This window comes from Brassica rapa, chromosome A10 (genome assembly GCF_000309985.2).
Source record: "Brassica rapa cultivar Chiifu-401-42 chromosome A10, CAAS_Brap_v3.01, whole genome shotgun sequence".
NCBI lineage: Eukaryota > Viridiplantae > Streptophyta > Magnoliopsida > Brassicales > Brassicaceae > Brassica > Brassica rapa.
The window spans coordinates 11705831-11827726 of NC_024804.2; the positions used below are offsets into that span (position 1 = coordinate 11705831).

At 34.2% G+C, this 121896-nt stretch overlaps 12 protein-coding genes, 4 long non-coding RNA genes, 1 other non-coding gene and 1 pseudogene across 42 annotated transcripts in view; 10 read left to right on the forward strand and 8 right to left on the reverse strand.

The window, feature by feature from the left end:
• LOC103845106 (serine acetyltransferase 5) overlaps positions 1 to 866 on the reverse strand; it is a 1309-nt gene extending 443 nt beyond the window's left edge. Inside the window, exons 1-2 of the mRNA XM_009121939.3 lie at positions 338 to 866; positions 1 to 247 (exon numbers count right to left, since the gene is read on the reverse strand). The exon at positions 1 to 247 is cut by the window's left edge and continues 443 nt beyond it. Of these exons, the coding sequence (XP_009120187.3) occupies positions 1 to 247; positions 338 to 805 (715 nt within the window). The 5' untranslated portion in view covers positions 806 to 866. The remainder of the gene's footprint in view (positions 248 to 337) is intronic.
• Positions 867 to 952: 86 nt separating this feature from the next.
• On the reverse strand, positions 953 to 3216 carry LOC103845108 (protein EFFECTOR OF TRANSCRIPTION 2). Its single transcript, XM_009121940.3, has 3 exons — positions 2872 to 3216; positions 2150 to 2518; positions 953 to 2073 (listed from the first exon to the last, which is right to left on the reverse strand). Exons 1-3 carry the CDS (start codon positions 2971 to 2973, stop codon positions 1090 to 1092), a joined length of 1455 nt encoding a protein of 484 aa, XP_009120188.1. The 5' UTR covers positions 2974 to 3216; the 3' UTR covers positions 953 to 1089.
• A 1880-nt stretch (positions 3217 to 5096) lies between these two features.
• Positions 5097 to 8678, forward strand: LOC103845109 (inactive protein kinase SELMODRAFT_444075). The gene is made up of 10 exons (XM_009121942.3): positions 5097 to 5512; positions 5606 to 5896; positions 6017 to 6171; positions 6265 to 6359; positions 6435 to 7429; positions 7513 to 7673; positions 7773 to 7849; positions 7926 to 8073; positions 8157 to 8306; positions 8386 to 8678. The coding sequence occupies exons 2-10, from the start codon at positions 5725 to 5727 to the stop codon at positions 8428 to 8430; spliced, it is 1998 nt and encodes a 665-aa protein (XP_009120190.1). The 5' UTR covers positions 5097 to 5512; positions 5606 to 5724; the 3' UTR covers positions 8431 to 8678.
• Positions 8679 to 9226: 548 nt separating this feature from the next.
• LOC108870129 (probable LRR receptor-like serine/threonine-protein kinase At4g30520) lies at positions 9227 to 9782 on the forward strand. Its single transcript, XM_018655364.1, has 3 exons — positions 9227 to 9435; positions 9528 to 9631; positions 9688 to 9782. The coding sequence occupies exons 1-3, from the start codon at positions 9227 to 9229 to the stop codon at positions 9780 to 9782; spliced, it is 408 nt and encodes a 135-aa protein (XP_018510880.1).
• A 788-nt stretch (positions 9783 to 10570) lies between these two features.
• On the forward strand, positions 10571 to 17109 carry LOC103845111. The gene is made up of 3 exons (XR_004452525.1): positions 10571 to 11336; positions 11491 to 15853; positions 16218 to 17109. It is a non-coding gene; the product is annotated as an uncharacterized LOC103845111 (long non-coding RNA).
• Positions 17110 to 18517: 1408 nt separating this feature from the next.
• On the forward strand, positions 18518 to 21595 carry LOC103845112 (transcription factor MYBS3). Its single transcript, XM_009121946.3, has 3 exons — positions 18518 to 20304; positions 20619 to 20818; positions 21173 to 21595. The coding sequence occupies exons 1-3, from the start codon at positions 20031 to 20033 to the stop codon at positions 21392 to 21394; spliced, it is 696 nt and encodes a 231-aa protein (XP_009120194.1). The 5' UTR covers positions 18518 to 20030; the 3' UTR covers positions 21395 to 21595.
• Positions 21596 to 34941: 13346 nt separating this feature from the next.
• Positions 34942 to 37393, forward strand: LOC103845113. 4 transcript variants are annotated; one of them, XR_001956823.2, is made up of 6 exons: positions 34942 to 35410; positions 35559 to 35684; positions 35764 to 35878; positions 35953 to 36025; positions 36307 to 36510; positions 37047 to 37393. It is a non-coding gene; the product is annotated as an uncharacterized LOC103845113 (long non-coding RNA). The 4 variants fall into 4 exon arrangements; XR_001956824.2 differs by having other exon boundaries at positions 34944 to 35410; positions 37122 to 37393; XR_628456.2 differs by having other exon boundaries at positions 34945 to 35410; positions 37096 to 37393.
• A 6503-nt stretch (positions 37394 to 43896) lies between these two features.
• Positions 43897 to 46097, reverse strand: LOC103845114 (GATA transcription factor 21). Its single transcript, XM_009121947.3, has 3 exons — positions 45649 to 46097; positions 44917 to 45387; positions 43897 to 44693 (listed from the first exon to the last, which is right to left on the reverse strand). The coding sequence occupies exons 1-3, from the start codon at positions 45904 to 45906 to the stop codon at positions 44259 to 44261; spliced, it is 1164 nt and encodes a 387-aa protein (XP_009120195.1). The 5' UTR covers positions 45907 to 46097; the 3' UTR covers positions 43897 to 44258.
• A 2099-nt stretch (positions 46098 to 48196) lies between these two features.
• Positions 48197 to 56920, reverse strand: LOC103845115 (annotated as a pseudogene).
• A 239-nt stretch (positions 56921 to 57159) lies between these two features.
• LOC103845118 (receptor-like serine/threonine-protein kinase ALE2) lies at positions 57160 to 66947 on the reverse strand. Of its 4 annotated transcripts, none has more exons than XM_033281462.1 (12): positions 66357 to 66947; positions 65819 to 65938; positions 61209 to 61367; positions 60985 to 61092; positions 60710 to 60829; positions 60538 to 60609; positions 60369 to 60449; positions 60199 to 60291; positions 59876 to 60124; positions 59641 to 59775; positions 59452 to 59547; positions 57160 to 59377 (listed from the first exon to the last, which is right to left on the reverse strand). In XM_033281462.1, the coding sequence occupies exons 1-12, from the start codon at positions 66424 to 66426 to the stop codon at positions 57423 to 57425; spliced, it is 3258 nt and encodes a 1085-aa protein (XP_033137353.1). In that variant the 5' UTR covers positions 66427 to 66947; the 3' UTR covers positions 57160 to 57422. The 4 variants fall into 4 exon arrangements, with proteins under 4 accessions (XP_033137353.1, XP_033137350.1, XP_033137352.1 ...); XM_033281459.1 differs by having other exon boundaries at positions 65819 to 65944; positions 66357 to 66946; XM_033281461.1 differs by having other exon boundaries at positions 59882 to 60124; positions 65819 to 65944; positions 66357 to 66945.
• LOC117128873 (glutathione S-transferase T3-like) lies at positions 61536 to 65551 on the reverse strand. Of its 7 annotated transcripts, none has more exons than XM_033281463.1 (4): positions 65395 to 65551; positions 65234 to 65277; positions 64959 to 65146; positions 61536 to 63439 (listed from the first exon to the last, which is right to left on the reverse strand). In XM_033281463.1, exon 4 carries the CDS (start codon positions 62961 to 62963, stop codon positions 61665 to 61667), a length of 1299 nt encoding a protein of 432 aa, XP_033137354.1. In that variant the 5' UTR covers positions 62964 to 63439; positions 64959 to 65146; positions 65234 to 65277; positions 65395 to 65551; the 3' UTR covers positions 61536 to 61664. The 7 variants fall into 7 exon arrangements, with proteins under 7 accessions (XP_033137354.1, XP_033137356.1, XP_033137359.1 ...); XM_033281465.1 differs by having other exon boundaries at positions 61536 to 63462; XM_033281468.1 differs by having other exon boundaries at positions 65102 to 65146; positions 65395 to 65424.
• Positions 66948 to 73490: 6543 nt separating the features above from the next.
• LOC117129383 lies at positions 73491 to 73597 on the forward strand. The gene has a single exon (XR_004453032.1). It is a non-coding gene; the product is annotated as a small nucleolar RNA R71 (small nucleolar RNA).
• Positions 73598 to 78111: 4514 nt separating this feature from the next.
• LOC103845120 (zinc finger CCCH domain-containing protein 64) lies at positions 78112 to 81645 on the reverse strand. Of its 3 annotated transcripts, none has more exons than XM_009121952.2 (11): positions 81449 to 81645; positions 81109 to 81382; positions 80905 to 81031; positions 80697 to 80816; positions 80482 to 80599; positions 79795 to 80216; positions 79428 to 79713; positions 79246 to 79339; positions 78970 to 79115; positions 78487 to 78689; positions 78112 to 78381 (listed from the first exon to the last, which is right to left on the reverse strand). In XM_009121952.2, the coding sequence occupies exons 1-10, from the start codon at positions 81620 to 81622 to the stop codon at positions 78561 to 78563; spliced, it is 1890 nt and encodes a 629-aa protein (XP_009120200.2). In that variant the 5' UTR covers positions 81623 to 81645; the 3' UTR covers positions 78112 to 78381; positions 78487 to 78560. The 3 variants fall into 3 exon arrangements, with proteins under 3 accessions (XP_009120200.2, XP_009120199.2, XP_033137639.1); XM_009121951.2 differs by having other exon boundaries at positions 78112 to 78384; XM_033281748.1 differs by lacking the exons at positions 78112 to 78381; positions 78487 to 78689 and adding an exon at positions 78698 to 78767.
• A 243-nt stretch (positions 81646 to 81888) lies between these two features.
• On the forward strand, positions 81889 to 96208 carry LOC103845122. Of its 12 annotated transcripts, none has more exons than XR_004452322.1 (4): positions 81889 to 82861; positions 84992 to 85181; positions 85403 to 85508; positions 85615 to 88797. XR_004452322.1 is itself a non-coding variant. In XM_033281754.1 (4 exons), the coding sequence occupies exons 1-4, from the start codon at positions 82517 to 82519 to the stop codon at positions 96004 to 96006; spliced, it is 645 nt and encodes a 214-aa protein (XP_033137645.1). In that variant the 5' UTR covers positions 81889 to 82516; the 3' UTR covers positions 96007 to 96202. The 12 variants fall into 12 exon arrangements, 11 of the variants coding, with proteins under 11 accessions (XP_033137645.1, XP_009120204.2, XP_033137641.1 ...); XM_033281754.1 differs by lacking the exons at positions 84992 to 85181; positions 85403 to 85508; positions 85615 to 88797 and adding exons at positions 82943 to 83129; positions 83395 to 83481; positions 95981 to 96202; XM_009121956.3 differs by lacking the exon at positions 84992 to 85181 and adding an exon at positions 82943 to 83129 and having other exon boundaries at positions 85440 to 85508.
• Positions 96209 to 101608: 5400 nt separating this feature from the next.
• LOC117128909 lies at positions 101609 to 106944 on the forward strand. The gene is made up of 2 exons (XR_004452323.1): positions 101609 to 104161; positions 104197 to 106944. It is a non-coding gene; the product is annotated as an uncharacterized LOC117128909 (long non-coding RNA).
• On the reverse strand, positions 104329 to 111972 carry LOC103845126. The gene is made up of 4 exons (XR_628461.2): positions 111822 to 111972; positions 111629 to 111740; positions 111488 to 111541; positions 104329 to 111353 (listed from the first exon to the last, which is right to left on the reverse strand). It is a non-coding gene; the product is annotated as an uncharacterized LOC103845126 (long non-coding RNA).
• On the forward strand, positions 111929 to 113949 carry LOC103845127 (30S ribosomal protein S16-2, chloroplastic/mitochondrial). Its single transcript, XM_009121959.3, has 5 exons — positions 111929 to 111963; positions 112227 to 112237; positions 112624 to 112770; positions 112879 to 112924; positions 113479 to 113949. Coding segments are annotated over exons 2-5 (411 nt in total). The 5' UTR covers positions 111929 to 111963; positions 112227 to 112236; the 3' UTR covers positions 113696 to 113949.
• A 979-nt stretch (positions 113950 to 114928) lies between these two features.
• LOC103845128 (nucleosome assembly protein 1;3) lies at positions 114929 to 117931 on the forward strand. The gene is made up of 12 exons (XM_009121960.3): positions 114929 to 115152; positions 115248 to 115291; positions 115379 to 115474; positions 115615 to 115707; positions 115885 to 115972; positions 116060 to 116121; positions 116213 to 116397; positions 116514 to 116691; positions 116779 to 116822; positions 116957 to 117170; positions 117256 to 117273; positions 117614 to 117931. The coding sequence occupies exons 1-12, from the start codon at positions 115107 to 115109 to the stop codon at positions 117680 to 117682; spliced, it is 1137 nt and encodes a 378-aa protein (XP_009120208.1). The 5' UTR covers positions 114929 to 115106; the 3' UTR covers positions 117683 to 117931.
• The last annotated feature ends 3965 nt before the right edge of the window (positions 117932 to 121896 follow it).

Below are 121896 nucleotides of genomic sequence, written 5' to 3' on the forward strand. Positions count from 1 at the left end.
TCGGATGCCTATCCCCACAAGCTTTACCTGTCCCACCAAGCGTCACGTGGTGGAGGATCGAAACGTTGTTCCCAATCACAGCTGTTTCTCCGATCACGACACCTGTCGCGTGGTCGAGAAGTATCCCTTTCCCGATCCTCGCTGCTGGATGGATATCGACTGCGAACACGTCGGAGACTCGTGAATGAAGAGCTAAAGCCAATGGCTTACGCGATTGAGTCCATAGCTTGTGCGAGACACGATGCGCCTAAAAAAAACAAATCATAAACTCATTTAAATCGTGCGGTGCAGATTCACCAGATTGAATTAAAAACAAAATCGGACGGTCCAGATTCACCTGAATTGCGAGGAAGCCTTTGTAATTGAGAAGGCACTGAGAGAACGAGATACAAGCCGGATCACGTACGCGAGCAGCGCGTAGATCCGCGACGGTGGCGTTGCGGAGAGAAGGATCGGAGGTGAAGGTGTTTAGGAAGAGATCGTATAGAAGCGTGGAGAGGAGCGTCGAGGAGCAAAGCTTGTTTCCTAAATGAAACGAGATCGATCGCTCGAGAGATGAATGAGAGAGAATCGTGGAGTAAAGGTAGCTAGCTAACGCCGGCTCCTCCTCGGCGTCGTGGCGAGCTTCCGCTTTGATCTGTGTCCATAATCCTGCAGCCTCCGCATCAGCCGCAGCTGCGAAAATCTCCGCCGCGGCTTCTGATTCGGAAGGTTGAGTGTCGTTAGATTGGCTACCCGGTGAATGTTGGAGTTCTTCGGCCGGCGGCATTTTAACGACGGCGATAAAAGAACGGTTTGTTCTCATCGTGCGGAATTTAAACCATACGTTAAAATAATAGACGGCCACGTAGCATATGAGTAGCGTGATAAAATCTGAGCCGTTGATTATTCTGTCCGTTAGATTAAAATTAAATTCATCCTTCCAAAAGTTGACGGTGGTGATTCACTGTAGGAGAGCACACCTCATTGAATTTATTATTTAAATGATAAAAAATAACAATTAATTCGGTACAGAAAATGGTACAATAAACAAACAAAACCGGTATGGTACAAACAATTCCGGTTAGGTGACAGCGTAACTTAACCAAGTCATGAAGGGATGATGACTCTCATTCCCTTATGCTCTTCACATCTTTTACGTCCCTTTACCGGAGATCTTTCACAGACCAATCCATTACTCACTTTAACACCGCATATTACTTGTGTTCCGGCCACCGGATGAGCCTTTACCGGCAAACTATCGTCAGAGCTTTTCTCCTTATGTTGCCAACACCTTTTGCTTCCTTCAGGAGAGCTTCTTGTGCAAGGTACACCACTCTTTGTTGTAGCTTCACAGAAGCGACTCAAAGCTTCTTCTTCAGCTATGTTTCCGGTAGGCGGTTCGGGATCAGATTTCTCGGTTTTGACGGTTTTCTCACGGTCTGTCCGGTTAAGAAGAAAGAGGAAAGCGTTGATCCTCATGCCTTTATGATCCTCACACCGTTTTCTTCCTGGAACAGGTCTCTTACTGCAAGGCTCCATGTTTGGTAAGATCACTCCACACGTGACATCAGAGTCTTCGTGATTGTAATCTTGTCCGACAGAACTCTCGGGATGTTGTTTTACCGGTGAAACACGGCAAACTCTCTGCCCTTTATGCTCTTCGCATCTCTTTCTTCCTTTAACTGGACTTCTATTACAACGACCACCATTTCCAAGTATGACTCCACAAACAGAACCATCTATCTCATCAAGTTTGTCTGAAACCGGCTGAGGTCTAGACCGGGAGAGTTTGATAATGGAAGCGAGGAAACCGAAACTCTTCTTCTTCTCTTCAACAACATCAGAGCTTAGCTTTCTCTCTTCTTCAAGCACATGCTTCTCCCCTTTGATTCTGATACCAACTTGGTTCCGGAGAAAAGGGAACAGCACTCGTGATATCCCGGACTTTCTGCTCCTCATAAACTCGCGATCACCGAGCTTTATAAGCAGATCAAGCTGGCGTCGTTCCCCGTTGCTTCCTTTGTTCCACGCATAGTCAAACGTGCTCAAAAGCATCCCTTCCGTTGCCTCAGCTTCCCTCTTAGACCCCATCTGATACGTCACACGAGTTAGCCTCAAAGTTATTACAGAAGTAAAGAGAGTAAGATAAGAAGACATAATTAATTACCGGAGCCCATCTATACACAACCGAGCCATCTTTGAAGAATATGTCCTCAAACAAACCAGCGGTCACAGTCTTCTTATCAGGAGACTCGATGGCTTCACAGTCGTTAAGGTTATTGTTGTTAACTCTTCGCAAATGAGCACCGGATCTTCCATAACTTTGAAGTCTAGATCTAACGCTTTCAGCCTGTCCTAGATATGCAGCGAGGACATCATCGGAGTCGAGCTTCCGGGCTTGGTCATGACCGATGACTGCTACACCGAGCTCATACAGACCAGGACAAGATCTACGAGGTAAGTTCTGGACTCTGTATCTTGCTACACCGTCTTTCCCGTTTTTGAAATCCTCCCAATCATTGGATCCTATCAGAATCTGTGTATAAAAGTTTTAACATCAGAGTCCCAGCTTCTTTGATAAATAGACAAGATTAAGATCAAACCACTTCAAAGTTGCAAACTAATTAGGTGTAATAAATTGAGAAACTAAAACAAACTAAAAAACAGAGGAGTGGAAGCAAATAAAAGCCTGTAATAACCTATGACACAAACTTATTCAGACCAGAGCTTAGATTATTTCATAGATATTCAAGCATCTGCCTATGGAAATCGAAGATGATTTATTTCAATTTCGACTGAAGATCAGAGGATACAACAAAAGATTGAGCAAAAGCCCCAAAACTCAGAAACTTTAATTTCAAAATTGAGGGAGAGGGAGAGAGACAGGACCTTCCACTTGGAGAAAACGGCGTCGTGTTTGGTTCGCTTGTACTCTTCTCTCTTGTATACAGTGGGGACGACGGCGAAGAAACTGCCGTCGCCGAAATTCATTCCGATGATACAATAAGTTAAGGTCTGTGTTTTTTTTTGTTCTTTTTCTCAAAGCTTTATTTTATTTTTATATAATTCCAAGTCACAAACTGATAAAGAAAGATAAGAAAGTCTCCCTCCAAAAAGAGAATGGTTTGATTATTATATGCTTCTTTCTTTGTGTATCATGTTACCGTTAGAACGGCGAAGCTTTCTCTGTACGTTTTAAGGATTAGTGACTGTCATCTCGCAGTCAGTGCTGAGAACGTAATTAGCATAAAATGTAGCATTATTTTCCTATGACCAATTAAAAATTCTATTGGTTATATTGTTTTCCATGTTTGGGATTTTTCTTCCCATCAACGGAATAAACGACTCCAAAACCTCCAAGTGCTCATCGTTTATCGAATCTCCTCTTACTAGTCCACCAACTCCAGTTTTCGTAAGTCAACTATATTGCTGCTACATCAATAATTGTTTTTTTTTTCTTGGCTCATCTGGAGGCATGGACGTTCGGGTATCCGTTGGCGTTCGGATTTAATTCTACTTTATAACACCTACTAGGTTTCATTTTAGTAAATTTTCAAGTACGGATCAGGTTCGGATATAACACATCGATTTCGGGTCGTTTTGTATCATATCTTAGAACCCATAAATTAATCATATATCGTTCTGTTTCGAGTTATATCAGATTGGATATACCCAAAATAAAATTTGGCATTTAAAAGCAAAACATAAAAATTATATACTTATTTATATATAATTAAGTATTTAAGGTATTTATTTAAATTTAAATACTTATTGTTAGATATCATATCAAAATAAATATTAAATTAAAATTTTAAGTATATACTTATGTTTCATATAATTATATTGTATACTAATTTGGACATTCAGATCGGTTTTTTCGAATTTTTTTTTGGTTTTTCGGGTTCCATCGGATTCGGTTAATAATATTTCGGGTTCAGATATGTTTTGTACCACCTTACAAGATCCATTTTGGTATTTTTTTACAATTCAGACTGGATTCGGATCGGATATTTTGGTTTGGGTTCGGTTTGGATTTACGGTTACAGATTTTATGCCCATGCCTATATAATCATCTCTATGGCTAGGAAATTCATTGGGCCTTTTCTCTTCATACTTGGTTCAGTTTGGTTTCTTCTTGGGCCATGTTTGCTATAATGGGCTGCCTTGCTACATTTTAGTTGAGCAAAAGTTCAAAAGGTAACGAATAAAATGGAGGAAAGAATAATACTCATGTTCTAAAGCTTGTTCAGTTTGAATTTTCTCTGTGGAATGAATTGTACTATCAAATGGCTTAGTCAAGAACAATAGCCCACATCTTTGCACATAGCCAACATGTTTCATTTAGTCATAATACCATAACTGACAGAAAACAATAGTTAGTTATTAGTGTGCTTTTTCATGCAGCCATTAAATCCAAAAAAAATTGTTTGCAATCTTTTTTCAGTTTGGTAAGAGTATATGTTTCTCTGTATTACAAATCATAAAATATTAACTTGGACTGATTTCTAATATGACACATGATATATTCGATTACATCACTAGAGTTGATTTATTGGAACACCTTTCATGCTTTAATAAAGTACAAATCATCTTTATCCAACTTTCTTTTGTCACTTTCTCCACTGAAATAAATAAAGCAAACATGATGAAAAAAGCATGCAAGTGCAACGTTCATCTCCTTAGTTATTTAGTACTATCATTTCCTTCCTTGTCTTTAATAAGTATATGTTTTGAATGAATTATGAGAATCGATTCTATAATGTTATTCTTTGTCATAAAAAATGAAAACTTGGGGCCATAACTTGAGAATGAAGAAAGAAACGGTCTTATTTTTAAAAATCAAGTCGAATAAGTATTATCCTTTGACACAGCTCTATTGGATTCTTTTTCCTCTTCTTTAGAATAAAGCAGAGTCCTTTGTGCATATATATATTTTTTATTCTTTCTTTCTCCTTTTTATTATAAAAATAAAATAAAATTGCAGAGAGAATAGAGTTGAAAGAAACTCCAATCATATAATAATAATTAGCCATTGTCTCTTCCTTCAAAGAGAGCTCATTACAAATCCTAAATACTTCTTATTTGTCTTTTACTCTGATATTTTCTTTCTTCAAATCTTCCTTTTGGAGCTTTCCTGTTCTCTCTACCTCTGTCTAAGAAATTAGTGTTGTAAAATCCAAAATCTGAGTTACATCATCCAGCTTTTGACCCCACCAACCAACCAATAAAGGATGAGCAAAGTCTTCTTATTCTCTACAGCAAAGCAATGCTCACACCGTTTTCATGGAGCTTAAAAGTCTTCAAAACCTAACCAAGGCTTTGAAATTTCTCAGAGAGAGAGAGTGAAAGAGATCTACTTTTAGAGTCTAGGGATTGGCTCTGTTTAGAGAGAGGGAGAGAGAAAGTAGTGTGGGTTCTTGTGCTGTTGTGTTTTGTGCATCTGTTGTTCTTGGGTTTCTCAGATTAAACAAAAAAAAATAGTTTTTATTAAGAGACATTGAATCTCACACACTTCTACACACTCACACGCGTAAATTTCTCAACTTTATTTTTATTTCTCGAGCTTTTGGGTCACTTCTGAAAGCATCTTGGGTTGCGTGATACTTCCACTTTCTCATTTCAGGGAAAAAAAAGGGTTTAGATTAAGTGGAAGTGCTAAAAGCGTGTGAAAGCAAAGGTTGAAGAAGAAGAAACTTGAGGGAGGTTTAGGGTCTATTTGGATTTATCTATCTAATCTAGAGAATGAAGCAGAAGGGTAGTAGAGAGAGAGGTGTTGTGGTAGGGAAGAAAGTAATGGTGGCTGTTAGAGCTTCAAAGGAGATCCCTAAAGCAGCTCTTCTTTGGACTTTAACTCATGTTGTCCAACCTGGAGATCGAGTTAGGCTTCTTGTTGTTGTTCCTTCCAATTACACAAGTAATCCTCTCTTTTCTTTTCTTTCTTTAATTCACAAAATCTTGTCAAGGCATTGGTTTTGTCTTGTTATATTTGATTCTTAAGGTAAAGGGTCTCATCTTTTTGTCTTGGTCTTTTCAGGTAAAAAAATTTGGGGATTTTCTAGATTCACCAGCGACTGTGCTTCAGGCTATGGTAGATTTCTTGCTGGGACTGATACAGATCGGAAGGATGATATTCATGAGTCTTGTTCTCAGATGATGTTCCAGTTACACAATGTTTATGATGCAGACAAGGTACATGACTCTCCTTCTAAAAGATTATAGCTTTCTCTTGGTTAAGTCAGATCCATAAAAGAGTTTTATTTGCTTTTAATAATTATAATGCAGATAAATGTCAGAATCAAAATTGTTTTTGCTTCACCTTATGGAGTCATTGCTGCTGAAGCCAAAAAATCAAACTCAAACTGGGTCATTCTTGACAGGTAAACACTATAAATGCATATCATTTGAGATTATACTTTTGAGTGGGTTCTTGACCTTGCAAAGTTCTTAAACAGGGGACTGAAGTATGAGAAGAAATGCTGTATGGAGCAGCTAGAGTGCAACCTTGTGGTGATCAAGAAGTCACAGCCAAAGGTTATTCGTCTCAACTTGGTGAAAAATGCAGATACAGCGCATCCACAAGCTGTTTCCACCTTAACTTCAAAGTCTGTGAGAAGCTCAAGACAAGGAAAAAAGCTGAGGGAACCGTTTGTGACTCCAGCCAGCAGTCCAGACCAAGAAGGTTCTTCTTCACATACCACAACCGATATGGGAACAACTTCATCTATATCTAGCTCTGATGCAGGAGCTTCACCGTTTCTTGCCTCTCAAGTCTTTGAGGGACTCAATCCATGGGTCAGTGATGGAAACAAGAGTTTCTTTGAATCTAATTCTGACTCTGATGGTGATAAGTGGAGTCCTTTATCAATGGCTTCCTCATCTGTGACAGCATCTGTTGTCGTGAGTCCTAGTGGGGACTTGTTTAAACCTCACACAGAAACTCCAAGAAAATCAAGATTTGCTTCGGTTCTGAGACTCGGTTCGTCTAGGAAAGAGCCTGAAGCGGGAAAGGAGATCCGTAACTCTGATACATGCTTAAACAAAAGCGTGAGAGAAGTTGTTTCTTTATCAAGAAAGCCAGCTCCTGGACCTCCTCCGCTGTGTTCAGTATGTCAACACAAGGCACCTAAGTTCGGAAACCCTCCAAGATGGTTCACTTATGGCGAGCTTGAGACAGCAACTAAAGGTTTCTCTAAAGGGAGTTTCTTGGCTGAAGGTGGGTTTGGTTCTGTTCACAGAGGAACGTTACCAGATGGTCAGATCATTGCTGTGAAGCAATATAAGATTGCTAGTACACAAGGTGACAGAGAGTTCTGCTCTGAAGTTGAGGTCTTGAGCTGTGCACAGCATCGGAACGTTGTGATGCTTATTGGACTATGCGTGGAAGATGGGAAGAGGCTGCTCGTTTATGAGTATATCTGCAATGGGTCGTTGCATTCTCATCTCTATGGTAACAGCTTTCTACTTTTGGTATGTATATAACATTCTTGTTTATTTCATTAAGAGTTGCTAATAAAGGAAAGATTGATATAGGTTTGGGAAAAGAGCCGTTAGGATGGTCAGCGCGGCAAAAGGTTGCGGTTGGAGCAGCGCGTGGGTTGAGATACCTTCATGAAGAATGCAGAGTAGGTTGCATCGTTCATAGGGACATGCGTCCTAACAATATTCTCCTCACTCATGATTTTGAGCCTTTGGTACTTTTTACTTTTTTCTCAATCTCTCTCTCTCTCTCTCTTATGCTCTTTAGTCTTTTGAGTGTGTGTCGAAAGCTTGAAAATTTACAACGTTTTTAGGTTGGAGATTTTGGGCTTGCGAGATGGCAACCAGAAGGAGATAAAGGAGTTGAAACTAGAGTGATTGGAACTTTCGGGTACTATATTCTTCTTCTTGATTTACTTGTTGAACACGTTAATGAAGCTTAAAGTATTATGTTTTTTTTTGTTCAGGTACTTGGCACCTGAATATGCACAAAGTGGACAGATTACAGAGAAAGCAGATGTTTATTCATTTGGGGTTGTTTTAGTTGAGCTTATCACAGGAAGAAAAGCTATGGACATTAAACGTCCTAAAGGTCAACAATGTCTCACAGAATGGGTAAATAATACTATGAATATGAATCAAAGTTTTTGTCTTTTAAGGCTATGTGATGCTTACAAAGAAGAAACTTTTTTTTTCAGGCAAGACCGTTGTTGCAGAAACAAGCTATTAAAGAGCTTCTTGATCCACGGCTAATGAACTGTTACTCTGAACAAGAAGTTTACTGTATGGCGCTATGTGCTTACCTATGCATTCGCCGTGACCCTAACTCTAGGCCACGAATGTCTCAGGTTTGTTGCCGTAGCTCATCTGAAAAATACTTTAAAGATGATAACATTTTGTCAATTTATGTGCTTACTTATGTCTCAGGTGTTACGGATGTTAGAAGGAGACGTTGTCATGAATCCAATGTAAAACCTTCAGAAGGGAAAGGGTCTTCTCATGGAGTTTGTAGACTACTTAATACCTTTCTTGTTTAAGAGTTTTTTGTACTTGTAAAATGTAAAAGTCAAAGATTCAAGTCATGTCTGTTTGCTGAGAATTTTGTGTAGGTGAAGTTTGTAATGTAATATGCATGTATTTTATAAGATTGCTGCAAAAACTATTATGAAACATCAAAAATATGGGCTACTCCAAAGTAGAAGACTTGATTTTTTTTTCTTCTTAAAAATGTCTATTTTCTAATTTTGTCACGTCTTGTCCCCCAACGAGAAATACAACAACTTTGTAGATGATTTGCATTTTTTGGGTCTTTATGAGTTTTGTCTGGATTCTTGATTGATAGGGATTAGGAATTTAGGATCTGTTATGTTTATGACTTTATGTTAACCAACTAACTTCGGTGGGAATCTAGTAGTTCTACCAACACAGGAGTTGTTACCAGTTACCGATTTCCTCTGTTTCATAGAAATGTTTTTTTTTGTCAACCTGTTTCGTAGAAATGTTATTTTAACATTTTTGCTTGATATACACAAGACTGGGCAAAAATAGTCGGTATTTGTCCCATATCCGCTACTTGCTTCGTACTCATTTGAAAAAAACAAGTATTTGTCGTTATCAAGTTGAATACCAAAGCACAAAAATGTATTGCTTATAAATATGGGTCAAGTAATAAGTAGTGGGAAAAACTAGTACTCATCTTATTAATACCGGCTACTCGTAAGAATTACTTAATTATATTTAGGTTTGTATAAAATGTTTTTCCTATGGAATGTATATAAATAATATAACTAATGGATTTGAGACACAAATCTATAGCAATGTAGTAAACGATGATCGTGTCTTGGCTGATCGTGTCGATGGTGATTTTGAAGGAGGCGGGATCGTGTCTTGGCTGATCGCAAACGATGATCGGTTTCCGCCGGTGAACTGTCAGACCGGAGACGCGTGTCCTGTCAAACAGAGGAACGTTACCAGATGGTCAGATCATTGCTGTGAAACAGTATAAGATTGCTAGTACACAAGGTGACAGAGAGTTCTGCTCTGAAGTTGAGGTCTTGAGCTGTGCACAGCATCGGAACGCTGGTGATGCTTATTGTACTATGCGTGGAAGATGGGAAGAGGCTGCTTGTTTATGAGTATATCTGCAATGGGTCGTTGCATTCTCATCTCTATGGTAAAAGCTTTCTACTTTAGGTATGTATATAACATTCTTGTTTATTTCATTAAAAGTTGCTAATAAAGGGAAGATTGATATAGGTTTGGGAAAAGAGCCGTTAGGATGGTCAGCGCGGCAAAAGGTTGCGGTTGGAGCAGCTCGTGGGTAGAGATACCGTCATGAAGAATGCAGAGTCGGTTGCATTGTTCATAGGGACATGCGTCCTAACAATATTCTCCTCACTCATGATTTTGAGCCTTTGGTACTCTTACGTTTTTGCTCAATCTCTCTCTCTGCTCTTTTGAGTGTGTGCAAAGTTTGAAACTTTACAACGTTTCTAGGTTGGAGATTTCGGGCTAGCGAGATTGCAACCAGAAGGAGATAAAGGAGTTGAAACTAGAGTGATTGGAACTTTCGGGTACTATATTCTTCTTCTTGATTTACTTGTTGAACACGTTAATGAAGCTTAAAGTATTATGTTTTTTTTTGTTCAGGTACTTGGCACCTGAATATGCACAAAGTGGACAGATTACAGAGAAAGCAAATGTTTACTCATTTGGTGTTGTTTTAGTTGAGCTTATCACTGGAAGAAAAGCTATGGACATTAAACGTCCTAAAGGTCAACAATGTCTCACCGAATGGGTAAAACAAACTATGAATATCAATTGAAGTTTCAGTGTTTAAGGCTATGTGATGCTTACAAAGACGAATATTTTTGTTTTGTTTTCAGGAAAGACCGTTGTTGCAGAAACAAGCTATTAAAGAGCTTCTTGATCCACGTCTAATGAATTGTTACTCTGAACAAGAAGTTTACTGTATGGCGCTATGTGCTTATCTTTGCATTCGACGTGACCCTAACTCTAGGCCACGAATGTCTCAGGTTTGTTGCAGTAGCTCATCTGAAAAATACTTTAAAGTTGATAACCTTTTGTCAATTTGTGTGCTTGCTTATATGTCTCAGGTGTTACGGATGTTAGAAGGAGACGTTTTCATGAACCCAATGTAAAATAATAATCTTTGTTTCTCCTCATCTATTACTCAGCCACTTAAATACCCAGAGACAACAATATTTGTGAAAATATTTTCCTTAAAATTGGAATAAACATCATTATTGTGTTGGGTTTTTGAGACTATTTAGTTAAATAATACTCCTGTCTTTCTCCTTTACTACTTTAACGTAGATGAAGTTAAATGATTTAGGTTTGAGATAACCATAAGGAGCCCATTAGACCATCCCCAACGGAGGATGTAAATGAATCCTTAGTACATAATCCTAAGCAAATACCAATACAATAATAATATAAAACCTAAATAAGCTAAGGAACAGTCTTTAATTAAGGATTAAAATGAATGAATCTTTGTTGACGTGGTCTTTTTCCTTTTAGCGTTTTCTGTAGTTTCTTTCTATGTCACTCTCTTTTGAAGATGGGAGCAAATGGTCGGTGGCTGCTCTCCCCTGTCTTAGTCTTCCTCCTCCACTTTCATTGCCACTACTACTTTGTCTTCTCCTACATCTCTCTTTCCAAGAAGCTTCCTTATCCAGTGCCCTTTAAATCTGAGAAAGCCTGCAACTTTAAGGTGTCTGAGCTCACTAACGATGGAATCCCCGAAACCCATCCTCGATTTCGAAAAGTTCGACAATGGGTTTGTTCAGAAACTCATCTACGATGCTCTCGTTTGGTCTTCCCTTCATGGCCTTGTCGTCGGTGACAAAACTTATCAGGTTAGTTAGTCCTCTCAAAGTTCTTGTCTTTTGATGTTGGGTTCAACGTTTGAGGCAAAAGTCAAAATCTTTGAATCTCTATGAGTCGTTTGTGTGTAGCTGATTGATTGATCACTTGTTAGAGATAGTGTTGATGATAGGTTTTGATTTACAGAGATCAGGAACAGTTCCAGGGGTTGGGATGATGCACGCCCCCATCGCATTGCTGCCGACTCCATTCCCTGAAAGTTACTGGAACCAAGCTTGCGAAGTTGCTCCCATCTTCAACGAGTTGGTTGATCGTATCAGCTTGGATGGCAAGTTCATACAAGATAGTCTCTCCAGGTTTTAGCATTTGCAAAATAGTCCCAGAACAGCTATGTTTGAGAGGAAGAAGTCTCCTAATCGACTTGTTGTCGACGAAGCCATCAAAAGAATCTGAGTTTGTGTATCCTCCTTTCGATTTCTATTTTTTGTTACTGCTGTGTCGATTTCGTTTCACATATGACATCGGATAATGGCGTTGTTCTGGTTCAAACTTGTTAATGAAGTAGATAGATTCATTGAAGCTTCACTTGAAATTGAGATGAGAAATTGTGTGATTTGATAGATAGATGCATGTGTATGATGAATTTGAATGTTCTGGCATGCTCACAAGGATCTCACATGCTCTGAAATTTAGTGCTCAACTGAAGTTTGGGACAATTGGAGTTGCTGAACACAGCGGCACTTGGAGTTGCTTGGAAAAATTATTCAGCAGGTTAGCAAAACATATCAATAACTAGTATGTATCTCTGTTTTGTCAGTCTCATTGTCTGAGTTTGGAAACTTTAGTTTTGATGGGAAAATTGGTAACGCTCATTCATAACAGCAAACTTTGAAAAAGATTGAGAAATCTTTCATACACATTTGGTCATACACATTTGATCATATTACATGTTTTAAAAAAAAAAATTTATTCCTAAGGACTCCAAATTGGAGAACACCATTGGACATTCTATTTTGATTAGAGTCCTTAACTATTCTAAAAAAAAAAATTAGTTTAATAATCATAAGGACTCCAATGGTGGTAACACCATTGGAGATGCTCTAATTACAGAGAACATCTATTATAAAAATATCTATTTTTGTAGCTAATAGACAAATAGGTAAGAGGATATATCTGTAAAACAATCTTTTACAAAAAATCTTTTACAAAAATATCCATTTGTGGGTATTTGCTGGCACATAAGTTTTTGGGACAAACAATCTTTTACAAAAATATCCATTTTTGTAGCTAATAAACAAATAGGTAAGAGGGTATATCTGTAAAACGACTATAAAACCATTTTGCTAGTGACAAGTGTCCCCAAATGTGACAAAACTTCAAAATGTGTAGTGTAAATAACTCATACTAAAAGGGCTAATAAAGTCATTTTTCTTATGACCTAACTAGGCTACACATCAAATAAATTTTATAAATAGAAGTTGACAACAAGATGTTTATAGTGTAGTTCCCCATAAAATATAACTAGACATTGATCCGCGCGTCCGCGCAGATGATATTTTAATTTGCAATGTCAATTTTTTTTTAGCAATTTGTTTTGATATAGTTGTATATATGTAACCATGTTAATTAGGGATGGGTTTTTCGGTTTAATTTTGAATTCGGCTTGGTTTATTTGGGTCTAGAAAAACTTTAACCAAAGTCAACCCAAATTAGTTTAGTTTGGTTTGTGCTTGTTTAGTTCATTTGTGTTGATTTTTTAGTTTTTTCTATTCCAGTTACAAAAATATAAACAAATCATCATTTGACATGAAATCATTATTTTTTTTTCATTTTTAAACATAACGTCAAACATCACAATAAGCACGTAGAAGATGTAATCTAATAGTTTTATGTTGTTATCATTAAACCTAAGATCAATATCATAGGTAATTTTTCAATTGTGATATTAATGTAAGAGATTCATATTCTTTTATTTTATTTTTAGTTGCGTTTTACTGTTAATTTTGAAGTAAAATATAAATTATATTTAATTTTTTAGGTTAAATGGTTAAATATATAAAATCTTAATATTATTAGTATATTTAATTAATCTAATTTAAAAATACTTCAGTTTTTTGGTTCAATTTAAAACCGAACCATTTGGATTCATAAAATCTTCAACGAAATGATTTAGACATATACTTTAGTTTGGTTTGGATCGGTTTGGATTCGGATGGATCTGTTTGGTTTGGTTCGGTTCGGATTGTTTGCCCATCCTATTGTTAATTAATACTTAGTAGTGTATTTTTTCATCACTTAATAATGTATTCTATGGTGATAAAAAAAACAAATTTATAGATTAACATAAGTTATTCTTGTTAGATATATATCTTGTGTTGACAAAAAAAATATATCTTGCAAATGAATAATATACATTGTAGGAATATAATAAAAAAAATTACAACGGCAAGTATCTTTATTATTGTTATTAAAATCATAGCTTAAATTTAGGGGTTAGTTATGTTAAGTTAGTAAGATGTTCAATAATTTTAGGAATATTTACTTGATCTCTTAATAACTAAATGTACTATATCGATAGGAAAAAATTTAATTTTTGAGTTAATGCTATGTCTAACTAAATTATGATTTGCTTGTTAGTGGGGTAAGAAGTTAATGGGATTTTTATTGCTTAATGTAATATGCTGTGGAGTACTATGAATAATTAGTAAAGTTATAGAGTTAATACCAGTGGCATTACATTGTAATTATTTAAGAAAAATAAGGGTTGAATCTTATTTGTACTCTTATTTTTATTAAAGGTGTGCACACTTATATTGTTCTTTATTAATTTTTCTTTTCTGCTGTTATTTAAAGATGTGATGTTGTTTGTTTTATCTTTTTTCAAGCACAAGACCGTGTTGGATGCTCTCCACGCTTTGTTGATCAACTCTCTTGTCATCGCACTGGTGTTCACAGCAATAACAGCTTCAAGGAACGATAACACCGCAACCAAGAAACCAAATGAAAAGCCCACTGTGAAAACTGTTCGTCTTCGGTGTGTTGTTTGTTTTGTACCTAAGCTTCAAGGCGTACGAGATTTCTATCCCCTACATCTGGTTCTGCTACAAGAAGACTCTCGATGTCGTATCCTTACTATTGGGTCTATCTGCCATGGTCTTACTCCTGGTCAGCACAGATCAGTTTACGTATTGGGTGGCTATTCCTGGGTGTATCGGCGTACTAGCTTCGTTCTTCTTGGTTGGAACTCGCCCCCTAGAGTTTTTCAACATGATGGGTTTGAAGATCAACAGATGGGCCTGTTATCCTTACTACCATCTTACTCGTTGCATTGCACTGCTCACGCGTAACGGTCAACAAGCAAATGGAAACAATGAAGAGAATCCTCCAGCGGATCCCCCAGAGAATCCTTCTTCATCTGGTTCTAGTTTGGTTTGTGCTTGTTTAGTTCATTTGTGTTGATTTTTTAGTTTTTTCAAGTCCAGTTACAAAAATATAAACAAATCATCATTTGACATGAAATCATTATTTTTTTTCTCATTTTTAAACATAAAGCCAAACATCACAATAAGCACGTAGAAGATGTAATCTAATAGTTTTATGTTGTTATCATTAAACCTAAGATCAATATCATAAGTAATTTTTCAATTGTGATATTAATGTAAGAGATTCATATTCTTTTAATTTATTTTTAGTTGCATTTTACTGTTAATTTTGAAGTAAAATATAAATTATATTTAATTTTTTAGGTTAAATGGTTAAATATATAAAATCTTAATATTATTATTATATTTAATTAATCTAATTTAAAAATACTTCAGTTTTTTGGTTCAATTTAAAACCGAACCATTTGGATTGATAAAATCTTCAACGAAATGATTTAGACATATATTTTAGTTTGGTTTGGATCGGTTTGGATTCGGATGGATCTGTTTGGTTTGGTTTGGTTCGGTTCGGATTTTTTGCCCATCCTATTGTTAATTAATACTTAGTAGTGTATTTTTTCATCACTTAATAATGTATTCTATGGTGATAAAAAAAACAAAGTTATAGATTAACATAAGTTATTCTTGTTAGATATATATCTTGTGTTGACAAAAAAAATATATCTTGCAAATGAATAATATACATTGTAGGAATATAATAAAAAATTATAACGGCAAGTATTTTTATTATTGTTATTAATATCATAGCTTAAATTTAGGGGTTAGTTATTTTAAGTTAGTAAGATGTTCAATAATTTTAGGAATATTTACTTGATCTCTTAACAACTAAATGTACTATATCGATAGAAAAAAATTTAATTTTTGATTTAATGCTATGTCTAACTAAATTATGATTTGCTTGTTAGTGGGGTAAAAAGTTAATGGGAGTTTTATTGCTTAATGTAATATGCTGTGGAGTACTATGAATAATTAATAAAGTTTTAGAGTTAATACCAGTGGTATTACATTGTAATTATTTAGGAAAAATAAGGGTTGAATCTTATTTGTACTTTTGTTTTAATAGTTTAGATGCCTCTGCTAGCTGTGACCGAAGAAAAAATAGAGTGGTATATTTGTTTTACAGAATTTCTAGATCTGTACAAACTTCTCATTTGCTTCTCATATAATGTTCTTTAATTTCTAGATCAGTTGTAAACTTGTCATATAATGACATTTAGTATTAGCCATTTAAATGCTAAAATTATTGTGCGGATCTTTTCAAAAGATAGCACCAAAGGGTCTTGAATGCGTAGCTTTTTTCATTTTTGTCAGCAAATGCATGCGTTTTTCAGATTCATATTTTATTTTTATTAAAAGTGTGCATCTTTACGAAACAGCGGCTCATCTAGTTTTCAATGCACACTTCTTTATTAATTTTTCTTTTCTGCTGTTATTTAAAGATCTGATGTTGTTTGTTTTAACTTTTTTCAGGCACAAGACCATGTTCGATGCTCTCCACGCTTTGTTGATCAACTCTCTTGTCATCGCACTGGTGTTCACAGCAATAGCAGCTTCAAGGAACGATAACACCACAACCAAGAAACCAAATGAGAAGCCCACTGTGAAACTGTTCATCTTCGGTGTGTTGTTTGTTCTGTACCTAAGCTTCAAGGCGTACGAGATTTCTATCCCCTACATCTGGTTCTGCTACAAGAAGACTCTCGATGTCGTATCCTTACTATTGGGTCTATCTGCCATGGTCTTACTCATCCTGATCAGCACAGATCAGTTTACGTATTAGGTGGCTATTCCTGGGTGTATCAGCGTACTAGCTTCGTTCTTCTTGCTTGGAACTCGCCCCCTAGAGTTTTTCAACATGATGGGTCTGAAGATCATTAGATGGGCCTGTTATCCTTACTACCATCTTACTCGTTGCATTGCACTGCTCACGTGTAACGGTCAACAAGCAAATGGAAACGATGAAGAGAATCCTCCAGCAGCCAATCCTGTTGGTGGATTAACTGAGCTTCTCCAACGATAATTTTGAAGCAAAAGACAGAGCCCCCAAGCCAGAAAAGCTAAAGCAGCAGCCATAGCCCAAAGATCAGCATTGAGAAGAGCTGCTGAAGCCGCTAACCGCCAACCACCTAATGACCAAGAACTCCTACGTACCGGCGAAGTCGCCTCTGTCACCGACCAAGCTACTGAAAGAAACCAATCTCGTTGATGCTTGAACCCTATGTCATTTCCTGTCATTAAGCGTATGTCTATCAGTTAAATTTTTAGTTTTATGCTTTAATAAGTTCGAATGTGGATTTCAGGATTTGTATCAGAAGTTGTGATAGCTTGGAGTTTTAAGTTATCATCGCTCTGTATATTGTGACTTAAGTAGGACAATCAAACTCGGTCGAACCATATTAATTTATGATCCGAAAACGTTTTTGGTTTAGTCACCGATCCTCTTTTAAAACAACTAGATTTTTTAACGGCGGATAAGATATTATATATATTTCTCAGTTCTAAAAAATAATGTATTATATTGTATTACATTATTTAAAAAATATAAAATAAGACTACATAATATAAATATATTTTTTAAATTTTCTTTGTAAAAATCATTATGTTGTTTGATTGTTGTACTTGATTCACATATTTGCATAGATATTTGTGATAGATGAATAACTATACTTTTATTATCAGTAAATAATATATATTTATTATATAATATAAAAAAAATAAAATTATTTACTTTTTAAACAAACTTGTCTCATGTTGGAAACTCAGTTATAGACATATCATATTCGAAATAGACGTTTTTACAGTTATCAATCTTCTTAACAATCAAGAAACAAATATGAATATCAAAACAATATATCATACGATTTCTTTGTGGAATAACTGCTCTAGAGAAATTGAATTTATGTATCGAAAAGGACTGGAAATAGATGTGTAGATGTGTTATCTGAGTCAGCTTTACAAAGTACTATTCATAGTTCATATATCATTTATGTTCATCCTATTTTTTGTCCATCATTTTTTAAACATCTTGAAATAACTAATGTCAATTAATAATAAACTTTTGGCTCGCAAAAAAAAATTAATTTTGTCTAATTATCGCTTAAATATTTTATTAATATTGTCTAAGAAGCTTTCAAGTGATATCATAGTTTAATTTTTATTAGTTTTTTTTGTTAATTTTTAGAGTTTTTTGTATTTAAGATTTTTTTCCATATTAAGCTTCTATTTCTTTCACAGAATTGATATATATATATATATATATATATATATATATATATATATATATATGTCATTAAAAATAACCATCAAATCAGTTTTATTTATTTAATTTTTTGTTTTTAATGAAAATACACTTTTTAAATTATTTAATTTAAAATAAAATTATATATTAATTTGCTGTATTTTAAAATTTTGATTGATTTAATTAATTTGCTTTGGTGGATAACTTAAAAAGTTTTCATATGAATCGGGGAAAAGAAGCTTATGTTGTTATATTATATTTATTTGTGTATATAGAATCTATATATAATGCTAGTGTAATAAAGAAAAAATATTATTTTTTGTAACTTCAAAAAGATACATTATTACAACTTGAAATTAATCAAAATTGAATAAAATAGTAATTAAATATTTGTAAATCTAATTATTTTTTTATCTTGTTTAGCTGGATTCTCATGAAAAGAAATCGATAGGTTAAACAAATATTTCAAATTTTGTTGTGTTATTGTTTTGTCTATAAATTACAAAATTTATTGAATTGATATATTTAATTATCGCACCCTTAAATAATATTTTATTAAGATATTAGAGAACTATGTTTTGAGTTGTTTTATCAAAATTGTACAAAAATATATGCTTTTTCATATTTGTCACGAAAATTTATATGCTAAGGTCACCATTTGTTATATGATACTTATGTATTAGTAAAATCGTCTAGTTGCTCGGCACAAAAAAAAACGATGATTTTGAATTTTGGGACTCCATCTCTTCTGATATATGCTGGCAGAATAAATCAACATAAATGGCATATGATAAAATCATGAATCCCCACTATTGTTCCCATATGAATCAACATTAATATTTGACAAAAGAAAATGAATCAGCATTCATAGATTATTATATTATCAACATGAACCCCCATCATATCATATAATAATATTATATGTTCGTTGGATAAAATCAACATCTATAGATTTGTATAGCATCAATATGAATCCGCATTAAGTATAAACCATATAGAATCGATGTAGGATATAACGCTATAATTGATCAGTTATAATGTATATATATATATATGCAAGATGGAATCAAGATTAAAAGATTATTTTATGATCGAATATGAATCATTGTCCTGCAATACTACTAACTCGCCATTCCTAACTTAACAATAGAATCTCCATACTGCGGACCAATTCTAAGTTCTCACGATAATATAATAGTAAATGCATGTTGGGTAGTACTAGTAGTGCTTGGTCGACTAAACATAATCGATTATAATATTTGATAATATCAAGCAATTTGGTAAAATAAAATTATATATATTGATGACTCTTCCGTCCAACTAATATACTGGAGAAACATAAAATCCCAATTATATTCTATCGAACAAAACCTATAAATATATATTACGTGTCTTTTTCAAATCAATAAGACCTTTTTGTCGTTTCTAATTTACAAAAAAGAAAGAGGAAATTATTATAGTTTTATTTTCCTCATTTTATTAGGTTATCCAACTACCCACCTCCCCAAAACTATTGGAGGATCCAAGTCTTCTCCCTCTCAACCACAAAGCTACATTTCTTTTGCAGAAAGATATGGACCTTTATGATAGTATATAAATACATAGATTCCATTCTCATTATAGCTTATTCTGTTCACTCCGTTATTGATAACTTATAGCTATACGTCGTTCTTTAAATCACAGATTCTATAAAACATAATACGAAACTTGGGTTAGATTACTGTGAAGGATAAATTAAGATTGATTTAAATGAGCACAGATCAATTATATAAGAATCTACTACATCTTAGTTCATATTAATGATAATTAATACCCCACTGATTATGACATGTTTCCCCTTTTGATTTTTAGTGTAAGCTCGCCTTCTTATTGGCTAAAATTAGAAAACACCAACTTGGACTACATAATCTAAATTGTGAAATCCTCTAATAAATAAACTTGGTCTATCCAATCATATTATCTCTCTATGCTCTCCACCATTTTACATAAACCCCCAAATCTCTCTTCATCAACATCATCTCTATTTCTCTCTCTCGTTCATTGTAATGGGCAGAAGATGCTCACACTGTGGAAACGTAGGACATAACTCAAGGACATGTTCTTCTTACAAAACAAGAGTCATTAGGCTCTTTGGTGTTCATGTAGACGCTAGAGGCTCTTCTCCGCCACCTCCTCCTCCTCCGCCGTCGTCACTTTTAGCCGCTGCAATGAAGAAAAGCTTTAGCATGGATTGCCTGCCCGCATGTTCTACCTCTTCCTCTTCCTTCGCCGGTTATCTCTCCGACGGTCTCACCCACAGAACACCCGACCGCAAAAAGGGTTACAACTCTGACTTATTTTTACATATTTGTTTGCGTTTTTTCATTAGATTATGATTGGTTTTGAAATATTTTAGAATTTAGAATATATCATTATATAAAATTAAACGCTTCTCACAAAAATATGACAGGTGAGCGTATTATAATCAACTATTCCCCTATGTCAATTAATCGATTAGACTAGATTTCAAACTTTTCCAAGAGCATGCAATATATGTGTAAATTTCATTGTGAATAACAAAATGATGCATCGACAACCCGATCTTTAGATTCGGCTTTTTTAGATAGGATTATGAATATTTTTTAAATGAATAGGGGTTCCATGGACGGAGGAAGAGCACCGTACATTTTTAATTGGATTAGAAAAGCTTGGAAAAGGAGATTGGAGAGGAATCTCTAGAAACTTTGTCGTCACAAAATCTCCGACACAAGTGGCAAGTCATGCTCAAAAATACTTTCTCCGTCAGGCCACCACTCTCCATCACAAGAGACGCCGCACCAGTCTCTTCGACATGGCAAGTTTTAAACTTTATATATAGTGTATACATGACAAAAAGAGTTTTAACTCTACGTACGAAACTTTGAAGAAGAAAAAAATTGAAAAAAAAAATCGTGAAGGAAATTCCATAACGGAAAAGGTCACATCTTCAAAGATTTTAAAAGAAAATTCATACTGTTTTGGTAAGAAGATTCCTATTTATTTTTTCTCGAAAAAGACTCCTATTTATTTTACATATTAATGTCAATATTTTATCAACAAAAGTCGAGTTTTACTTAATTTAAGGTTTGTGCAAACAATAATAAATATACATGAACATATAGCTTCTTGGTGAGTTATAAAAATGTTTGTCAATTTATATGTTCAACAGGTTTTCGCCGGCAACTTTGAAGAAAATAGTACAATTCCAGGTAATGATCGTATTGGTTCGACCACAGATGTTGTTTGGAAACAAGGATCAGTCAATCCTTGTCTTGGATATCAAGATCCAGAAGTATCCGAGCCGGGTGACTCGGGTGAACTTGATCTTGATCTGAAGCTTGCGTCTCTTCGGACTTCCGAATCGAATATTAGACCCATCAGCGTTACGTGAAAAAACATATAACACGTTTAAAATGGTTTAATTAGTATATAACTATAATGTTCACATATACTATATTAATCTTCGACCCTGTCTAGTTCGATGTTGATCCATTTTAGTAACTCTGATAATTTGGTTGATATTATTTGAATATTGTGAGATATTTGCATTGGAACAACACTGTTATTATAAACGTAATTGCCGTTAAGCTTACTTAAAAAAAATGCTAAGTTATTTATTTTATTTTTTTGATAAAAACTAAGTTACTATATTCAACAGAAAATAGGACTAGAAAAGAACATGCGACACTACTCTTAATTATAGGATTTGATCATGTGTGCTAACTATAACTTCTCGGAAGAATTTAATTTAATTTAATTTGGTCAAAAAGAAACTAATTTTGTAGGCTTTTTCTTTAAGAAAACAATAATAATCGATGGCAATTTTAATTCCACTAAAGCTCATTCTGTTACATTGAATATTTCAGAATCCACTTCAAAACAAAACCGAGGGTAACTTTCAGAAGCAAAATAATTCAGTTGTTGGGGAAAACAAAATAATACACATTTTAATCATTTCTACATATAGTGCAAGGTGTATTAATAGTGACACTGCTATTGGAAAAGAAACAAAGTGATTGGAGGACAAAATGTCCACCCTTTGATGTCTCTTTAGACATATTAAAATACTACTTTTCTTTTTCTTGGTTGAGATTTTGGTTTGAAATTACAATATCTAAGGGTAATGAGTATCACATTTGAAACAAGATCCTATTACGACTAGATATTAACGAAATCATTAAATTAGAGGTTTTGCTCTGTCTTAAAGTTTAGCAGGTTTAAATATTTATTATCGTGGATATTGAGCTTCAACAATTTTATTTGATAATATAGTTTTCCATAAAAAGGTACATCTAAAACTTTTTTGGTTTTTATTCTGTTTTCTAAGATTAAAGTGTGCCCACGGGATTCTGATCTTCCCCTACCAACATGGCAACATGTTCTGAATAAAAGCACTTTAATATATACGAACATGAGTCGCAGAAATAATTTTAGTTTGTTTACTAACATTAATAAATATTAAATAACTTGAAACGGTGCGGTGAATTTTTTCAATTGGGGTTACAATTATCATCATCTAAATCAAATGATAATTAAAACTAACAAGCTATGGATGGTGTTGTTTGGGTCTTCATAAAAACGATGATAAAAACAGTAAAGGTTTAAAACACGTTTTCAAGTATTATCAAGACAGTTGGCCAATGCCCCGGTTTCTACTTCGGCCGAAGGCAGACCTAGGGTTCGTATATCAAATGGGGTTTTCGAACGAGGTGCAAAGATTCACAGTGACTACATTGTTGGAATATTTTATGGTAAAGCTTCCTCTTATGGTAAGATCTGGGGAGTCCTCAACTACTTATGGGGCAAAGACAGGCGCGTTACAATCAATCATCTGTCTAAGAACGCCTATCTTTTTTACATCCCTTCTCCAGTGCTTCGTAACCGTATCTTGCAGCACGAGCTATGGAGAGTGGGTGACTCCCCGTTTTTCGTTACAAAATGGAAATCAGAATTCTGTATAAACCCGCCTTCTCTGGATAAAGCTCCTGTTTGGGCGACAATCAACAATGTTCCCTTTGATTTAATCACTCCGGAGGGTCTAAGTAACGTCTGTGTTCCACTGGGGAAAGTAGTTGATTCTAAGCCTTTCACTAGTATCTCTTCTGCGGAGGTCAAAGTTATTGTGGACCTTACCAAGCCCCTACCGGCAGAGATTGAACTTGAATGCGAAGATGGTAGCATCCTTCTTCTAAATGTAATCTATCCTTGGCTGCCCCCGCTATGCTCCTTATGTGGGGAAAGAGCGCATAAGGAATCTCTATGCCCAGCTGCTCCTCACCGTGCAAAGAACCAGGATAAGCACAGACCCTCTTCTAAGAAGTCTCAGAAACCTAATTCCCCGGCCCCGAACCAGGAATGGCGCCAAATACCTCCCTCCTCTAAGTCTGTTGCTGTGCCTCAGGAACAAATCTTTAAGGAGATTCAAAAGGATATTCAGGAGAAGGGTCTTGAGACGAGTTCCTCTTTTCAAAAAGATCTGGATCCGGTAACTCCCTCTGTTCCTGCTCAGCTCGTGGTGGTCTTGGCCTCAGACAAATTGGCTACCGATTCTTCTTCCTTGGTAATAAGTGAATCTATGGAGATATCTCCTGATGCTGATGGTTTCATCAAGGTCTCCCCTAGATCAGCGCAGCGGAGCATGGTGGTGGCAAACAAGACGCCAGTTACCACTTCAAATAACTTTGAGCTGCTGCAGGTTCATACTTCGGATCAAGAGACTACTGAGGGTAATAAGATAGTCCTTTCAACAGAGTTCTCGCCTTCTTCTTCGGCCTCTGTAACCAGGAAGCAGAAGAAGCGCAAACTTCGAAATTCACCAGTCTCCGGTGGTATCCTTTCACTTGGTTGGAAGGACGATCACTCAAATAACTAATTTCTATGTCAGAAACATTTTTTTGGAACGTGAGAGGCTTAAACGAACCATCAAAGCATAGCCCGTTATCTACTTGGCTGTATAGTAGGTCAATATTTTTTGGGGCGCTTTTGGAGACTCATGTTAAGGAAGCAAGCAAGCATATTATTTTGTCTTCTATTGGATCAGACTGGTCACTGATTGATAATTACTCCCACTCGGTCTTGGGAAAAATTTGGATTATCTATAAGCCTTCAATAAAAATCAAGGTATTGTATACAGACCTGCAATCTATTACGTGTGAAGTGGAGCTGGAGGATGGCGGGGTCTTTTACTACACAGCCATTTATGCCTCAAATGATGAAGCGGAGAGGAATGAGCTGTGATTATCTTTGAGAGACACTTCTGTCTCATTTGGCCTTCATGACAAAGCTTGGCTAGTAATGGGGGATTTTATTGAAATCCTGCATCCCTCTGAAACTTCGAACGAAAACATAGTGAGAACTACAAGAGGCATGAGAGATTTTGGTGACTGTCTGCTGGATTTGGGATTATTTGATCTATCTTGGTCAGGACCGCAATTCTCTTGGTTAAACAACAGACCATCAGCTCCAGTGGGAAAGAAACTCGATAGATGTTTGGCAAATGGTTGCTGGGTTATGAAGTTCCCGTCTAGTCATGCCTTATTCGAGGCTCCAGAGTTCTCAGATCATTGCCCCTGCTTTGTTAAGTTCAAATCGGATCCTCCAAGATTTGGTACTAGGCCATTTAAATTTTATAATCTCCTGCTAAAGCACCAATCCTTTCTGGATTCAGTTGCAGAGGTGTGGGATTCTTCAGGGAGCAGGGCTCTTTCTCTCAGAGACTTCGGTTTCAAGTTAAAGCAGCTGAAGCGTCCGATGAAAACTCTTCTTAAAGATAACTACAGCGACATAGAAAAGCGGGTAGCTGCGGCATATGAGGATCTTTGTTTCAAACAACTCCTAGCTCTAAATGATCCTTCCTCTTCTAACATACAGGCTGAACTGGATGCTAGAGATATCTGGTCCTCTCTTCGACTAGCTGAGCACAGTTTTTTCATGCAGAGATCGAGGATCAAATGGAGGTGTCATGGTGATCAGAATACTCCATTCTATCATCGGGTTACGCAAGTAAGGAATTCAGGCAATGCTATTAAGTTTCTGCTATACCCTGATGGCTCTCGAACTAGTACTCTTGAGGAGGTTCACCATCTAGCCATCAATCATTTTCAGTCAATACTGTGCTCAGTCAGAGGTGCCTTCTGTCCTGAGCTACCAGAATTTTTGGAAGCTCTTATTGTTCTGAAATGCTCTGATCAACAAAGAACCCATTTCCTTATACCTTTCCCTCAGGAGTTGATTCAGAGTACTCTGTTTAAAATGAAAAAAAATAGAACACCGGGGCCAGATGGTTTTCCAGTAGAGTTCTTCATTGGTGCATGGCCAGTTCTAGGATCAGAATTCACAGCGTCAGTTCAAAAATTCTTTGAGCTCAGCTTCATGCCGTCGTCTCTAAACGCGACGTCCCTGATTCTGTTACCCAAGCGGCCGGGAGCTGAAACTATAAGGGAGTTTAGGCCAATTGCGTGTTTGAATACACAGTACAAGCTGATCACTAGACTGCTTTCTGACCGCCTAAAGTCTGTTATGCCTGGTCTAATTTTACCAAACCAAACTGCTTTTGTCGCGGATAGGCTCCTCCTAGAGAACGTCCTGTTGGCATCTGAGTTGGTTCAGGGTTATCACAGGCTATCAGATAGCCCCAAAATCACCCTGAAGATTGATATAGCAAAGGCTTTTGACTCGGTGCGATGGGATTTTGTTTTGAGTACACTGGAAGCATACTTTATCCCTCAGCAGTTTATCTCGTGGATCAGGACCTGCATATGCTCTCCCTCCTTCTCGGTCAGCATTAACGGGGTTTCTTCAGGTTACTTCAAGGGCAAGACTGGATTACGCCAAGGAGACTCTTTATCCCCTATACTCTTTGTTATGATGATGAATGTCCTTTCTCTGATGCTTAATAAGGCTGCTAATGCTGGCTCCTTTGCTTATCATCATGACTGTTCTCACTTGCAGCTTACCCACCTATGTTTTGCCGATGATCTTTTAATATTCCTAGAAGGATCTGTTGACTCCTTGGTGGGTGTTTTGGAGGTTTTGAAGGAGTTCGAACACATGTCAGGCCTAGCAGTTAATATCGAAAAAACATCCATGTTCAGCTGTGGAGTCCCTGAGGATACTCTTCAGTTAATTGCTGATAGCTTCAATTTGCATCGGGCGCCACTGCCCATTAGATATCTGGGTCTGCCGCTAAGTTCCAAGAGACTCTCGGTGAAGGATTATGATCCCCTTCTGCTCCAGATAAAGAGGAAACTTGGTTCTTGGACGTCAAAATCTCTGACTATGGCAGGTAGATTAACTCTTATTTCTTCTGTGATCTCCGGCATCACAGGTTTCTGGATGTCCGCTTTTCTACTCCCACAGTCGGTTCTGCAGAAAATAAATAGTCTCTGCAGTTCATTTTTATGGCATGGTACTATTGGAATATCAACGGGAGCTAAAGTGGCTTGGGAGGATCTCGCAATGCCAAAGGCTGAAGGGGGTCTGGGCCTTCGAAATTTGAAGTCAGTCAATGAAACATGCATCCTGAAGCTAATATGGATGATATTCTTCAAGGGAGGCTCTTTATGGGTCGCCTGGCTGAGATCAAAATACATATCCTCCAGCTCTTTCTGGGCTTTATCTGATAAGAACTATGAGTTCTCCTGGATGTTCAGATCGATACTCTCTCTGAGGCATAAAGCTTTACCCTTTATCAGTATACAGATCAAGAATGGAGATTCAACCTTCTTATGGTGGGATCCTTGGACACCATATGGCATCTTACGAGACTTTTTAGGTTTTGATACCTCTCTTGGTATCCCTCTAAGTGCAACTGTTGCAGATCTCCACAATGGTAATGGTTGGGCGCTTCCTAATGCAAGATCAGAGAATCAGGTTTTGCTTCTGTCCTATATCTCTACGCTGCATTTGTCTGCTGGCTCGAATCAAGCAGTCTGGTCAGTAAATGGAGCAAAAAACAAAGAGTTCTCCTCTAAGCAAATTTTCAACGCTATCAGAAGATCGGTGTCTTGCAAAATCTGGGCTCCTTTGGTGTGGCATAAGGCCTCTATTCCTAGGCATTCAACCACTACATGGTTATTTATTCTCAATAGAAACCCCACTTTTGATCGCCTTCTATCTTGGAATGTTGACGTGGAACCCATTTGTTTGCTGTGCGGGGAGGGTGATGAATCTCGAAATCACCTTTTCTTCGAATGCTCTTTCTCCTCAGTGGTGTGGCGATCCTTACTAAGGAGATTTCGCTTGTCTTCAGTGCCTTTATTGTGGTCTGATATTTTGTTGTGGCTGCCTACTGCTCATCCTGACGCTATGGTTAAATTGGGAATTCTTCAGGTGTGGCAGGCCTCCATATATGAGCTCTGGAAAGAGAGGAACAGACGTTCGCATGAGGGTCTAACTCATCCACCTGCTCGTATCATGAGATACATATCTGAAACTCTGAGGGATAAATGCTCTGCGCTGTTATCTCTCGGCCACCCACTAGGCCCCCGCCTTGCAAGGTTCTGGTTCGACCCTCCATAATTGTTGGTTTTACTAGCTAATCTGTTTCCTCCTCCTATCAGTGATGTCTCTGATCCCTCTTCCTTCTTCTGTATTATGTAAAATGGTGCTTACTTGCCTATGTACTAGACTCCTTTATTAATGAAAACCCTTTAACAAAAAAAAAAAGTATTATCAAGATTTCAGTGGATTTTTTAATTATTGAAACCGGCATTGCTCAAGTGTAATCTACGTAGATTTTGTTTCGAACCTCTTTTATTATTAATTTTTTTTACAATTTTTTTTTGAAAAAGGGCTTCACTTAAAAAAGAAAATATTTATAACTAAAAGCATGTATGTGATATTTTTTTAATCATAAGTGTAATCTAACCTACGTAGATTTTGGTTTGACTCTTACAAACTATATCCAAACTATAATTTAAAATGATTTGACTTTTTTAAGTTCTTTGATGATTTTAGATGAAATGAGACTAAATATGGTTTTTATTAAATTACTCTAAACTTTAAAATTTAATTTTTTATATTTTTAACTAAGAAACTCAGTATGTAACGTTTGCAATGGTTATTCCTAATTGTTGAAGATGATTTTTGAACTTAGATTAACTAGCATATGTAAGCTATTTAGAAGATATTCAGATTCTGAAAAAAAAGTTTTAATTATTTGGTATTCATGTATTAAAAACGTATAATATAAAGACGGACAGTGTGGCACGTAGTGGTTGGAAACAATCGTTTTTATCGTTCACAAAAATGACAAAAAAAACTAAGAAACTCAGCATACATATTTTAAAATGACTACAGTGATCCTATAGTACACAAATTATAATATACTTTTCATTTCAACTGTTTTTAGAAAAAAAATTACTTCACGATACATTCTATACATTTTAACGTATTTTATTAGATAATAATATTAAATTCAAAAGTAATTGTGTTTATTGAATTTTGATTTGATAAATTATTAAAAATAGTTAATCAGAAAATATTAAATTGATAATTAAAATTTAATTTTCTTAATAAAATTACCAAAACATACAACATTTTAGAAACATAATGAATATTTAATAACAGTAGATTTCAAAGTAGTTTATCAAATATCAAATTAAATAACACTGAATTTATATATATAAATATATATATATATGTTTAAATAATAATAAATTTGTAATTTTTAGTTGAATACACTCTCTTACAATTTTGGTGTACTAGTTGTGATAGGTTATCCCCAAAGTAAATAGCATGGAAATCGAAAATATCATCACCTAGAAACCACCAATTTCATAGTCCAGTATGATTGTATGAACTCGAATCAAGTTAATTACTTAGGTTAATATAATCATTTAATTTTGGTCGACAATTTGTTTCTTTATGGGAAACAATTGGTTGATAAAATAGCAATAAAAATGAATTACCATTGGTGCGCGTGAGGGTCCTTGTTATCATGTCAATACACCAATCGCCACCAATACTTTTAAGTTACAAAGACGTTTCACCCAACCCCTTTTGGGGTCCTTTGCTTATCAATGACGATATATAAGGCCTCAAATTATTTCCATTTAGTCACAAATAAATCCAAAAGTCTGTACATATATGATAACCTGTCAAAGATTCAAATTATTTCCGTTTTAATTCTATTTTTTTTTGTTTTACATATGTTTGGTTTATATTATGCAAGCTAACTAATATATCTCCATTTTTATGTATAATATGTCTCATATAGTATTGTAGGGATAACAAATTCTAAGCAGGCTATGTCTTATCACGAACAGATGCGAAAATTGTTACGGAGCTAGAATTTAATAGATGCAGAGATTATTATTATATATGTATATTGGCGGACCTACGTTCATAGGAATGGGGTCACTTGCCCCTGGTTCATTTTTTATTTTCTTTAACTAATCTTATGATAATTATTTTTAAAATATTTCGGATTAAGATATTGTTGGCTAATCTAGCTTATTACACTTCTTAGGGGAAATTAGGTAATTATCAAAAAGCTCAGGGGTCTATGACTTATAACCTATGATAACGCCTCAAATTAATTCAAATTCTATGATAGTGCCTCAATGATAAAATCTCCTAGTTCTACCACTGTATATATAAAATAAAATAAAGTAAATGGTAGAATTGTCTACTGCTATTTTTCTCTTCTTCTAATAGTAAGATTCTAAGATCATTTCTAATGTATATTTTTCCTACAAAATAAAATAACACTATAATAGACATGAATTTCTCTCCAATGTATTCTTTTATTTTTACCTCTAAAACAATTTTTAAAAGATCTTATTTTTATTTTACAACAACTATCTTTTATTTATAAAAGTTGACAATTAACCCTATTTAGTTTTAATTTTACAAAATTTTCATAAAATTATACTTTCTTTAAATTAAAGTTTCATTGGAAGATTATAAGGTAAATAAAAATTTTGATTCTGTGTTTATGAAAACTGTATTTTTCTATAAAAAAATAACTGTTTAGTTATAATTATAAAAGTTTGAAAATTAAAAGACTGTTTTGAAAATAAAAATAGTATAACTCTAATAGAGGAATGCTATTTTCTCTATAAATAGATATAGGTTAATGTAGTAATGAGTTTGAGCAATTTTTTTCTCTATTGTAGTATTTAATATCAATATAGCAATAAGTTAGAAATGCTCTAACATGTAACATAGAACGAGAGATATAAAGTTAATTATGGTTCTTGTCTCCTAGGATAATGTATTTAACTACTCATCGGACAGGAAAATTGTTGAGTTTATTTTCAAAATTATTACTACTTCCAAATTTAAAAGATTGATTATATTTAAATTTATATTTTAAGGTAAGTAAAAGCATTAACTAAAACTACAATATCAATTTTTATATACAAATAAAAAGTAAAAACATCAGTCATTATACGAAGGAATTACGACTAGGCAATCGGAGTCCCAATCAGGTTTCGGTTCGAGTTTAAGTTCATAATTTTCAACCACATTCATATATTATAAAAAATTTGGTCGGATTATGTTTGGGTTTAACCAGGTTCAGTTCAGGTTTAGGTATATATCCAAGATTTAGTTGAACTAAAAATAGTTTGGTTACGGATTAATCGAGTTATCGGTTCCAAAAATATTGATTTATACTTGATTAAATTTAATGTTTTCACTAAGTTTGTGTATGTGACTTACTCAAACAATATTGCTTTCCTTTTGAAATAATTTTGAGAGATTTGCATATTAACTATACGAGACTCTTTCTTGGACTATGCGTGACAACATCAGACATATCATGACAAACCAAAACCATGTACAAATGTGAATCAGACATAATGAAACGTAAACAAACTAAAATTAACAACTACTATTTTTATAAACCGAAAACACTATTTAAACTTTGGAAAAACAACCATATTGTTTTTTTGTCATAAAAACATAAAAAAATTCATTGAATTTTTATGTAATTTTCCAAACATAAAAACATCATTTTTGACCAAATATTAAAGATACATTTTACACTAATTATTTGAGTTAGTTATTTATGTCATAGATAATTATTTTTTGGTACGCAATAATATCTTAGTGTATGTGAGAAACATATTAAGGATTGAAAAGGTTTGGTACAAACTTTTTTTTGAAATTTTGAAATTTTTAGATTTTCTTAATTTTCATTTGGATTCGGAATCAGTTCATGTAAGACTCATAACCTAAAATATCACAAAAGATAATCCATTCGGTATTTATAGAGTTTAGATCTGTTCAGATTTTAGTTTTTTGGGTCGGATTCAGTTTAGATTTTAGACTCAGTTTGTTTTCCCAATCCTATAAGAAAGTACTTCCTTAAAACTTAGTTTATGGGATCAAAAAGTATTATTTATATTAAATGCGAACTAAAACAAACTCTAACAGTTTTTTTACCAGAAAAATATAACCATTTGTTGCATAATTAAGAATCTAAATGTTAAAAATAGATTAAACAACTTACATCGTTGATACAAATCAAAGCCTTTTTCAAAAGAAAGATTTAACTGTTTTGAAATCGATCTTAAATTCTTCTACCACGGAAATGAACGGACAACACTTTAATCTTGTGATGTCTTAGAAGCTAAACGTCAAAGACATTTTATTAGAGAAGATTGGTGGAATGGTTCTCTAAAACAGAAAAAAGAGTAAAAAAACTCCACTAAAAAAAAATAGTTACCTTGGTTAAACCATACACATCCCAGTATTTGAACTAATGATAGAATTGGGTTTGATGACAAGAAAAAAAAGGTAGAGTTGGGTTTTTAGAGATTGTTGGGCTTGAAAAACCGCAGTTGCAATTTAATGAGCTCACACCAAGCACATTAAGTAAAAGAATCGTGATTTTTCTTATATAATACGCGCTAATGTCTTTATTTGAATGAATATATATCATACTCGGATGTCTGGAAAACCGTGTGTTGATAGTACGAACCCGAGAAACCTTAGAAAATAGGATAATGATCCGTGATACCCTCTCCAGTAAACAATCATCACATTTGAGATTTGACCGTGCGAAGTTGCTTAAATGAAAGGCTTTCTTGAATTATACTCACATGATATATAATACTACAAGAAGTCGCGTTCTCAAGTCCTTGTTTTCACGACATCTATATAACTAGAGGCTTTACCTTTTAATTCATACTGAAGATATGTTTCTAGTTAAATAACCATGTGGATCATTTTCATCTAACATGCGCAAATAACATTAACTAGATGATTTTTCCGTGCTTAAGCACGGTTATAAATATTTATGAAGTAAATATACTATAATAACTGTTTGCTATTTAATTTTAATTTTAAATTAATTTATAATTTGTATGCATCATTTATATTTATAATATTATATTACTTTAATAATACATATGATTATATATATATTATATTTAATCGATTTTGTTGTTTTTATAGTCAATTTAGTTATCATTTGGGTAATTTGGATTGTATCTTCTAATCTAACTATAATAATTTTTATTCTAAGTATATTAAAATTTTGATTAATTTCTTATTTGCATTTAGGTGGTTGTTGTCTTAAATATGTAAATATATTTTATGAAGATTATGTATAACTTCAAATATACTGTGCTTAGAATAAAATAAAGAAAATAAACTAAAGTGGTTGATTTCAAATTATATAAATTAATATAACGATAATATTCTGAAGTCTAATGCATATAAATAAATTTTAGAAAATAACTAAATTGTAACAATTGGTTAATATTTTATTTTCATTTTAATATGTTTTGAGTTGTCCTATGATTTACATTTATAAAATAAATTACTATTGTTATAAAATTATATATTCTTATCGTAGTTAAATCTATGATTTTTGATATAAGTTAGATTAGTCTAATCACTCATGTTGTGAGTATATTGAGTTACATATATTCTTTCAAATTCAAATGAAATATAATTATTTTTTATTATAACTAAGTCAAATCAAATCAATTTTATTTATCGTTTAATTGTGCATGTATTTTCATAATATTTATCAAATTCTATGTTGATGTTTTCAAAAATATATTATAAAATAAAGTGATGCTCAATAGGAAGTTACATACATAAGTAGGTGATATCATTTTTGGAAGCTCATGAACACATATTAATATTTACATTACTTAAAATATTTTATAAAATCTAAATAACTTTATGCCTTTGATTTATTGAATGAAAATTTATTTTAAATAATATTAAAAATGAGAATTCAGATTTGCTGTGGTATTTTGATTATGGTTATATTAAGTTCCACAAACATAAAACATAAAATTTAAAAGAAAATTTAATTGTAAGAAAACAAATAACTTTAATAATGATAAAATATAATATATCTACCTCATTAAACTATTTTGAAACTATTTGATCAAAATATTTTTATTTGTAATTTTGTTTTTGTTTTTTAATATCTCTTAAAAATAAGCAGTAAATAAAATTGTGATTTTATTTGAAAATAATATTATATAAGTAAAATATAATTTATCGATATTTTTTTGGCTGTAATTGGAAGATATTATAGTAAAAAAATATATAAAAAATAAATAAAACACTTCAATAATACTAATTATAAACTATTTTTAGTCAATTAAACATATATCAGTTTATGTTACTTAATTATTTTATGTAATCATAAGAAAATAGATAGATATATAAAAATATTTCTATTACCTTGATTTTTTTTGTATTGTTTAAAATTATGTTTTAAAGAAATGTTATTTCTTTTTATAATATCAAAATTATCTGTGTAAATTTTTTTTAATGAAATCACATTATATACAAATTTATATTTTTCATCTAAGAAAATATAGATATAAAGAAAATATTTTATTACTTTAAAAGTATATTTTAGGTTATTTAAACATATTTTTTAAATGTAATATTACTATTTTGTGAACTTTCCTTTTTTTGAAATCATATTATATATACATACATTTTCGTTTTCAATTTTTTTTTTAACTTCATAAAAATTTTCCTTTTTTATTATATGTATATGTTTTTAGAAACTTTTTAAAAGGAAACTAAATAAAAAATAATAATATTATTTAATATTTTTAATTCATTAAGGGTATTAATGTAGTCGACCATCGTGAGAGTTAATGTGAAAACGACACATAAGAAACTGATTTCTCAAATAATATTATAGAGATAACATCTAGTGCAAATAAATTTAAGTGTCCATGTTTTCTTGATGAATAAGTTAGTTAAATGAGAATTTCTTTGTGATAAAGTAACTTGAGCCTTGAAATGAAGAGAAGTCATAGCGGCATAGATTACAGTTCAAGTCCACAGCTACAGAAGAAGGAGAACCTGTATCAGGCTTACAGGCTACTCAGCAAAAATATCCGATGTAGGTAACGCTACCATGTACCCATTCAGAAGATGAAAGACATCCAATGTATGGAGTTCCATACCAGGCTAAAAACCATTATGATGGACAGCTACAGAAGAAGCTTGAGGAAGAGAAGACATCCACTTGTTTTGGGGGCCGACTCAGTTTTTCTTGGATTAGTAGACTTACTGATCAATTAGTTCAATAGTGCTTATTAGATCCTTAACAAGCAAATAAAAGTCTAGCCAAGTAAGTCTGGTTAGTGAATTGATTACTGTTATAAGAGTGGGTCAATAGTGATTCATGTGTTAAGATTTTATTTAATGATTCTTCGTGCACCTTATGAAATCTTTTCTAATTAATTAGTAGTAACTAACATTAAAACATACATTTGAGAACCCTTAAAAGTCTCTTCTAGGTAGTTATTTATACCTTGTACTATTTGAATTTTGACTCTAAGCCTTTGAGACTAATCAATATACAATACTAAAAGGATATATGAGCTCTATTGAGTCTATCCACGTCAGCATAAAAAATCAGCCAATGAAAAACTTGATTTTTGCCGCGTCACACCAGACTTGGGTAGTATTGGGCTTTTTTTTTTATCCTTGAAGTGAATTATTTGGCCTAAATTCCATGTCATCTTCTCTTCCGGAACTCAATCTCGCAGCCTCCACTTTTCAGAGCTTCATCTCTTCGCCTCCCATTCGTATCTCTTAAGCTTCCCTGTTTTAATTATGCCACAATTACTGCTTCTGATCGCTTTCGTCTTCATCGCCGTCTTCAACCTCTTAACGATCGGACCAACCACTTTCAGCGTTTTCCAAGTATTCTATTGACTACAGCTGAAACCGATCTCCACCAAAGTAAAATCAGTGTCTCTCTTAAGCTATGAAGATTTGGGTCTTGAAGGAATCAAACAAAGAGTTAAGTTTGTTTTTATTTTCAACTTTCGATTCCTTATTCTGTCATTATGATTAGACTTAGCTAAGATTTGTGCTTGATCCGTATTCCTACAATGTTACCATGACTGAAAACCTGGCGGCTGAGAATGAAAGGATGAATGATGTCGCAAAGATCAAAGTTGTTGTACTTTTTCTTCCTTCACTTCTTTCTCTCTATCAGGCATCACTTGGTTTTAAACTTTGAACTGAGAAATTTACATCCCTTTTTGCATTGTGAGTACTGAGTACTAATCGCTTCTTCAACATGATGCTCCCTGGATTTTTGAGAACAGATGCCTAAGTGACTACTTTAAAAAAAAAAGTATTCAGCAAAAAAACGAGGAAGACGTTGTTGACACAAATTCCAATTGCTTAACAGTTCATGAAACCAAACTTAAGCTCAGTCTCTCATGTTTTGGGTTCGTGCATCCTCAATTGTCTGAGACATCTCTGTAGCAAAAAAAAACTAAGACTGATCTATAACTAAATTTATTGCAGGTTGAGTTGACTAGCCTATGTTAGCATGAACCTGTGTTTGATGCTGTGCTAGATGAGGAAGTATCAAATGGTGAGGTGGCTGATATATGAAAGACATGATCAACACTTATCTGGAGTAAGTCTTACTTTACAAATAATCAGTTACTGTTGTGATTCTTATTTCTAAAGTTATTATACCACTTTTTGTAGGTTTATCGTGAGGCAGTGGATCCCCTAAATTTTCAGTGCATTAATGCCACTTGCTTGGCATATAGGCAGACAGGTAAATAGTCTCCAAAGAAAGCATAGATCCACAAGGTCCCTTTCCGGAAAATATGACAAGCTAATAGCAAGTCCTTGGATCCTAACGTCTAAAGTATTTAACATATGTTTTCTTGATAATCATTCATGAATATAGCCTTCTCAATCTATTTGAAAATTTTATGATTCCTTGATAATCAACACCATATCAGAATAATAATCTGCGTTAACTATGCATTGACCCATTTTCTATAATTGCATATCCTCAATGCTAACCATCGTTGGTGTATGTTTGTCTCTCAGGTAGTTGTAAAACCTAAACTATGAAGCCTTTGCCTCTTTAAGTCTTCAAGGGATATCCTAAGGTCGGTGCAAAATGCATACAGAACCAATTGTTTGGTATAAACCATATCGGTTCTTCTCCGGTATGTGACTTATCCTACAAAGCTGTGTTACCCGAAATCCGAGATGTGCAAGAGCGATTTAACGTGTACCGCATGGATTATAGTAAGTCTTCGGCATGGTCTTTGTTTTGCTATATGATATTCTTTGATTATTTAGTCGTTTTTACAAAATACTTTTTTTTCCGTTTTTTGATAGATGACGTTTTTAAAAAAAATATGTATGTTTAAATTACGGCTTTGAATGTTTGTACCCGTACCGCACCCGCTCTACATATATTTTGGTTATTATATAAACCGCATCATAGTTATTCCGCAGTTGCCCGCATGTTGCCATTCGGACACTACATGTTGTTTTTGTTTTTCAATGTAAAATTTATTAATTTTATGCAATATTGATATCACTTTGTATGTAGAAACTGATAAAGACCATGTGCTAAATCCGCTTCTCTCTTAGAGTGAATATAGTTCATTTGCATTTTTAGATCATCCCAATGCCTTTGATTATTGTGTATTTTGGATCGCTATATAGAAATTAATATTAAATATTTAGATTCACAGTTTAAGTTCCATTTGGGTAAATGTGCTTTATTTCCGAGTTTTCTATAAATGTGAAACAAATCATTGAGCTTTGATTTACAGACTGTTGAGTTTTTAGTCTATCACCTCTTCTTTGACTTGAAACTTTAAGGTGGTCTTCTTCTGCTGAAAGTTCAGACACTAAGCCAACTGAGTAAAGAAAGAACTAAAGAAAGGTATCAGAAGAGCAAGGAGCGCCAGAAAGTCATTATTTTGCTTCAGTTAAGAGTTCCATACAAATAATAATTTAGGATCTTTTCTGGTTCCCTTTACTCTCTAAAAACCCACTGCACATGTACATGTAGAAAAGGCAACTCCACAAATGGTTACTCTATCAAATATTGTAATACTTTAACTCTCACAAACCTATTAACGATGATTCTTATAGATACATCCATTTTTATTGGCCTTTTGCAAAGATTTTTGGCATCACTATTGAATACCAGATTGGTAATTATTTAATCTTAATGTGATTTATTTTGTTTTAACGTTTTTGGTAATGTCATTTTCTCTAATATCAAGATTGGGTTCATATAACATAGATTAGAGTTATGTGTATGAATCATGGAGATGACAAAAGCTTAGCATTTCCTCATAAAGTTGCAAATCAAGTAGTTGATCAATTTCCTTTAAAGATATTGTCTCGAAAGCATTTTTTTTTTGTGTGTGAACGTGATGAATCCACCTTGCTTGGGACTGGAAAATGTGCTAAAATAGGATTTTTATGACAACTTTTCTTGGCATTGGAAGTATTCAGATCGGAACTAAAAGGTGCTAAGAGCACCTCCAATGATAGTATTAGCAGGAATTTTATGCATTTAAAGAAAAAGAAATGAAATTAAGAAAGAGAATGAGCAAAATTTCTTAGTTATGAGTATTTAAAGAGAATGAGGTTAGAGAGGCTTTGTTTATGATGCATCCTGAAAAGGCACCAGGACCGGATGGCATGACGGCTCTCTTTTTTCAACATTCTTGGCATATTATAAAGAAGGATCTGGTAGAAATGGTAAACAACTTTTTGGTTTCTGGAGAAATGGATCCAAGGTTAAATATCACTAATATATGTATGATTCCAAAGACGGAGAGGCCAACTAGGATGACGGAACTGAGACCAATTAGCCTATGTAATGTTGGGTATAAAATTATTTAGAAGGTTTTGTGCCAGCGTTTGAAAGGGTGTCTTCCGTCCCTTATTTCAGAGACTCAATCGGCTTTCGTGCCGGGGAGGTTGATAACTGATAACATTCTTATTGCTCAGGAGATGTTTCATGGGTTACGGACTAATAAGGCATGTCAAGGAAAGTACATGGCAATTAAAACGGATATGAGCAAGGCGTATGATCGAGTGGAATGGGATTTTATTCAGGCTTTACTGGAAAAAATGGGATTTGATCTTCACTGGATTAAGTTAATGATGGAATGTATCTCCTCGGTTCAATATAGAGTTTTACTGAATGGCCAACCAAGGGGTCTCATTATTCCACAGCGTGGATTACGACAAGGAGATCCTTTATCACCTTATCTTTTTATATTGTGCACTGAGGCTTTGATTACAAATATTAAAAAGGCGGAGAGAGAAAAACAGTTGACAGGTATGAAGGTAGCCAGGGCATGTCCATCCATTTCTCACTTGCTTTTCGCGGATGACAGCCTTTTCTTTTGTAAAGCACAAAGGGAGGAATGTCAATCTATTCTCCGGATTTTAAAGGAATATGAGATGGTTTCAGGTCAGCTTATTAATTTCGATAAGTCTTCAATCCAATTTGGGCACAAGATTGAAGAATCAGTCAGACAGGAATTAAGAGATATTTTGGGTATTCAGAATCTTGGAGGAATGGGAACTTATCTTGGATTACCGGAAAATCTTGGGGTTTCAAAGATTCAAGTTTTCGGTTTTGTGCAAGATAGACTTAATAGAAGGGTTAATGGGTGGACTTTCAAATTTTTCACGAAGGGTGGAAAAGAAGTGGTTATTAAATCAGTAGTTACGGCATTGCCAAATCATGTGATGTCTTGCTATAGATTACCGAAGGCAACCGCGAAAAAATTGACAAATGCGGTAGCACGTTTTTGGTGGAGCCCAGGTGGAAGTACAAGAGGAATGCATTAGAAATCTTGGGATAAGGTATGTGTTAGCAAGGAGGAAGGAGGTTTGGGTTTTAAAGACATCACTGATTTCAATACAGCGATGCTTGGTAAACAGTTATGGCGCCTGATTGAGAAGCCGAATACTTTATTTTCTCGTGTCTTCAAAGGTCGGTATTACAGGAATGCATCACCCCTGGAACCGATCCGTTCGTACTCTCCGTCATATGGCTGGCGGAGCATCACATCTGCTAGATCTCTGGTTAGCAAAGGACTAATTAAACGGGTGGGATCAGGATCATCCATTTCGGTATGGAATGATCCCTGGCTCCCAACCACTCGCCCGAGACCAGCAAATAAAAACCAACACAATTTTTACCCTGAACTCACAGTGGATGCTCTCATTGATCCTCATTCGCGAAATTGGAATATGCAGGTAATTCGGAATCTAGTGGACCCGCGGGATGTGAAAATTATCGAAAGTATACCTTTGAGTAGGATTCAGAGGATTGATAGAGATGGCTGGCATTTCACAAACAATGGGAAATACTCGGTCAAATCAGGATATCAGGTAGAGCGGGTTTACCCAGATAGAGATAAACCACCAGAAATGTTTGGACCTACAGTGGATGCGTTAAAGTCGTTCTGCTGGAAGATTCGATGCCCACCGAAGATGAAACATTTTTTGTGGCAACTGGTGACCGGTTGTATTGCAGTCAAGAAGAATTTGCAAGCGCGAGGGATAAATGGTGATATATGTTGTGCACGATGTGGCGCTGATGAGGAATCAGTTAACCATGTTTTTTTTTGAATGTCCTCCAGCATTACAGGTTTGGGCGCTATCCAAGATACCATCAAATCCCGCTATCTTTCCAACAGGAGCTCTTTTTACAAACATGGATCATCTTTTTTGGAGAATTTCTCCGCAGCTAGATGATCATCAGTTTGCATGGATTCTATGGTATATCTGGAAAGGAAGGAATAATAAAGCTTTTAGTAACCTTGATATGGATCCAAGGGAGACAATTAAACTGGCAGAAACAGAGTCCACACTATGGGCTGAGGCGCAGATAGTAAAGGAACAGAGAGCAGGGCCACATGTAGAGGGTTCGGCAGCACCATTAATCCAAGGAAGATGGTGTTTCACAGATGGGTCATGGAAAGAGGATAGTGGTTTCTCTGGTCAGGGGTGGTTTAGTACTTTAGAAGGTTTTGAGGGTTTGATGGGAGCAAGGAATGTCAGGGCTAGTCTATCTCCTCTACATGCGGAGATGGAAGCATTACTGTGGGCAATGGAGTGTATGAGGAACTTACGACAATTTCAGGTTACATTTGCAACGGATTGTTCTCAATTGGTGAAGATGGTTTCGGAACCAGAAGAATGGCCAGCTTTTGCAAGTTATTTAGATGATATTAAAGTCCTGAAAGAGAGCTTTTCCGGCTCAGAGATTGTCCATGTGCCAAGAACGCAAAATACAAAGGCGGATAGCCTAGCACGTAGTGTCAGGAAGCAGCCGTCTTTCGTCGTTCACATGGATCGACATCTCCCAGTTTGGTTCACAGAGTATGTCTGAGTCTGTTTATGCTGATGACAAAAAAAAAAAAAAACTATATGATACTAAAATGACACATGTCATTCAAATAGATGATTAGCAAGTATAAAGAAAATAAAATCTTCGCAACTATTGTGGGATAAATCTCGAGTGTAGAAACTATTGTGGTATGTTGTTGAAGAACCTCAGGATGATGCTACTTTCGATTAATATATAGTTCGTACTTATAGTGTGTATCTGGCAGACTAATTTGTCAAGGTCTCTACTACAATACGTGAAAATGGAAGATCTAGGACTACATACTCTTCTTTTTATGGCTGTTGTTTTTCTACAACCTGAAACAAATAATTTTCTTTGTCCGACACATTAATAATCGAAAGTAGCATCAAGGTTAGTAAAATGTCGAGTTTTTAAAATCACCAATTATTTTTCTTTCTACAGATACTATATTCTTTCAATAAAAGAAAACAGTGAAATGGATATTGGAGAAGAACATACAAAAATACAAAATAGATGTTGCAAAATATTAATATGATCTAGGATATTATGTTCTAAATTCTTTCTTGCATGGCAAATAAAATAAGACATGATTCTCACGACTCATTCTCATGACAATTGTATCTTCAATCACTATGATTTCAATTGTTCCTAATTCCACCACTTTCTAAGGGAAGATAAAAATGAATTGATATAGATACTCGAATTATATAATGAAAACCATAGTACCAATGCAAAATAGTACAAGTTTTGTTAGAATAAGTAAAAACTTATTATTAGTAGAAAAATGAAAACTCAATTATTCCAAATTTTAAATTAGTTGTCAATTTAACAGAACATAAATCAAAAATAAAAGAATAACTAGATCATAGTAAGAAATTTTGAGTTCTAAATATCTTAACTTTGTTTGACATGAATAGTTTAAATATTTTATATTTATCTGAGGATTTTTATTTCTATAATCGATACCATTATATATACATTCAAATAAAAGTGCCAAAACCTTAAATTAAATTTTTAAAACAACCCGGGCATAGCCCAGAAAAGGCTCTAGTAATTACTAATTAGGATTTGGTAGGTCAATAATCCATTAAATTTTCTTAGACTTAGTATTTACCTCAAACTGATTCAAGTTTCCATAATAATTCAAAGTATGCCAAATTTACAAAATATTATTCATATAGAAAACACAAATAATCAAGACCAGATATAAACCAATATATAGATTATATAGATATTATTTTTTTAAATTGGTATATTATTATACTATAATCTATCTTATTAAAGTAGAAGAGCTTTAATCTTTTGTTTGGCAGCATGAATAAAAAAAAAAACCATATTGTTGGCAACATTGAAAGCTGAATATCAATTTATTTTCTATCTATCTTATTAAAGTAGAAGCATTTTAAGCTTTTGTTTGGTAACATGGATAAAAAAAAATCATATTGTTGGCAACATTGATAGCTGGATATCAATTTATTATTTATATTTATCTTATTAAAGTAGAAGTATTTTAAGTTTTTGTTTGGCAATATAAATAAATAAAAAAATCATGCTGTTGGAAACATTGATAGCTGAATATCTTTATTATTTAGTAATTAATTTCTATAATCTACAGCTTCTGTTTGGTAACATGGACAAAAATAAAAAAAAAAGGAAAATCATGTTGTTTGACAACACTGATAGTTGAATATCAATTTATTATTTCATAATTAATTTCTATAATCTACATATATTACATGAATTGAGCATATTCAATATATAAATCATATACACGAATGGGCCTTTAATTTTGTAATATCTTTAGACATGTTTTTGTGTTCGTCCACCAATGATAATCAAACAAACAATATGACATACAAAACGTTTTATTCTATACAAACCATGTCATAGAAACCAAAACTGAAATCATTTATAATAGTCTCATTTCACACAAACACAAAACCATATGAATTAACTAGCGTGATGTATAAACCAGATATCCAATACTAAAATTAGAAATACCCAGCATACAAATGCATATATTTTTATGGACCATCGAACCGGTTTTTATTATATTGATTGCTCAACTGGTCAAATAATTTTAAATGTCATCGATAATGATATTCAATAGTTCAATCTCAATTCTAATTCTATATTCAGTAGAAAAAAAAATTATTTATATAATATATATTTCATATTGTTACTTTTTATTTTCATATATTTTAAATACTTTTCTTTAAATTTCTTAATATATAATTTAACATATTTAGTATAACTATATAATTTTTCCACCTCATGAGTTATTCTGCATATTTAAAAATGATACAATATTATTGAGTTCATAAATTATTTAATTACAAAATGTTTATATTTTTAAAAATTCTACTACAGTACTTACTACTCATAACATTTTACGGACCCCCTGTTACACGACACAATGAAAAAAAACATAGTTTAAACAAAAAAAACAAAAATAATTAAACTAAAACTGTTAACTTTTCATTTTCTAAAATATGTATATACTGTAAAACATGTATATGCACAGTCGTGCGGTCTAGTTATATATTATAATCATTGTGATTCGAATTTAAAATCTTCTTATGTATGTAAAAGGATTAGTAGATCATAATAAAATCACTAAACTAATGAAATTTTCACACATTCTTATGCTCTTACTGAGAGATAAAAAATGTCTAAGATCTCTCATTCTTATAGTTAACAAAAAAAAATCTACCTTCTTTACGTTACATAATCTTAAACTTGTATTTAATGGCTAAATGATAAATTAAGAAAAATCCATTGGCATACACCCATTCATGACTAGCCTTGCAAAGTATACCAGTGAGTCAGTGACCCTATATACAATAATGTAGCAGGCAAAAAAGTAAACGAGGGAGAAAATAAAAACAACTACTTTTTCAATTAGGTCAACCCCCATATATGTTTTCAAGAAGCAAGGAAATAAATGAGTAAATATGGTTTCATTTGAAGTAGAAGAAAAAATATGTGGGATTGCAAGTTTCTGAAGATCATTTTTAACTTAATATTTGTCGTCGCCATTTAAATGCAAGACAAACGCATTATCTCCACACATCACACATGATCTCTTATCCTACACACACATTCATATGCTCTCATATCAACCATCTTTTGCCTCATCCATTACGAAATCTTGGGCTCAGAATATTTTCACAAATGATTAAGTCCAAGAAATATCCGACTCTAAAATTGAATGGTTTAGCTATCACAATTCAAAATCGATCATCTAATTGATCATAATTGTTGTAACATGTAAAAAGATAAGAGAAATACTCTTCATGATTATATTATTTCTCAAATCACATAAAACAAAAATATGAAGATGTAAATAAGCAAGAACACTCGCACATTATCGAGTGATTAATGCTCCATCTGGGAAAAACACAACATAAACCCTAAACCAAAATCTCCCAAAACATCTATAGATATATTAATTATTATACTGAACTCTCGCACACTCTTATATATTATGTTTTGACTTCTCATATTAGACCAACTGCAAAAACTACATTAATCACTCCAAGATTTAACAATCAATCATTATTTTGCTTACTATGGTATATATAATTATGAAGTAAACCTCTTTTCTGTAACCAGAAGATATCGTGTAATGATCTGATCAGCCATGAACCATTCCATGCGATAGAGCCATGAGCAATATAGCAGCTTCCTTCTCATCTTGTGGGAACACTTGTTGATAAGCTGAGCTTTTTCTCAACATTATCGTCAAGTCATTGAAGCACAGCTTGTTCGACGAGATTGAAGAATCAGAAGAGGTTGTTGATTTGCTGATTTCTGAATCTCCGGCAACCGTGGTCGTGTCCTCCTGTTCTTGTTCTTTGATCTTGCACTTTTTTGTCTTGGACATTACCGGAGGAGAGAGATTAAATTTGTCTCCTCCATTGGATCGTTTTTTCTTGCTTTGCAACTTCTTTTTCGCAGGTATCTGTTGCAGCTGTGCCGCCACCACTTCTTGGTCGCCCGCAGCGACGGCTGCAGCCATCGCGGCCTTCCTCGCCTTTCTTTGTCTTATGCCACATGCGTTACAAAGAGACTGTAATAAAAAAATGTGAAAAGTTACTGTGCGTCAAAATTATTCACATAATATTGGACTCGTATGTCTTCCATTAAGGAAAAGAGAGTCATTAAGTCTAAAGATGCGCTAGACTTGAATAAATCAAATATATATGCGTTCTAGACACATAATTATGTGTTTTAAAAATTGAATTAAGATATATTAATAAGAGATAATTTCAAAAAAAAATCAATTAATTTACCTTGGGACCTCGAGGCCCACTTCGCCAAAGAGGAGTCTTGGTAGTGTTACAATCGGAACAAACCCTAATCACGCCATTGTTATTACCATAACCATTATCCTTGATTGTATTGTAGCGATTTTCCGTGGTGACGGCCGTGGTCGTGACTTTCTTGAGATCTTCATCGTGATCTTTTTCGAAACTAGTCTTCTGATTAAAAGGGTAGTGATCTTCTTTATGATTACGATTGTTGTTGTTATTAGCCTGATCAGTGGGCTGTTTATTGTTGGTGATTGTTTTCTTAATCAACCGCATCTTTGGGGACATCATCCACTTGTCGGAGTCTGAATTGGGTTTTGTCGGGTGATGAAGAAAATCAGTTTGGTCGTCGTGATGATCTTTTTTCCTTATCGTTAGTTTCAGTCTTGTCTCCTTCTTTGGCACCATACGATCGTACGAAGATGATGATGATCCACCGTTAAACATGTTGGCCTGAAATTTAGCAACAGTCGAGGTTTAACTAACAAAGATAATAATGATTTATATGGTTTCTTATGCTTCTCCCTAATAAATTAAATTTCTTTTATGTATTTTTTCATTTCAAATTCAAAAATAATATTTTTGTATGAACTTTACATGATCAGGCATATTTTCAACAACTAGACGAAAAAGTAAAGATCGCTCAAAATAACATCTGTGCACCCAGTTAAGGTTGATATACTATTATAAAATTGTGTGTGTATGTGTGTGTACCTTGAGGGGTTGAGAAAGATGGAAATGTTCATATTGATAAGTGTTGTTGCAGGCAACATGTTGATCGTCTTGAGAGTTGATCAAGAAAGGGAGGTAGGAGGAGAGAGAAGAAATGGACGACGAAGAAGACGAAGAATTAGAAGGAACTTGATAATTATGAAGAAGAGACGAAGAGGATCCAAGAGGATAGAAAAAGGGCTCTTCATGATGGTCTTGATCTTCGTTTAGATCTATAGAGTAATGAAAATTCGAACCCATTGATGAGAAAGAGAGATGAAAATACAGATCAAGAGAGAGAGAACTTAGATGATAGGTTGATCTTAGATGAGAGATTGAAAGAGATCATAGACGGCAGAAAGAGTCCAAGCTATACTATGATCCCTTTTAAAGGCCATAAGATGAGACACGAGCCAAACACACATGGTTTCTATTATAGATATATACAAGTTAAAGTTTATGTGAGTTAGAGTTATGTCCATGTATACATCAACTTGTACAGTGAATTTTCGAAGACATGGATAGAATAATGAAAATGCTGTTTTTAATTTCTACTAATTCCTTTCAAGTACGATCGTAAACCCACAAATATATATAAGGCATTTCCAATTTCACTCTATTTTCACACAAAAATAGAGTTTAAACTAAAAATGTTTTAATAGTACTATATTTTTTATTTTATAATAAAGTAAAAATGAGATTTATTCTATATATAAAGTAAATTATTTTTGCCTTGTTCATTACTCTATTTTTTATTTTAAAACGGAATTATTCAAATATATCACAACTATATTACAAAATTATTCTATTTTATATTGAAAAATAAGATGAACCATTGAAATAGTTTTAGTTCGGCTTATAATTTATATTTGTTGCAAAGTATATATAATATTATTACAAGAAAATATTTAATAACAAAACTGAAAAGTAATTATAAAAAAGATATATTTTGCATTTATAGATTTTTATTTCGATTATATGTAAACAACAGTATGTAAATTTATTGATTTTCGTCTATGTCCAATCCAAAATTCTTAGGGTGCACACCTTATAAAAAACTAATATTTTGAGCCGGTTAATAGTGATATCTAGTAAATGTCGATAATTTAGAGGTTCACGTGAGTCCATGGCGCCCATACGAAGCCAAACACATGAGACAAACTGTTTGTATGTGGAATGGTACAGGGCGACCCCATCCAGAACGAGCCCTATCTGTAATTTATTTACCCCACTAGAGAGACAGGATTTTCTTAAACAATTATATGTAATTTTTAAGGAGGGTGTGAGCCACATAGATCCTGATAATAATTGAAATAAACAAGATCCTTTTACTTGTAGTCTTTTCAAATCTAGGGTTTTCTTAGATCTCAAGGTTCTATTACAGGAAAAAAAAAGTCAAAACGATTTCTCATGTTCTTTTCATGGCCGTTAAACTAAAAACATATTCAAAACGCACAAAAGGTTAGATGATTTCTATCTTGGTAAAAATACATAACTGTAGCATAAGTAAAACAAGTTTAGATATATTTGATAAGAATACAAATAATAAAATTTGTTCAACATTTCTTATTTAACCTAAATAACAACCTAGCTTTCATATATTTGACTACTGACATCTTACAATACTAAAATTTCTTAATCCTTTTCATCTAAGGTGTCCAAATCAGATTAAATAATCCACCAATCAAAATACATTTTAGTGTCACGTCTCTTCTGAATTACCATATCAATTAATTTATTAAGACATTTGAGTTTCTCCGGAAACTATTATTGATAGACATTTACTTTTCTTCTTCCAAAACGAACAACTTTCAGGCTTTATAAAAGGGTCAATTAACAAGAGACAAACTAGTATAGTCCTATTGATACGACAGAGAGAATTATTTTGTCTAATCATACAGCAAAATCATTAATTACCCCCATATATAGTAGTGGTACGTTAGTGCGAAAGATTAATGATTTTGTTGTAAAGGCCATCAATCCCAGCATAACTTGCTAAATACCAATAAATATTACAATGCGTACTTTGTTTATCTTCTATAATAATAATCAAAGTTGGCTCAGTGAACAAAACAAATTCAAGATCTCTTGAAACCCTAGTATACTGAATGTAGCTCGTGATCCTTTCAACTGCATGTGATTCATCAATAATAATAATCCGTCCCAGAGGAGAGAGAAACATGATTTGAGAGATGGGAAGCGAGGCAGAGGGAGAGAAGAGATAGGTTTAGAATGGTAAAGGAAGAAAAGATCCCCACCTTAGTATTGCCAAAATTATTCAGTTCCTTCTCATCAGATTTTACAGATCATTGAGGACCCCCACACACAAAGAGACAAAATCATTTTTATTTCAGAATTTAAAATCAGCCCATCAATTTATGTATCTGTAAATGAACTACCTAGGCTAAATGATCAAAGAGAAAGCAATGATCTACGACTTAGTTTTTTATGGAATGTGAATAAGATCTATCTGAAGTCATCTGCAGTGTAATCTAGTAATTAGATGTTCTATAGATATGTTCAATACATACTCGAATACCATTCACGTGGATTTTTTTTTTTTTTTGTAAACTAAGCGTGGATTTTTTTATATAAAGGAAAAATGATTTATGCTTTAACCGTTTAAGAACGTTACCATCGTTTTATAAAAAAAAAACATTACCATTGTCTACTTTCAAACTTTAAAGATCTGATAAAAGTCTGAATTACTGAAATGATATAAGGTTGGATCATCTACTGGTTATAAACAAAAAGACTTTAAGATTATGGATAAAGAAATAATAATAATAAAAAAATTATGAATAAAGAAGATCGACGCTTTATTTATTTATTTTATTTTTTGGTCGAAATTGACGCTTTATTTTAAACAAGAAGTTGGTTAGTGAACAGTCAAATATATGTATACATCCGTTCTTTACCTCGCTTACAACAATCCAAAACAAAACAAATAGTATATATTAATGTGCTTTAAAGAGAAAAATAATTAAAATCATATGGGATTGAAGTTCGAACATAAATTTCATACATACATCTTTTAGCAAAAAAAAAAAACATAAATCTCATAGATCTCATTAATATCAGTATGGGTAAAAAATATTTAAGCAAATGCGATAAAATGTAAGAAATTTTTGAAAACTCACATTTAAAATCATCAATACTATTTTAAATAATGTAAACATAGATTCATGTATTCATTTCAACTAGGTTGAGTTAAAAACATACAATTTCATATGATATCGTTGTTTAAACACACAGTGATCCAAAATTTGATCCGATCTAAAATTGTTCTAATTAGTCTGATCCATAATCACGTGACTTAAATTCATCATGTTGATCTAACTATCTTATAAGATTTTGTCCAAAAAGTGTTAGAATAGTTATCATCTCTAGTTCAAGTACTACCAATAAATAATATATATGAATTATACGACAAAATAATATATTACTAAACTTATTATCAGATGATTTTTAATTGAACTCTTACAGTTATATTTTCCGCGGTGGAGAGTTCACATACAAGCATTCGCTTGCCAAATTGGTTCACACAATTAACCAAAATATATAGTAGAAAAGTTCAAAAGCAGAAAGCACAAATTATTCTTTTTTAAATAAGTTTATAACGTCTACAAAGTAAGAAACTTACTATTTCCTAGTAAAAAAAAACAAAAACAAAATATGTTGGTTCATAATGGATGACCTATAATGGTCACACGAGTTTTCTTACAAAATTTTTATCTCACAAAAAAATATTAGGATTTTCCAGTCAATATGCTTGAAGTAAAAACATTTTCTTTTCTTTTTAAACATTCTTTAAAGTCCTAATTGTTTTTACTTTAAAATTTGATATACAGCCAAAAATATCTAAGAAAATATGTTAGTTCTGAAAATTATTTTTTCGAAAGCTTCAATTTACTACTTAAACTTTATTTAAAACTAAATCATAGCAAAAAAAAGCAAAGTCACAAGTAAAATATACACAGCCTAATTCTTATAAAAAGACAAAACTACAACACCAACTAATCTTTTTTTTGTGTGCAACCAACACCAACTAATCAAACCCTAAAGTTGTTGTTTAACACTCACAAAGACGTTTTCATAAATAAAAAAAATACTCACAAAGACCCACACGTAGAACGGATAGTATCAAAGGGTTTCATTAAATTTAAAACCAAATAGACCGAAGGTACTTCTCTCTACCCACTGTAATATTATATTGTTTGACTAGCTCTCTTCTCTTTTGCATTGGGTTCTTGAAAAGCGAGCTAATCAGAGCCGTTGGATGACGAAGTGATATACGGAGATCGATGAGAAATAGAGCCACAGAGCAAAGACAGAAATCTATAGACCAAAACAGGCACCTAGCCAAGCTTACCCTCTCTGAGCTCTTAAGAGTTTTGTTCTTTCATATACTGTACTAAAAAAAAGACATCATGCGATCTATCAATTAGGGGAAGGCACTGAACATATTATGTATTTTTTTTTGTAACTGACATATTATGTACTTTAGTGGTATATATATGTAATATATTTGGATTCATCCCACAGCATTTTATTTAAGCCGTATCCACTTCAGAACTAACTAGATATCGTTTGTTGAATTATCAGTTAAGATTCAGATATTAAATCAGATCCATTCCGTAGTTAAAACTTATAAAATTTACTATAAACGTAAAATAAGATTTTGTTTGCCTCACCTAGACCACAAACCAACATAATTTCAACCTAAGGAGATCGGTAAACCGTAATCTACATCCTTAGAGCATCTTCAATGGGGAGTTCTATCCCTTGGAGTTCTAAACATTTATATTTGTGTATGTATGTATTATATAAGTGTATGTAAGTGTGGGGACCATTTTTTGGGGAAGAACCTCATGCAAAGGTTCTAAAAATCAGATTTTTAGAACCTTTGCATGAGGTTCTTCCCCAAAAAATGGTCCCCACACTTACATACACTTATATAATACATACATACACAAATATAAATGTTTAGAACTCCAAGGGATAGAACTCCCCATTGGAGATGCTCTTAGTTCTTCTGCTCATATTCATAAAACTGGATATATTTTTATAAATATATCTTGAAATAGAAAGAAGACGTTAGATATCAAACGGGACCACGATAATTTACTCGCTATATAATTATATAAATATTTACAATATCAGATTACAAACACCAGGACTGAAATACAAAAGACAGTGGACGGCCGCCATATGTATATACATATAAGGTTCACAGACAATGATGAATTGCCGAACGAGTTTTGTTCCTTCCTTGGTAAGTTAGAGTTTATTTGAAAATATCCACATGAAGTGACCAAGAAGATCACATACATGACAAGTTGTAAAAACGAGATTATTTATCTGAATCATAAGCAATGGGCAATATGGAGCATACGAATTTAATAGAAAACTTTCTTTTGTCTCTTTCCCCAAATCAATAAACATGGTCAAATATTTGGAAAGTGATTACACGCTTCTCTTACTAGTCATCAACCCGATCGGGTAGCTCGAAATTAAAACCAAAGTAACTATTAATTAGATAACATATCTAACGAATAAGCAAGCTTGTTTTTTTTTGGTTAATTTAAAGTAGACTATCAGAAACAAACTTTTACATATGGTTTCATAAAATAATATTTTAGTGTATTTTAAAAATTGTTTTAAAATGAAGAGTATATATTATGTCAAATCAAATGATTGGATTAAAAACTTGAAGGAGAATTCTTGAAAATACCAAATTTTGTGTGTTTTTTTTTTGTCTTGGAAAAATTCCATTAAAACTTAAGTCAATCGACTTATGAGGTATCTGACAAAGGAACAAAGGTCGAAAAACGAAACAAAAGACATCAGTAGATGCCGTAGAAATAAATAGGCTCCCAATCAGGAGAAGTACCACATATGCCTGAACCATTCGAGGCAAGAGATCATTGCCACAACATCAAGTCCTATGGGGCAGCCGCTCCACCCAAGGCTTCAGAATGCAAATAGCTGGCTAACCAACTAGGACCTCCACGAGCTAGATAAGATTGATATCGACGATCCTTAGTCACACTACGAGCTATGGATAAGGCCACCGAGTTGATACCTGGCGTGGACATCACCACTTGAAAATGCTCGAAATCATTAGCAATTCTGCGAAGGCGAGAGAGATGAGTGCCTGCCAAATTTTGTGTGTTTACTTTCCAAAATCCAATACTTTCTCATCAATATCACAAGCATTATATTTGAAAGGTATTTCAAAGTTAACGAATAAGGGCTGTTTGCTTTTAAAAAATTACAAATTTAATTGGAATCCTTCTTAAACCTAAAACGTATGGTATTTAAAGGTTTTTCCTCTTTACAATACTCAAATCAAAATCGCATAGTTGTCATTGGGTTTATCCTAACCGGATAAGCTGATATTTAGAGCATGATTATCGCTTAATCCCCGATATGGAGTCCTTAATTTTTTTTTTTTTTGATTCTTTTTGTTCTCAAGAAAAAAAAATTGAACTAATCGCGGACCGTTCCGTATTGGTGGGACCCGTAAACAGTAAAAATACCAGCCCAAAACCGATCTTTCACTCGTGACTTTCGTGACCGTTTTTTTAAAAACATGTGGGGTCCACATATTAAAATCACACAGAATCGGATTTTAGAAACCGCGATAATTATGGTCTTAGGGTCCGTTTCACTGGTGCACGTCATATAAGCCCTATTTAATTTCACCCACAAAAACTTAGTTTTGGAAAAATAATCAATTTACAGAGATTATCACAATAAATCCATAATTACATATCTAACAAAAGTAGAGAGATCCAAGAAAAATAAACGATAGAGAGATGGGATACGTATGCGGCATATGGATCACAATCTCCAAGGAAGTAAACACTTTTGGAAGCAATAAGACAGAGATACGTATGTATGTTGTATATGTGTATAATGAATTATGTCAATTTGAAGTGTCAGACAAATGGAGTTATGTCCAACATTTTGGTACTTTTCATGACTTGTCTTTTTTTGTTTCTTCCCAATAAAACTTCCCCAAAGGGACCATCGAGCCTCTCTCTCTGATCTTCATCACCGTATCCTCTGTCTCGTGACAGATTGATTTGTGTGATGTGAAACTCTTTCTCTCTCTTAATCTCGAATGATTCGTTTATTATCACATATTGATTATTAGTACGTACTTCATTCAATTGCCATCATATCATATGCCTCTTTGCATAGTGAAAAATATCGACATATGTTATGAACTTATGATAAATGGTGACTGCTGAAGCAGTAAAAAAGTTAGAGGTGTAAAGTAAGTATGATGCGGATACGACCGAGAATGTAATGACTATTGGTACAGAAAAAAAACTTATCTGAAAACAGTTTTAAAATGTTTAAACCAGTGTTCTAAAGCTCTCTCTAGGGTGACATAGTGCCTAACGCCTAACTATATACGCGGACGGCTAACTATGTACGCGGATGCCTAAACAGATCTATACATATATAGATACAACTAAGCTATATAAAATATACTAATAACCATTTTAATGCACCCATACCAAATTCTTGTTAATTATTTCTGCATTTTAAAAAAAAAACCATGAACATGGACATAGAGACAAAATAAAACATAAATTAAAAATAACATAAATCAGCACAATAAATTTTTATCTTTGGTAGAATGTTTTAACAATGCAGAATATACGGCCGTATGTACACCCGTTCTTTATCAAAGCGTATATCACACTGCATATGATGATTACGGTACGTTTACTAACCGCATATCGTATATGCACCGCACATGCGCCCGCACAGGATTGTTTAATTTAGTTGTACAATTAAGCAAATTATTTAATTTGTTGAATACTACATATTACATAACTAATTTCATTGTTAGAGCATCTCCAATATAAAACTCCACTTTTTCCTCTAAAATAGAGTAAAAGTAAAAATAAAGTAAAATTGCTCTAATCCTATTTCACTTTCCACTCCATAATAGAGTGATGAACAAACAAAAAATAGATTACTCTATTTATGGAGTAAATTTCATTATGGAGTAAGATATGAAGTTGGGTTGAAGCATTCCTTACTCCATATTCACTTTTACTTCATTTTAGAGAAAAAAAATGGAGTAGGGACGAAGATGCCCTTAAAACATTGTTGACTACTAATATTGATTGATCGATATCTATTGTAATACCAACATATATATTGAAAATTGTCAATATTTTCTTATTGGAACTATACCATACACAAAGCAGAAGAGAATAAAGATAACTTCACAATTAGGGGTGAGTAAAGTTCTCGTCCCGCCGTTCTATCTCATTTCTAATTGATGTTATATACGAAAATCCATATTTATATAGTACAAATTTTAATTCTTGGAAACAGGACAGGACGGAAATGAAAATTTCCAAACTCCATTCGGAATAAGCTATCTACTAAAAATAATACTCCCTCCGTTTTTTTAATATAAATCGTTTTAGAGAAACTTTTTTGTTCCAAATTATATGTCGTTTTTGGTTTTTTATGTAAAATTTATTAATAATTAATGTTGTATGACCAATGGTAATATATCTTCTATTTTTCTATTGGTTAACTTGTGGTTAAGTAAATAATTAATGATGTTTTTGTTTAGAAAATATAAGAAATTAATGATTTTCTTAATCTACGTGCATAGCTGTAAAACAATTTATATTAAAAAACGGAGGGAGTAGTATTAAGAAAACTACCTTACTGGTTGGTTTATACCTAACTAATGACGGTTTCATACATAATCTAAGCTGGGTTCTCCAAGTCCAACATTTCGGAAAGGTTACGAATTCCATAAAACTCATCGTGCTCGATAAAAGATAACGCTTTCAGGCCCAGACGGCTATAAGGGAGTTTTGAGCTTGGTTATTTCTGAGCCCAACCAATTCGTTTTACTAACAAAATTTAGAAGCAAAATTTATATTATCAGTTTTCAAACGAGTTTAGATTAGATGCTAGATAATTATAGAACATCGAGGCCTTTATAAATAGATCTCTCATAAAAAAAATTAAGAAGCTTTGTCAAACTTGAATAAGCTTATGAACCCATCATGATGTATAGAAAGAAACCAATCAGTTATCCACAAAACTTATTACGTACTGTGAGGATTTCAAACGGAGCTCAAATAACAAGCCAAAATGTGGCAAAGAACTGGACTGGTTAGTAAGTTACAGCATCAATTTGTGAGGTTATCCTCTTCTTACAATATGGTCAGCATGACATGTTGTTCATGTGTTTGTCAATGACCAGCTTTCATGTAATATAATATAAACCAAAGCTTGTCTTGTCTAAGTAAGATCAAGCTACATGCAGGTCTCAACAAGCTTGCTCTATTTAGTGTTGTAGTGGGTCTACTGGCTAGCTCCTAAAGAGACAACCTATAGCTTTTTAAAAGCAGTTTTTGTCCTCAGAAGTTTTCTGATCTTTATGGTTTTTGGTTTGTTTGCAGAATGTCGATACGCACTTTGAAAGTGGAATAAATGTGTTCTTGGACTGGAGACACTCAAGGGATTTAACTCGGGAACTTGGGACCAGTGCCGGCTCTTGGAGTGTGCTCAAGGTGCACATGTACAGGGTCCTTCAATATTCTGAAATTTTTTGTTTAAGAATTAGGGTCCTAGTTTGTTAAACATCACATAGATTAGGGTCCTAATTTGTAAATTTAAGGAAACATTATTATAACTCTTAGGAAAAAAAAATATGTCTGCACAAGGCCCGTAATGTATTTAAGCCGGGCCTGCTGGGGACATGCCAAATTAGAAATGATCCTATAAGGTCTCTCGTCCCTGGAATTTAGTACCAACTCCGAATTTTGAGATTCATGGTAACAATAAGCCAAATTATAACATATGAACAGATTGGCGTGGAGGGTGAAATACCGGCAATTTATTTTTTCCAATTAAATACTTTTGAACTTTACAAAATAGCTCCCTAGACCTAAAGGTATTACTCATTAGTACCACCATGTGACATAATTTACCAAAATGGTCACATTAAACTACGTAGATGCTAACTAGACTAGTCTTACTCTTACTACTACCATTAACTGATTTACCACTTTCTTGCTGCCTACCAATTAACAACATGTAAATCAATTTTCACTTAATGACAGTTCTTTGAATTGACCAAAATACCCTTAAAAGCGTTTCTCCGCAAGCCGACACATTGGTCAAACACTGTCTTCGCCAAGAAACCTCGCCAGCAACTCGTCGTCCCACTCGCACTCACTCTCACTCGCTCTCACCTCGCCAGTACTCCACGCGCCGTTCGAACCGAGGCAGCAACCGAAAAGATCGCTCGCGTCGACGCTCGCCATGGCGGAAGCGTTGCTGTCGGAAAACGACGGACCACAGCTTTCCTCGTTGACGTTGATGACTGAACAACGACCGGAACTGCGTACGGATCGTCGATAAACCTCACTCTGAAACTCTCCTCGTCGACGTTCATCGTCTGAGAAGAAGAGGACTCGACGAGCTGCATGATTTCTTCAGGAGTATACTCGTCGTCGTTATCGTCCCCTCCGGGGACTGACATCTGCGTCGTCATTTCTTTCGCCTCCGCCGTATCTCTCCCCCTCTCGTCTTCTTTCTTCCGCGTCTCCTCCATTTTCTTTATCTCTCTCTCTCTCTCTGTTCAACTCTTTGACGAGTACGAGATATAGAGAGAGAGGAAACTTAAGACCGTACCATTATGTAATTATGTTTTCTGATCATCTTTATATACAAATATAAAAGATAACGTGTTTATGATAATATCCACGAATACAGTGAATCAGGTTTGTAAAGTGTCCGAATGAGTATGAAATTATATGTCTAAATCAAATCAATTATCAGCTGTATGTATTAAAGTATAAACGCTTTTTTTTTTTTGTTGAAATATGTTACACGTTTGACGTTTTGATAATACAATTATTTGTTCACCAAGCAAATGAAAGACAAAGAAACACATGTCAATCTTCCTTTGGATGAAACAACCCATGAAGATATCATTTGACTTTTTTTTGTTTATGTCGGCTTGTGTACTGCTAAACTTTGTAACTGTTTTAATTCAAGCTTTGATTTTGTAATACTTTTCTCGTTTCATAATAAATAATGTTTTAGAAATTTTTTATTGTTTTTAAATAAAAAATATTTTGATATTTATATTCATTTTAATTTTATTGAAAATCAGTAACCAATTAAATCTTACAATCTTTTCTATAATTGCTTGAATAACTTTTAAAAATACATTTTAATGAAAAATAACTTTTTAACCTGTGTGCATCAAGGGAAAATATCACAAACAGAGGGAGTAACATTACCACTACTATTTCTCAAGAAAATATCTAGAAAAAGATGTGAAAAAATTAATGATAAGTTTTTGTACGGTCAGTGTGTAGAGAAAGGGATTCGAACGTTTTCTCCTCCTCTCCCTCTCTCTCTCTTAATCAAAACATGTGATCTCAGATTATCAATGTCATTTGGAGCCTAAGGCCCATTTAACGTTACGAGCAATCTTGATTTCCCAAAAAAACGAAGGTAGTGATGCCTTGTGCCTTTAACGTGGTGATATGTACATTGAAATGAGATCAAACAGAGTCTCCTGTTTTTTTTTCTAAAAGATACAAATATGACTATTGAACCGGGAATGATCTCTTCCAATCTGTTGCTTAACCGGTGTATCCAGAAGGTAAAGAGTCGCTTGTAGCACAAGACACACTCTGTCCTTTTCCTTTTCCATTCTTAACTTAGGGCAATCACAAACCTCCCATGTTGTAACCAGAAACGATCTTTCAACGCGAACCAGATCGTAACATGAGCGATGCTGACCCGTGCTCGCTCAAGCTTCCGGTAGACAATCTCCTCATCTTCTGCCAGAAACTCTTGCCTCGACCTGAAGCCAATGGACCCGAGTTAGACTGTCTCTCTAACCTCCCTGAACCAGTGAACATCTCCGACACGGACAGTCCTCTCTCCGTGTCAGGCTCAGAGTCGTAACTCGGTAGCAACGGATACCTAGCCATCCTCCCGGAGCCTTCTCCACCACAAGAGCTCTCAGCTCGATTCTCATCTTGAGTAAGCGAAGTCACAGAGTTGAGTTCCTTAGCTTCATCGCATTCGTTGCACACAAGTTTCAAAGCTTGCACCACCTCTCCCATGAAAGGACGGTGCGATACTTCCGGTTGAACGCACATAGAAGCTATCGCAGCGACTTTAGCTATGCTGTCGAACGGAATCTCGGGCTGTCCCAAAGACTGGTCTATGATAGCTTCAAGCCCTTCTCTGCTCGTGAGAAGAGACCTAGTCCATGAAACTAAGTTCTCTTGACCTGGCGGCTGCGTCATATCCACAGGTTTCCTCCCCGTAAGTAGCTCTAAAAGCACAACTCCGTAGCTATACACATCACTCTTCACCAAAAGATGACCTGTCATTGCGTATTCTGGCGCCACATAGCCGAATGTTCCCATTACACGTGTAGAGATATGTCTGTTATCTTCATCATCAAGGGCGTTTCTAGCAAGTCCAAAGTCAGAGACTTTAGGCGTGAAGTCATGTTCAAGCAAGATGTTACTTGACTTGAAGTCTCTGTGTATAACTCGCGGGCTCGAGTCTTCGTGCAAATACGCTAATCCACGGGCTGCACCAAGAGCTATCTTCAACCGAGCTTCCCAATCCAAAGGCGAAGCCTCTTTATCAACACCGTGGAGGTGAGATTCAACGCTGCCGTTTGGTATAAGTTCATAAACCAAGGAACGGTTACGATCTTCGATACAGATACCAATCAGATTCACCAAGTTTCTGTGATGAAGACGGCTAAGCATTTCAACTTCAGCCAAGAACTCTCGGCCACCTTGCTGGTCATCTCTCTTCAGTACTTTAACTGCTACTTTAGTTCCATCATCGAAAAGACCTTCGTAGACCTTTCCGAACCCGCCTTCACCAAGAACCCTCGACTCCGCAAAGTTATTTGTTGCCTTCACTATTTCGCTTGCGGTGAACGTCTTGGCAGAGAGAGTAAACGGAGCGATGCTTGACGCAAAGGACAATGAAGTTGAGCTAAGCCTGCTTCCGGTTAAAGATCTTGCAGAACCTGATGGTTTCGTGAGGGAAGGCAGCGAAGGCCGAGCAAGTGGTGCTCTTTTAGAAACCCTCTGATCTCTTCTTCGCCGGAAAACCAAGAACCAAACGATGACGAAACACAAGCCAATAAAAGCAGCTGCAGACAAAACAATCACAGCAACAGTTTCACCGGTGAGCTGTTTCTTGCGCATCTTCTTAGGAACATCAACTCCGAGCGGTTTCATCGCTCTGCCGTTATTATCACCACCCGGGTAGGGTCCTTGATCTATAACGGTCATACCGGAAACCGGAGGAGAAGCCGGTAAACCGGGATAACGGACGTAAATCACGTCGTACTGGCCAAAGATTTGTACTTTTTTACTCCAGAATCTCTGGTAAGTAAGCATTGCTGTCATGTTATCGAACTTATCTCCGAGCGGGACTAAGTCGATGAGAACGATAGATTTATCTGGCTGCTCGCTGGCTGCGTTGGCTCCCATTATGCGGACTTGGCTCTGCTTCATGAACACTCCAGCGCTTATTTCCCGAGCGAACTCTGAAACCATGGGGAAGAAGTCGTAAAGCGCCATGCTGAGGCGAAGCTCGACTTGAATAGGCCAGACGCAGCCGCAGGGGGATCCAGGAGGTGTGTTTGTGTATGGTTCCAAGCAAACGGTTGAGGTACAATCTGCAGACAGAAAGTGGTTTTTAGACGAAAACAAGGACTTGTTCATCTCGAAATAATTGAAAAGAATGTCTGACCTGAGTTAGGGGGAGGAGGAGGAAATGCTGGAAGAGGAGGACCAAGTGGGAACTTACGAGACTTTGAAGGTCTTGAAGAGGACCTCAGAGGAAGGACTTTAGGAGAAATAAACAGAGTTTAGGATTTTCACATCAGGCAAAGAGGTTAAAAGCAAAAAATTTCTATTTTTATGAGTGGAGGAGACAAACCTTGGGTAGGAGAAGGTGATGGAGCTATGGAGATACGATGCATTGAGGAAGAAACTGGGGGGTGAACAGGAGAAATCAAAGAAGGAACTGGAGGAGAACGAGCATGGTGTGGTGATGGAAGAGGAGACACTGAACCTATAACAACAAGACATAGAAAGAAGAGAGAATTAAGATCACGAGAAGAGTGATGACTGGCCAATCTAAGAATCTGAAATGTTAAAAGTAAAGTTGAAACCGTTACGCTTTGGCTTCTTTGGAGATATGAGATGTGTTGGTGGTGGTGGTGGTGAAGAAGCTGGACTATTTGTGATCTTCGTTCGCTCTTGATGATGTCGATGGTATGAAGGTGGAGGAGGAGCTGATGATGATGTGCGGTGTACATTACTCGGAGTAGTATCTGGCGGTGGAGTAGTAGATGGAGATGTATGATGAGAGTGTCCGTTGAATTTGGGGGCTAATGGAGCTACTGAAGGAGGAGAAGCTGCTATATAATAATAAAATGAATTAGTCTTGTCTTCTTAATACAACTTGTACAGTTAATGCCCTACGAAGATAAACCTTTATGTGGGAAGATAGGCAAGGGTTTAGCAGCTTCATTTGACGGTGCAGGACTTTTGTTCTCACCTCCATTATCGCTGGGAGGTGGATGATCTAGAGAAGAAGAGGAAATGTTGATAAATTGGGTTATGTTGTTTTTACGTAAAAACATATTGGAAAGCTGAGCTAACCTGGTGAGCCAGCAGCAGGAGACTCAATTGGGAAAACCGGGTGGGTAATTGGCGACTTTCTTGTTGGACTCGAGGTGGGTACTGCACAGTTCAAGAGAGAATAAACACAGACAACAATGTGAGAAGGAGAATAAATACAGAGTAAGTAATTCCGCAAGCAACCGCATACCAGGTGAACTAGAAGGCAACTTTGGTATGACAGGATGGACTGGTGGTGAAATGTCAGTTGGTGGAGATGCGACTGGATTCAGAGACCACAAATGGGTTTATGCTATAAACGAAAAAAATAAAAGCGAAACATATTTGGAGCAAGGAGTGAGCAAAACATGGAAATACTATACCAGGAGCAATAGGCTTGTGACTGTTAGAAGCATTGTTAGGAGGTACAACGCTCGGTATAGGCGGAGGCAGAGCCACTGATGGCAATGGTGGAATATCCGAAACAGGGGATGAAACTGGGCCTGCAGATTACAGAACATTACATGTTAACTGATGCAATCTACAGAACAGTGCAAGCTAAAGTTTCAACATTTATACAAATTACAGAGTTACTACAAGCTAAAGATCCAAGATTGATGCAACCTAAAGAACAGTGCAAGCTAAAAGATTCATATACCTGGAGATACTCTTCCAGAGAAAGGAGGCTCTTTTGGTGCATCTCTTGGTGGTGAAGCAACCGGTGGAGATTTTCCCGGCAAATCCTTCACGGGTATTGTCGCTGGAGCTGACGAAGATTCAAAACCCACCACAAAATTTAATTTTTTTGTCAATACACAACTCTACTAAATCCCAAGAGTGCGCGCCAAGTGTTCGAATAATTGTCTGTGAGAGAATCATTACCTGGAGCATTAGGAACCGAGACAATAGGCTCACCGGCTGGTGCTTTACTTCCCGCGGAATCTGCTGGTGGAGGATCTGCCACGTCACCTATAGGAGAAATGGACGGCGGAGGAGCTGCCACGTTAGGTAGAGGAGGAAGAGACGGCTGAGAGGCTTTAGAGCATGTTTATTGGTGAACCCCACTTAAGGGCTCTTAGTGTATTTTTAACTCTTAAAAATGAGTTAAGAGACATTGTTAAGAGACATCTAATTTTAGTGGTTTATTGGTAGTTCCTTAACAAAATTTCTTAACAATTTTAAATATTAAATTTTATTTTAAACATAAAATTTTAAACAAAGAAAAAATTTATTTAATAAAAACAAAGTTAAACATAACATTTTAAAATAAAAACATAAAATAATAAAAACAAAGATTACTAAAATAAACGAAAAATAATCTCAAAGAAGCTTCGAAGGTTAGTTGTTGTCTCCAAATTTATTCCATACATGTTCAACCAAATCAGCTTTCAGTCGTTGATGTACTTGTCCATCACGGATGTCAGTTCGAACACCCATTTGATTGGCGATATTTGAAGGAATTGTTGATGAGAAAGCGAGATCGACGTGTGAACTTCCGCTGCCTTCTCCCTGTTGGAAATCCGAAAGATTGTATTGAGTGCCTTCATCCCGTTCGTTTTCTACTATCATATTATGTAGTATGATACATGCTCTCATAATCTTCCCAATCTTGACTTTATCCCAACAAAGCGCCGGATTTTTAACGATGGCAAATCGAGCTTGCAAGACTCCGAAAGCACGCTCGACATCTTTCCGGACACCTTCTTGATGTGTAGCAAATAAGACTGCTTTCGGCCCTTGTGGAAGTGAAATAGATTGGATAAAAGTTGCCCATTTTGGATAAATACCATCGGTGAGATAGTAAGCATAACGATAGTTTCTTCCGTTGACGGAGAAATTCACTCGCGGTGCTACACCATTTATTATGTCATCAAAAACAGGTGAGCGATCAAGAACATTGATATCATTTAAGGTACCTGGAGGTCCAAAAAACGCATGCCAAATCCAGAGATCATATGAAGCTACCGCTTCTAAAACGATTGTCGGTTTTCCGGAACCACGAGAATATTGCCCTTTCCAAGCGGTGGGACAATTCTTCCACTCCCAATGCATACAATCGATGCTTCCTATCATCCCGGGAAATCCACGAATATCTCCAATATGAAGTAGACGTTGAAGATCATCTCGTGTTGGTTTTCTTAGGTACTCATTGGCGAACAAATTTATGATTGCTTCTACAAAATTTTCCACACATAACCGAGCAGTGGTTGCACCGAGCCTAAGGTATTCGTCGACCGCATCAAGCGCAGAACCATATGCCAACACGCGAATAGCTGCTGTACATTTTTGAAGTGCAGAGAGACCACATCTTCCGGTAACGTCTTTCTTTTGACGAAAGAAAGGGACTTCATTGGAGAGGCGATCAACAATAAACATGAACAATGACTTGTTCATCCTAAATCGTCGTCGGAATAGATTTTCAGGATACGTCGGAACGTCACTGAAATAATCATTCCATAACCGGAGATGACCTTCTTCACGGTGTCTTTCGATAAAAACTCTTTTTTTTCTTGTCTTCCTTTCGTTTTCTAACTGATCACCGATATGATTGTACACCGTGTCAAATGCTTGCTCGAAATGATGATCAAAAATGTCATCCATTGATCCCTCGATATTGTTATTAGAAGAAGATGCCATGAGAATTTGTTTTAGCTTTTTATAAATGTGTTTGTGATGAGAATTGTGAGAATAGAGAATGTGTTTGTGATGAGAATTGTGAGAATAGAGAATGAGAGAATTGCTAGACGTTGAGAATGAGAGAATTGCTAGACGTTGAGAATGAGATGAGAAAATGAGATGATAATGAGTGAATTATATAACAAGAAAATGAATGTCTCGTGATACAAACTCTCTCTCACTCTCGTGATACAAGACAACTATACAGACAGAAGACTACAAACTCTCTCTCACTCTCGTGATACAAACTCTCTCTCACTCACTCTCGTGACTACAACTCCCATGACACAAGACAACAAACTCTGACTCTCCAGTACAATTATACAGACAGAAGACTACAAACTCCTCTGACCTCTCCAACAGGAAGCCAATGGTCGACTCCCCTGACCTGTCCACTCCCGTGACCTGTCATGGCAAGAACTGTCCACTCCCGTGACCTGTCATTACAAGATAAAACAAACTTCGAAACATCATGTCAATTTAAACCAACACCATGGCAAGAACTGTGAACTACAATCTTTGAACATTTAAAACATTACGGATTGAAACATCATGTCAATTTAAACCAAACTTTCAACTACATTTCATACAAACATTTGACCTTAAACATAAACTTGAAACACGATCTTAAACTTAAACATGAAACACGATCTTAAACTTAAACATGAAAGACGATCTTAAACTTTAAAACAACAGACAGAACTTAAACATGAAACTAATCTGACAACAAGTCAGTTATGAGCTTGTTCTTGAGGGTTTCTTCAGACTCAGTTAGAGATTCCTTTCTTTCAATAAGACTCTCAAGGAGACTCATCTTAGACAACTCCTTTTTTGTCGCCAACTCCTTCTCTTTGATTGTCCACATACACTTAAAATCAGTAAGAGTTTTCTCGTTTAACACCGGCTTCTTACCTGAGGACTTTGCCGCTTTCACTCCAGGGGGACGCATGTTCTCAGTTGCTTGAGAGCTTGAGGTATCTGCACCAACTTCACACTTCCTCTTCTTTAAGCTCCCTTCAGTTTTTGCAGTACCAAGGTCGCACCACTTCTGGTCGTGTCGCAACTCCTTCCACGCGTGTTCAAGCATAAATTTCTTCTTGTAGTTGTTGTAGTATATTTGATGAGCAAGCTTCAGAACGTCGTTCTCATTCTGGCCGCTAGTCCTCTGTCTAGTAGCAGCTCCATATGATCCACTGAACTTGGACACTAGGTCATTGATCCTATGCCATCGTTGCTTGCAGTGACTTGGCTCCCTCTCCTCGCAGCCAGCAACAAGAGGACTTGCCGCGAAGTACGCAGCAATCCTTTTCCAAAAACCGGCGGATTTTTGCTCATTGCCAACCACAGGATCCTTGCTTGTGTTGAGCCACGAACTGATCAGGACAACATCATCTGTTGGTGTCCACTTCCGTCGTTCTCTACGCTCAGGAGCACTGTCTCCTTCAAAGTTTGAAGCTCCGGTTCCCTGACTACCTTCATAGTTACCAAAGGAAACAGTTTGTTGACTATTTAATAGTTCAACAAACTTTGAAGTTCCAGAAGGAATAGAATCCATTGCTGAAGCGAGGTAGAAAGAAGCAATAAAAGAAGAAAACTGAGGAAGTGGGAAGATGAGAACACGTTTGAAATGTTTTCAAGAAAGAGGTGAAGGCAAGTTCTTTTATAGATTAATTAATCCAATCACTGCATTGATTTCTATCTAACACAATGAACACAACACACCATTGATTTCTATCTACTTCATTTATCACAACCAAGCTGTCCGATTGGACATTTTATCTAACACAATCAACACCAAGACCATTGATTTCTATCTACCAAAAACTAAAGCAATTTATTACCTATGCCAACCGTAATCTAAGAATAACCAAAGCAATTTATTACATATCCTACCGCTAACCACCAACCAGTACAATGCTTTATCAAACTTAAACAGAATAAAGATATACGTTTTACCTGTGTGAATAATCGAAGGTCCTCTATCTGAAGAACCCGTGTGATGCTTTATCACACCTAAACACAAAAACACGAGACAAATCAGAATAGAAATTGTGGATTTTCATATTCAAAATTGATGGAGAACAAGCAGTAAAATACACCTAAAGCCACACAGACACAATCTGTCTCGCTTTTGATCAATCCACCTAAAACCAAAACAGACACAAACAAATCAAAAAAATACTCAGACGATTTGTTTTAGAAATTCACAATGAATAAGGACAAAATCTTACACAGAGAGAAAATCATCCTAAAACATCGCTCTTGATCAATCCACCTAAAGACACAACAAATCAAAACAACCCCCCCAGAGGAATTATTAAGATTCACGATGAAGAATATAAAGACATGCATGCCACTTTACCTTTGGATTTGATCACACGTACATACGTACCGATAGAGATGTCGTCGTTTAGCTTGGTCAAGGAGAGGCACCGATAGAAAGGTCGCAGTTTTCTTTCCTCGCCGAGACCCACAGATGATAGAGCCGTCGCCGTGCCGTCGAGGAGAGATCGAAAGAGCCGTCGCCGTTCCGTCGAGTAGAGCCACCGCAAAGGGAAGAGTCGCCATTGAATCGCCTTTCGTAGGAGAGACGAGAAACAGAACGAGAGAAAAAAGAAAAGAAAAATTATTTCACCGTTTACACCCCGACACCGCTCCTCTCCCCAGTAAAAAAGCGACACGTGCCTCCATCAACCCGTGCCTTCGCGCTCCCATTTAAGACACGCCCCTTCCTTTTAATCCCCTTTTTTCTTTAATTTTATTACCCTATTATGTTAACAACCCCCCTTAAGGGCTCCCTATAAACATGCTCTTAGGCGGTGGCGCATTGCTGGATTTGTGAGATTCGGGTGGACTGATCGGTGCTTGACCAAACCCTTTTGAAGCTTCCGGTAACGGAGACGGTGGTGATGATAACGGAGGTAACAAGTCCAACCCTGAAGCTAACAATTCAACAGATCACGAAGCAAAATCAAACATCTTTTGTAATCAAAAGTCATTCCATATCTTTGAATAGAAAAAAGTACAAAAGATTGCGTCAACAATTTTGACTCAAATTACTTTACATTAATATAAAAAAAAGAAGTATTTCACAAAATTATTTTAAAAAAAATCTTATTCATCGACGGAAACTCAGCAAAAAAAAAAAATCATTTTTTAATTTCGTTCTTCCCCAATTGGGTTGAATCCAAAACAACATTTAACAAACTAGCAGAGTTATTAAAAGCTCATTGTTAATAATATATAAATACCAAACATAGCAAATTGATCCATATGTGTCTGATTCCAATTGATCCAAGCAATGGAAAAATGATTTGCTTTTTTAAGTTAGGAGTAAATAAAAATTAAACTTACCAGAGGGAGAAGCAGCAACTAAAACCGACGAAACTAGACAAATCCTTAGGAGGAACATCAAAATCTCCATTCCATAGAAGAGATCAGTTTCCTCCGATGATCACGAGGAAGATGGAAAGGGTATTGTTAAGCTCCAAATTTTTGAAGCTGAGATGGCAGAAGGACAGAAATGGCTTAAAACGCAAGATGAAGGATACAGAGAGAGAGAGAGAGAAGAGAAAGTAACAGTGAGAAAGAAGCAAAGGAATTGTTTTTTTTTTCTTCTTTTAATGCTCACAAAAGAAAGGAATTAATAAAACAGAAACGAGTTTGGTGTAATAAAAACGGTATAAATCAAAAGGGTTGCAATTAATTTTTGATCTCCATCTTGAAACAAAAACGTTTCTTTTTGTTAATTTGAGAGAGAGAGAGAGAGAGAGAGAGAGAGAGAGAGAGAGAGAGAGAGAGAGAGAGAGAGAGAGAGATTAGGTTTTAACACAAAAGATGGGATCTTGAAGGTAGTGGGATAGTGTCAATGGAGGAAACCAAACCAGTCTCAGAGAGCCTAGTGGGGTTTTTGAACCATTTGTTTATTTTATTGCCCTTTTTCTCCGTTTAGGTTCAAGATGTATATTTAATCTTACAACTCTTATATTTTTATAATTAATGTCAATAGACTCAATACTCAATAGATTCCTTACACATATTTCTACTTTTATTTTACTAAAATCATTTGTTGTTCGACTGTAAATCCATTCGTTTGAGAAAATAAATTTTATATGTTTTATATAAATCTAGTGACTACACAATATTTTACTTGTTTTATGTTTATAATATATATCAAATATAGTGAGCCAAGAAAAACATAGTTGAAGGAAATCTTATTTATTTTGTTATACGCATTTTAATCTTCAAGATTGCTTAACCAACCACCATTTTGTTTATTAATAAAAAGAGAAAGGTTATATTATGTCAATTAGATTTATACACCTAAACCTCACCTTTTAGGATACTTTTTTGACACTTTTGCGACATTTTAACAACACACAATAAATGCATAATTATCATTTTTGTAATCGTGTAAATCATGTTTGTTTTTATAAAACAGTAGAAGTTGTCTCCAGTTGAAATTATAAACTAGACATTGGGAGCATCTCCCATTGGAACAAAATTTCAAGTTCTCGTTTTGAACAGATGCAAAAGGAATGAGATTAAATAAAAGAAGAAATAAAACTAAATTCAATGGTAGTTATCAAACTTGAATAAAATAAAAACAATACAATAAAATAGGGTAAATTCAATAACTAAAGTTTTGCTTCCATTCTCTCCTCGTGCTACCACACTCAAATTTCATATTTGTCAACTTCTACTGTATTATATGATTTATGTATAAGAAGTCTAAGTTTTAATAATGTACATGTTAGCCCCACGGTCGAAGAAACTAAGTAGTAGAATCGACTGAAATTTGTTTTTTATTGTGATTTTTTGTTGGATATAAATAAAAAGGAATCCAATGAAGAGACAAATTAATCAGATCATTTCCCGTTAATTTAACCATCGCTAACAGAAAGAAAGAAAAGTTTGGTTTGGATTAGCTTTTAAAACCGATTCGACGTTTATCATAGTTAGGTGTGGCATACTATAATAGTCCATAACCGTAACGTAACGTCCTATATATGTATGTTTTCTCCAATTTCAAGTAACATATAGACAATCGTTCTTGATTTCAGGGTATCATCAGTTTCGTATATTCTTGTTCTGCTTGTTTTTCATTCCTTCCACAACGTTGTTTTCATATCTTACTTTGTTTGCTTTGGGAAAAAAAAAAGAAAGTTAAAAACCATATGGAACCCGATAACAACAATTCACTTTAATCGATAGACACCGCAAAAGCACCGACGGAAAACATATAGTGCATCTATTTAGACGCATTATTATAGAAGCTGATGTCATTCGATTACGTTGTGCAGTCCAGAGTGAAAATGCAAATATGTCAAAGATTAGGTAAATTGATCACATGTTGACCAAAACCAAAAGTGTATGTATCCACTGATCAAGTGTAAGGATGGATATTTTATCCGTTAAATTTGATTTTATTTGTTATTCATTTCGATTCGATCCAAAAATTCTGGATATCTAAATTTTCGAACCAAAGCAAATACTAAAAATCAGTATCCGCTAAAATCAAAGCAAATCATAAATATTAAAGTTTTGGAAAGCGAATATCCGCTTCGATCCGACAATATATAAATACATGTATGTTTTGATTATATTTAAATGTTTACATGTATAAGTTACATAATTATTATTCTTGATTTAACAAATTCTATTCGCATTATTACTTCTTTTTTTTGAACAACATATTCTTATATATTAAATAGTATATGGCCAATACAAAAATGTTATAAGCCAAGTAGGAGGAATTGAAAAACAAATAACATCATTAGCTTCTTGAAAACTTGATGTTAGGAGTTTTCAAGGCTCCTAAGACAAATGTTGTAGTATAAAAGATTGTCGAACCAGTTCTGAGGGATATCAAAGCACCGAGAATGCAAGTACTCACTTAATCTAAGTGCAACCAATGATTTAGATGGGTTTTAAGCTATGACTAAAACTAAAAAGCAATAACAGAATGATACTTTCTTAACTAAGAGAAAAGAGAACTCATGGGCATAGGGATTAGACCTTGGGTGATCAAGTATCGAACTAAGGATGGCAAATGATCAATCAAACTATCAACCTTAAGCCTAGACACAATTCTAAGCAAGCTCTATGTCTAGATGAATGCTCATTTGCTAACATATCTCAAACATCAAATGTCTTTGGTTGAATAATATGAAAGCAATCATTAATAACAAGTCTATTAGCTATCTTAGCATCTTTAACAACAAATGTCTTTGGCAAAGTATACTAAAAGCCTAGGAGAGTTGTCTCGGGCATTTCATCGAACACCTTTCGGGTGAGAAATGCCTAAGGATCAACAACTGAGTGGCCAACTCAGAAGATGCATTATGATTACTCTACTAGCAAGGAAATATGAATGATCTACACTAAAACATCCTAGCTCTAACCTAATCACCCTTAATCTCCCTAACCCATGAATTCAAAAGGTGATTACTCACTAATCTCCATGATTCCTCTTAAACCCATGTTGGATTTCAGATTAATCATGTAGAGAAATAGATAAGAAATCAACAAGAACACAAGAACATAACAATCAAAATCCAAGAGATGAACTTCTCCAGAGAGTTCTTGTGTATTTCTCCATAGATCAAAAGATAATCTGCCTTGGTGGCTACAAAAGATGTTTAAAACATAGGTTTTCCAAGTGCAAAACGTCCAAAATAAATTGCAAAAAGGTCCCTGAGAAATCATGATTTTCGGCAGCAAAATAACGCGGAGCGACTTGCAGGTGTCGCTCCGGGAAGTCGCTCCAGGGCCGATTTTTGGTGTCTCCGGGCGAGCGGTCGCGAGCGACTCTGGTGTGTCGCTCCAATGGGTCGCTCTGGATCGGGAGCGACCTTGGTAGGTCGCTCTGAGAGGTCGCTCCAGGGTCATCTAAGACTGTTCGGAGTAATGAGAACGCGAGCGACTTCATGGCGTCGCTTTAGGAAGGTCGCTCTGAGAAGTGGGACACAGCGACTTCGTGATGTCGCTCCGGGAGGTCGCTCCCATGCTCGGTTCGTCCAATGGTCACCTTTTCACCTCTTTTGAGCTCCAAATAACCTCATGTGGTACTCCAGTACCTAATATAGACTCATGTATGCAAAATGCAACCTAAACATGTCTAAATCCTAATCTATATGATGAAAATGCTTATGAATGAATGGATAAAACAATGCAAATATGCAAGCTATCAACTCCCCCAAACTTGTTCTTTTACTTGTCCACAAGTGAACTTTCTAGAACTCATAGGGAGAGAGGTTGAAGGTGGGAGCACATAGCCAAAAGAAACACAACTAACACACTCTCTTATTACACTCTAGCTTCTCTAGGCCTATCTTAACTCTTTTTGTTCTTACACTCATCATCAAGCATCCTCACATTCAAATCAACCAACTCTCACATTCATTAAGCACAAAACATCAGGTGAATTCTTGCAAATGGTCAGTTGGTCCAAGTCATTTGGTTGGGTAAGGGAAGGCTTTTATTCAAGTGATTCAAGAGGTTCAAAACATATGATCTTTAAGGTAGTTTACTCTCGAAACAAGTAGCCTTGACATTGCACATAATATATCTAAGAAAGGGATCAACTCATGCATACAATGCTCAATCTCCATTGTTCTACCCTTTTCCCAAACGTACAATTACACAATCATTCTCAAATGTCAAACCCAACTCACATCTCTCACCAAAAGATCTAAGAACTTTAACTCCTTCTCCTTGAAATCTACAAGGGATTTTTTCAGAACCTCAAAATATTTCTTAGCTCCTAACAACTTTGCTAGCCCCCTTTTTTGCTTTTTCTTTTCTTTTTTTTTTTTCTTTTCCTTTTTTTTTTTTTTTAGGCTGGGGGCCAAGACTTTTCAAAACTTGAGCTAGAGGCTTCTCTACTTATCCCAATAAAACAATTCACTTAAGCACAAAGAGTCTATTCTTTTCCTTTTCATTCCTCCCAAATCATAATCACAACACTCACCCCCCCACCTATAGCTAGACAATAGAGTGCCCAATCTAGCAAGAATGAAGATCAAGCATTGTCGTTCCCGATACTCTCAACATTATGCACATGTAAGACTTTCCGAAGAAGGCCTCACTCATCAAACAATGAAAGCTTAAAAGGAGGGAAAGGTTTTGGGAGTGGTCTACCACTAGAGTTTGTCAAAATAAGATTGGCATAAAGGATGTGACAACTCAAGTGTGTATAGCCATGACTCAGTACACAAGGGACCATGAGCAAGAAACATTAAGTTCGTTCAGTTCAAATAAGGTTGTAGTTGGCTTCAAAGACTGAGTTTCAGCAATCAACAAGTTTCAGGAAGAGTTTTCAAGGCTCGAAACATACAAGTCTTTTTGAGAGGTGCAAAAGCTACTCAGGTGCAACGTAGTGTTCTTTACAAGGCATTCAAAATCATTGCTCCCAATGCAAGTGAATGCAACCTATATGCTCTAGACTCTCCTAAAAAAATGCAAATGATGCAGACTAAATGATTGATGATTTTTTTTTATGCAAATAGGTATGCAATGCATGACTCAATGAAACAACATCAAAGCAAACATGATCAAATACTTGGTACCTCCCCCAAACTTGAGTTACACAGTCTCTGTGTTGTCAAGTAGAGAGAGATACCGAAAAGAAGGCTAATATGCAAAAATGAAATGGTATATACAAGGGAGTGTGGTGGTTTACCTTCTATAGGGAATGAGTAGAGGGAGATGCTCCCTCCTCGTCGTCCTCAGGTGGTAACTCTTCAAGATGCTCATCAGCAGGAGTGGCCATCTCTTCAATGTAGAAGGCTTGCCCGAACACAGTTGGTTTCCTCATTTTCCCTTTGATGTCAAAGTGGAGGATGTTCTCTTTACCCAAATGGAGATCAATCGTGCCTTCCTTCACATTAACAATAGCTCCTGCTGTAGCTAAGAATGGCCTTCCTAGAATCAATGGGTCTTGAGCCTCCTCACCCATCTCAAGCACCACAAAATCTGTAGGTATCTCATACCTTCCAATCTTCACAGGGAGGTCCTCTAAGATGCCCACAGGATACTTCACTGAACGATCAGCTAACACCAGAGAGAGTCTACACTTCTTGTACTGAGTGAATCCAAGCTTCTTTGCAACAGACAAAGGCATCAAGCTGACACTAGCTCCCAAATCGCAGAGACTTTTCTCAAATACCATAGGTCCAAGAGCACAAGGTAGTGTGAAGCTTCCTGGATCCTCTAATTTCTCTGGAACATCAAGCCTCTGGATGATGGCATTGCACTCATGGGTAAGAATCATCATGCCTTCCATCTCCTTCTTCTTTGCAGCTACAACATCTTTCAGGAACTTGCTGTATTGAGGAATCAACATGAAAGCATCAATGATGGGCATTGCAACCTGAGCTTCACTCATTTGCTTCTCAAACAGAGCCTTGTATTTCTCTAGCAGCTGCCTCTTGAATCTACCAGGGAATAGAAGTTTGGGTTCATAGGGAGGAGGAACAAAAGAACTTTCACTTGCTGGAGTAACAACTTCACCATCCTTTATTGTCTTCTTCTCTTCTCCAACCTTTCCCTTACCTTTGGCTTCCACTATCTTTTCCAAGATATCGTCATTGATCTTCTCATCAACAATCACCACTTCATCATCTATGTTGATGGCAACCCCCTCACCTAGTTTCTCAGCATCCTTGGTGAGGGTTTTAGGAGGTAACTGTTACCACTCCTAAGGGTGATAGCTTTGGCCTCCTTGGGGTTTTGGTCAGACTTTCCAGGTAGAGATCCTTGCTGGCGATTCTGGTGAGTGTTCATGGAAGCAAACTGATTCTCTAAATTCCTGACTGTAGAAGCAAGGTGAGAGAATTTGTTGTTGAGCTCATTGTAGCTCCCATCAATCTTGGTATGAAGGTTCTTCAACTCATAACCAACATGCTTCTCACTTCTAGTCTGAGACTCCAAGATTTGTTTCAGTAAGGTATCAGTGCTGCTCTCTTGAGGAGCAGAGGAACCAGACGAGGGATTTTGCTGAGGCTGATAGCTGCCTTGCTGGTTGTTTCTTGGCGGATAGCCACTCTGTTGGTTGTTTGGATAGGATTTCTGTTGGTAGTTGTTGTACTGAAAGTTGGGCTCCTTTTTGTACCAGCTACCATTGTTGTTAATGAAACACAACTCCTCTTGACCTTCCAAACCCTCAACCTCATTGACAGCAAGTGGATCTTCCTGCTTGGAGTTACCAACAAACTTCAGCTGCTCTTGGGTGGCTTTTTCAGCAATGAGTAGGTCGATCTTGTCTTCCAAAGCTTTGATCTCTTTCCTCGTCTGCTTATCATCTGTTCTACTGCCTCTGTCGTGGTCTCCACTGTAGACTGCATCACTCTTTACCATGTTGTCAACCAGCTCTTCGCATCCTCCTCAGTTCTCCCCAAGAAGAACCCATTGCTAGCTGTATCCAGTCTGGCTCTGTACTTAGGAAGAGCACCACGGTAGAATGTGCTCAGCAAGCTCTCCTTAGAAAAGCCATGGTGTGGGCATTGAGCTTGGTAGCCCTTGAATCTCTCCCAGGCTTCACTGAAGCCTTCCAAGTTCTTCTGTTGAAAGCTGGAAATCTCGTTTCTCAGCTTAGCAGTTCTTGAAGTAGAGAAGAACTTCTCCAAGAATGCTTTCTTGCAGTCATCCCAAGTGGTGATGGAGTCACTGGGTAGAGACTTCTCCCACTGACGTGCCTTATCCCCCAAAGAGAAAGGGAATAGCTTGAGCTTGAAGGCATCTTCGGACACACCATTGGTTTTAGACAACCCACAGTAGCTGTCGAACCTGTCCAAGTGATCAAATGGATCCTCCAGAGCCAAGCCATGATACTTGTTGTTTTCGATCACGTTGAGGAGTCCTGATTTGATCTCAAAGTTGTTGGCTGCCACAGCGGGTGCTCGGATTCCCAATCTATGACCATGAATGTTGGGGCGGTCGTAAGTGCCAATGGGTCGAGCTGCTCGCTGTTGGTTTGGTGGAACGTTGTTAGCTCCATTGGCGGCAGCATCATCTTGAGGTATGTCTCCCATATCAGTATCCAATCTCAGCAAGTGAGCCTGTTGTTCTTCTTCTCTTCTCTTTCTAGCACACTCTCTCTCTAAAGCTCTAATGTCTGCAGCTCTTGGAACTAGGTTTGATGGACCCTTGCTCCGCAAGTTCATACACCTGTAGATTAAAAGGGAGGTGAAGAAGAATCAGTAACAAAAGAAAATAAAAATAACTTAGTCTCAAGCAAGTGACTAAATCTCAATGTTTAAATCTACTCAGAATTTGGCAACGGCGCCAATTTGATGTTAGGAGTTTTCAAGGCTCCTAAGACAAATGTTGTAGTATAAAAGATTGTCGAACCAGTTCTGAGGGATATCAAAGCACCGAGAATGCAAGTACTCACTTAATCTAAGTGCAACCAATGATTTAGATGGGTTTTAAGCTATGACTAAAACTAAAAAGCAATAACAGAATGATACTTTCTTAACTAAGAGAAAAGAGAACTCATGGGCATAGGGATTAGACCTTGGGTGATCAAGTATCGAACTAAGGATGGCAAATGATCAATCAAACTATCAACCTTAAGCCTAGACACAATTCTAAGCAAGCTCTATGTCTAGATGAATGCTCATTTGCTAACATATCTCAAACATCAAATGTCTTTGGTTGAATAATATGAAAGCAATCATTAATAACAAGTCTATTAGCTATCTTAGCATCTTTAACAACAAATGTCTTTGGCAAAGTATACTAAAAGCCTAGGAGAGTTGTCTCGGGCATTTCATCGAACACCTTTCGGGTGAGAAATGCCTAAGGATCAACAACTGAGTGGCCAACTCAGAAGATGCATTATGATTACTCTACTAGCAAGGAAATATGAATGATCTACACTAAAACATCCTAGCTCTAACCTAATCACCCTTAATCTCCCTAACCCATGAATTCAAAAGGTGATTACTCACTAATCTCCATGATTCCTCTTAAACCCATGTTGGATTTCAGATTAATCATGTAGAGAAATAGATAAGAAATCAACAAGAACACAAGAACATAACAATCAAAATCCAAGAGATGAACTTCTCCAGAGAGTTCTTGTGTATTTCTCCATAGATCAAAAGATAATCTGCCTTGGTGGCTACAAAAGATGTTTAAAACATAGGTTTTCCAAGTGCAAAACGTCCAAAATAAATTGCAAAAAGGTCCCTGAGAAATCATGATTTTCGGCAGCAAAATAACGCGGAGCGACTTGCAGGTGTCGCTCCGGGAAGTCGCTCCAGGGCCGATTTTTGGTGTCTCCGGGCGAGCGGTCGCGAGCGACTCTGGTGTGTCGCTCCAATGGGTCGCTCTGGATCGGGAGCGACCTTGGTAGGTCGCTCTGAGAGGTCGCTCCAGGGTCATCTAAGACTGTTCGGAGTAATGAGAACGCGAGCGACTTCATGGCGTCGCTTTAGGAAGGTCGCTCTGAGAAGTGGGACACAGCGACTTCGTGATGTCGCTCCGGGAGGTCGCTCCCATGCTCGGTTCGTCCAATGGTCACCTTTTCACCTCTTTTGAGCTCCAAATAACCTCATGTGGTACTCCAGTACCTAATATAGACTCATGTATGCAAAATGCAACCTAAACATGTCTAAATCCTAATCTATATGATGAAAATGCTTATGAATGAATGGATAAAACAATGCAAATATGCAAGCTATCAAAACTAAAACGAGATAAAGCATCTGCAGCCTGATTTCTTTCATGGTTGACCGATCCTAAGGAGCAGAAAGGCAACAAGGACATCCAATGGCGAACATCATATAATACATTCGCATTATTACTTATATAAGACATTACATTAAAAGAAGATAAATTTTTATACAATTATAACTTTTTCTTAAATTTTGTGTTATTATAATTGTTAAATAAGTTTAAAATTACAAAATATGTATTTTCACTACTTTTTAATTTTAATTTTATACATCATGCAAAAATAAATATATTTTTTAGAAAAGAAATTTGTATCAATTTTTAAGATTATTTGTATTAATCAAAACGAATGAAATATCCGTAAGTATTCGTAAATCACAAATATCTTCAAAAATCTGGATATTAGATTTGTGTCCAGTCCAAATCAAGTGATCATGTTATTTTAGTAACCATTTTCCCAAGTTGACGATGGCCTTTGGGGAAAATAATATAGAATATATATAGTATTAACTCCTCGTTAACTAAGAGCATGATTAATGAGAAGTTTTTGATAAAATATTTAAAAGCTGGTTTTTAACTTTTTTAGTTAAAAGTTAAGAAATAGTTTTTTATATTTTTCTAAGAACCCCATCCTAAAAACATTCATTAATCATGCTCTAAGACGTCGAGACTGAAAGCACCTTGAGATACTAAAATATAAAGTGAAAGTATCCAAAAGAGACGGAGTTTTATAGAATTATATGCTGTATTGAAACTCAAAAAAAAAAAGATTTCAAACTTGAAAGAAACAATGATTTTTTTTTTATAAAAAGAAAAAAGTTGCATATCGTAAAAGTTTATAAGTCTCAGTTTTTTTTTTCTACTTATAAGTCTTGGTTTATTATATTCATTACACAAGAACGGGGATGAATATGTTAATCACGATATTGTGTTCATTAAGCAGAAGAGTAAAGCCATGCTAATTAATCAACAAACAAAAAAAACAACGTCCCAAAACACGTGGTGAAAGAATCAGTTCCGTTGTCACTAATTAAAGACTACTAAAACGTAATAAAACAAAATTAAAATCCGGATTGACCCATTATTTTCATAACAATAAAAAAAATTATATTTTCTAACGCACCGACAAAAAAGGCCAGCGGTACATTCACACAACTAACAATATAAACCATTATGAAGAATAGTATTGCGAGAAAGAGTGGCGAGAAATGCAGATCGTAGTTTTGGTGTCTTGTGTGGGTCAGTGGGGACAAAGACGATCGATACGACCAGATTTGCGCTTGGGACTTGTCGTTTATTTGTAAGCAAGTGATCGCAAACGACGACGTCAAGTCTTTGTTTCTTTACTGTCCAAACATACGAATATTTTATTCGAATCATGCATATGAAATAGTCCAACACATACGAAAATCAAAATCCCCACGCTTAACAAAAGTGAAACTGATTAAGAAGTGTGATATAATAGTCAAATGTATAGATTAACCTCGAAATCTAAGGTGGTCAAGATATGTATCAAATAATTGTAACTACAAGTAGAGTACCATATCATAGCCTCCCTATATAGAATAATATTAGGCATAATGCGATCTTTCCGAATGATAGCATGATGGTCCGGAAAAACCTTGTCGAGACTCGTGACAATTAATTACTATATACCCACCGATTTAAAATAAATATTCCACTCTGAAGTCTGAACTGGACCCGACTAAGTACAGTACAGGTAATAGTGCTGTGCCAATGCCATTTTATTTAATATTCAGAATTTCCAAAATAACTTAAAAACAAAAACGATTAATTAATCTAAGAAGATGCAGTTAACCTAAATTAATGGAAAATTAAATGGTGGTTGATGTATTTTGTTCCCTCTCACAAAAGGTAGTTGTGCATTTAAAGAGACGGAGACTCAAATCTGAGTAAGCTAGTCTAATTAGTATAAAAATGCAGTTAAGATACATTACCAGAAAGTTATATAGTAGTTGATATGCAATTAAATAGAGATATAGAGACCCTAAACATGGGACCATCAAAGTTTCACTTTCACATTTAAAGGAATGAGAAGGTAAGAGCCATGTGGGTATTAGACAGAATCTATAAACCCTTTACAGAAGGGTTTGGTTACACCAGTTGATGAAGCTTTTCCTTTGTTTGCCTTTACTCATTTGCTAAAGCTGCAACACTAGAGATGCTGCAACACTAGAGATGATGTTTCTCTTCTTTTACCATGTGTTTGGCAACCTCATGTCAAGGTGCCATACTTCATATGTAGAGCTTGAATCTGATTCACTAAAACCAGCTTCACTTTCACTGTTCTAATTACTAATCCGGTTTCACCAAGTGATTATTGATTTACAGCTGAAACCAGAATTAACCAGATACTAACTGGTTATTTGTTTAGACTCTATGAACGAGCTTCTTTTTTAACACCATCTTGGATAATAATGATAGAGATTACCGTAAAGTAGAAAAAAAGGTACTTTGTTTTAACCAACCAACAAGAAAAATAAAAGGGGACCAAGGACAATGACTAGTTTAGGTGAAAAAAAGGTCAAGCACATGCTTCTGCGGTGATCACTCTCTTCTAAAATAGGTACTATATCAACGAAAGTGTTTGCAAGAAAAAGTACACTGTTTAGGAACCTGTTTCTAAACATGGAGAGACCTTTCAATGACGATGGCATCTCATGATCCAGCTCCCGACCTACTGAAAATGTGAAGTAAAGGCGGGTTAGCAGGAAACCTAATTATTTAAACATGATGGAAGATCTTAGAAATTTGGTACTATGCTGGAGCAGCAGCAGAATACCTGAGCGTAGTGGACACTGTCACACTGAGTTAAGCTTGATTGATGCGGATAAGATAACATATAATTCAGCAAGATTACTCAAAAGGGTCAAATTCTTGAAATTGTTTCTTGAAATCTTCAACCAGCTTTGCCTCCTCTTCTTGGCTAATCTTACAGTTTCTCCAGTCTGCTCTATCTGGGATCTTTAGCAACCCTGCTAGGACCTGTAAAACCCAAAGCCATTATCCAGACAGCAAAATATACCTGATGGTCCTGTCTGCAGTACTATCAATGTTATCTATCTAACTAAATACAAAACTTAATTAATATGGCTAGAGCATGCAAAGGTCTCATGTGGATGGCCACTCTGTATTAAGAAGAACATAAGTTGACAGCACGGGGAAGATTTAATCTATGGAAATCGAAAGAAAAGACTTCAGTTATCGCCGGATAATTTCTTAAGTATAATATAAAAGCCGCCTGGTACTGCATAAAATGGTTTACCTCCCGTCCAAATTGTGCAGGGAATACTTCGTTCTCTTCCAGGGTGTGAGATAGCACAGTTCCATCAGGAAGTTCCACATAGAAGAGACCCAAAGCTGCATCGTATTCCTTCTGCAGATACTTTCTGCCCTCGGAACTATCACTAACTGCGACAAAGACAACATAATTTAGTACAAGAACTCAAAATGCAAAGGAAGAACGTAGGTATAGTCTGAGTTGATAAAGTCCAATGATTTGATAAGATAGAGAAGATAAACAACAAGAGATGTAGCTTACACTTTTTCGTCACAAGCTTAAAGCCCAGTTTTTCAGCAGCCAAGCTAAATATATTAGGAAGAAGACGAGCTCTGGATGATGGTACAGGAACAACCTACAGAAAATATAAAAAAAATCAAACTAATGTAAGCAACTTTACAACCCTAAAGATCTACCTGATTTGGAATTGAAACTTTTCTTACCTGGAGGTTAGCATGAGAAACACGTTTAGAGACCAATTCAAAGAAAACTGCATCATTTCCTTGGCTCTTATAACAATTTCTCAGACCATTTCGGTATCTACTGAGCTCTGATTCACCCTCAGGGGACAAAGCCAGAGTATTGGGCAAATGCTCGATTGGGATTATCAATATGTGGTCGTCGACTAGTGAACCTTTGGGTAGAGCACAATAAAAGCTTTCCCCGACACTGACGATTAAATGTGACTCCACACTCGGGCTTGATAGACAAAACCAGCATTCTTTAGACCTGAGAGAAACAAATTTGAAAAAACAATTACTTTCTCAGCCCATAGTCAAAATGACATTTATTCTCTAAATCAGTGAATACCTGTTAGCATTTTCAGATCTGGGCTTCCTTTGTACACTCAAATCTTGAAACTCATGCTTGTAGCTGCACTCTGGGCCCTTTTCACACTTTCCTTTGATGATAAGATCAAGACAAACACCTCTACGACACTGTTCTCTTGCCTCAGCGTTGTGTTGGAAATGGCAACTTTCTCCCCGAGGACAGGATCCTGAGCACACAAACTTGAAACAGAGCTTTTCCCCATCGGACCCATTCTTTTGCCGCTTCGAGACATCGTATCTCCAATACTGTGAATCAGAGGCATCGTCGTTTGACCTCTTCTTCGATTCAGCAGCTCCCTCTTGTAACGTATAAGGACAGAGTGTAGTGTTTGGAGGCTTTGCACTAAGCTCTGATGGTGACATGGTAGATGTTGGTGTAGGAGAAAGTGCATGAAGAAACTTCTGCATACAGGAAAAATGGAGTAACAGTGGTCACGAAAACCCCCCGGCAAAAAAACGCATAAGAGAATGATTCTTGCACAGACTCTGCATCCAAAATATATGGATCTAGGAGGAACCATACATACATACAGCTAAAGAATAGCAATTGATAGCAACGGGTAACTGTCAGTAAAATTCCGGAGGCAAGTGGCGAAACCCAAAACCTAGAGACAAAAGTAATGAACTGCCAAGCTCGTGTGACAGGAGCAACTATCAAAGAACATACCTGTTTGTTTTTGTTTCCAACTTGAGCAAGGCCAAGAAAGCGAGTTACATGACTAGAATCAACATTTAGGTAAGGTTCACGAGCATAGAACACCCCCATGGAACCTGCAATGTGATAACTACCACAAAACACACAAACATAAACAACAAATAAGTTCCAACTTATCAATACCTCCTAGTAACAACAATAATACGAATCTACAAAACCACACATACCGAGGTTTAACTTCCTTAACCAATTCAGAAACATTGGAATCACAAAAAGACGAATCAGAAACATGAGCAGGAATATCAGACTCCTTAGCTCTGTTGGTAACCCCCGCAGGCCACTCATTAGTAAAGACACAAATTAAGGACCAACAAACAATCACTAAAAAAAACATGAAACATAAAGAAACCAATCCAAATTCCCAAAAAAGGATATGTCAAAAACAAATCAACAACTCCAGAATCATCAGCGAGGGCACGAAGAGCATCAACATCATCTTGACTGTACTTGCCAAACTGACCATCAGACGACTCCCTCCCAGATAAGTAAGCAACAGACAAACCTAAAACCAAAATCCAAAATCCAAATCAGCAACGTTCACAAACAAACAAGATAAAGAATTGATTATTTGTAAATCACCATGAAGAGTAAACTTGCCGCTTCCTCTTAACCAAAACAAGTTGTGGCAGACCTCAAGCCCGTCCATCTTAAACCCTTGATTCTCTGCTTTCTTGGCCGTCGCGGAGAGGATTTTGGGGGCGGAGACGCCGTAGTCTCCGGTGAAGTAAGTAGGGATCGGGATTTGAGCTCGGCCTTGGGCGTAATCGAGAAAATCGTCTAGAAGCTCCGGTGAATCGGGGAAGAACTGGCCGACGCAGATGAGTGCGTCGAATGGACCTGCCGATTTGCTAACCTGCGAGAAGAATTGGGATTCGATTAAAACCCTAAGGAAAGGAGGTAGAGAATCAGAAGGAGATACCGATTGGACTCGCTTGAAGAGCTGATTGAGACGTCCGAGAGGATCTCCGCAGAGTAGGATTCTGGGCGCCATTAGTAAGCACTGTGTCCTTGTTACTGTGAGAGAGAGAGAGAGAGAGGAGGCAACGACGGACGGAGCCGAGAGGAGGTTTGGGTTATATGGGCCTTCAGTCATATCTAAAATGGGCTTATGTTAAACGGTTTAACTTAAACCCATCTAAATGTGTAATATATAGTTACCAGTACACAAAACTAGAAACTAAAAGAAAGATAAGGACTATAATAAGAAAACAATAATTACGGGGCACAATCGCATCAAGATATGGACTATAATAAGAAAACAATAATTACGGGGCCCATGGCTTTGATTGGTAACCTTGCGGAATGGCGGAATCGCATTTCAAACGCACTTCCGCAAGTATTTTACCAGAAAAATTGCAGAATGAAAAAAAAACGCAAAAACGAAATTTATTAGGTGAAAAAAAAATTGCTGACAAAAATAAAAAGAAAATTTTTATTAGGTGGAAAAATGAATTTTAGTAGATTGTTGAGAAATTTTTTACAAAACTAATACTTTCATATTATTAAATTATAAGCTAATAATATTTAAAAATTTAAAATAAATAGCAATAATTTTTGTAGTGATCAAGAGTTATATTGTAAATAAAGTTATACTATAAATTGTTTTGTAGTATATAAAATGTCAATCTATTATTAAAATATATTGAAAGATAGGCTAAATATTTATATAAGAACTAAAGTATTTTTAATAAGTTTTAGTAATTTTCACATTTTGTTTTTCCTTATAACAAAGTGAGTACCATATAAATATTTTATTCAAATTAACATGTATTTCATCATTTCGCGAATTTTAAATTTTTCCGCAGTTTAGTTAATTTTTTTCGCAGCTTAATTATTTTTTTCGCGATTCCGTGATTCCGCTATTAAATTGTATACAGGTGAAACGAAGTGTATTTAACTTTTTACGCCCCAAAAAAAAAGTGTATTTAACAGCTTCTTTTTCAAGTATTTGTCTTTTAACCCCAAACTTGAGAAACTAGGGTTTGTGATGGCTTCATCAGATTACGAGATAATCACTGACCCGTGGGATCCTAAATGTGTGAGCGCGTGCTGTATGTATTTCCCTGTACAAGAGCCCGAAGATACGGAGCTTCTGTTGGAGAAGATTCGAGGGAAACTTGACGAACGGATTCACAATCACACACTAGCTGAGGAGTATCGTATCATCAACGAACAGATCGTGAAGAGCCAGGGCTTCGATGTCGATTTCTCCAAGCTGCGTTACCTTTTCGATTTCCAGCCTGCGTTTCTCGATGATAGCGATAACGATACCGGCAGGGACTTTTTTCGTAAACTGTCTGCGGAAGCCATTGAGATCTACAACAAAAGAGAGGTGATGATTAATTCTTTAGTCAGTGTTTGTCAAAAAGTTGTGAATTTTTTGATTTGGTTTCTGTTTGTGTTTTGAAATAAGGGGACTAGTTTTGAGTTCGTTGAGGTTGAAAAAGCAAATATATACTCGAACAGCGGAGAGGTCTTCTTCATCACATTTGTAGCCAAAGATTCTTGGAACCAGACAAAAGTGTTTCAAGCTAAGGTCATCCATGTGTTCTGTAGAGAGATTGTACACAGCTTCTGCAGGCTTAAACCCAATCAACCAGGTATTATTTTCTTGGAATTAGTTAGATTTTCTTTACTTTGTAGGAGGAAGAAGCTTGTGTTAACTTATGTCTTTGTCCTTGCCTAAATTAAAAATGTTCACTTTGTTAACTAGACATCATCTGAAACCCTTTTGTTGTAGTCCTGTGGAGAAGCAAGTTTAAATGTTTACTTTGCAAGTTATACTTTTTAGTGTAGAAGGACCTTTGATTGTTCTTGTTGTTGTAATGAGGAATATAGTGATGCGTATTCAACTTGTGTTGGCAGTAACATGTGTTGATGAAGAGTCCATTGCAAAGAAAGAGCCCATTTCAAAGGAAGCGTCCATTACAAGAAAAAAGAAAAGAAAGCATGGTATGACTAACTAGTTACCTCTTCTTTATGAAAAAACAGTATTTCTTTTCAGTTTCTATAAGTTACGTTATATTTCTACTCGTTTGGGGGTGTCTTATTTCGGTTCAAGGGTTGGCTGGTCTCTTGGTATCTATAATTATGTTGTAGAAGAATCTTTTCTTTTCTTATGTGGTTTGAGGAATAATTATGTAATTTTTGGATTATTCCCCCTTTTGGTGAGGGTTAAAGGCTTGAGAATCCATGTATCCTCAGCTAAGATTAAGCTTTTATATGCTGACAAAAAAAAAGATTAAGCTTTTATATGATTCATTTACGTACATTTTACACTAGTGAAACCATATTCAAGTGACCTAATTAAAAAGCCAAGATAAGCATAAAGCGAAATTCTCAACTGCAGAAACCTGAATCTAAATTCACATATATTAAAGCTAAAGAGGAGCAAACCAAATAAACACAAACCAGAAACCACAAGAAAGATGGGGACTAAAATAAGAAAACAATAGATATGGGACAGTTTCAAAAAAAAAACAATAGATATGGAGTACAATCGCATAAAAATCTCATATACTTTGGGGGATTTTAAATTCTTGAGATCAAATGATATCTCCACTACCAGATTAAACTTTTGCATGTTTCTCTGAACCATTTTTACGTGTTACACTTTTACATATTTCTCTGAACCATTTTTACGTGTTACATTGAAAATAGTTTCATAAAAATAAAAAACAAAAATAAAAAGAAAATAGTTTCATAGGAGATAGTTGACAAGAAAAAATTAGAAAGACGAGGACTGAAAGAAAAATAACAATAAATTTGGGGCACAATCGCGTAAAGATCTGATACCTTAGGGGTTTTAGTGCTATAAAGTAAGAGTTGCGAACCAAAACATAAATAACATTGGAGGAGAGAGAGAGAACGGAGTATTAAAGCTTATCTTTTCCGACAAAAAAGGAGAAGAATAAGGTTTTGTCGTTTTTATCCCAAACTTGAGAAACTAGGGTTTGTGATGGCTTCAGTATGTATGTCCCGTGGGATCCTAAATGTGTGATACTGCAGGCTCTCACACTTTTAGGATCCTTGAACCGTGGGATCACTGACCCGTGGGATCCTAAATGTGTGAGAGCGTACAGTATGTATGTCCCTGGAAAAGAGCCCGAAGGTACGAAGCGTATGTTGGAGAAGATTCGTGGTAAACGTGACATACGGATCCACTATCACACACAAGTCGAGGAGTGCCGTATCATCAACGACCAGATCGTCAAGTCACAGGGCTTTGATGTTGATTTCTCTAAGCTACGTTACCTTTTCGATTTCCAGCCTGCGTTTCTCGATGAAGTCTATCCACTCGGCAAACCAGATACCGGCCGGGTCTGTTTCGGTAGACTGTCTGCGGAAGCCATTGAGATTTACAACAAAAAGAGAGGTGATGATCTCTCACTGGTTTACTCTTTGATTCAGTACTGTTTGTTAAATATTGTTGATTTTTAATTTGTGTGTGTTTTGAAATCAGGGGACTAATTTTGAGTTTGTTGAGGTTGAGAAAGCTAATATTTACTCGAACAGCGGAGAGGTCTACTTCATCACATTTGTAGCCAAAGATCCTCTTGACAAGAAGACGAAAGTGTTTCAAGCTAAGGTCATTCATGTGTTCTGTAGAGAGATTGTACTCAGCTTCTGCAGGCTTAAACCCAATCAACCAGGTATTTGTTTTCTTGGAATTAATTAGTTGGATTTTTCTTTACTTTGTTAAGTAGATATATCATCTGAAAGCTTATTGTTGTGGAAATACAAAGAAGCTTGTGTACCTTATCTCTTTGTCCTTGCCTTAAGTAGAAATTAAGACAAGTAGTTTTCATGTTCACTTTGCAAGTTATATATTTTTTTAGTGCTTTTCATTGTTCTTGTTGTTGTTGTGATGAAGAAGCATAATTGTGTATTCAACTTGTGTACGTTGGCAGTAACATGTGATGATGAAGAGTCCATTGCAAAGAAAGCGCCCATTTCAAGTAAAAAGAAGAGAAAGCATAGTATAACTCTCTTCTTCGTGACAAAAGAGTCTTTCTTTTCAATTTCTAAAATTACACATCTATTTCTACTAGTTTTTTTATTTTTGGTATTTTGGTTTTCCACCAGGGTTGAAAATTAAACCAGGTTGTATTAATTCAAACCTAAAAGGTGATGGTTTGGGCCTCGGTGATAAGCAAGCAGCCCAGCCCAAGAGCAAAGAACAACGGTCATCAGAAGCTACTTATGAAAACAGAGCAGAAGGAGATGAGTACAAGCAAAGGATGATGAGTGAGCTTGCAAATCGATTCTTTGCCCTTGCTTCATTTGACTTATCATGATGATGCCATCTATATACTACATCTAGGGTTTTAGGCTTTTCATATAAATTATATGGAATCCATGGTGATTGTAAGAACTCGAGAGAGTTGAAAGAAATCAAGAAGATGAAGAGTGAATCTATTATGATCGTATTCAACTTATGTTGGCAGTAACATGTGATGATGAAGATTCCATTGCGACGAACTCGTCCATTACAAAAAAGAAAGAAAGAAAGAAAGGTATAACTAACTAGTTATCTGATAAGTACGAAGATCGATACTCAATACAACACACTCTTTATTACTCTAACAACGATCAATTACAAGATAGCTTGAGACTTGACTCAATCTAGACTCTCATGTGAGTGCGTTTTGAATCTCCAAACTCATATGATCGGGTCTAGACTAATATGTCTACCAATTACAACATCAAGCATAACCTATTCCTCAATCAGGCTCTCTACTTATAATACGTCTTCTTCCTGTTGCAGATTAAAGGCAAAGCCTCTCAACCATCCCGAGTCTTTCCTTTGCTTTAGTCCTTCCAGGTCATCCTCAGCACTAGCCATGTCAGCATATTGATAGATGATACGTATCATTATCTCTACATTATGACAAGAGAATCTTTCTTTTGTCGTTCATTACATATATTAAATATCCACTAGTTTGTTGATTTTGGTCTTCAGTTTTCTACCAGAGTTGAAAATTAAACCAGGGTGTTGAAGGGCTCTCTTACTTCGGTGCAAGGGTATCTCGTCTCTTAGTCTCCCTACTTATGTTGTGCTGCTAACCATTCCTTTTGTTATGAGTTTGTGGAATAATTAAAGGCTTCAGAATTCCATGCATCAGATGATACTCCGATTAAACTTTTACTCCCTCCGTTTTTTAATATAAGTCGTTTTAAAGCTATGCACATAGATTAAGAAAATCATTAACTTCTTATATTTTCGGAACAAAAACATCATTAACCATTTACCTAACCACAATTCAACCAATAGAAAAATAGAAAATATATTATCATTGGTCGGACAACATTAATTATTAATAAATGTTACATAGAAAACCAAAAACGACATATAATTTGGAACAAAAAATTTTCTATAAAACGACTTATATTGAAAAACAGAGGGAGTATATGTTTCATAACAGTAAAACCATATTCAAGTGTCTTTAAGGCCACATATATTGTCTTAGAACTTGGAACCATTTCTATTGTTATGAAGTAGAAGAATAATTACGTAATAATTGGATTGCTCCCCTTTTGGGGAAGTTAAAGACTTGAGAATTCCATGTATCCTCAACTAGGATTAAACTTTTATATCTTTCATTTGCACTAGTGAAACCGTATTCAAGTGTCCTAAAAAGCTACGATACATCAAGCGAAACCGTCAACTGCAGAAACCTGAGCCGAAATTCACATATATTAAAATGTTTTTAAGGTGCAGCCCGTGTTATAAAAAAAAAGGAGCAGCCCAGATAAACACAAAACCATAAACTACAAGAAAGATGAGGATTAAAATAAGAAAACAATAGATATAGGATACACTCGCATAAAAATCTGACAAACTTTGGGAGCTTTAGTGTTATCAACTGAAATCTGCTTTTAAATTCTTGAGATTTTCATGTATCAAATGATGTCCTCTCAGATTATACCTTTTTTTCTCAGATTATACTTTTATATGTTTTCTGAGCTATTTTTACGTGTCACACTTTTATATGTTTCTCTGAACAATTTACGCGTTGCACTGTTACTTTAATGTGAACCTTTTAGGTGGCGTGTAGTTATACTTTCTGTTTGAAACATTTTTACTGGCAACCAAACATCTCAAAAATGTTGTTGTCTGTTTCGTATTTTGTGTATTATCAATCTTGTTATTTTATCGATTATAAAATAACACTTTATAATTACTTTTTTTTTATCAAACTACAATAACACTTTATAATTATATACATGTATATCAAAGAAGTTATCTTTCCTGGACTTCTACCTCGGCAAAAATATTATGATTTCCTGACACGAGTCTGCCAACGGAGAGGTGTTTAGGAGTGCAGGTATCGTACATGGCATATGGCATTGACTGTAATATATAATTTTAAAAATCGTAATATATAATTTATATTCAAATTTTATTTATTTTAATATAATTATAAAATTCTTAAAGGCATTTGATTAAATTCAAAGGGCTTTTTTTGTAAGATTCAAAAGTTATAAGCAGGTCAATCAATAATGTCAGATTACGCATGGTCTCACTCTAGTACCATTGAAGTAAATATTTCCAAAATTTTCACCGAAAAGGAAATTTACCAGCAAGAAAACTTTATGCTCCTACTTTCTAATTTGATGATGATATCGGGCTTCGGTTAAACCCAAGGGAGATACAGAATCAAGAGATATCGTGATAGAGTGAGAGAGATAAGTCTCGCTTGAAGAGCTGATTGAGACGTCGGAGAGGATCTCTGCAGAGTAGGATTCTAGGCGCCCTTGGTAGTCTGTCGTCAGTTACTGAGAGAGTCAAGAGAGATATATCATCGATTTGATGGAGACAAGAGGAGTTTTGGGTTAGTTGGGTCTTTTAGCTTAGGGGTTTATGTTAAGTTATGCTTTGGTCCTTTTGGAGTGTTAACGAATATCCAAAGCGAATTAGAAGGTATTAAGGTCAACCAAATAATTATGAATATTAAAACGATTTTGATATTTGATATCTATAATATCAGAACCAAATGTGTATATTCATATATAAAAACTGTGATTTAAAAAAAATGCTAGTTATATTTAAAAATTAAAATGATAAAATATTTAAGAATAATTTAAAATTAAAATATTTATATCTGGAAAAATTATCTAAAAGGAATTTTAAATAAACTAAATCATTCAATAACCCAAAATGTGTAAACCGAACCACCCAAATTATTTCCAAAAGTATTCGATTTATAGTTTAAACTAAATTGTTTAAGCTAAATCATTCAATAACCCAAAATGTTTAAACCGAACCACCCGAATTCTTTCCAAAATAATTCGATTATAGTTTTATTATCCAAACTGAAGTGAACCAAACCACAAAGTACTCAAACTTGATCTAAACCAATTTTTTATTGTTCTTAAATGTATTCTAACTTGAGTAATTCTTGGGTTCACCCCCTAGGGTGAATCTATAGGTTCACCAACCAATAGTATTTGAGTATTTGATATTTGATATCTTTTAAAAAAGGAAACAACATTAAATTTCCAAATAAGATTATCTTTTTAAAATAAAACAATAAAAATACATAAAAATAGTTACAAAAAATAAATAAATAAATATTTTTAAGTCTTCAGCAAAATACTAAACCCTATACCCTAAATCTTAAACCCTAAACCCTAAACCTTAAACTTTGGATAAACTCTAAACGTTTGAAAATCCTAAACCCTAAATCATACATTAAAAACTAAATTTTAATAACACGAAACCCTAAATTCTAATCACTAAACCCTAAACCCTTGGGTAAACCCTAAACCCTTGGGTAAACCCTGAACCCTTGGATAAATCATAATCTCTAGAGTTTAATTTTAAATATTTTTGATTTACAGTTTATGATTTATCCAAGGGTTCAGGGTTTACCCAAGGGTTTAGGGTTTAGTGATTAGGATTTAGGGTTTAGTGTTATTAAAATTTAGTTTTTAATGTATGATTTAGGGTTTAGGATTTTCAAACGTTTAGAGTTTATCCAAAGTTTAAGGTTTAGGGTTTAGGGTTTAAGATTTAGGATATAGGGTTTAGTATTTTGCTGAATACTTAAAAATATTTATTTATTTATTTTTTGTAACTATTTTTATGTATTTTTATTGTTTTATTTTAAAAAGATAATCTTATTTGGAAATTTAATGTTGTTTTCTTTTTTAAAAGATATCAAATATCAAATACTTAAACACTATTGGTTGGTGAACCTAGAGGTTCACCCTAGGGGGTGAACCCAAGAATTACTCTTCTAACTTCGCTGCTCAACTCAATAACCAAAATAATAAAAATCCATATCAAACTGAATACCACCGGCGTCCTATTAAATGATATTTAGGACGTGAGCCAAAACTTTACACTTATCATGTACATCCATTAAACAGAACAACATAAAACAACTGAACTTCATTTTTTTTTACATTTTTCTCTAGGATCATACACCAGTTCTTGAACTTCATGTTTTCATCTTCTGTCTTTGGTATTTTCTTGTTTGGTCCAATAAACAAGCAAATACATTAATAATGTTTGAAATGAACATTTTGACATATATGATAAATACAGCGTCAGGCGAACTTTTATAGATACCCGAAGCCAAAAGAACAAAAATAAAATCATTTAACATTAACCCACTATATTTATTTTTTAAACATAAATTTTAACTTTAACGTAATTTAAACTGTAATTTGAATATGTTTTTTCGGCGAAAACCAAAGTTTACATAGATTATTATTTTGTGTTTATATAGATTTTTTTTAATTTTAAAGTTATTATGATTTATATGTTATCATGAGTTACGCAAATATAGGTTACATTATTTTAAAATTTTGATAAAATATGCTACTTTGTGGAATAAGGAATATTATGCGAGAATATTGTAATTAGAATATACTTTTTTAATTTCTAAGAGATAATGTTAATCCAATTAAAGTAGGTTAGCAAAAATTATGTAAGTATAAGTAAAATAATAACTAATTGTGATATTAAATAAAACTTGTAGACGAAGCAATATAAATATTTCCGGATTTTGTTATTAAATATATTGTAACTACAATACATATTTACGGATTTTGTTATTAAATATCGTATCTACAATATATTGTTAACAATAAGATTTACGCAATACATTTAAATTGATTTTTGTAGATAGTTGGTAGTACTTTAGACAATAACATAGCAGGGTTTAAAATTTGAATTTTTGTTAATTTTTAGTTACACCAACGTTATAAGACTGTTTGAATTATACCAAGTATGCGTTAAAATGGTTTGGTTTGGTATAGATAACTTTTATATTAGACTGTTTGAATCATACCAAGACATTATCAAATTAAGCGAGGACCGCGCAATGATCTTGAGGAAATTTTGGCCACAATACGGATCCAAGTTCGGATCCTGCTGGCTACTATTGATTAAAATAAGGTGAAAAAGTGGTTCTTCAAAATATTTTTTGCGGAAGTGTACTTAGACGCTTGTCAGATTCCCACCAGGATGTTCGGATTGTTTGGATTATCAAAAAAAAAAAACATTATCAATGAAGCCTATCTTCTACATCGGTGTAAACATTATCCTTTCCTAACACAAATCTTCAAAGGACAACTGTAACATCGGCGATGAACGTCTGTTTAAGCATACAATTTACGTGTGATCTCTCAATCTATGGTATTTAATTAAAGTGTATATTTGCTAAGTGTATGTTGCAAAAGAAGGAGAGAGATAAATCTCGCTAGAAAAGCTGCATGAGACGTCCGAAAGATCTCCGAATAATAGGATTATGGGCGCCATTAGTAGTGTGTGTGTTGTCGTGTTACCGAGATAGAGACTATTGATTTGACGGAGACGAGAAGTGTTTTGGGTTATTTGCTTTCTTTCACAAACTTAATGGGTCTATATTAAAAGTTAAAACGACCCTAAAGATCGTTAAAGCTCCTTTATGAAATATTATAAATTATGCTTTGAAAATTGACGACTATCGAACCAAAACGAATTAAAAGTTATTAAAGTGAAGCAAATAATTATAAATATTTGACTGATTTTTATATCTAAAATATCAAAACCAAACATTAGAAGGTATTTGTGTATTTGATTTTTAATTGTTCGGTCGACTGAACAGGCGAAGATATGATGAATACTTGTTACATGATATATAACATCAAAGTTGATGAATCTTTTTCAAGTTACAAAAAAAAAAGACACATTTCATTCGTCATATCTAGGAATGGCTATAAATTGATAGGAATATATACATATATGTTTGGAACTACATAATGAGGATGATTCCATTTGTATAATCCCTTTCTTATTAACAGAGAAGCAAATATGAAGAATAACCTTAAATTTGTAATATATTTACAACATTACCATTTTGGTAAGGTGTCAGCATGACAGTCTTTCTCATATTCCTTATCTAAAATAATTACTACCATTGCCACTGGACTGATTTAAAATATATAGTTCCAATGAACCTTATAAATCTCTATAGTGTATAGTATTAAGATAACTCGTGTGTGCTCTTTCACATGGGATTGGCTAATGCATATCATTATTACTGTCTTAATTTTCTACGTACATTAGGAAAGTAAATATGGGAGTTTACTAATGAGAATCTTCGCGGAGTTTACTAATGAGAATCTTCGCGTGCACGACAGTTAAAGATATAGCAATGGAAGTTTGGTCAAACGACTCAATTAAAATAAGGCTAATATTAGTACTCTAATTTCGTTCAACTGACAAACATATATTCACGTATTAATTAGCCAAATAATTGTAATTAAATCTTGGTTTGATGCCTACATTATATATAGGAGGAGTTATAAAACTCGCACTAGATTTTGACCCGCGCTTAAAAGCGCGGGTTTGTTTTCAAAATTAAATATATATTTAAATAAATTTCAACATAATATATATAGTGTATAGGTTTGTGTACATTTATCCGAAACCGCGAACTAAACGGTAGCAAACTGAAGAAGAAAAACAAAACATACATTAAACTGACTTTCATAAATAATCGAGCAAATCATATATCTTTAGAACCAAAAAACTGAAACCAATCGTGAAACATTGAAATGGTAAGGAAAAATATTTTATTTTTAAAAATAATTTAACTCCTTTTAGTAGGAATACATATGTAGTTTATTGACGAATTAAGATATAAACATTGTTTTCATATTTGATTCGCACCTGCAATTGGACCAGTAAACTGGTGGCCGTATATAATATGGATTGGCTTATATTATTCATGTAAATTCTATCATGATTATACCAATTAATATGTTTCCACAAAATTCAGATTTAAGGAAAACCTATTAATTAAAAATCTGATAAAACCGAAAATTATGCCATTAACCCGTGAACCGACACAGATTGACCCGATAAAAACTTAGAAATTTTTGATAATATTTTTTAAAAAATTGATTATAATTCTTATATATTTTATAATAATACACAAAACTTAAAAAACTATTTGATTTGTCATCTACACGTAAGATTTGTGTAGATGAGAATGGGGCTTACCAATTATGAATGACAAAATCTTTAATAATTTTAATGATAGTGTGAATTCTCAAGGATATTCTTGTTTAAAAATATTGTAAATATAAATTAACTCATAGAAGGAGTAAAAATAGGTGAATGATATGGTATATAATGTTATTGAATATTGAGTTACTTATTGTTAGAGATAAATAAGGGAATACCAAAAAAATATTAATCTAATGAAAGGTTCCAACAACCTTTTATAAGTAAATTTTTCCAGAATGTTTCTCTTTTAATAATATAGATACTCATATACTCACTCAAAACGAAAATGAATCTTACCCTCTACAAGATTAACGTTATATGATATGTATCATTTCTGATGGATGTGATATGTATCATTTCTGATTTGAAGCCATCCAAATCCATGTAAAAGATAAAAGTTATTTTGTACTCAATTGTTTTCTGCATTTTGAAATAATAATATTTCTGTATTAACATTCATTAATAAAGAAGTTTTGTTCTAATTTTAAACTAATCACAGGTTTGTTGAAATCAAGTGTGTTGCCTATGGAGTACAAACTCTAGAGATACAAAAAAAATGAAACTTTACTGATGCTAATGTAGTATTTGTTTGATGCTAATGTTGTACTATGTGCTTTGAAGTTTTGGCATATTGATTGGGGAGAATGTAATTTACAAAAAAAAAATTTATAGTACTGTTGTTATCCATTCGTTATCCGTTTGTTTAACTAATTATTTGAATCTCATTACAATAAAACACCTTATAAATACACTTTTTAATTCGGGATTCTAATCACGCATATTGAAGACATAGAACAAAGTTTGAAAAAATATTATGGCTTTCCTAAGTCAAAAAATGGCAGTTGATTTTACAGTTTATACGTTATGGGTTTTTATATTATTTTTCTACATATTTTCACTAAGTTTTAAGATACAAATTATTTAGTTTTAGCCTCAAGTATGATTGAAGTAGTCTCTAAGCAAACTATTGAGGAAGTCTGATGCTAACCTTTGAAATATAAAGAGAAATGGGCACGTTGTTGAGAGTAAGCTCTATGTCCAAAAGTCATGTCCCAGTTGAATATATACACTGGAAGCTATCGTGAAAATCTTTTACTCATAACTATAATGAAAAACATACAATAATAATGGTTAGGTTTACTTAATCGTTCCTTTTGTAATTTAATTTTAATATTCATGGGATTGTTCTTGAGGATAGAGAGTTTCCGTATATTATAGGAAAATATTTCTTGTAAAAAAATAATCCTATCTGAAGTGATATTGAATATTGTTTGGAGAAGATAATTGTTCTGCTATGCCTATCCTACTCATACTTAGACACTACATACATATAATGCATAATCTTTCTTTTCAAGTTGTACGTACCATGTATGTATGCGTATAGTTTTTTTTGGTTCAGCATCTGCATTTTTTTTAATTTCCAACATGGGTTTGGTTTTATATGTTTGAGTATAGTTTGATTATTATATATGATACATGTTTTCTATCTTTGTGAGATACAAAATATTATGAAAATATAAAGTAAAATTGATGTACTTTTACGCGCAAGGACGCAGGTTTTTACCTAGTAAGATGTTAAAACACGGCTCTGATCATTCGAAGAGGAATCACCAGTTAAACCCAACCTAAATTCACGTATTTAAAAATGTATTTGAGGCGCAGAATACACACGAAACGAGAAAAACTATAAGAAAGACGAGGACTAAAATAAAAATAACAATAAATATGGGGCACAATCGCATAAAGATCTGAACTTTGTGGGCTTAAGCGCTATAAACTGAAAGATGCGAACAAATATGTAAATATGTTTTGAGGACGGAGCATTAAAGCTTCTCTTTCCGACCCGAAAAAAGGAGAAGAATAGGGTTTTGTCGTTTTAACCCCAAACTTGAGAAACTAGGGTTTGTGATGGCTTCATCAAGCACAATCGATTACGAGATCATCACTGACCCGTGGGATCCTAAATGCGTGAGCGCGTGCACCATGTATTATCCTGGAAACGAGCCCGAAGATACGGAGCTTCTGCTGGAGAAGATCCGCGGGAAACTTGACGAGCGGATTCACAATCACACACTAGCGGAGGAGTATCGTATTATGAACGAACAGATCGTGAAGAGTCAGGGATTTGATGTCGATTTCTCCAAGCTGCGTTACCTTTTCGACTTCCAGCCTGCGTTTCTCGACGAACTCTACCCACTCGGCAAACCAGATACCGGTAGGGTCTATTTCGGTAGATTGGCTGCAGAAGCCCTTGAGATTTACAACAAAAGAGAGGTGATCATCATCTCTCTCTCTCTCTCTCTGGTTTACTTTTTTGGTTTTGATTCGGTTTGTGTGTGTTTTGAAATCAGGGAACTGGTTTCGAGTTCGTTGATGTTCAGAAAGCATATATTTATTTGAACAGCGGAAAGGTCTACTTCATCACATTTGTAGCCAAAGATCCTCTTGACAAGAAGACGAAAGTGTTTCAAGCTAAGGTCATCCATGTGTTCTGTAGAGAGATTGTACACAGCTTCTGCAGGCTTAAACCCAACCAAGAAGGTATTATTTTCTTTGGATCAGTTGGATCTCCTTTACTCTGTAGGAATAAGAAGCTCTTGTGTTGTCTCTTTGTCCTTGCCTTAAAGTAGCAAAAATCAAGACAGTCAGTTTAAATGTTTACTTTGCAAGTTATACTTTTTAGTGTAGAAGGACCTTTGATTGTTCTTGTAACTTGTTGTTGTAATGAGGAATATTATTATGCTTATTCAACTTGTGTTGGCAGGAACATGTGAGGATGAAGATTCCATTGCGGAGAAAGCGTCCGTTAGAAGAACCAAGAAGAGAAAGCATGGTGGTATAAATATAATCTCCTCTTGCTGACAAAAGATTGTTTCTATTCATTTTCTAAGTTATACATAGTTAGTTCTACTAGTTTTTTGATTTTGGTATTTGGTATTCTACCAGGGTTGGAAATTAATCAAGAGTGGTGAAGGGGTCCTCTTATTTCGGTTCAAGGGGTGGCTGGTCTCTTGGTCTCTCTAATTATGTTGTGTAAGAACCTTTTCTTTTGTTATGATGTTTGAGGAATAATTATGTAATTTCTGGATTAATCCTCCTTTTGGGGGAAGGTGAGAATTCCATGTATCCTCAACTAAGATTAAACTTTTATATCTTTCATTAGCACTAGTGAAACCGTATTCAAGTGTCCTAAAAAGTCAAGATATCAACTGCAGAAACCTGAACCTAATTTCACATACATTAGGAGCAGACCAATTAAACACAACAGAAACCATAAGATGAGGCCTAAAATAAGAAAACAATAGATATGGAGTTCAATCGCATAAAAATCTGATATTCTTTGGAGGCTTTTAGTATTATATATCTCCACTGCTCATAATAAACTTTTACATCATTTTTTTACGTGTTACACTATTGTATGTTTCTCTGAACCATTTGCGTGTTCACTTTTATATGTTTTCAACTAATTCTAATTACTTTATTTATTTTTTTTTTAAAAATGAATTAGTATAAAATAAAATTTATCTATTTAAGTGTTTTTCTACATTTTCATTTTATCATTCTTCCTAACTATTTTATTAATTGCATCTACTATAATAATTCAACATCATTTCTTTTATGTGTAACCATAATAATTTCACATGTTCAAATGGAATTGTTTCACTCTTAACAAAAATTCAAATTGATCAACAAAAGTTTTTTTTTTTAAAATATAAAACCAGTTAGACATATTCTAGTACGAATCACTTTTCTGATATCAGGTTTTTAAAAATAAATTTAGTTCAAATATTACAATTTTTTTTACAGAGTTTAAGTCAGATTTTTCATGTGAGTAGATTTTTAAAAATATCTAAATAATGTATGTACTTAAATATGTTATAATACAATGTAGAAAAATAATTAAAACAAATATGTGTGGATCAAAGTATAGTTACTTTTATATTCAAAGTTAAAATTTTAATATAATTAGAAAATTGTCAAAACAGTTTGATTAGATTTCAGAGGCAATGTTTTGTCTGGTCTCTTTTGCTATGTTATTGTCTTATTGAAGTTAAAAAAATCACATTTTTTCTTCTAATTTAATGATAATATAAATTTACTATCAAGAAAACTTTATGCTTTTACTTTCTAATTTAATGATAATAGATTTTAATCCGTGTTTTCAAATCGCGGATATTATTTCTTTTGTCAAAATATAAATTTAAAAAGATATAAATACATGTTAATTAATATGGTTTTTATTTTAAAAGTTTTGATCCTAATTGGAATTTTTATGTTAACTAATTTTATTTTTAAACTGGTCCAGTGAAATGGATTTATATTCAATAGAACTAACTAAAAATGGAATAAAAATGGTCTTCCAATCGAAACGTATTTAGTTACATGTTAATTTTAGAATGACAATTGTCAATAATAGCATTTTTTTGAGTTTTTGTTTTAAAAATAGCACTAAAATGAGAAAATCACAAAATAACATTTATCTAAGGGTAAAATATCTTTAATACCCTTGATTTAAAATTAAATAAGTAAACCAAAAAAAAAAAATAATAATGAAATTTTTTTTATATAGTTTCAGATTATATGTTTTCAGATTTGAAAATTTTTATAATTTTTTTCGAAATTTTTTTTTCGAAATTTTTTTATTTTTTTTTCAAATTTTCCTTTTATAATTCAAAAATGCTTTTTTGAAACTGTTTTTTAATTTTAATTTTTAATTTTTTAGTATTTTTTTTATTATATAAAATTTTAAACCCTAATTCCAAAACTCCACCCCTTAACTCTAAACCCTAAGGTTTGAATTAATTAACCCAAGGGATATAAATGTATATTTAACTCTTTAATAAAACCTATTTTTGTAACTTTGAACTTTGAGTGCTAGTTTGTGAACAAAAATTGGTTTGGTGCTATCCTAGTTTTTTTCTCTTTTAGAATCATGATGTTTAAATTAACACCATGTTGTGTACTTGTGTTAATGGCATTTTTTGTTAATGATCATTCTTGTACAATGAAGTTTTTATTGCCATCATCAAGTTTTTGTCAACATATTTAGCCAAAAAAAAGTTCATGTCAACTTTAAATGGGAGCGTGCCAGCATTCGATATTTTACAGAAAAGTATGCTTGCTTGAGCTATACCACAAACAACCCATACAGCTAAAGAGAGCGCTCAGAGCCCAATCATATTTTATCTAGAAGAAATCACCTAGTTGTTTTATGGTCTAGATTAAATTGTGTGATGTGGTGTCCTATTTATACATGAAGTATGTAGGATAAAAACAAATCCTAGATGGTATCTCAAAAATCGGAGGAAATAATTAGATTTCTTGAATTTTTTTTTTTTAACGATTGCATTGCTTAAAGTCAAATGATAAGAGTTTCAAAAACAACAAACATACGAGAAACACAAATACGCTCAATCTAAAAAAGATCTATGAGCAAATAGAAGATGCTTCTCTAAAAATCTGTTGATGTAGCCGATCCGGACCTCCCAAAGCGAGGTAAGACTGAAAGAGACCGTTCCTCAACACACTTTTTGCTATCTCTCGAGCTACTCTATTTGATGCAATGGTTTCAGTTTCAAAAGCAATCGATCCAAACGAAGAGCATAATGCATGGATACGTTGGATAATGATTCTGAATCGTGGCCAGTTTGAAGGTTTCATCATCGCCTCAACAAGATCATGGAGGTCAAACCCCAAAACTATATCTTGATACCCAAGGTTCTGCATACTCTGAAGCGCCCATTCCAAACATCTTAGCTTTGCCGTCAATCTGTTGGGAGAGAAAGTATGGGCATCTCTTGCATGATGCAGAACATTACTGCTGTGATCTCGAATAATAAAGGCAATACCACTGTGAAGCTTAGCATTACGCCAATTAGCATGAATGTTACACTTAGCAAAACCTGAAAGTGGAGGTTCCCATCTTTTAACTTCTCCACAAACCCCATTCATCTGTATTGAGTTTTGCTGAGTAACATTGAGCTCATGCCAAATATGAGCTTCATCACTAGCCTTCTTTACCTGAAGAGTAAGCGACTCCTGCCGATCAGCATACAAAATTGTATTTCTGTTTCGCCAAATGGTCCACATAATCCATGGAATCGATCTTCTCTGGTTTACCGGAATGGTCTCATCTGATATTTTCCGAAGGTAGAAAGACAGAAGTTCCACCAGAGTACTGTCCATTGGAGGTATAATCAGTTGAAATACTGCCAATGCCCACACCTCTTGAGCAACCTCACAATAAAACAACACATGATCTATGGATTCACTCCCCTGCCTGCAGAGTTTACATAAGGAATCTACATTCATCCCCCTAGTATTAAGTCTCTCAGCTACTGCCAGAGCCCCTAACGCTGCTCTCCATAAGAAACTTCTCATCTTTGGTATGGTAGGGATTTTCCAAATCTCTCTTTTCAACTCTAGCAATCCTGGCGAGCTCAAGCCCGTATCCAAAGCTTGAGCTTCTTTATCCTTTGCAGCCAGAACATAGCCACTCTTCACTGTATACGCCCCATTCGAAGTAAAAGCCCAAATGTCTATGTCTGCAACATCCCCCACTGGAAGTTGTAGAATTCGCTGAACATCATTTATTGGAAATAAATTATGTAACTTAAGCACATCCCACTGTCTCTCTTCCTGGATCAGAGAAGACACTTTCATGTCGACATCGATTACAGCTTCTTTATTAATAGGCCGGCGAGGAACATCATCCATGATCCAATTTTGCGACCACACATACGTTGCTTGTCCATTCCCAATCGATTTAATCAACCTTTTCTTCAGCAACTTCATCCCAAATAAGACACTTCGTCAAGCATACGATGGCCGATAGCCTTTCCCACATTCCAGGAAACTCTTATTAGGATAATACCTTCCTTTAAAGAGTCTGGCTAGCAAACTCTCAGGTTCATTGAGTAATCTCCATGCCTGCTTAGCCAAGAGAGCTTGGTTGAGATTTCTTGAATTTAGGAGATATTATTGGTATGTTAGCCCATTTTTTGGAGCATAAAAATATGTACGTGAGTACTATTTAATTATGTAAATAGCCAAATTTTACGCGAGTAATATTCCTTTACGAAAATTTTGGAGATAAGATTGTTTGTTAATAATCCTTGAAAAGTTAAGATCAATAATTACTTATGCTATGTTATTGTTACATGAAAATTTAGTCGAGCAAGTAATGTCATACCCGAAATTTAAGATATACGACTGATGCTACTTTTGAATATATTCTTTATAACTACCATTTAAGAGTTGTTAAAATATGGACGATAATTCAATCAATGATTGGAAAGTAAATGATATTGGTAAACATTCAAATCAAGGTCGTACAAAATTAGAAATATTGTGTACTCTTGTGGGTGTAGTGTGGAGTAAATCCCAAATTTTTATGATCATTTTTTTCCTAGTCACAAGATGATTTTAACCAATTCTATCAGCTTTTGAATGCATCATCTGTTAGAATATATAAAATTACATAATTCGTGTACAATAAAATAACATATAATATACGTGTTGTTCTTATTTCATTTCCCATGGTAATTAGATGGACGTGGACAGTGCATTTGACATGTGTACCAGTTAACCAACCTAAATTCACGTATTTAAAAAAAAAAACAAATTTGAGGAGCAGAACAAATACACACAAAACCAGAAACTAGTTCTCTCTTCATTATGACAAAAGAGTAATTCTTTTGTCGTTCATGTTACACAAATATTTCTACTAGTTTGTTGATTTTGGTCTTTGGTTTTCTACCAGGGTTGTGAAGGGATCTCTTATTTCGGTTCAAGGGGTGGCTCGTCTCTTGGTCTCTCTAGTTATGCGATGTGTTAGAACCATTTCTATTGTTATGAAGTAGAAGAAAAATTATGTAGAGAGTCTTCATTGTTCTAGAGAGTCTTCATTATCTAAGTGGCTAAACCTTCATTGTTCTAGAGAGTCTTTTTTACCTTTTTTTGTGGCTCTCTACAGCATCAAAGCTTTGATTAGCCTCTTAGATATCTAGGATTTGATTCATCAAAACCTTGTATCTCCTTGTGTTATTTTGATTAATGAAAATTCACATACTTATCAAAAAAAAATAAAAAATTATGTGAATTTTCGATTGCTCCCACTTGGGAATTTCATGTATCAAAAATCATATCTCCACTATACATATTAGACATTTACTATGTTCCATTTACGTTTTAAAGTGAAACCATATTCAATTTTGCTAAAACCTAAAAAGCCCAAGAGTTGTAACCAATTTTTGAACTAATAATACCGTACGATCCTTAAATAGAATAAAAGAGTCAAAATAAGTTTATTATATGATACTAAAGTTGTTGCGTATCTTACACCATATGGAAATCATAGTTCCTCAGATACCAAAAGTAAACATAATTTTAAACCGACTGATAACGTTCAGAGAAAAGAGGTTTGGTCTAATAATTAATACCATAGTAGTTGTTGTTGTGTCTGCACACCAGATACATCACTTGAAACCATCAACTGTAGACACCTGTTACAAACCTCAGACCAGTTAGGAAAATATTCAAGGATAATAATGGAATATCGAATCACTTGTTTTAGAAACATACTTACCAAAGGATAAACAATTTCAGAAAACAGACTTTGGTTTTGGCAGCCAACACGGCTACAAGCCCTACTTATCTTCGCGAATCCTCCATCTCCCCAAGTAGTGCCCCATGAATTTTGTATTATCCAATAATGATTACCATTTAAGCTGTTGTAGCCCACCAGTAAAACCACGTGATCACCTCTAGGTTTCTTAGACGTTTTCGGTCCATAGTAAATCCCCTAAAATTTACACACACGCAAACATAATTAATATTAATGTTTAACATATCAATTGAACAATTGATTAAACAATACATAACTTACTTCTCCAATATGAGATCTTAACTCATCTGTAGCTTGTAAACTCACTATTACAGGACCAGTATCCACTAATTTGATCAACTCTTCTTCGTTGACCTCTGTAATTGACACCAGATCCTCAATCTTCAAAACAGGTACTTCTTTTCTCTAGCAAAAAAAAAACAGTTAAATACAAAAAACTTAATTGTTAAGATATATAAATCATCTTACCATTATCTTTCTAGCGCATGGATCCTTTTTGTTTGTCCTCTTTGCGCATTCACAATCTTCTTTCCGAATTACACCTTCATTTTTCAAAAAGCTTCTTATTTCCTTAAAGTTCTTGACAGCTCCTTGGGCCTTCTTTTTTTCGATGCTGTCAAAAAGGTGTTTATCCGAAAGTGAAATATCCAAGCCAAACAGGATTTTCACTCTTGCTTCTAGAGATTTGTTGGTGCTGTGAACCCAACATGTTTCTGTATAAAAATATTAAAACATTTGGGGTGTATATGATTCACTTACTTTATTATAATTATACATACGGACATTGCGTATTTTAAGTATGAGATAAAAGATATATACCCTTGTTTCCTTGGTTAGTAACCTCCTTATAAACAGCACCTTCAGTTTTACTCCAATCTCTTGAGTAGTATTTAGCACCTCTAACATCCTAAAAACATATATATTTTGATAAATAACAGCATAACATTAGGGGTTGATAAAAAAAACAGCATAACAATAGGGGAGTTTAATAAAAATTGAAAAGATAGAAATATAATTAAACGAAAATAATCACTTACAGGTGGATAGTGTGGATCACAGCTTGTCAAGCGCTTAATAAAAATAAAATCTTATGTTAATAAGAATACATAATTCCAGAAAATGATTGTTTAAAACAGTGTTAGAGATTTACCACGGTATTTGCAGTAACATTTTCCACTTTGGATTTCTTTTTCCCTCCTTTTGATTTTTTGTCTTTGCTTCCACCATACTGTTGACTATCCCCTTCCATGACCTAATTAAAACAAAAATAATAATAATATTAGAACCTTTAAATATGAACACTGAGTTCAAAAGAGGAGAAAACAAAATCATTTTTTCGGTGAGAAAAATCTAAGAAAAGAAACGAAGAAAATAAATGTAACAAAACATAAGCGGTTTTCTCAAAAACCTTTAAACATTAACGTTGAGTTCAAAAAAAAGAAAAGAAAACTAAATCAAATCAGTTTTCTCTGTGATAAACCAGGAAAAGAGATGACGAACATAAATCAAACAAAGCATCAGTGGGTTTTCCCAAAATAAATTTAAACATGAACTTTGAGTTCTTCAAAAGAGAAGAAAACCACTTTGTGAGAATCCAAGAAAATAAAGGAACGAACATAAATACATTTATTGAAGTGGAGATGACACCGGTGTTCTTAGAAAAGGAAAAAAAGGACAAAAGAAATACTTACTTGAGTAGAGTAGGCGATGGTTTTCTTAGAAAGATCAGAAATCAAAATAAGGATTTTCGCTAGAGAATACTGGGTTTCTGAGAAAGATGAGAAAGAAAATAGGGATCTTCTCTCCTGGTTAATAGATGAGAGAGACACAGAGTATGTGACACTGCACTGTATCATATATATTTATCTGTGTACTGTTGGTCATCCATCATACAAGAAGAAAAAGATTGTTTTTTGTTCAATAAATGTAGTTTTTTTACATAGTCCTATATTATGATCTTAATTACTCTAAAGAATACGGAATAAATACTTTTAATATTTATTTTTAATGACCCATATACGTATGCTACTACTATTTAATTTAGTGAGATTAAAAACTCAAAAAGTTGTAAAATGATAGAACTAATATTATTAATTAGGTGTTCTCATGTTTTTATATTTGAATGCATCAAACATATAATCACTAGCTGCAACATTCATACATTTATGATTAATTCTGTCATCCATTAGACCAAAAAAATTCTGTCATCCATGTTATAGACTTTCCTATTTATATTTCTGTTGAATATTTTAACCATTTAAATTTTAATTAGTACTCAAAATTTAACCCTTCAACATAAAATAACGTTATAAATTGTCATGTGATCTTTTAATTTATTATGTGCATGGATGGTCCCATGTGATACGATGTTATTTAGGGCACAAGGATTAATGAGTTAAAATATTATTTCCAGTAAAATAGTTTCGAAAAGAAAAGGACATATTATCCACATATCGTGCAGCCATATACATGTGTATTGTCACCATATGCATAAAATGTAGGTATTCTTTTTTTTTTTTGTTAAGTAAAAATGTAGGTATTCTCTCATATGGAATACCATATCAATGTTTATCATTTGGTATTGTCGTTTTTGTTACTTTAAACTCCAGAGTCAATTTATATGCGTAGTACTGTATCTGTATATTGTGGTTCATTTATCGCACATGACTTTTTTTTTTTTTTTAAACTCGCACATGACTTATGTGTGTGATTTAAAAATACATCATGCTCGTCCATCCGATAACATGCTGATTTGAAAGTTCACAGAAAATAAAACGCATTACTTATCTACGAAAGTACTACGGTGACTAAAGATAAAATGATTATCGAAATTATATGATAGTCCACAATTTTGCTGACACTAATCAAATGATAGTTTTTGGGGTATTTCAATAATTTAATGGGTATCTGTCCGATTATATGTAAATTTGGATATGCTTATTACTTACAGATTTGTAGAACCTAAAAAAAAATATATCAAAAGTTTGTTTAAGATGTGAAGTTAGTAGGCATCTATGGTCTCTGATCACAAGGCGGCTAGGATACAGAACCTTCACCTTCCACACTTGGACAGCTTTCACTTCCTGGCTGGGTTCTCAACACCCCACCCACTCATCTACCTTGCGTCGTCTTGCGGCCCAAGCAACAATCTACATCCTCTGGTATGAGCGCAATAGCCGTCTCCACAACAACATGTCATCATCACCAGCGGCTCTGTTCAAGCAACTTGACAGGCTGATCAAAGATTCCATTCTTGCTCGACGGAAGATAAAGGCTTTCGGTGGGCTCCTTAGGCGCTGGCTTGCCTTCGCCTAGACCTCTGTTTTATCATCTGTTGCATTTTGCTAATCTAGTTCAGGTTTACACCATGTTTTTTCTCTTTTTGCCATGGTGCTCTCCTGTAAGCTTTAACCTTTGTATTACACAACCTGCCCATTCTAGTAATGAAATTCATATTCTTAGCAAAAAAAAAAAAGTTTGTTTAAAGTTGACGTACAAAAATAGTTCCCCCAAAACAAAATACAATCAAACTAGAGTACAGAAATAATCCAGAATATGATCATCAAGTTTTCCTTTTGTTCACTTGTAAATGTAGTAAAAACTTTCCTACAATCTACATTTAGGAAAATGCTTGTTTACTTGCCATCTTCAGATAATTTCTTTGTGCCCCCTATAATCATAATTCATATCAATATAAAACCTCTTCTCATTCTCAACTTAAACAGCAGCTTAAGCCATTTATTTTCTTATTAATGTTCAATTAATTATTATACATTATTATTATATAATATTGATAATACAATAAATATTATTATAAACTACATTGAAATCTTTTTAAATTAATAATGTTGCGCACTAAAACTATTTTTTTTATTATTAATTTATAGATATATTAATTTATTAATATAATAATTAAACAAAAAACTCAATTTGGAACTAGAAAATTATATTATTTTATAGAAATTTTTAGTGTATATTAATTTATAGAGTATTAATTTAAAGAGGTTATACTGTATTGATAAATAGTTTCATAACATCATTTAATCTATCAGTAGTACATGCATGGTTCCGTTGTGGATACGATGTTGTTTAGGGCACAATATATAGTGATATTAGTTTCCAATAAAAGACGTTTCTAAAAGAGAGACAAATATTTGAACAAAAAATAAATAAAAAAGCGAGAGACAAATTATAACTGCAGCTGCCACCTCAAAAGGTAATCTTGATCCCCATATGGGACCATATACATAAATAAGTATACTCTGACAGGGATATTAAACTATCAATGCCTGATTTTTCTTTATGTATATTATCGATTCTTGTTACCTTAATTCCTGATTTTTTTGTCAACCTAATTCCTGAATTATTGCTCAAAATACTAGTTACGTTTTCAATTTTAACTAAAATCATCTAGTATCTTCATTACTTAGACATTTTGGATTATAACACACTTACTTTTTAAATAACACACTTACTTTTTAAATACATATGCTGTATTACCATGGCCCATGGGCAGAGCAAAGAATGCTTTACTGACACGAGCCTGCCCAGAGACAAGCGTATGTAACCAATGACTGTCAATAAAACGTTAATATATAAAGTTATATATAGTAATATATATTCGTTTGACCAAAAAAGTAAATATGTATTCAAAATCTTAAATCGGTTCTTGAGAAGTTATAACCCAATCAATCACGTCAGATTATGTGTGCTAATTACAAAATAAATAATGTTTCCAAAGATTCACAAAACAAGAAATTCACCAGTAAGGAAACTTTATGTTCCTACTTTCTAATTTGATCATAATATTTTAAAAAGCCAAACAAAAGCGTATATCCCTTGAATTCTATCAGTATAAATACCGGTCTTTCATATAATAAAAGTCTCTAATTGCTAAACAAGTTCATAAACATATATAGCATATATATGTCTCATAAAACTGAGGAGTGAGGAGCTCATATAATGGCTAAACACACTACTAATCACATCTTCAACCCTACTCCATTTTTAACTCTCAATTATGGAGTAAAATCTTCTCCAACTCCACTCTATATTCAACTCCAAAATGGAGTAATGACTAGGGTTACTCCATTTATAAAGTAATCTTACTCACTACTCCATTTTGGAGTTGAACTTTTTATATTTATGAAATAGTCCTTTTAATCTTTAATGTTTTTATTTCATACTTAAAATAATATAATAACATGAAAAAATATAATACTCCGCAAAAGATTACTTTATAGTTTACATAAAATATGCATAAACTCATAAAAGTCAAAACTAAGAATAAATGATATAAAAAATATAATATAATATAAATAAGTAATTTAATAATTAATTCGGTAAATTGTTTTTGGAACTACCAAAATTGGTGAAGTATTATTCAAACGGAACAGATGAGTTTTTTAATCTGTGGGTCAAAATTTTGATTGATAACATTTGTACTTGTTGAACTTGATATATGCACAAACAATAAGATCCAATACATAATTCAAATTACAAAACAAAACTTTGTTTTTTATTTTTGTTCTTTTAATGCATATAAATATTTTTGAATTAGAAAAATTCCATATGATAAAATATGCACGGATTGAAATTGGAAGATAATATCTAGTTGTAATTTAATGATAAATATTGAATTTAAATAGAATATATTACTATGGAAATTTTGTAAACATAAAATAGTTGGGTTTATTGTTAAATTTTTATAAGTTGAAGGTACTACTAACAATTATTAACTAAATGAAAAAATAAATATTTTGTTTGAAGTAAAAAAATGGAGTAATACATTAGAGTAAAACCCAACTCCATTTTGGAGTTACACCATTTTAGAGTAAAATTTGGAATAATACATTGGAGATGCTCTAAACGGCTCAAACCATTTATTTTTGTTAATAGTATTCAATATCGAATAACATCACAAACTGTTGATGAATAGTTTATGTGATCATTTAACTTAGTATGTGCATGGTCCCATTCATGTTGTTTAGGGTACAGGAACTACTGTGTTAGAAAAAAACCTTTTGTCCAATAAAATGATTTGTATAGAAGAGAAGGACAATTTTATCCACATAGGTACACCATAGAATGTATATTGTCACCATTTATATAAGCATGCACTCATGAGGAGCATCATATCGATGTCTGATCATTTTATCGTCGACTTTTGTTACTTGAATTCTTGAATCAGTTTTATTGCATGGTGGGTATATTTCTATGGTTTATTAATCGCACATGATTTGTGTGTGTGATTTTTAAAAATATATAATACTAGTTTATCAAACAACGTGATAATTTGAAAACTCATAGAAAGTAGAACGCACCGTGCCTAAAAGATAAAATGTCTAATTGGAATGATGTTATAGGTCATGATTTACTGAAACCCATCAACATGTATATATAGACTTGGCCAAAATCAGTATATTTTGGGGTATTTTAGTAATATACTGAGTATCTTTCGGATTTGCTACTTAATTGATTTGTCGAAATTTAAACTATTTAATCGATGTATATATAGATATTTTGTTTTATATACACAAAGAGTTTTCTTTTTTTTGGTAAAAGACACAAAGAGTTTTACCAAAAGATTACTAAGTAGGTTAAAGAAAGAATCATATAGATGTTCATACAGCGTTTTCCTTTTGTTGTTTTCTTATGAATACAATCATAAAGTTTGATTTGCATCTAACGTGTGAAAAAAACCATGATGATCTGCATTGAAGGATATGCTTTTTTGTCGGTTCCAAGAATGAATGATGTCATTTTAAAAGACCGAGACCAAGATATTATTGGCTCTCTTCAGAAGATTATATACTTTTGCTACGACTCTTCAGAAGATATCTTTTATACCCTAACTCAACATAAGAAAACCTCATATTTTCCCCTAAATTAAGCAACGAAACGGCTTAAACCATCTAGTTTCTTGTAATTATCCAATTACAAATATATTCACTTCGATCCAAAAAAAGTTTCTTGTACATGTTTTATTTGATACGATCTTATAGAGCACAACAAAGTTATTTTCTGGGGTAAAATTCAACAGAGATATCTTTTTCCAATAAAAGATGTTTCAGAAAGAAAGAGACAGGTTGTAACTACCCACCAGTTCAAAAGATTGTCATCTTTATCCCTATATTTACATACTATTATTCTTGGACTATCAATGTCAGGTTTTTCATACTAGTATTATCGATTCTTGTTAGTTGTTTAGTACCTTAAATTCTTGAGTTATTACTCAAAAAGTCAAAACTAATGCTAACTACATACATATCCAAAGTTAGATAACTTTTTTCATTGCTAAGAAACATTGGATTATAAGATAACAGAACACAAATATATATAGATACATATATATATATATATATATTCAACTTTATCAAGTAAGTCCCATCTACACGAGCAATAACATTATAATGCTTTCCTAGCCGAGTCTCCACACAGACATGTGTCTGCCAGGGACGAGTGTAACACATGGCATGTTGTATGGATAATATAAAGTTCTAAACAGTGACATTCAAAATTTATTCATTTTTAATATCATTAACAAAACTCTTAAAATGTAAAAAAGTTATAATTGGTCAATCAATCATGTCAGATTATGTATGATCTTTTTTTTTTTTGGAACACTATTATGTATAATCTCTTCTTTTTTTTTTGACGTCCTTCGTTTATGTTATTAAAGTAAAAACAAACTATAGTTCCAAAGCATTCACCAAAAAGGAAATTTACATGCTAGAAAACTTTATGCTCCTACTTTCAAAAATTTGATCATAATAACTTTAAAAGCCGGAGAAGTATTCACTTATCTACTAAAGGTCTTTTGAACAAAAAAAAAATCTACTAAAGGTCTTTTTTACTGTTGATCAAAGAAAGTTCTTTTTTTTTTACTTTTCTATTTGAATCATAGTATTTTTCAAGTCAAAGAATAAAACTGTCAACATATCGAAGATCTTTTCTTTCACTTTTCTTTTGTTTACAAGAAAACGAAAGCACATTAACAGTAATCCCGTTTATCATTTGGTAATTCATATTAGATTAATGCTATATATTTACACTCACATTTGCCATCCCGTGGAATTATCTATTCTCACAAGAAATGAAACATTTAAACAGAGAATCAATCTCTGCAATGGCTAAAGGTGGACAAGAACTCGAGAATCTTAGAAGAAATGTTCCCTGAGTTTCTAATTACACTCGTATTAACTATAACGTCGCCCTTATTTACAGCTTTTGCATGATCACATGTGCGTCTTTCAACTTGTTTTATGTGCTCTTCGACCAAAAAGAAAGTTACATGTGATCATTTAATTTATTGTGTACATGTCCTATTTGATACGATCTTTTAATGCACAACAGATATATCTTTTTCTGGGGTAAAATTCAACAGACAACAGAGATTATCTTTTTCCAAGAAAAGATGTTTCAGAAAGAAAGAGACAGGTTGTAACTACCACCAGCTCAGAAGATTGTCATTTTTGTTCCTGTATTTACATATATTCTCGGAGTATCAATATCAGGTTTTTCATTCTAGTATTATCGATTCTTGTTAGTAATTTATACCTTAAATTCCTGAATTATTACTCAAAACTAATGCTAACTTCATATCCAAATTTAAATAACTTTTTTCACTGATTATAAGATAACAGACACATATATATATATATACACATATATATTCAACTTTATCAAGTAAGTCCACGTACACACGAGCAATAACATTATGCTTTCCTAGCCGAGTTTCCACACAAGGACATGTGTCTGCCCAGGGACTAGTGTTACACATGGCAAGTTGTATGGATATTATAAAGTTCAAATTTATACTCTTAAAATGTAAAGTGACATTCAAATTTATTTATTTTTAGAATCATCAAAACTCTTAAAATGTAAAAAATTATAAATGGTCAATCAATCATGTCAGATTGTGTATGGTCTCTTCTTTTATGTTAGTAAAGTAAAAACAAATTAATATATTTCCAACACATTCACCAAAAAGGAAATTTACATGCTGGAAAACTTTATTCTCCTACTTTCTGGTTTGATCATATTAACTGTAAAAGCCAAAAAAGTATTCACTTATCGACTATAGTTCTTTTTTTACTGTTGATAAAAATGTTCCATAAGATCTTTACTTTTCTTTTGTTTACTTTTAAATGAGATTACATAAGATTTTTTTGTTTTTACTTTTCTTTTGTTTACAAGAAAATGATATTACATTAACACTAATCCCGTTTATCATTTGGTGACTCATATTAAGATTAATGCAATATATATTTACAACCCGGTGGATTTATCTATTCTCACAAGAAATGAAACCTTTAAATAAAGAATAACTCGAGAATCTTGGAAGATATGTTCGCTGAGTTTCTGGTTACACTCGTATTAACTGTAACGTCTCCCTTATTTACAGCTTCTGCATGATCACATGTTCGTCTTTCAACTTTAGCGGATTCCAATTCTGCAGCAAGTTTCATGGCAGAGTTTAAAGAACTCTGAATGTGTGAGTTAGGCGTTGTCTTGTCGTTTCTACTACTTGCTGGTTCTTCCAGTTCATATGATAAGAAACTGATCCCTTTTGGAGGCACCAAAGGAACAGAGATTCTCTGTTGTGACTGCTTCAAGCTCTGAATTACCAGAGTTCTGTGCGTTTTGCTTGATTATGAATAGTTCTGTGCGTTTTGCAAAGTGGCAGCAAGGCTGAAACAAAAAGAGACACAGTATTATGAATAGATACAAGCAAGAAAACAATATACGAATTAGCTTTTGCCTAAATGATTGATGTTATATAAAGTTGAGAAGAGTAGTATATGTATTAAAACAGTAAACCATACCAAAGATTTGGTTTCCGGAGTTGCATCGTGTGAAAATTTACATGTGTCTCCTCCCTGCAATACATGGTTAAAATTATTACATCAACACAAGAAAAGATAGATCCCAGAGAATCTTGTAGACTCCAGAGCCCTTGAGCATACCTCATGACACGGTCCCTTGAGATAGTATCGACAAAATTTTGTAGGTTTTGGTTTCCGAGCTACAGGTTTAAGCTTCTTCACGCCCCAGTGATATACGCTATTGAGCTCTTTTCTTCCGAGCATGAAAAATAGCTTATCAATAAGCAAACATCTTATCCCATACAAAAAAAAAAAATTGCATATGATATGTTACCTTCTTTCTAGCCTTTGCTTCCTTAGAAGGCGCAGACTTGTTCTTTAGGCAAGTTCGAGAAGCCATCTGCAGAAAACACAAGTCAGATTTTGAAAACGACATACAGGAGATTGATCAGCAACATAGCATTCGATCTTTTTGTTTATTGTGGATACCTTTTCCGAAGTTTGATCATTCTCCTTTAGTCCAGGAAAAAGACTAGGATAAGTAGACTCTTAGCAGTCCCTTGTATCGACTAGCAAATTATCTATATCTCCTACAAGCATATTATCAAATATGTGTCCTTCTTTGACATCATCGTCTTGAACCATCTGAACTCTGAAGAATCAGAGTCTGACTACTAGTTACAGAGTTGCATCTCTTTTATTACTAGTCTCCAAGACTCCACAACTTACACCTTCAAAAAATTTGGCCAATAAACTCAGAAACCTTATCACTACCTTCCACTGAACCTAGCAAAACCAGACTTGTCAGCGTCACTGTGAAGGAGATCACTTGCTTGTTTGGTTTCGCCATACCATTGTAGTTATTCAGATCCAGTTCCTCAAAGGGACTCACACAATTTTTTCTGGAACGAAGTCTTCACTTTCATTGACTATAAGCTCAAACTCATCGGAAAAGATGCATCTTGCAAGTCAATTCCGTCCAAAACATCTCCAAGCATCAATCTTTTTTTTCTAATTATCTCTTGAGTCATTCAAACGACGCCGTTTAAGGACCCAACTCCGTAGAGAAAAAAAACCCTATCGATCGATCGTAAAAAGTTTCGAATCACAGTCTCTCTCTCTCATTGGATCATTTTTGGAAGAGAGAAACATGGTTGTACGGCTCAGGTTATCGAGGCTAGGATGCAAAAATCGACCATTTTTCCGGGTAATGGCAGCTGATAGCAGATCCCCTAGAGACGGGAAGCACATCGAGGTCTTGGGTTACTTCAATCCTCTCCCTGGTCAGTGCTTGCTTGGAGTGAGTTCATTCCATTCCATTCCATTGCTCTCTTACCTTGGTTCTTACACGATCTCTGTGGTTTTGACACAATTGATTGGTTTGTGTGCAGGGCAGGACGGTGGTAAGAGAATGGGTCTCAAGTTTGACCGTATCAAGTAATCTTCCCTTCTCCAACCTCTTGATGATTGATTACTTAGACCGTGAAATGTAAATGGAACTGAAAAATTTTGTGGGAGCAGTCTGAATTTGAGTATAATTGCATTTTAGTTTTCCTTCTTGCCATACTACTTTACTGTTAGTTGAAGCAAGGATGTGCCTCATTGAAATCCAATCAATTAGTACTAGTTTAAAAAGTGATTTAGACTTTGTGGAACTGCCTTGGTGCATGACAAATGAAACTCCTCCTTTAGTTTTGAGTCTTTCTATGGAACTTCTTCTCTGAGTTCTTTGCCATTGCTTCGTATTTCTTTAAGATGAATAATCTATTGATTCTTCATTCGGATAAACACTTACCATTCATATTCAACCTCTTTTGCATTTGATAATAAGGTCATGTAGGCTATATGTAGCTCTGCAATCTTGTCATGCTCTTTTGCAATCGTTTCAAATAAATATTTATGACGTTTGTTTATGAATGTGTAATTTCAACAAAAGATGCATGTAACTTTTGATTAATGGACATGTTTTTTTTTTTTTTTCCTATGTACAGATACTGGTTATCTGTTGGTGCTCAGGCATCAGACCCGGTTCAACGTCTCCTTTTCAGATCCGGTTTACTTCCTCCTCCTCCAATGGTGGCTATGGGGCGTAAAGGTGGAGAAAGAGACACTCGCCCTGTAGATCCAATGACAGGTCGCTATGTGGATGCAGAGAAAACACCAGCGATTAGCGACAACAAGCCTAAGGAAGAAGACAAAAGTCCATGATTCATTTGACTAAGGAAGCAGACATGAAGAATCCATGAATTAGTCGCGTTAGCCTTTGTCGTTGTACCTTATCTAAGTTCAGTATGTTACTTCTCTGTAATGCACATTCCTAGTTAATCTTGGCTTGATTTCCTTTATAAAATTCCCTATGTTTGGGAATAACGACGATGTGTTTAGCAGCCTTTTGCGGAACCGGCACGCATTTTGCATTGGGATTAATAAGGGTATTGAATTTCCTACCACTTTTGTTGAAATGTATTTGAAAATTAAATTTCACAATTTCATAATATGTATATATATTTTCTCAAGTTTTAGAGTCACTGAAATTATCTCAATTATTCATTTAGCTAGGTTACAGATTTATTTGGAAATAACAATTTTTTTATAACTTTGGATCTTACATAAGAACAAATCCCACGCTTTTAAAACATAGGTCAAAATCAAGTAATGATATTGAATTAAAAAATCTTTCAAACATCATGCCAAAATTTCTTATTTCCATTACTTTTCGATGATGTTTTAATCAAATATTACTATAATTTATAAAAGATTTTAATTCGAGAAACTTTGAATAATCCAATACATATATTCGATGGATATGTTTTTAGTAAAGGTAACAATCTATACTATTTTTTCAGAAGTGAATTTACTGATTTGTCATGTTCTCCATAATTTTAGATAGTTTTACTTATTTGTCATGTTTTTATTATGTTTTAACAAAATCATTGATTTATTACTAGTTTTTAGTTTAATCACTAATTTATTAATTTTAAAAATACTTTTATTGAATCTTATATATAATTTAAAACTAATTTCATTTTAGTAATTTTAAATTTATATGTTATATTATATATTAAACAATTGATCATAAAATAAGATAGTTCTTATATATATATATATATTGTGTTGCAATCTGAAAAAAATATTTTTACTGTAAAGGTTATAAAATTAAGAACAAAAAAATTAAAATTAAATATCAGTCAAGCAAAAAAGGTTATATAAAAACAGTTTCTAAAATATTTCTAAGATATGAGTGTTTTAAAATTTTTAACACAATATAATTAATAAGTATATATTTTGATGAAAAATATTTGACATATATAAATACTTTGATGTTTGATTTAAATATTTGAAAACATAAATAATAAATTCTTATGTTGATTTTAGATTTAGATTAATAAAAAATATAAATTATTAAATATTCGAAGATTATGTCTTCATGTGCGGGCAAAAAACCTAATTAAAAAAAAGTTATAAAAAAAAAGAAAAGAAAAATGCCAGCGAGCGAAATTAAAAAAAAAACGGCAGTTATTAGGTATAATAAAGGAAGGCACGTCTTGTGTGTTTAGTCGCCACCCAGAAACCCTCACCTCTTCTTCCTCCTCACCTCAACCTCTCCACAACTCCCAAAATGAGCAACGATAAGGACAGCTTCAACGTCGGCGATCTCACCGCCGGTAATTTATCTAATCCGTCTCTTTGTTTGTTTCTTCGTGGTCAAAGTTTCCCTCAGGTTGAGATTTCTAACCCCTAGCTCTTCGTCTGTTAACAGCTCTTAAGGATGAGGATCGCGCAGGCCTTGTCAACGCTCTTAAGGTCAGTTTCAGTGACATTGTGTGCAGATTTTGAGTTTTTCTGCTGGAGATTCTGTTGTGATTGGTAAATGTTGTTGTTGATTCACAGAACAAGCTGCAGAATCTGGCTGGACAGCACTCTGATGTGCTCGAGAATCTGACTCCTAAGATCAGAAGGCGCGTTGAGGTCTTGAGGGAGATTCAGGTTGGATGTCTTCCTTTCCTTGCGGATGAATCTCAAATGTTTAAGATATTGTTTAATTGGATAGGTGTAGATTTATTAAGGTATCTTCTGAAAATGGTATTGGAATCTTTTTGATTATCTGAGAATCATTTCTTTTTCAGGGCAAACATGATGAAATTGAGGCTAAGTTCCGCGAGGAGAGAGCTGCACTTGAAGCCAAGTATCAAAAGTTATACCAGCCTTTGTATACCAAGGTAATTGCTTGCGACTGAGAAGAACAAAATATTTCAAAGTTACTACTGACTACTCTTAACGGATGAAAGTTATTGGAGACTTGCATATGTTTACTTTATTTTCTTTATTTGTAGCTGAGCTCTCTTGGCTTTATCTGTTTTCAATTTTTTTTCTTGAAACTTGATTGATACCTGCAGCGTTATGAGATTGTGAATGGAGCTATCGAAGTTGAAGGAGCTCAAGAGGATGTTAAGATGGACCAGGGAGAGGAGAAAACTGCTGAAGGTATTCTTTCTTTCTCTCTTTACCTTTGTAATTCGTATCATTGCTTGAAATAAACGGCTTTGCTTATTTCTCTTTGTTGGATTGCAGAGAAGGGAGTCCCTAGTTTCTGGCTGACCGCCTTGAAAAACAATGATGTTATATCTGAGGAGGTTAGTGTTGAACCTACAGTTTGTTTATTTGGAGTTACTCCAGTCATAACCATGGAAAATTACCAGTGTTTTAATATCCTTTTGATATCAGATCACGGAGCGTGATGAAGGAGCCCTCATGTATCTTAAAGATATTAAGTGGTGCAAGATTGAGGAACCAAAGGGATTCAAGCTTGAGTTTTTCTTCGACCAGAACCCTTACTTCAAAAACACCCTATTAACAAAGGCGTATCACATGATTGATGAAGATGAGCCTCTGCTTGAGAAGGCTATTGGGTAAGTGTTCATACTTTCTTGGATGGTTGCATAGAATAGTTCTTGTAAGGCGCTGTAGAATCTTCTTGCTGACCTATCTCCAACATTGTTCTTTTTTTTTGTGTTCTTTCTCTCAGGACAGAGATTGATTGGTATCCTGGAAAATGCTTAACTCAGAAGATTCTTAAGAAGAAGCCTAAGAAAGGTGCGAAGAATGCCAAGCCAATCACCAAAACTGAAGATTGTGAAAGCTTCTTCAACTTCTTCAGCCCTCCCCAAGTTCCTGATGATGATGAAGACATCGACGAAGACAGAGTACGTTATCATTTGGTGTTGAAACATACCGTACTTTGACTGTGTTTAACTAAACTTTGTATTAACTATTTTATGTCCCTGATGCAGGCTGAGGAACTTCAGAATCTGATGGAACAAGATTATGACATTGGGTTCGTTTTCTTCTTAACATAATCTCTGTCTGTCTGTCCATTTGCGTCTATATATGTGGAAGCTCTAGTGAGCACTTTATTGTAAAGTTATACATTTTTAAATATCTGATTCGAGTATCCCTTGAGTCGTGCAGTTCTACAATCCGGGAGAAGATTATACCTCATGCTGTCTCATGGTTTACTGGTGAGGCTATTGAAGGAGAGGAGTTTGACATAGACAATGACGATGAAGATGATATTGATGAGGACGAAGATGAGGATGAAGAAGATGATGAGGACGAAGATGAGGATGAAGAAGATGACGATGATGAAGATGAGGAAGAAGAAGTAAGCAAGACCAAAAAGAAGGTATTTTATTCCTCCTTTTTATCCAAGTAAGCAGTACCTTTTTTTTCTTTACTAACTTTAAAAATTGGTTAAAATGTTTATGCAGCCGTCAATCCTACACAAGGTACACAACCAGTTTCCTCCTCATTTTAGTAATTGTCTTAGTCAAAAGCTAGTTTCTGTCCCTCAATCCGACACCAATGAATCATAGAACAACCCGTCTCATGTAGGATTAGTGATAGATGAAACAACCGGTCAAAGCTCATTGTTACATGAATATGTGAATCATAGAAACTTAAAACACTTATCTGACTAAAGTTGCACTATAAGTAGGTAGGTTTGTAAAGAAATAAAGTTTTCTAGAATCATCATAATGCATATGTGAAGCTTAGACTAAATCTGGTATTGCAAATGTTTGCAGTAATGTGAGAGATTAATATGTTCTTATAAAAATCAAATTGCAGAAAGGAGGCAGGCCTCAGATCAACGATGGACAACAAGGGGAGAGGCCTCCTGAGTGCAAGCAACAGTAAAATGTTGTGTGTTTTGAGTGAAGTTCCATGTAAGGCAAAATGTTTGAGGTCATTGAAGTTCCGTCGTAGGCGGAATTGACCTCGCGAGATATTTGATAAATTATTTTTGGTGTTTCTTCCTTTTTTGTTTACTTGGATCACAAAGTCTTGGTTTTATTGACAAAAAAAAGTTGTGGTTTTATTACTTGTTTAAAATTAAAATTATCGTTTTGTACTTGTTTGGTGGGCAAGTTTTGTTAAGAAACTATATTTTTTTTTTTTTTTGTCAACCATTGCATTTATATTAGCCCAATGGGCAAGTTTTACAAGCTAATTCAAGCCCATACAATTAACATTATTATGCCCAAAACGAAACCCAACAACTAAAGATCACGATCCTTCCATGATGGACACGTGCTCGTCAACGTGGCTTCGTTACTTCAGAATCGAGGAACGAGAAGCGGTGCCGGAAACCTCGCCGGACAAACCTTCAGTCTCTGCCTCCGATTCGCTTGAACAAGCTTGTATGTTCTTCTTCCTTCAAACTCTGAGGAACCAAAAGTCTTCTTCTCTAATCGTTAGAGATGAGTTCAGAGAAAGCTCCAGTAGAATCAATAACAGAATTTTGTCAGAACACTACCCTATAGGGCAGCTCCAACTCTTCTGAATTCTGTATCAAATTCTCCAAAGCATATCCAAATCTCAGTTCTTGATTCCCATGGATACTTTGCCTAAACATGAAGCAAAGATTGATACCAACTCAAAATCAAAAACCAAGCTTTCTAACAAAGAAGAGAATCGGCTCTCTAGGTCCAACGGCATAGACATTAATCGAAACAGAAGGAGAAGAAACTCTGACTTTAACTTCCGATCAACACAAGGTCGGAGTTTTATTTATTCAAACCAACTCGGGTACAAAGAGAAACATGAAGCACGAACTCGAAATTGGTTTGAAAACAGTACAAAATCGTCTAAACGAAAATACAAGGTCGCCTAGCGAAAATCAAAATCGATCAAAGATCGAAAGTATATTACATACAAAAAAGTCGATTAAATCTCTCCCCCTTCTGAATGATTTGAAATTGTTAAGAAGGGATGGAGAGAAAATTATCTCTCTCTAAAATAGAGAGAGAATCGACTTAACGTGCAGCCAACTCTAACTTTTGTGTTAAGAAACTATATTTATTACGTAATTTTGGTTTCACATTTATTTAAGTATTTTATAAGGAGACATGTATTAGGCAATTTTGGAAAAAGATATTAACGTTCTCAGTAAGTATATACTATATATTCATGTAGGGTGTTGTCTGAATGTTTGTAGTAAAAATATTCACGTTCTCAGTATATATATACTATATATTCATGTAGGGTGTTGTCTAAATGTTTGTAATAATAATAGTTTTTTTTTTGTCAACTAAACTTCATTAATAGCATAAATGGTCTCAGGCCCAAATTTTAACAGCATGGTAGAGACATGTCTTAGACTGATTATCAGCAAGCCTATTTCTTTTCCTATCTCTGTAAAAGACGAAGATATCCGATAAAATTCCGTAGAAATTGAAACCGAATTTATAGCTCTGACGAATGATAGAAAGTAGTAATAATAGTTTATAGGGAAAACTGTTTTTTTAGAGCAAAAAAATGGTAACTATGTTCCTTTAGACTAATCTATATTTTGTGTCATATTTTTCTATAACACCCTTTAATATTTTTGAAAATAAATTTAATAAATAGTTTTACAAACAAAAAAAATTTGGAAAAATAGTAACTTTTGATAAAATATCTATATGAACTTAGTGATATTTTTTCCAGTTATAAAAAAGCTAAAATTATAAATTTCATATTATGTTCTAACTAAAGTAGAAAACGAAATCCACTTTTTTTATTGAATCTACAATGTTTAGAATACGTGATCTACGTAAATAGGAGTATTCTAAAAATATTTAGAATACACATTCCGCGCTTAACCTATCGTTCTAAAATCTTTAGAAATCAAAATCTACACATTAATATAAATCTAAAACACGTAGAAACCGACTTCTACAGATTTACTGTAAATCTAAAACATGTAGAAATCAAAATCTAAACATTACTATAATTCTAAAAAACTGTAGAAACCGATTTCTACATATTAGTTGTATTCTACGGATAAGAAATCAGTTCCTAAAAATATGGAAACAAAATATTTGGGAATATTCACTTTTATATTTTGAAAAAAAAATCGATTTTTTTTAAAAAAAATAAAAAAACGAAAAAGGAACAAAAAAATAAAATAAAAACGAAAAAAGAATAAAAAATTATAATTTTAAAAGGTATTACTGCTATTTTGAAAACAATTAGTCTAATGGGACATAAAATAGTATAGATTAGTATAAAGGGACATAGTTACCATTTTTTTGCTCTAAAAAAATAATTTTCCCTAGTTTATAAAGCTATATTCCCTTCTTATTATTTGAAGAGAACTTTTGATAATAAATTTTGTCTTCATGAATTTTTTTTCCTAAACTAATTACATGTTATGCTATTGCCAACTAAAACTAGAAAGAGATTATATTATATATTTCATTTTATGCATTTTATGCAGCTATAGTATATGTTGCCATATTCAAAATGTATTTCGGTTTCAATTACCACAAATGGAAATAACCACTGATTATAAACAATAAAGTAGAGTTTATGAATATTTTTTGTTATTGGAAAATGCAAATGCATAAGGTCCAATCGTCCGACCTATATCTCTAACTTATTGCAACATGTATACTTTAAAAACTATACGATTACAATAAACAATTCAAAACCGTAAACAAAGATGGATATCAACCATGTTTATGTTTCACTGTCTGGCTGGTTTTATTTTTAACAAAATGTAAAATTTTAAAACCAAATTTGTTTCCGTAATATTTAAATTTCACTTGGAACCGATGTTTTTTGTTTAAAACGTGAGTAAATCATTCCAAATTGGTTTAAATATATAACGTATACCAACCTAATTTACATTGTGACTATTGATCTATACTATTAAAGCAGGATCCTATTGTCATAATTACCTTATGGGCATGTTTCCTTCACTAACATTGCATGTTTCATTAAGGGCAATTAAGTAATATTAATAACAAATCTATATTGGGTCATTATTTTTGGATCCAGCCCAAATCAAATCTCTCTTGGACCATTTGGGCCTATTAAAAAATCAGATTCAATTCTCACTTTTTTTTTTCCTTTGGGCCATTGAGTCCAAGTTCAAATAATTTTTTTTCAACTATTCTTAATTATTATTTTTTTTCTTTTCTTAATATAATTTAAGCATTCATAAAAATAATTGAATTTTTTTATTGAAAAGTATAAATCTTTATTAAAAGTATATAATTTTTTAATTAAAATATTAACCCCATAATAAAATTAATTTATCAGAGTTATACCAACTTAATTCATTAAAAAAATAAAGTTTAATTTTTTTAACATAAATAGTCATTTAAAATGAAATACAATAAATAAAGATAAATTTTTTAAGTCTTTTATAAAATAAAACACAAATATATAAAAATGTGATATTTACTAAATATTTGTCAATTGAAAAAAAAAACAAAAATAAACCCGCGCTTTGAAAGCGCGGATCAAAATCTAGTATCTCTTATAATACATGACATATATGTGAATTGTTTCTATGGTTTATAGTTTACAACGTAAATCAAACCAACATGGTTTAAATGACATAAATATATCGAACTTAACTTGGTGAAAATGGATAGCTATTATAAGACGTGTGATATATATTATTTAAATCTACTGTGGAATATTTGGAATGCAATGTTGATTATCTATCCTTAAGAAATTGAAAATTTACCCATTGACCAAGTATAATAAAGTAATTTCGTGAGTTTATGTGACAATATAATAATATTATGCTACCACAATTATAGAATTGCATTTAATTAGTGAGTCAATCACAAGTATTCGATTTTCCATTCTACCCAGTCATATCTTTTGATTTATATTATCTTTAATAATCATTTAATTAGCAATGATTCACGTCACATTTAATATTTTCTTACCGCAATTGCTGCGGTATCTTTAAATATTTGAACAATCGTTTGGAGGAGACGAAACAGCAGATTGAATCGCTGTAAAAAAGATATCAACCGGATTTGCAAACGAACGCTGTTAGATCTTTGGAGGAAGCAAAATATCAGTTTGATTCAGAGAGAAGAAGTCCATGGGAAGCAGCAATGGCGACT

Bases quoted from the DNA above. Each gene is read 5' to 3' on its own strand.
- LOC103845120 (XM_009121952.2), bottom strand. From the start codon at position 81,622: ATGACTGAAGGCCCATATAACCCAAACCTCCTCTCGGCTCCGTCCGTC. The intron at 81,032-81,108 runs GTGATTTACAAA...TTTTGGTTTTAG, and splicing joins CGGCAAGTTTACTCTTCATG to GTTTGTCTGTTGCTTACTTA. The intron at 79,116-79,245 runs GTAAGCTACATC...TCTTTGTCGCAG, and splicing joins TAAGCTTGTGACGAAAAAGT to TTAGTGATAGTTCCGAGGGC.
- LOC103845112 (XM_009121946.3), top strand. From the start codon at position 20,031: ATGGGCAGAAGATGCTCACACTGTGGAAACGTAGGACATAACTCAAGG. The intron at 20,305-20,618 runs GTTACAACTCTG...TTAAATGAATAG, and splicing joins AACACCCGACCGCAAAAAGG to GGGTTCCATGGACGGAGGAA. The intron at 20,819-21,172 runs GCAAGTTTTAAA...TATGTTCAACAG, and splicing joins GCACCAGTCTCTTCGACATG to GTTTTCGCCGGCAACTTTGA.
- LOC103845108 (XM_009121940.3), bottom strand. From the start codon at position 2,973: ATGAATTTCGGCGACGGCAGTTTCTTCGCCGTCGTCCCCACTGTATAC. The intron at 2,519-2,871 runs GTCCTGTCTCTC...TTTTATACACAG, and splicing joins CCGTTTTCTCCAAGTGGAAG to ATTCTGATAGGATCCAATGA. The intron at 2,074-2,149 runs GTAATTAATTAT...GTGACGTATCAG, and splicing joins TTGTGTATAGATGGGCTCCG to ATGGGGTCTAAGAGGGAAGC.
- LOC103845122 (XM_033281750.1), top strand. From the start codon at position 82,517: ATGGCTTCATCAGATTACGAGATAATCACTGACCCGTGGGATCCTAAA. The intron at 82,862-84,991 runs GTGATGATTAAT...TTTTGAAATCAG, and splicing joins AGATCTACAACAAAAGAGAG to GGGACTAATTTTGAGTTTGT. The intron at 85,509-85,614 runs GTATAACTCTCT...GTTTTCCACCAG, and splicing joins TAAAAAGAAGAGAAAGCATA to GGTTGAAAATTAAACCAGGT.
- LOC103845128 (XM_009121960.3), top strand. From the start codon at position 115,107: ATGAGCAACGATAAGGACAGCTTCAACGTCGGCGATCTCACCGCCG. The intron at 115,475-115,614 runs GTTGGATGTCTT...TTTCTTTTTCAG, and splicing joins AGGTCTTGAGGGAGATTCAG to GGCAAACATGATGAAATTGA. The intron at 116,398-116,513 runs GTAAGTGTTCAT...TCTTTCTCTCAG, and splicing joins CTGCTTGAGAAGGCTATTGG to GACAGAGATTGATTGGTATC.
- LOC103845109 (XM_009121942.3), top strand. From the start codon at position 5,725: ATGAAGCAGAAGGGTAGTAGAGAGAGAGGTGTTGTGGTAGGGAAGAAA. The intron at 8,074-8,156 runs GTAAATAATACT...TTTTTTTTTCAG, and splicing joins AACAATGTCTCACAGAATGG to GCAAGACCGTTGTTGCAGAA. The intron at 8,307-8,385 runs GTTTGTTGCCGT...CTTATGTCTCAG, and splicing joins CTAGGCCACGAATGTCTCAG to GTGTTACGGATGTTAGAAGG.
- LOC117128873 (XM_033281463.1), bottom strand. From the start codon at position 62,963: ATGGCATCTTCTTCTAATAACAATATCGAGGGATCAATGGATGACATT.
- LOC103845127 (XM_009121959.3), top strand. The intron at 112,771-112,878 runs GTCAGTGCTTGC...GTTTGTGTGCAG, and splicing joins TTACTTCAATCCTCTCCCTG to GGCAGGACGGTGGTAAGAGA. The intron at 112,925-113,478 runs GTAATCTTCCCT...TCCTATGTACAG, and splicing joins CTCAAGTTTGACCGTATCAA to ATACTGGTTATCTGTTGGTG.
- LOC108870129 (XM_018655364.1), top strand. From the start codon at position 9,227: ATGTATATAAATAATATAACTAATGGATTTGAGACACAAATCTATAGC. The intron at 9,436-9,527 runs GTCAGATCATTG...AGCTGTGCACAG, and splicing joins CAGAGGAACGTTACCAGATG to CATCGGAACGCTGGTGATGC. The intron at 9,632-9,687 runs GTAAAAGCTTTC...TTTCATTAAAAG, and splicing joins GTTGCATTCTCATCTCTATG to TTGCTAATAAAGGGAAGATT.
- LOC103845118 (XM_033281459.1), bottom strand. From the start codon at position 66,426: ATGGAGATTTTGATGTTCCTCCTAAGGATTTGTCTAGTTTCGTCGGTT. The intron at 61,093-61,208 runs GTAATGATTCTC...AATCTTCGTCAG, and splicing joins CTCGGTTCCTAATGCTCCAG to CTCCAGCGACAATACCCGTG. The intron at 59,548-59,640 runs GTTTGTCTCCTC...TTTCTCCTAAAG, and splicing joins ATCACCTTCTCCTACCCAAG to TCCTTCCTCTGAGGTCCTCT.
- LOC103845114 (XM_009121947.3), bottom strand. From the start codon at position 45,906: ATGGGTTCGAATTTTCATTACTCTATAGATCTAAACGAAGATCAAGAC. The intron at 45,388-45,648 runs GTACACACACAT...GCTAAATTTCAG, and splicing joins ATCTTTCTCAACCCCTCAAG to GCCAACATGTTTAACGGTGG. The intron at 44,694-44,916 runs GTAAATTAATTG...TTTTTATTACAG, and splicing joins GTGGGCCTCGAGGTCCCAAG to TCTCTTTGTAACGCATGTGG.